The sequence below is a fragment of the Periophthalmus magnuspinnatus genome, chromosome 10, assembly GCF_009829125.3.
Source record: "Periophthalmus magnuspinnatus isolate fPerMag1 chromosome 10, fPerMag1.2.pri, whole genome shotgun sequence".
Classification (NCBI taxonomy): domain Eukaryota; kingdom Metazoa; phylum Chordata; class Actinopteri; order Gobiiformes; family Gobiidae; genus Periophthalmus; species Periophthalmus magnuspinnatus.
The window spans coordinates 8732640-8876818 of NC_047135.1; positions in this window are offsets into that span (position 1 = coordinate 8732640).

Genomic DNA, 144179 nt, shown 5'->3' on the forward strand with positions numbered 1-144179 from the left:
CCGGGTCGCCCAGGCCTTTCTGTGTGGAGTTTTGCATGTTTCTCCCTGTGTCTGGATGGGTTTCCTCCGGGTACTCCGGTTTCCCCCATCAACCAAAACATGAACGCCTTCGAGACAACTGTTGTTGTGATTTTGGGCATTACAAAAATAAAATGAATTGAATTGAAATTGTGTATGACATACATTCGACAGATGAAACAATTGATAAATTAAAATGATCAATTAGTGGGATTCAGTGGTGAAACTCTCATTAATTAGAACGTTATAATATAGCCTACTTGGGCATTATTAACTTCAATTACTAAATAAATGGATACATATATAGACATAAACTCGTCAAACTTCTATCCATTTATTGGCAGTCTTTGTCAGGAAAGAAGCAATCTACTCTGTGCGTCTGACACTGAACTATTAAAATAATTTATGATCCACACCATGGCCCACACTCCAGCACAGTATTTGGTGAGAATGCACCTAAATGTTGGTTGACACCCGCCTTTATTTATTTATTTTTTGTTTTATGTGACAAAGTGGGCCTTTGTCCCTTTTTAATAGTCCTATAATTTGGTTTGTGCACATGTCTGTTCATTTTCAATAACTTTTCAATACTAAACTTAATAGAACTATCTCACGTTTGTTTTGTTTAGTTTTTCAATCAGTTAAATCACCACACACTAGTTAGTTTAAATATTTTATTTATTTAAATGTGTCAATTCAGTTCAATACAGTAATCCTCTTACCTGCATCTCCACATGGTCCAAACGAAGAGGGTGCGTGCCCTATGTCAGCCATTTTATAGGCTTGAGAGGGGTCGTGGGCCGGACCATGTAGAGGGGAAAACTGGTTTAAGTTTGTTTATTTCTTTGTGTTAATGTCTTATGGATTTTTGTTTCAATAATATAAGTGTTTATAGTTTATTTTGTTAAACACTTTAGTAAAGGGACTTGGGCCCTGAGATATGTTTTTTTATTGAAGGAAATGCTAGTGTTACACCCACAGCACCTAGAGAAAAGATGGAGTAAACCGGGGGAGGAGCTTCCGGTGCAGGAGAGTATTTTAGCAGGGCTAATTAGACAGATGAGAGACATCAGTGTAGCCAGGGTACACGTGGCTTTTTCCTTAGTTGTTTAAGTTTTGTTGGTTAGTTTTTGTTGAGCACCATTCATTTTTGTAAATATGTATTATTTTTTGTGTTCATGGGGTACAACTATGCGGATAATAAATTTTGTCTAATGGGACTTCTTTTGAGTCTGCCTCCCATTTGATCACTTCGGGCCAGGCACCACCACATTTTACTTGTTTTTCACATGGATTTAATTTCTTTTGCAGATAAAAAAAAAAAAAAGAGATTTTTGGCGATTAACAAAGATGGCCAACCAAGAAGCATGCTCCAGGATTGAACAGCGGTCAGTTATCAAGTTTTTGGTTGCTGAAGGGTGCAAACCCGTTGAAATTCATCGAACGTCAACTGTGTATGATACGATACAGCGACCGCATCACTGCAGACCGAAAAGGAAATTTCACTCACCCTCCTCTTCTTCCTCCGACGAGGAACCAAAAAAGAAATACAAGAAAAATAAAAAGAAGAAGAGCAAAAAACACAACCAAAGCCTTCCATAAAAGAAGTAAGTTCAAGTAAGGTAAGGATACTTCACACCTGGCCAGCTTAGATACAAAGGAATACACTATGGAATGCCGTTTTAGATAACACAATGAAAAGAAAACACACTTTTTTTTAGATAATATATTGTAATTTTCAACACCACATTACATAGCTTTCTTTGTGTTAACATCTGCTGTTATACTTGTTATGAAGAAGCTGAAGATCATACTCAAACTTCAGTTTGTTTTTGTTTTTTTGTATTTTTTTTGTATTGATACTTGCACAGATTATACCAATTTTAATATCTGTTAATATAAGATGTTCAGTACTGTAAGGTTGACATTCATACACTAGCTGTGTATAACAATTTATTCTTTTACAGTGACTTGTCCAAAAGAAGTCATAAAAAGATACAAAAAAATTCAAAGAACGTATGCGAAGGTACGTTCTGCATCCAAGGCCCTGCATCACCATGGTGTAGATCTTGCCTCATTTAAGCTGACAAGCTTAATAGCAGAGGTTAGCTTTTTTTTTTTTTTTTTTTCAGCAAAGGGATTATTAAAATCATTGTATTTAAATTTAGTTCAAAGGACTTATCTAAGTTCTTATCTGAAGTGGGTCAATTAGCCAAAATTTTTCCCCAATTATGCAAAGTAATGCTCTTCAAAGTGGAAATGTCTGAATTTACAAATAAGTATATGTTATTTGAATGACAAAATATTAATAATACAATAATTTTTTTACTTTTTTTTCACAGGTCATTTTGGTGTCCAAAAAGCTGGGACTTGAAGTCCCAGCCTTTATAACAGGTAGTACTTTACATGCATACAGCAAAACTCGTAAGCATTTTGTGGAGGACCATGATGGTCTAAGAGAAAAATTAAAACATTAAAGGTGCAGAGAAAGCTGATACCCCTGACGAATAAGATGAAGATGAAAGCTGAGCTTTATTTTTTCTTTTTGTAAATAGTATTTTATTATTTCTAAATAGTATTTAATGTGATTTATGCATGTTCAAAGTGTTTTTTTTCTATCAAAGTTTCTGTTCAAAGTGTTTTTATTGTTCTATCAACATGTTGTAAATAAAAGTACTGAAATAAAATGTTTTGGCAGTGGTTGATAGATTACACTTAGTATTGAACCTGATGTGGAGTTAGCGATATTTAATGTGACTCCACACAGGCAACAGTATTGGCGTGTACCTCCAGCCTGTCCTCAAGGAAAATACAATGTACGACTTGCAATAAGACAATTACTTGGTCAAACAGTTGCACTATTTTAATTACAATAAAATGACACATCATCTGACAACTAACCAACAGAAAAACACATCAGTAGCCTACAACTGGTCATACACCCGCATTTAATGATTCAATGGGTTAACTGTATACAAAGTTAAACATGCATTAATTTATGACTTTTTTCATAAATGTATCACAATTTTATCACAACCACTACCTTAGCCCCTCCCCAAACCGCCACCTTAACGTGGTGGAGGGGTTTGAGCACCCGAATGATCCTGGGAGCTATGTTGTCGGGGGCTTCATGCCCCTGGTAGGGTCACCCATGGCAAACAGGTCCTGGGAGACGGGTCTGACTAAGAGCGGTTCAGAAGCCCATCATGAAGAGGAATCCAACGAGGCCGTTTATGTCGCCCGGACTGCCGTTACCAGGGCCCCACCCTGGAGCCAGGCCTGGGGTGGGTGCTCGGCAGCGAGCGCCTGGTGGCTAGGCCAGCCCGAAGGAACGACGTGGGTCCGTCCTCCCGTGGACCCACCACCTGTGAGAGGAGCCATGAGGGGCGGGTGCAGAGAGATCTGGGCGGCAGTCGAAGGCGGGGACCTCCACGACCGGATCTCCGGACATGGAGACTAGCTCTGGGGACATGGAATGTCACCTCGCTGGGGGGGAAGGAGCCTGAGCTTGTGCGGGAGGTTGAGCGTTACCGGCTAGATTTAGCCGGCCTCACCTTCACGCACAACTTGCGCTCTGGAACCCAACTCCTTGAGAGGGGTTGGACTCTCCATTTCTCTGGCATTGTCCGCGGGGAGCGGCGGCGAGCTGGTGTGGGGTTGCTCATTGCCCCACAGCTCAGCCGCCACGTGTTGGAGTTCACCCCGGTCAATGAGAGGGTCGCGTCCCTGCGCCTTTGGGTCAGGGATAGGTCTCTCACTGTTGTGTCGGCCTACGGGCCAAACAGCAGTGCGGAGTATTCGGCCTTCTTGGAGTCCCTGGGAGGGGTAATAGACAGTGCACCAACCGGCAACTCTGTTGTTCTCCTAGGGGTCTTCAATGCACATGTGGGTAATGACAGTGACACCTGGAGGGGCGTGATTGGGAGGAATGGCCTCCCCGATCTGAACCCGAGCGGTGTTTTGTTATTGGACTTCTGTGCCAGTCACAGTTTGTCCATAACAAACACCATGTTCGAGCACAAGGGTGTCCATCGGTGCACGTGGCACCAGGACACTCTAGGTCGGAGGTTGATGATCGACTTTGTTGTCATGTCATCTGATCTCCGACCACGTGTCTTGGACACTCGGGTGAAGAGAGGGGCTGAGCTGTCAACCAATCACCACCTGGTGGTGAGTTGGATCCGCTGGCGGAGGAGGAAGCCAGACAGACCTGGCAGGCCCAAGCGTATCGTGAGGGTCTGCTGGGAACGTCTGGCGGAGCCCTCTGTCAGAGGGGTCTTCAACTCACACCTCCGGGAGAGCTTCTCCCTGATCCCGGGGGAGGCAGAGGCAAAAACTCGGTGTTGGGAGGAGTTCGGGGAGGCCATGAAGGAGGACTATCGGACGGCCTCAAAGAGATTCTGGCAAACCGTCCGATGCCTCTCCACCAACACTGTTTACAGTGCAGGTGGAGAGCTGCTGACCTCGACTGGGGATGTTGTCGGGCAGTGGAAGGAATACTTTGAGGATCTTCTCAATCCCACTGTCACGTCTTCCGAGGAGGAAGCAGAAACTGGGGACCCAGAGGCGGACTTGTCCATCACCCTGGCTGAAGTCACTGAGGTGGTTGGCAAGCTCCTCGGTGGCAAGGCTCCGGGGGTGGACAAGATCCATCCTGAGTACCTCAAGTCTCTGGATGTTGTGGGGTTTGTCTATAATTCACTTCTTCTTTGTTTCCTTTTATGGTGGTTGTCAACCAACATTTAGGTGCATTCTCACCAAATACTGTGCTGGAGTGTGGGCCATGGTGTGGATCATAAATTATTTTAATAGTTCAGTGTCAGACGCACAGAGTAGATTGCTTCTTTCCTGACAAAGACTGCCAATAAATTGATAGAAGTTTGACAAGTTTATGTCTATACATGTATCCATTTATTTATTTATTATCCATCCATCCATCCATTTTCTTCCGCTTATCCGGGGCCGGGTCGCGGGAGCAGCAGTCTAAGCAGGGACTCCCAGACTTCCCTCACCCCGGACACGTCCTCCAGCTCCTCCGGTGGGACCCCAAGGCATTCCCAGGCCAGCCGAGAGACATAGTCCCTCCAGCGTGTCCTGGGTCTTCCCCGGGGCCTCTTCCCGGTGGGACATGCCCAGAACACCTCCCTAGGGAGGCGTCCAGGAGGCATCCTGAGTAGATGCCTGAGCCACCTCAGCTGGTTCCTCTCAACGTGTAGGAGCAGCGGCTCTACTCCGAGCTCCTCCCGTGTGACCGAGCTCCTCACCCTATCCCTAAGGGTGCGCCCGGCCACTCTGCGGAGGAAGCCCATTTCAGCCGCTTGTATCCGCGATCTTGTCCTTTCGGTCATTACCCAGAGCTCATGACCATAGGTGAGGGTAGGAACGTAGATTGACCGGTAAATCGAGAGCTTCGCCTTCCGGCTCAGCTCCTTCTTTACCACAACGGACCGATACAGCGACCGCATCACTGCAGACGCTGCACCGATCCGCCTGTCAATCTCCCGCTCTATCCTTCCCTCACTCGTGAACAAGACCCCGAGATACTTGAACTCCTCCACTTGGGGCAGAGACTCACCACCCACTCGGAGAGAGCAAACCACCTTTTTCCGGTCGAGAACCATGGCCTCGGATTTGGAGGAGCTGATTCTCATTCCAGCCGCTTCACACTCGGCTGCAAACCGCCCCAGTGCCTGCTGCAGGTCCTGGCTCGAAGAAGCCATCAGGACAACATCATCTGCAAACAGCAGAGATGAAATCCTGTGGTTCCCAAACCAGGCCCCCTCCGGCCCCTGGCTGCGCCTAGAAATTCTGTCCATAAATATAATGAACAGAACCGGTGACAAAGGGCAGCCCTGGCGGAGTCCAACATGCACCGGGAACAGGTCTGACTTACTGCCGGCAATGCGAACACAGCTCCTGCTCCGGTCATACAGGGACCGGACAGCCCTTAGCAAAGAGCCCCGGACCCCATACTCCCAGAGCACCCCCCAAAGGACAACACGAGGGACACGGTCGAATGCCTTCTCCAGATCCACAAAACACATGTGGACTGGTTGGGCATACTCCCATGAGCCCTCGAGGACCCGATGGAGAGTATAGAGCTGGTCCAGTGTTCCACGACCAGGACGAAAACCACACTGCTCCTCCTGAATCCGAGGTTCGACTATCGGTCGGATTCTCCTCTCCAGTACCCTGGAATAGACCTTACCGGGAAGGCTGAGGAATGTGATTCCCCTGTAATTGGAACACACCCTCCGGTCCCCCTTCTTATACAGAGGGACCACCACCCCGGTCTGCCATTCCACAGGCACTGTCCCCGACCGCCACGCGATGTTGCAGAGACGTGTCAGCCAAGACAGCCCCACAACATCCAGAGACTTGAGGTACTCAGGACGGATCTCGTCCACCCCCGGAGCCTTGCCACCGAGGAGCTTGCCAACCACCTCAGTGACTTCGGCCAGGGTGATGGACGAGTCCGCCTCTGGGTCCCCAGTTTCTGCTTCCTCCTCGGAAGACGTGACAGTGGGATTGAGGAGATCCTCAAAGTATTCCTTCCACCGCCCGACAACATCCCCAGTCGAAGTCAGCAGCTATCCACCCGCACTGTAAACAGTGTTGGTGAAGCACTGCTTCCCCCTCCTGAGGCGTCGGACGGTTTGTTAATTGAAGCTAATAATGCCCAAGTAGGCTATATTATAACGTTCTAATTAATGGGAATTTCACCACTGAATCCCACTAAATGATTATTTTAATTTATCAATTGTTTCATCTGTCGAATGTATGTCGTACACAATTTGGATCCGCAATCTATATTATTAAAGTAGTAGTAGATAAGTTTTCCTCTAGACACACTAGATGGTGTTGTAGCTACCAAATCTGTCCGTGGAGCAAAAGGTTTTGTTGTTTGCAATAATTCAATGTATTGCATATTTTAATGACCTATCACTGCAGAACACTCCTGTGCACATGATTATGTAGCAATTATCTACTTTATTTATTTATTTATTCGTAGCCAGCCTGTGGCCTGGTAGCAGAGTGTGGCGCAAGCGGATGTAGGGCGTGGTCATCTTGTGGCAGGTTGGTTAATACTGGTTAATACCGCCAATGCGGGGTTGATATACTAAATGCAAGATGGGTAACATGTGAATGTAAAGGTAAGGAAAACCCATCGAAGTGTGTAGACTAGGCGTTAGATGGCGTTAACATAGCAAAGGAGGTAATGCGGGATTGGTGCGCAGGGGAAATTGGAATTTAATGTTGCAGAAAAGCACGAGTGCCAATGCGTACTAGGGCTTTAGTGTTTGGTAGTGTTTAAGAATACGTTTTCTGTACAGCATAGGAAGCGTTGCATAGAAAAGAAAAGGCGCTGTTTTTGCTTGTCCTTATGTCCTACAGATCGGACATTTAACTACGCGCACAGAAGTAGATGAGGAAGCTGCGACTGTCAATGGCCGTGTCCCAATTCGCAAAATTGCCCTTAGATGCACCATTGGAAGATGCGCAGAAGTTACGTAACTGTCGAAGGTCAGTTACGTAACTTCCGGTGTGACAAAGGCTGTTCCTTTTCAATGCACCTGACAAATGTGCCCTGCGGTTCGTGCTTTTTCATGGAGATCGGCCATAACCGAAAGAGTTCCGTGAAAAATGAAGCAACAGACTCTCCGGAAAGGACAGAAGAGAGTCCTGAGATGTGACTGTGACTGTGACGGCTTTTAGAGGGTCCTCCAATGTGGGTATATGTGTGTGGGTGGGCTGCACATCTTCATGAACTGTCACACAGCATAGAAGGTAATCAGTGCCCTCTACTTGTGTTAAAATGGTTTAGTCACAGATCAAATTAAACCTGGCCCAAATACTGAATCGTTAACTGGCAATATCCCACTTTATGTACAGCTAATAAGTGTTCTCTGGTTTATAGACTGAATGTAAAAATATATTTATTACCTCTGCTCTCTGTTACGTTTTCACAAGATATATTTTGTTAAAGTTATTAAGTAGCTACAATTAGGGGAAAATATCACCTCGAACGATATATTTGCCTATTGATATTCAATCTAAACAGAAATAAACAGCTGCGACGATGACACCTTCACTTTTCTACTATGAAATAATGAATAATTAAAAATAACGTATGTAATGTACGTATCGTACGTGCAAAGACAGCGGTGGAAGTACGGTCCATGGTGTAGGGCCCATTTTGGCAAGATGGTAGCTACACTGAGGAGTACACATTCTCAGCCAGGTGCTTCGAACAATACTTAGGGGAGTACTTCGAAGGGTACCTTCTAGCGGTGCACTTGGCGAATTGAGACTCGGCCCATATATCTGCTGCAGCTGTGGTTGCTCCTCCTTCAAAGGCGGTGCAGCAGCGGTGTTTTTCCTCGCCTGCCATATAACATAGGCATATATACTAACCAATGCTCCTTCCTGGCATCATTTAGGCTGCACGTGGATCGTTTCTGTGCGCTTTGGCTTGAAATACTACATGTGCCATTGAAACGCCCGTCCAGCAGTTACAGTAGGCGTGCTGCCTCACACATATTCATTTTGAGAGCTGCAGTTCCTGTTGCTTTACATGACGGGGAAAAATACTAAATTAACTTATCTGTTGTTGTTATCTCAGGATTTTCTTCTTTTCTTGGTGCAGGAAAGGTATCAGTATGCTTCAGTGAAGATGAGCTGTGATGCTCTGCAGTCACTAGCAGAGGTCTGGATGTGAGGTGTTACCCGAGAACATACCACAGACAAGACTGGTTTGGACAGGATAGAGGAACGTAGATAATCAGGTACGTCAGCATAGTGCAGAGGGGTTATGGCCCTTTTATGGTCCTAAAGGTTGACTGTGGGGAGTCTGGAGCTGCATTTGCAGCCTTTGTGAAATCCTACAATGAGAACACAATCTATGCAATATTGTAATCCTGCCACCCTAAAATTTAGGGTCACTTTTTAATTACAGCAGTAGGGATGTGTACTTTAAGTAAGCTGACATTGAAGAAGTGATCATCGACGTAACTGATAAAGATTCAGATCACAGGGGAATAGTAAGAAGGATAATAAACAAATCAAAATCATTCAATAACATCTATACTGCAAGGAAGTGAAGAAATGCACATATTTCATTAAATTTAGCTTAAGCTAATTTTGAGATGGTCACATACTATACGAATGTTGGCTGAAACAATTAATCAACTAATCATGAGTAGTTGACAATAAAAAAATATGATAATAATAATAATAGTAGTAGTAGTAGTATGTTTTAATAGTCATTATGTGGACTCTAAAACACATTTCTTTTTTAGTGTTTTTTACAAAGACAGTGGAATTGTTGAATCACAATGTACCCAAAAAAAAAAAACCCAAAAAACAACACAAAACTTTTTTTTTTTTCACAAATAATACATTTAATTTGGAAATATTTGCCGTCATTGAACATGTTTCTACTTTTATTTTGTATATAATGCATTGAAAAAGTGTCAAAGTACAATATAAATAGTCATTAGAGAAGTCAACTACCAAAATGCTAATTAGTTGCAGCCCTGTGTTCCATACAAGGAGAAAAACATGTATAATGAATGTCAGTACATCTTACAGGTGTTTACATGTGTACAATGTTCTGACATGCTGCTAAAGATGCTGAAGTTATACGGTAGGACAAAATTACCACAAAAGTAGAAAAGTGACAGGCAGTACAATTGTTATGGTAAATCCAGGAAATACCCCCATTATGTGAAATGAATGCCAATATTTTACCTTTTGCTTTAATCCTCAGGTCCTGTTAGTTTTACACTGACATGACGAAAATCAACAGAATAAACAGAATAAATGCAAGTGATGGGTAAGTAGTATCACTGTCCACATGCTGGTTCTTAAGTGTAGAGTCAGATTGGACCATAATAGTAACTTCCTTTCTTGCAGATTTGACCTTCACTGAATTATGTCAGTAAACACCGTGGTGAGAGACTGAACATGGAAGAAGTTGGAGCTATGAAGAAACACAGACTGACTCCAGACAAAAATGAATTCAGTGTGACTGTGTCCAGCCATATCTAACCATGACCCTCACAAGTTTTGGCCCAGTATTTAAAGCTCAGAGGGGAATATTGAGTGTAACTCTTGCATTAAGTAGCACAAACGTCTATGTAAGGATACAGTGAGTACTCTCCATGTCACTAGCTACAATGTATGTCTTTTAAAATATGGACTACTATTTTTATTAGTTACCCCTCTCTTAAGTAGTAATACAAACCATTGTAAATATCAGCGGTACAGCCTATTGCTCTTGACTACCTAAGTAATTAGCAGTACAAGTGATAGTAAGTACTATGGAGTGGTACCAGTATTTGTCTGTACTGATTCTTCTACAGTAATTACCAGTACAAATAGCAGTAAGTACTATAGATGGTACCAGCAATTACCAGTGCAACTACCATAATGTCTCGCTTTAAAATACAGTCCGGTCTCACTGGTTAGTACTACAATACTTACCATTACAAACAGTAGAAAGTACTACAAAAAGTACCAGTAATTACTAGCGTAAGTACCATAATCTCTCGCTTTAAAATACAGTCCGGTCCCACTGTTAACTACTACGGTAATTACCAGTACAAATAGTAGTAAGTACTACGGAAAGTACCACTAATTACTAGAGCAACTATCATAATATCTCACTTTAAAATACAGTCCGGTCCCACTGTTAACTACTACGGTAATTACCAGTACATACAGCAGTAAGTACTACGGAAAGTACCAGTAATTACTAGTGTAACTACCATAATGTCTCACTTTAAAATACAGTTCGGTCTCACTGTTAACTACTACGGTAATTATCAATACAAATAATAGTAAGTACTACGGAAAGTACCAGTAATTACTAGTGTAACTACCATAATGTCTCGCTTTAAAATACAGTCCGGTCTCACTGGTAACTACTATGGTAATTACCAGTACATACAGCAGTAACTACTATGGAAAGTCCCAGTAATTACCAGTATAAACTACAGTAAGCACTATAGATAGTACCAGTATTTACCAGTGCAACTACCATAATGTCTTGCTTTAAAAAACAATCCGATCTCACTGGTAACTACTATGGTAATTACCAGTACCACGGAAAGTGCCAGTAATTATCAGTATAAACCACAGTAAGTACCAGTAATTACTAGTTCCAGTACCATAATGTCTTGCTTTAAAATACCAGTTAAAGTATTGATAGTTACCAGTATGTATCACTGTCATGTTCATTTAAAATGTATAATTTATTTGTTATTGTCATTATTGGAAATTTCTTTTCAATCTGATTGTTGTATCAATGTGAAATTTGACATAATAAAGTGTTTGTGTTTTCACAATGTTTTGACTTGTGTATTTTCTATGAACTTATAATGAAATCAAAGATTCATATGCCTAATAACACCATATTCTTTAATACCATTCACTTCATATGACTTTTTGCAGTAAGTACCAGTACTAGTACCAGTAGATATTAGTCTAAGTATCACTGCTGGTGCCACTATAAGTACCACTGTAAGTACCACAAAGTACCACTATTAGTTATACAGTATGTATCAGTAAGTATCAGTATAAGTACCAGCCAAGGTACCGCTACGTATCAGTATAATTACCAGCCAAAGTACCACCAGAAGTACCATAGTAACTACCACAGTAACTCCCACTGTAAGTACCACCGTAATTGCCAGTCAAGTATCTACTAACTACCACCGGAAGTACCTGGTAAGTCCCAGACCGTATTTTAAAGCGCTAAAAAACATCCTCTTCTGCCAGTTTCTTGTGCAGGTACAAATGTGTGAGGCTTAAAAGAGGTTTGCAAATGTGGATCAGCTGCATGCTGCCTTCAGTCAGCCAATCACTGTGCTGCACTCTTAAAAAGAGGTATTCAGATCTGTCTCATTCACATGGCTGTGCTGTTCAGCAGTGTTTATATATTTAAGGGAAGTTCAACTTTTGTGATTAAATGGCCAATGAACAAATCTAGTGAAGCTGATACTGAAGCTGTTACTAAACCTACCATCAAATATTGTGTGTTTTATCATTTACATTGAGCATTTTATCATTTACATGAAGATGAAATATACCAGCAGTAAGCTACCTCAGGTTGTGAACAGGCTGTGGGTGTGGTTTTTGTGTGTGTATGTGTATGCTTTGTACTACTGTTGTGGAAATGCTTGAGTGAGAATGAATTAAGTAGTTTTCAAAATATTGTCTTTGTGGTGGTTTTAATTTTTTGCAGAGGGACACAGAAGGAACTATGGCTGTTTAGTGATGCCCAGAGGGGGGCGCTCCCAGACTGGACTTTTATACTGAGCAATGTCCAGGTCAGATAGAAGCGTCAACAGTGACAGTGACAGTTGTGACAGTGTAAACAGTAGTGCAGGCTCTGAAGTGTCTAATGAAGGATGTATTTTTCCATTACACTACACAACAATAAGTTTTGATGCACATATTTTCTCGATGTTTTGTGGGCAACCTTTCTTGTCAAACCCTGATCTTGTCAGACCTCAGAAGCTAAGCACAGGTGTGTCTGGTTTATACTTTGATAGGAGACTGCTAGGAATACCAGGTTCCAGAGGGAGGTATTAAGTAATAAAGTATTGTACTTAAGTACAATCTTTAGGTATCTGTACTTCACTTAAGTACATTTTAAAGTGGATACTTTTTACTTTTACTTCACAACATTTGAGAGAGGCTATCTGTACTTTCTACTCCAATACATTTTTGAACAGGACTGAAAAGTAAAAGTATTTTTTATTCCTGTTTGGGATCTACTGAAAAGGCTGAGAGGTTTATTTTAATACATTTGTAGTTTGAGAAAACAAAAATATACAAATAAAAACAGCTAGGAAAAAGCGATTGATTCAATTGTTTCTTGAACAAAATTCAACACAAATCTTTATCACAATCACGACATTAATAAATCTCAAAATCTGCACAAAATACTTTTATATTTAACTCTTTAAGTACACGTTTAAACATGTACTTTCATACTTCTTTAGTCGATTTTTTCTTGTGATACTTTTTCTTGAGGTTTTTTTTTTTGTTTTTTTTTTGCCCTACTATATATACTTTTACTAGGTTAACAAAATTGAGTACTTCTTCTACCACTGATTGTTAGCATCTATACTTGCATAACCGCAGCAATACCCACATTTATTGTGACGCCACCTTGTGCTGCATGTCAGAGCTGCTGTATACAGTATGCTAAGATACACTAGCTTTAAGATACACTAGCTCCCACGACCCCCACAATAAGCAGAAGAAGAAAATGGATGGATGGACACTAGCTTTGATTTATGTTCCCACACTTTTCACAAACAAAGAGCTTTTCTTCTGTGTGGACTCTCATGTGGGATTTAAAGGTAACAGCTTTAGCAAATCTCTCCCCACACTGTTCACATCTGTATTTTTTTTTTCTCCTATGTTGGGTTCGATAGTGTCTGGAGAAGAACTTGGAAAAAACTTGAAAAACCTCTCACACTGGTAACATTTGTACATCTTTGCATTGTGGCCATGCTTATGTATTGAAACACGATTTTTAATCGTAAATGTTTTTCCACACTGGCCACACTTGTAAGGTTTCTGTTGTGCATGGACGGTGGTTTCTGAGATGACAGACCTTTATATAATAGACTGACCACAAACAAAACATTGGGATGTTTTTTGGCTAGTGTGGATCATCATGTGTTTCTTTAGATTTTGTGATGCTGAAAGGCGTTTTCCACACACCTCACATCTGCAGGCCTTCCCTCTAGTGTGAAATTTCAACTGGGATTTTAATTTGCAAGAATGATCAAACCCCTTCCCACACAGTTCTCACTTGTATGTTTTTTCCCTATGTGGATATGATAGTGTTTGGACACTTCACTTCACATGTGTGCCCTGTCAGGATCAAGAAAAACCAAGAGAGCAAAGCAGTGATCAAAGGGTATTATTATTATTATTATTATTATTATTATTATTATTATTATTATTATTATTATTATTATTATTATTATTATTATTATTATTATTATTATTATTATTATTATTATTATTATTATTATTATTATTATTTATTTATTTATTTATTTATTTATTTATTTATTTATTTATTTTTTAATCTAAAACAAGTTTTGAGTTGAGTTTATATTTATTTATTTATTTAAAAGGGGACAATGCACATTAATCAACATTACAAAAAAAAAATGTAAATGTGCCCGAGTTAGCTGACTAGAGCTAGTTTTCATCGGTTGTCCCCAGGCCAGATGTAACAAGGCAACCTACAATTAAGAAAACATTCAAAGATAAGAATTAAACATATTGAACGACAATATAATGTGGACATAATTAAAAATATGTACATTTACAAATACCTATTTACAATCAATGCTCACAAGACAGACTTTCCACAAGTCATTTTTTGGCATTCTTTTTAAATGAAAAGAATGATGGAGACTTTCTAATGGCTTCAGGCACTGTGTTCCACTGCTGGGATGCTTTGACTGAGAAAACTGCCCAACTAAAGGCTGATCTTCTGTGAGGAATAACACAGTCTGCCCTCGCTGCTCCTCTGGTCACTCGGCCCTCACTAGATCTAAACTTGACGAAATCACCCAGTGACAGCGGGGCAGTGCCATGTTTGATTTTATGGACCAAGCAGATGTTTTTAAATTTAACCAAATTATTCCAATTCAGCAAATTGTATTTTTGTAGAATGTGACAATGATGATATCTGTAATGTTTTTTATCCAATGTAAAAAAAAAATTGTCTTCTACATTCCATGTGTGTTCATTCATAGTTTTGATGCTCTCAGTGAGAATCTACAGTGTAAATAATCATGGAAATAAAGAAGAAACACACATGAAAAAGTGTGTCCAAACTTTTGCCTGGTAGTATAGCTTGATTAAAGGCAGTGTAGCTCTTATTAAAGCAACAAAACAGGGTTCTATATGTGCATTTTTCATGAATCACTAGCTAAACTGCACTATGATCAAACTTATAAGCAACACTGTGAATAGTATTTTTAAATATTCTCATTTAAGTAAAAGAACAAAGAAACAGGTTGTAAACAAAGTATTATTATGATAGTGTTCCAACAGTAGTAGCAGTAAAACAGCAGGCAATTGTACTTTCTTTATTCATAGAGCTTTAAGTCAGTTAAAGGTGCCTCAGTGGAAGTTCAAGTGCAGCTCATTCTTGAACACTCTCTAGTGAAGTGGTAGCAATTATTAATGAAACAATATTTGTTTGTAGGAATGTAGGTCAGGATAAAGCTTTGAGGTGCAGTGTATTACTGAAGTAAATATAGATGATAAATGATAATATTGAAACCAAACCATAAAGCAGAATTAAGCCCCAAAAAGTCATCTACAAATCTACAATATTGTCAAAAAGCTGCATATATTGCATGAGCTGCAATATATAAACAGCAGAATGCAACACTTAAGTAATTAGTGTGTCATTTTAGTTCATGTTCAACCTTCTACAGCTCAAATAAAATACACACCAAAAATGTCCCATTAGTACAAAGAAAATGTACACACAATAAATATTGAGCCCCAAAAATGATTGTTCCATCTGTCGTGTACTGAATGATAAGGTGATATAGGAATTATAGTGACAGGCCTATTTGTTTGTTTTACTGAGTATAATCATAACCATATTTGGTCTATAAAGTATACCTAATTTACCTTCTGAAGTGCACTAAAATGACATCAAAATTGTCCGTACAGTACACCCCTTCAAATGGAGCAAATCCAGAGGCACACTTCAAACCGAGTAGTAGTTTCAAGAAATTATAATAGTTATATTTTAGGAATTTAGGAACGTAATCTGTATACAGAAGTGGACTAAGTGAGTGTGATGTCACCTTTAGTGTTAGGCTTCAGTCAAATGAAGCTAATCCAGGCTGTTTGGAGTCTAGTTCCAAATTTGGAATTCTGACCACAAGTATCATAGCAACCAAAGAGCCAATCCGGAGCGAGGCTGCTGAAGGTAATGCCTCTTCCCACCTACACCACTGGATTAACAGGAGGTGGGCATTTAGCAAAGCTGTCAATGAAACCTGTTGCTAAAGCTAGTTTGAGCAACATCGGGGAAAGAAGGCGCCCGATTATTCTGTTATTAATGTTTATATTTTGATTTACAGACAAAATAGGAAAATAAAAATACCAGGATCATGTAGCGCGGATAAATATGAACATTTTAAGACCAAAATGACGAGTCTGACCGCAGCAGTTTCGGAAAGAGGGGCAACATTTTTTCAGTGTAAAGTGAATTGGAGCCAGAGTCGATGGAGCCGGAAGTGCGCTCATGATCACTTCCTATTTGGAACAAAGCAGCAAGCAGGTTAGCTATGTCCATTTCTATATACAGTCTTTGTTTAGGAATGTAAAAGCTCACATGTCACAAACTACCTTCAAACATGTGATTTAGTAATAAGTTCATGTTGACCATAAATAATGAACGTTTGAATTGACCTAATAATTCCTGAGACAGTTAAGTGCACAAGCCTGGGGTTTTAGCATGTGCTCTGTCTTTAACTGAATGACTGACTGAGTGCAAATATATATGTATGGATAGAAGTGAAAAACATTACACATTGCTCTTGAAAACTAAAAGGCAAAGTTTATTACTGGAAAGTGCTTGGTATTCAACGCTGTGAGAGTAATATTTACAGATGGAGTGAAGCCAGAAAGCAGCTTAAATACAGCAGGATTGGCAGAAAGTCCTAGTATTTCTTCCATCAAACAACATAGAAAGCACTTTTGTTGGCCTCTCCATCCTCCTCTCCTTGTGCATTTTTGACAGGCTGGACACCCCTTGTCATATTGCTGCCTCTGCTGGTTGTGCTTTCAATACTGCAGTAGGGGGAAATCACCTTTAGCTGGAGAATGAGAGTATTAATGCCACATGCTTTACTGCCTCTTCTGTCCCACACGAGCAAAGTCTACTTTTCAATCAGAGCCAGGTAAGGAGCCAGAGTAGTCTAAAGTCATTCTAGTGTAAATGACCTGCTCTAGTCTGCTCCTTCCCCAGCTGCTGTCCCTGCCTTTAATGCTTTTGAATAGAATGATAATGTCTCCCTATTTCTGCGTCCCCTCTCCTCTATCGGGTAAAGGGTACATTCAAATCCAGGCTCAAAACAGTTCTGTTTGTCTGTGCATAGGACTGAAAGATTTTTGTTCTGCACTCTTCTCTTTTAATTTTATGACGATTATGTAAGTTTTGATTGTTTTGTACTGTGATTTTAATGTCTTTCTTATTCTGTAAAGCGCTTTGAATTACTTTGCGTACGAATTGTGCTGTACAAATAAACGTGTGTTGCCTTAACAGCTCAAACTTCTACAGTCACCACACAGCCTGCGCGCCTGCTCCCCTCACATCATTAGTCAGCCAGTAGCACCACCTCCTTCGGATTGGTCATCCTCATAACTTGCACTGCAGAATAGCCTAGGTTGGAGAATATAAACAAGATACTTATTTGAGCAAGTATCGATAAAAATGTCACATTCACTGAACAGAGAATGATCTTGAACTGTACCAGATCATATAGACTGATCGAGTTTGAAATTTTAGTATCATGACGACACATAGATACAACTTTAACACAATATTTATTCCTGAAAAAAAGATTGTTCGACATAACAGACATGAATGTCTACACAATTAAGATTTTAGTAGCTTTTACCAGATTTATGTATCATGTGTCAAAACATTGTCTAACAGCAAGGCAAGGGGAATTAAATAAAACAAATGGGGACCTAGCACTGGACCCTGGGGAACACCAGAGGAATGATAGCCCTTTACTGGGTCTTAAACAGGTAAAACCTCATAACTCAGGCTGTCATTAAAAACAGATGTTCAAAAGAGCTCACAGGCGACCCAGTCTGAGTCATGAATGTTGGAAATGCAAAAGGCTGTAATAAGGTCAGTTTTGTTGACAGGAGAAGGCTGATTGTTGGCGGTGGTTCAGAGGATTTTTGCTGATGAGGAGTGAAGTGGCTCCAGGTGCAGCTTCTCTCAGGTCAGTCTGAATTATCCAGAGCTGAGGACGGGCTCATGAGTGTCAATCATCAAATCAGGGCACAACTGGAACTTAACCAACTGAATTTTATGTATTTAACTACTTTCTTTCTGCAAAAAGAGTTTATTTTTTATTTTTTATTTTTTTTTAAATCAGGATTTAAAGTAATTAAACCTCAATCACTAAATGTACATGCAGGTTATGACATATTTCTGAGGGTTTGCAGTAAAACTATCAATATCAACATCAAGACACTGAATTTTTGGTAGTAATGAGCAATACCAGTACTTTTTCTTTCAATCCAATGCAGAGTAATACTAAGGCAAGTATTGCGATATTAATCTGATATTGATACTAATGAGTTTTATATTCAAATCCATTGAAACTTTTGGTGTATACAGGCTATGCTCCACGCTAGCTTCAACTGATCGAAAAATTAAATATATGCAGATAAACTAAAATGAATTAAAACAGTTTGATAAAAAAAAAAAAAAAAGTTCACTGTTTTCATTTTTCAGTAAACTTTTTTTTGCAGAAACAAAGTAGATAAATACATAAAATTCAATTGGTATATAGGTCTATGAATATTTTTGCATGATAATCAATCTTTTTGCTCTCAGTCAGTATCGACATGTTGATATTTTGGTCGATTTTTAAAAATATATTTTCACCCTTAGACACAGTAAAGGGCATTGAAACCGTTATCCTTGAGTTAAATAGGGGGAGTGCTGCTTCTGTCCCACACTCTTTAGTTGAATTTTAACCTAAAATTTGATTCACAGACTAAATTGAAAGACATAATACATCCTTTTTATATTTTTTCATGTGGCTGATTCCTTTGCTGCTTCTTCACCACATACCACCACAGTCTTTCCTCTGTAAATGTAATGTGCTTTTCAGTATGCAGTTAGCCGCATTGTGTCACCCTTTGACCCGCCACCACAGGCACTGCGTAGTCAGAGTCATGTATATTTTAAACATGGACACATATATAATGCAAAAGAGTGCAGTGATACTATCTAAGACAGATGTTAAATTGCATCAGGCTGAAAGGAGAATAAGCCACTATGCTGGAGCTAAATGACTTAATGCAGGTTTTTGAGTTGGCAATAGAAAGCAAGGCATAGCAGAATTCATACACAAAGTAATTTAAAGTGCTTTAAAGAATAAGAAAGACATTAAAATTACAATACAAACAAATCAGAACATAAATAATCATTATAAAATTAATATTAAAGGCTGGATGTTCTGCAGTTGTTTTAAAGTGAGCAGACACTTATAGTAGTCTAACGCATAGAGAAGCCTCTTTAAGTCTGGTTTAGACAGTATACCTTAGATTTTATTTATTTATTTTTTATTTTTTTCAATGTTTTTTAGGTAGTAAAAAGCTGCAAATGTAACTTAAAGCTACAAAGAACAGCATATCCTGTTTTATTCTGCATAAAAAGTGCTAAGTTTGTTTAGATCTGAACAAACACGTTCTGAGATTCTTTCGTTTGTCAGTTCATATTTCAGTCTTTTGGTGAATTCTTCTGTCTGTGTTTAAAACGTGAGCCTTGAACAAAATTATGTTATTACAATCTAATCACAGTGGCAAAGCTTGTCAGAAAAATGTTTCCCAAATCGCTCAGTCCTACTGTGCCCTACAGCCCTATTTACTTGATAGTATAGTTTGATTGATTTGATCATTTTAAACATAATAGTTTTGATGATGGAATAATGCCACTAAAACAAATGAGCAATCAATCTTCACTTAAATGGCATTTTATGGTTTTCTAATTTTGACGTAACCTGGTGGGAACAGTATCATCTCATGCTCAAATAAATAAAGAAATAAATAATAAAAATATAAATATTTTGCGCCAATCAAGTAGTAGTTTATGAAGAAGGAAGGAAAAATATATTGAAAGAGAAAGTAGGCTATAGAGCTGAGTTAAAACATGGATATCGCACAAAGAAGACTCAGAAATCCATCCATCCATTTTATTTTATTTTATTTTTTATTTTTTGGCATTTGTACTTTACTTAAGTAGATTCTACAGTGGATACTTTTTACTTTTACTTTTTACTTTTAAATTTACTTTTCATATGATTTGAGGGGTTATTTTTTCCATGTTCGTAGTAACATCCTGACTAAAGTTTTTGACTTCAAGCTTCGGCTTTGAGTAAACCAAAGAAAATGCACAAAATTCATATGAAAAAAATGTATTTGTATTGCTATTGTTGACTAAAATATTTATCATTTTTAATCAATGTCGCTACAATTAACACTTTGACAAATTAACAACACTTAAGTGAAATACTTTTACTTTTTACTCTTAAAAAGAGTTTTTACTCTTATAAACGAGTACTTAAATACTTCAGGTTTTGTGGATTTTTTCCATGTGATACTTTTACTTTAATTAACTTTTTACGTCTGTATCCATACTTTTACTGCAGTAACAAAATGGAGTACTTCATTCACCACTGGTTGCTCGGTAATGATCTTTACTGTATCTTAGTAATATCAAGATGTTAACATTAGAATATTTTCTGTTGAATAAAGGTCTGTGGCTTCAAAATGTTTGAACATCTTTAACAAAACTGGTCTGAATCTAAGAATTTCTTTTTTACCAAATACAATAGAATTCTTTACTAAAACGTATTTCAAATGTACAGACACAATTAGCGCTGCAGGCATGTTGATTTCTGTCAGGCGCTGACATATTAAATAGTATCACTGCACTCTTTACATTATAGATGTGTCTGTAGTTCAAATATGGATGAGTCTGCCTCTGTCGGAGCAGAGGGTTTATTGAATGACTAGTGCTGTGATATGAATACTCAACACTGAAAGGTACACTGTGTAACTTTTTGGGTAGAGAATTGCTAACTGTTTGTCTCCATGAAGTTGTTTTATGCCTGGAAGTTTCCACAGTATGGCATTAAATGTATCTATCTTGCATTTACTCAATTACAGTAGTGTGAGAAGCATGCATTTTTGAGTGGAATCTTCACTGTTGATGAAACATTCCATTTGTTTTTTGAAAGTTCTATATTGTACGCCAGCAGAGGGTAACAAAGGGGAGGAAGCGGACCATGAGCAAAGCAGGGTTGCCAGATTTTCAGAAGCAACAAGAGACCAAGCCTTTGAAAAAAAAAAAAAAAAAAACAAACAAGCAATGTGGTTTGTATTTCAGTCATTTCTACGGCTGGTTTTCAGATGACATCACAACATTCTATAGGCTAATAATATTTAATACAGTTGGGGGGCAGGTAAGATGTAAATATATGGTTAAAATGCAGGTTTTGTTGTAATAAAGTGACTTCTTAGGTCTAGCCAGTAATAGAAATAATCAGGTTCAACATCTGTGCATTTACATTTTTGACATTTCTTGGCAAAGTACAATGTAATCAATAGTGAAAAGTGTCTCTAGCCCCATCGGAGAGCATGACATCATCACATCCTACAATCTGAAAACCACCAATAAACTGGATGGCCCTTACTGAGTCTATTAACGTGAAAAATCACTTTTTATGACATAAAAGTGCCACCAGGGAGCAAGACCAAAATACTGCCGCCTGCAACTCTCAAAATTTGCAAACGGATTTCTGAAAAAAGAAACCCAAAGTCGCTATAAAGAAGTAGACTTGGCAACTATGGAGCAAGCATTTTATACACAAGAGAGGGGAGAGTAGCAAATAAACAGTTGATGGAATTTCACAGTTATGCATTACAGAGAGTGGTGGAAAGAGTAATGAAAATGTGTACTCAAGTAAAAGCACATTTACTTGGCTAATAATGTACTCAGATATAAGTTCTAATGCCACAATTGTACTTAAGTAAAAGTAAAAAAAATAACTAGTTAATGTTAATTTTAGAAGCATTTCAGATCACGCTTTTATACAAAACTTTATCAGTCAAAGCGTAGAACTGAGTTTAGACATTTTAAATTGGAATCAGTGTATTCTCTGAGCTCTGGCCAATCAGAGTAGACGATGCAGTGCTGTTATGTGTTTGTAGGTTTAGAAAGGAGCGAAAAGCTGTGGATTGGGACTTGGGCTGTACTCAGTAAATTCTATCATCTATGATTTAAAACGTAACTACAATCACATGGCTAGAAATATACTCAGTTTCAAATACAGGTCTAAAAAATCAACTCAAAATGTACAAGGGGCATTTGAGATAACAGGAAGGACAGCAGGAGTTACAAGTGAGTGTCACTTAGATTCATCAATAGTAATGCTCTAAGTGGAAAACACATTATCACAGGACATCAGGTGCGGATGACATGGTTATGTAAAAACTAGCATGACTGAAACCAGGGAGTACTTACTTTTCTTCCACACCTCACCACAGATCTAACATGTTTCTTAGCTTGGTGGCGTCATGGAGATGGATATGCTTGATGGCATAGTGTGGGACATTCCAGGCAAAGCAATAAACACAATTTCAATAAACAAAACCATGTGGTAGAACCTCTCCAAGAAAAGTGACACGGGGCACCTTTAAAAACATGCCAATACTTTATTACTTCTTACTTTTTTATATTTTAGGGCATAATTTAATAACTGGTCTTTTCAAATGACGTGAACTGTTTTTAGTTTTTTTTTGTTTTTTGTTTTTTTTTTGGTAGGTGTGGAGCTAATAAACAAATATTCCAAAGTAAAAAGAGGGGTTCTATGCAGTTTGACATAGAATTTATGCGAAAACACTAACTGTAGTATTACCTGCTCCAAAAAGAAAACAAACAAAACATGACCCATCACTAGAAACTGATTAAAGGTATGCTAGGTTACTTTTGTGGTGTGTGTATATAGAGTTGCTATTGCTTTTCTTGGAATGTTCCACAGTACGGCATTAAACGTATTCATTTTGCATTGCGGATACAAGCGGCTGAAATGGGCTTCCTCCGCAGAGTGGCCGGGCGCACCCTTAGGGATAGGGTGAGGAGCTCGGTCACACGGGAGGAGCTTGGAGTAGAGCCGCTGCTCCTACACGTTGAGAGGAACCAGCTGAGGTGGCTTGGGCATCTGCTCAGGATGCCTCCTGGACGCCTCCCTAGGGAGGTGTTCTGGGCATATCCCACCGGGAGGAGGCCCCGGGGAAGACCCAGGACACGCTGGAGGGACTATGTCTCTTGGCTGGCCTGGGAACGCCTTGGGGTCCCACTGGAGGAGCTGGAGGACATGTCCGGGGTGAGGGAAGTCTGGGAGTCCCTGCTTAGACTGCTGCCCCCGCGACCCGGCCCCGGATAAGCGGAAGAAAATGGATGGATGGATGGATTTTGCATTGAACTTACAGGTGATTGTATTGTTCAGATATAAATGAGCAGGAGTCTCCTTTGCAAAATGGACTTTTTATATATATATATATATTTTTTTAAATATGTTTTGTGTTAACAATTAATACCCCATAGAAGTGTAATACCCCCTCATTTATAAAATCGGCATGGAGAGAAGCAGGTGGTGGACAGACCTTCAGAAAAGTTGGTTCGTTAGCAGCTATAAACGTGAATGGGTCTAGATTTACTTCACTACAGAATCTGCTTTTACAGCTTATCGCTAAACTACACATACATTTGTAGCATTCAAAAGTAATCTGTAGAATCTATAGGAGGCCATGTTTCTAAGCCACACATTGCGTTAACGTATAGCAGCTCCTATCTCCAACATATTTGTCCAAGTTAAACCTCGAAGGATCACACACATTGAATACAAATGCCATATCATAAGATCAATGTATCCATATACCTTCACATCACATTCACTGATAAGACACCATATACTTTTATATACTGAGGCTGTAGGCAATTATACCAAGCACATGGTCATCTGTGTATTCCCGATGCTATCATTTATTTATAGTGGAGCTCTCAGGCTTGTCCTATATCTACAAGGTGCAAATGTCCTGAACTGCTGCCTGTCACTATCACTCCTGTTATCACAATGCGAAAACTATTGAAGGAAATAAAACTGAGAAATTGTGTTTATCTGTAGTGATGTTTACCATGGGAAGCACCACCATGTGTTTTAAAGTGGGTAAATCATTTGGAACTGCCATTGTGAACAAATGTAAATGCAAAACAGAAAAAAAATATTTGTTGATTTAAAATGCCTTTTTTAGCCAGTCAAATACAAAACATGGCAATACGGCTTTAAAGATGATTTGTGAAAAACAATAGGGCCGGGTCAGTCAATCTAATTACAGATGGTAGCTTTAATGCTGTATTGTGAAAAATTCCAGGCAAAGTAATGACATCTACATGCATGAAAGTGATATAGCGCATCTTTATTCTTGCTCACTGCTGATTTACAGAGAGAAAACTGTCATATGTCTCCCAGTGCAATGGGTTTTCTTCAAACTGGTTTACTAGGAAGCCACACAGAAAGCCATCGGAATTCAAACATTATTCCAGATTTGTCCAGATCCTCTTTGTTCCTAGTTAGAGTTTGACCTTGAAAAATGCAGCAGATGTTGCTTGTTCAACCCTATGCATTTCCATTGTTATGTGATTTCTCTATCTCTCCCCCAGTCCTCTCTCACACTCTTTCCTTCCCTCTCTCTTATCTCACTGTAAGGTACAAAGCTCTGGCCTGATTCCTGGATCCATTTACCATAACCATCTGTCCACCGCTGCTGCCATTGTTTGAAAGACTTCCCTGAATCGTCCCTGCGGCAAAATGAAACGCTAAAACATTTATACAATATATGAAAGTAGACTCCGAAGCAGTGACTCGTGGATATAAGCCTCACTGAGTTCAATATTGGGGCTCCAGAAAGATATTGTTTTATCTGTTTTGTATGCAGGTACGGAAGTGGGCTCATAAGTTTGGTGTGCATTATTTATGATGGAGAATAAATGGGGTTATTACAGAGATGGCACGGGCCGAGGGGCAGAGACGCAGGATATTGTACCACGGTTAGGATGCTTGTTAAGGATTCAGAGGTGGAGTTTAGAGTTTAAAATGACCTTCAAATGTTCCAGTCTGTGGGGGAAATTCTGCAGCTGTACACATGGAGAAACAGTCCAAGTTTGCAAAAACAAGCTAAAAAGGATTCAATTCACCAGACGTCAATATGTGGTGTATTTCAACACTGGAGGCAAGATAGCTGAACAGTGGTGAAATGTCTCAGACTCTCACATGGGTTCAACAATAGCTATCCTTAAACCTTACCTTAAGTGTATTCCCCAAGGGTAAAACAACAGTACAGTTGAAACAGATGTTTACATACACAATATATATATAAAAAAAACAACAAAACAAAACACATATGCTTTTTTTTTTTTTTTTTTTTCTCACTGACTGACATGGACTAACAAAACAATTTCTATTTGCTAAATACCAAAATAATAATAGGAAGGATTTTTTTTGTTTTTGTTTGTTTTTTTAGAAAATATTCCATTATTTTCTTTAAAGTCAGAGGTTTACATACATTTCATTAGTATTTGGTAACATTGCCTTTAAACTGTATGACTTGGGGCAAATGTTTTGGATATCTTTCTTCAAGCTTCTCACAATAGTTTTTGGCCCATTCCTCCTGACAGAACTGGTTTAACTGAGCCAATTTGTAGGCCGCCTTGCTCTCACATGCTCTTTCAGGTACACCCATACATTTTCAATAGAACTGAGATCAGGGTTTTGTGATGGCCACTCCAAAACATTGACTTTGTTATCTTTAAGTCACTTTTCAAACCAGTTTGACAGTATGCTTCAGGTCAGGTCATTTGGAAGACCCATTTGGAGTAATGTCTTCTTCCTGTCAGAGTGGTCTTTCAGCCCATGTCAGTACAGTGCTCAGTTCACAGCTTCAGCAGCATCGTCACAAGGTCTTTTGCTTTTGTTCTTGAGTTAATATGCACATTTCGGACCAAAGCATGTTCATCTCTGGGACACAGAACCTGTCTCCTTCCTGAGCAGGATGATGGCTGGACATTCCCATGGTGTTTGTATTTGCATATAATTATTTAAATAGATGAATGTGGGACCTTCAGGCATCTGGAAATTGCACCCAAGAATGAACCTGAAGTGCATGTCCACAATTCTCTTCCTGATCTTGGCTGATTTTTTTTTTTTACATTCCCATGATGTTACACAAAGAAGCAGTGTGTTTCAGGTGTGCCTTCAAATACATCCACAGGTGTGTCTCTAATTCTCTCAAATGTTGCCAATAAATCCATCAGATGCTTCCAAACACATGACATCATCATCTGGGTTTTCCCAAACTGTTTAAAGGCAAAGTAATCTTACTGTATGTAAAGTTCTGACTTAGAAGACAGTGAGGGGAAAAAAAAGCATATGTGTCTTTTTATATAGTGTATGTAAACGTCTTATCACAACTGAATATACTTTGATTTGTCACTGACTAAAATAGAGCTTGGTCATGCTAACAGTGCACTTTCTGGTTTTCTAAGGGAAAAAAGCTCTGTAATTAGATGCAGAACACACTCAGCTGTCTCATTTTGACCTTAAGAGTTAATTTTACAATATGTCTGTACTGGGGCAAGACACATTTTGATCAACTAAACCAGACAAAAATGGGGTACAGCTTCTCTAAGTGTAAAAATGTGTGGTACTTTCTCCTACACTTGGTTTGGTTTTGTCTTCTCCGCCTCATGCAAAAATATCTTGTCTGAGGAGAGATCCAGGAGCCAAACTGTGAATCCTACATTGTTTTGAAGTGTTTCGTAAGATATTCCTGGCTTCTGTGTACTATTCTTAAGCACCAGCATTTTAAAACAACACTTATAATGAGATATCAGATTGGAGAAAGAGGAATAAGTATGGATTGGTGAGCTCTGTGAACAATTTTGTTTGGAAACAAAGCGTTCTAATGCATTCATTCATTTTCTTTTGCTTTGTCTGGGGTCAGGTTCCTAACTGCACTGCAAGAAGAGTTTATTGAGAGAATAAGTAAAATTACATCCAACATCCAACTCTAAAAAATTCAGGCTTATTAAAGTAGGTTTGATTAAAATGCATTGTTTTTTTGTTACAACCTGTATGGGGAAGTAACATGACTGCACTGGCTTCCTGTGGCTCAGAGAATAGACTTTAAAGCAGCTCTGCTTTTGAACAAGTCTCTCCAAAGTACATCTCTGACATGTTAGTGCCATATGAACTATCTCACACTCTGAGGACCTTAGGGACCGGCCTCCTGCTGGTGCACAGAGACAGCACTGAATATGGGGAATCAGCGGTTCAGTTTTCAGTCTTCCTGAAGTTGTGAGACAGGCCTCTATTTTGACAATATTTACATCCAGGCTCAAAACAGTTCTGTTTATCTGTGCATACGACTAAAACGTTTTTATTCGGCACTCTTCTCTTTTAATGTTAATTTTATGATGATTATTTATGTTTTGATTTGTTTGTATTGTGATTTTAATGTCTTTCTTATTCTGTAAAACACTTTGAATTATTTTGTGTACAAATTGTGCTGTACAAATAAACCTGCCTTACCTAAGTACATACAGTGTGAGATTAGAGAACTAATTTCTAGTAAACATAGATAACACAATTCTTGCCTAGTTTACTCTGAGTTTATAATTTTACTTCCTGGTTGGACATTGACGGCGGACATGACTTACAAAGAGGTAATTCCATAACTGTTACTAAGCAACCATACCGTAAACAAAGACAAAGACAAACTTTCTTAATTTACAAATAAATATGAAAAAACAGTGGGCTTGCATCTCCACAGACCTGACATGTAAAGCTCCATTCACTCATATTTCCTTGTGAATTGACGGTTTTAAAATGCAATGGCCTCCATTGACACACACACCAGTCCCGGAACATCTGCTCTGTTCACATTTAACATGTTTTTTCCTCTCACATAGCAAAGCGTTGTTGCATCATCTTAGTGACAATGGAATAGAACCACTCGTGTAATCAGGAAATCAAGTGTGCACATTTAATTTAATAGGGAAATTGACAGATCAAAAATGCAGGGAAATCAGTCCTGGATTTGTTCACACATGACCTCGACCTGGTAAAATGCAGGTAAATTCTGATGTCAAGCAGCAACGAGGCTAAACTTGGCATGTTGAAGGGCACGCCACCTGCTTGTTTCCATGGAGATGTGGTTGTTTTACTCTCCTGTTCTACCACTGAATCCTGCTGATACAAGTGTCTGTAAATGGTTTAAACTGCTGCTGCTGCTGGACTCGCTTTGACCTTTAAGAAAAGTTTTCACTGGGGACAGAATCTCGCATTAAGTCTGAAAATATAGTCCTTCAGAGAAACAAAGTGATGGATTCAAAATATATATTCAAGTATATTATGTTATCTCACTGTTCATTTTAAAGGTACTGTAATGTAATGTTCACTCTTTATTTAGTTATTACTATTAGTATTAGTCAGTTCACTACTTTATTTAGTCATTATATTCAATTATGTAAACTATGTAATCTGCACTAATGTTTGTTCTTGAGTCTTGCAGAAAATGTCTTTTGAAAGTGTAGGATCCCACGGGAAGAAGGTCACGGTGAAACCTAAACAGAAACATCATGGGAGGATGTTTTGTGACCTTCTGGAAATGCAAAACAGAATATATTTCTCTGTGAATTTCATCATATGTTTTTACACTGCTTGCCCCCCCCCCCTTCAGATGTGTATGTAACTAGGGTTTCCTAACTTTAATAAAAGAGGTGAAAGACAGTCTGGGCCCCAGAAAGGGTGGTGGTTTGTAACTGGGGTTTTTTGCCTCTCCGCTCTTTCTCCTCAATATTGAGACAAAATAATCTCTCTTGTCTTCTCTTCTCTTTTGAACTCTAATATAGGTTGTGAACCTATCACAAAGTGAATTTACTTTTTTTTATTTACTGAACTTTGGAGAATAAAGGCATGTTGGTATGGTATGTTTTATTTATTTTGTGTGCAAAAACACATGCCCAGTTGAAAAGTAAGTGTCACATCACTTACATTTTGAAGTGTTTTCTTAAGTTTGTACGAGAGGCTGTTTACACGGCCATGAGTTCTCATATATCCGCAATGTTTTGATATTGGATTGGCCTTTCTTTTACATGACACGCATTCAGTCTGTGCTCCTCTGAAAATGGAGGAATAGATTGTTTCTTTGGGGGATGAGAGGCAGTTCTGAGCTCATAAATACTGCCAAACTGGTTTTCTTCACACCCTGTTGTTTACCTCTAAATGTAGATGAAAAGTGTGAATAGTGCGTTTTCTGACCATTGTCGCCATGTACACAGGGCCTAAATCTACTCAGACATGGGACACAGGGCACAAAAGTGGGTTTGCCCCAGGTAAATGGGACTTCTGCTCACCCTATACTGTACATCAACCATTCCTGACAGTTCTAGCAACAACAACAATGATAATAATAATAATAATAATAATAATAATAATAATAATAATAATAATAATAATAATAATAATAATAATAATAATAATAATAATAATAATAATAATAATACATTAGACTTATAGCACTTTTCCGGGCACTCAATGGCCCTTCCAACCATCAAGAACACTCACAGACGTAGACCACTTTTAAACTAGGCAATGTGGATGAAGTACCTTGCCTAAGGACACAATGGCCGTGTCTCAATTCGCCAAAATGGCCTTAGATTCACCATTTTATGTATGCGTCGAAGGGCAGTTACGTAATTTCCGGTGCTACAAGGGCTGTCCCATTTCAATGCACCCGACTGAATGCACCCAACAAACGTGCCCTGCCCTTTCCATCGTTTACATGGAGATCAGCCGTAACCGATGCGTGCATCCATGCACACTTCACGCACTGCTATATCTCATCATGCACCGCGACTACGCAAAAAAGAGAAGAAAATGGAGTCCGCTACGCAATACACGTTCAAATGTTCGTATTGGTTTACCTCACTTACAACAGAGCGACATGAAACTGTTAAATCTGAATAAAGATATGTACAGGCATGTGTTTGATGATTAAAAAGGAGGAGGAGGATTAAAAAGGAGGGGAGTTACATGGAATAAAGGAACATCTTCTTATTGCTAGACAATAAGAAGAAGTTATTATCATTAAAAATTATTATTGCAATAACAATAATATAAGATTGTTCATTTCTATTGTAAGCATCAAAGACCAAGAGACTGAAACATAAAGTCAGAAGGGTTTAATGAGTTCCACACAGGTAATGTGAGCAATGAAGCAACGGACTCTCAGGCAAGGCTAGAAGAGAGTCCTGAGATGTGCACAAAATCTTCATGAGTTCCGGTACATTCCATAGGTCTGCACCCCCTGCTGGGCACGTGTCATTTACCTTCGTGTTTGTAAATCAAGATACTAGCTTGATGTAGCACTGCACTGCTAGAAAATACTTTACAATAATAAGATGAAAAGAACTGGCACGGTATAGGAGGGAAACAGTGCCCTCTACTGTTATTAAAGTGGTGTAGCCACTGGCAAAAATACCAAACCGTTAAACTGCAATATCCCACTATATGTACAACTAATCAGTGTTCTCTGGTTTATAGACTATGAATGTAAAAATTATATTGTTACCTCTGTCTCTGTTATCACGTTTTCATAAGGTATATTTTGTTAAAGTTATGAAGTAGCTAAAAGTGAGAAAAAAATCACCTTGAACGTTATATTTGCCTATTGATATTCAATCTAAACAGAAAGAAATGGCTGCGACGACGACATCTTGAGTTTTCTTCTATTAAATAATAAATAATTAAAAATAACATACGTAATGTACATATCGTACGCTCAAAGGCAGCGGTGGAAGTGCGGTCCGTGGTGTAGGCCTGTCCCATTTCAGCAAGATGGCGGCTACACTGAGGATTACCCATTCTCGTCTGGAAGCTTCAAACTATACTTTGAGGAGTACTTCGAAGGGAACCCTCAAAAGGTGCATTTGGCGAATTGAGACACAGCCAATGACAGTTTTTGCCACTGGCACCCTACTGTGACAACTGGAATTTCCGGTGGTCTCCCATCCAAGTACTAATCAGCCCCGGCCCCGCTTAGCTTTTGAGATCTGACAAGATGGAGGTTTGGTAAGACATGGCCTACCACAGCAGGACCTTACCATCTCTAGCACACTGATGAGGCCATGTCTGCTGTGTGGAGGTGTCGTCTTCATGCGCTGTAATAAGAGGCTGCACAGAGAGCACTGAAGATCATCTCACAGCCGTGGAGCTCCCTCACTGCAGGCTGCAGTCTCACAGGTAGGTTATAGTACACATCCACTGCATGAGCTGCTCCCTAAGATCAGTGCACAGAGCTCCCAGAGGCAACTGAGGAACAAGGACAGATTATTTGACTATCAGTGTCACACACACTCAAGCAATCTGCTCTGCCAATATGTATAATATGTATAATATGAATATGAAATGTTAAATGGATTTATTTTCCTTTGTAGATTTTAATTCTGTGAATTCTGCAGAATTTTTTTACAGTAAGTAAAAAAATCTAATCAACTGCTGTACTTTCAGTGATTGGTTAAATTATCAAAGTGTCATCATTTTGCTAAGTATTCAAAAATGTTCTTTTAATTACTAGTTCAGAAGTCAGTAAACCAGAGCCCTGATTTACCAACAGGACGCTGCCATGGACACATTTCTGTTGTTCCCTGGTGAGTTATGGAGACCTCAGCCTCACAGAGGGAGCGTGCCCAGGCCAGATGGCACCAGCGCTAGCGTCGTTAGCCACCCCATTACCTCTGCTAATAGTGCTACACACACACACAAGCTAGCAGAGTCTGTCCCTGCACAGCTGAACACAGGGCTGTACATGGAAGAATTCACATGCCAAGGTCCATGGTTAGTCCTGGTTTAGTTCTGGTTAAGACCTGGTTTAGTGTGGTTATTAGTTCAGACCGACTTTAGGCCACATTTTCATTTCATATTTTAGTTTTTGTGCAGACCTGGTTTAGACCTGGTCCTAGTGAAGACCTTATTTTTCTTAGTTTTGACATTACACCACTCTGCAAGAAGCAAAGGCAAAATATTCTTAACGCAGTGAAAAAAAAAATAGTAAAATGTAAGCAAGAGCAGAGTGACAGAATGTTTTTTTTTATTTTATTTTATTTTTATCTTAATTATTTTAGTTATTCAGTTTCCAATTAGTTAATGAAAATGTGCAAATTCAACATGCGTGTTCTGTGAATGCTTGACTGTTTCTATTTTTCTTTTGGCTGTAACAACATTAACTTTAAAAAAAAATATTCATATCAGTATCAGCAAATGCAGAGTTGTTAGCAGAAATGCATACAGTATGAAACTACCCCACCTTTTCTATCTTGGCTGTCCCACACTGTTCCCAGTCCAGATAAATATAGCTAAAGAATGTGGCCTTGTACACGGGAGGGAGGTGAAGAACAGGGGCGGTGCCAGGCATTTTTGGCTAAAGGAGCCAAGAGGGTGCTACGGTCTTCAATGTGGGTGCTCACTCAAAAAGTGAATTTAGAGGCTTTTAACAATGGAGCGTACCCCCCACCCCCTAACATGTTTGTTTCGCTGTTTTAAACTAATTTAAATGTAGTTAGCACCCTGTAGTGATTTATTAAACCTAACATGGAATTCTTTATTTTCTTCAAGCCTCATTTTGATTGCCCACTTTGGTTGCCATTTGAACATTTTTAGTAAAAATTGGATGTGCTATGAAAGTGGGGCAAAAATCATTAGAGCTATGGAGGTGTATTGGTCATTCTAGAGGAGGCTTGTGCCCCCTCAAGCGCCACCCCTGGTGAAGAAACATTTATCAGGGGCTATAAATTGGTTACAGTTGAATGCTATAAGCCTGCAGGCAAAAGTTAGGTCTAGCTGAGGCCCACAGGTCAATGTATGGTCAATGTACAACTAAACTACAACTACAAAACCACTGCTGATTCATTGGTCCTTACAAAAACACTGGACATGAGGCTTGGGGGTTTATGTGATCATTTGGTGCAGGATGAACGTCACATTTGGGTTGCCAGTTTCAATGCTGAATGCCAATGTTGATATAAATATTAAAGGAACAAGTAGTACAATAAGCGTATCACAGTAGTTTAATGAAGCGTATCTTCATAAAACTCAAATTTGCATAATAATTTTCTTTAAATTGATTTTAAGTCTCCCACCGGAGGAGCTGGAGGACGTGTCTGGGGTGAGGGAAGTCTGGGAGTCCCTGCTTAGACTGCTGCCCCCGCGACCCGGCCCAGATAAGCGGAAGAAAATGGATGGATGTGTGGCATTATGCACCATAGGCGGGCTTTGCCACTTGAGGCCTGTGTTCTCATTGGCTGTTTGCGCCAGCTGGCGGGCCATAAAAGTGCCCATTTCTTTGCTGCTCTCCCTTTGGCTCCCGGTGCCCGCCCACTGGCATTCACGCACTTCCGTGTATACTATATAACGCCCCCCGGTAGGTAAGAACGATGAGTGCATGGGCGAAGCCACTATGCCACATGGTGTGAAACAATGAAAAGAAAAAACAATATCAAACAACCAGAAAATAATAATAAAAAACAAAGTCCTAAACCATCTTGTATAAAAACCATAAGTATAAAACTAAATAAAAGATCCATGATTTTGAAGATTTCTAAGGATAATCTGTTGTTATCTGAAGACTTTATAACGCTCTGAACATAAACTATTCATACATGACCACAATAGGCAAACACAAAAATTATAACTCAATTCAACTGAAGCATGTGGATCTATTCAGTGCAAGATCCAAAAACCATTTGTTACAGTACTGACATTCTTGAGCAGTACTGCCCTTCTTTTACCTTCTGACTTAAAGGGAAAAGATCTCTTGTGGCTCTGCTCCCAGCAACCATCCGAAGACACCTCATAGGTCCACAGTATGTACCGGTAATTATGCTATCACTAAACCAACCTGAAAATCAAAAACATTAATTTCCCCAAAACAATATGTCTTCAGTCTCAGTCAGATATAACTGTGCTGTAAGCAGGAGGAGGAGTGTTAGGAGAAAAAGCTGCAGTCACACATCGTTCACACATAGTACGAGCAAAGGCTAGAAAAAAAAACTAGAATTATTCTAAGAGAGCTGAAAAGCAAGATAAAGAAAGTTATCCATTTCCCAAATGTGTCAGAAAACCAGTCACCAATTACGTCATTGATTCCAGAGGCAGCATTTGGTCAGAGTGGTCTCTCATTTTGTCTAAAGGTTTTTGGAGAGGGCCAATGGGACTAGTGTTATTGGGTATGACTGTGCAACACTGGTCACCAAAGAAAGAACATACACCATGATTTTCAGTTAAAAGCCTGTCTAGGGCTATGTGATTTCGGTAGGTCATTTGCGTATTAGCATGTAGCTCCTCTAAGTAGTAAGGGCAGAGCAGTTCTTGTCAAATTGTCCTGATACATAAAATTGTAATGAATATAGTTAATCCTATCTACAATTTTTAATAATGGTACACCACCAACAAAGAATAGACTCAAAACCTGCAGCAACTTGGTTTGCAATTTTATATTCATTGGGCATGCCTCTAGACGTATCAATTGTATCAAAATAAATGTTAGTTGGGTCAGTGCCAATGTCATCTATTACAGACCTTCTGAATCTAGTTGAGGCTGTGGGATCTAAGGAGGAGGGGGGGTTAGGAATGGGTAACAGAAAAAGTAGTAAAGAACATCACTCTCGCACAACGACCAGATCAGTGCAAGGGCAAAGCAGCCAGAAAATTAGTAGAGTTGCAAAGTCACCACATGTGAGATATGGCAAAGTCCTGTCTTTTCAGAGAACATGTATGAATCAGTGCGCATGTGGTATGTTTTATACCACAGAAATAATTTAAGGGAGTGACGAGGTGGATATCACTAACTATGGTGATAGAACACAGGGTTGTAGTGAGATTTCCAACAAAAGTAGATTGGTAGGTGTGGGCTCTCTGTATGCATTTTAATTGCTCCGTGGGCAGTTTGGAGAGGTGAGGTGGGTGTATATTTGCAGGCATATATGGCCAACGAAAATGGCTGCAGGGATCACTGTATAAAGGGTTGCCAGAAACATTAGGCATGGCATAAAGAGATGACGACATATAAGCAAGACATGCAGTAGGTGACCTGGGGCTAGGAGACAGGTTAGTACAATGACTGCCCCCTTTCTATGCGATAGTTTCAGTACGACCAGTACTTTTTATGGTGCATTGACTTCTTGCCTCACATGTTTCCCAGGAACAATTAAAAAGAGGCTCGGTAGTGGTTATAGCGTCTCGCAATGTAAGAGTGTGAGAAATTGTAATAATCAGAAATATAAGAGAAGGGTCTAAATACTAAATACTAAATACTCTGGTTGTGGATAAGCAGGTCCACATGGGCAGAGCCGTCCTGGGAGATCTAAATTAGCACAGGAGGAGAGATATCATTTGTTTTTTGTGGCAACACTAAGAACATTTGTGGCATTCCAAGTCAATGATAATGGGACCTCAACCCTTCTTTTGGTCATATTGTTCATATTGTCCCATTACTACAAAGTAGAGGGCTGGTGGGTTAGCCTGATTAAAAGTACCAGAAAATAGACAGAATAATTACTATGGTAAACTATAATAACGTTAATGTCAAATCTCTTTGAGAGCACCCAGGCAATTCCACGGTCATGATTAAGAAACAAGTCAGGTCAAATACATTTAGATCTGTTTCATTTAGGTTAGGCTAGATTACAATTACCAGCCAACGGGGGGTTTCCAGGAATTCTGGACCTGGGGGAGAACTATAGACTTAAGTTAGTCAGTGTTTTGTAATAAAGATTTCATGATCTTGATGATTTCTAAGGACACTTATTTCAGGTTGGAGAGGAGTGTCCATCCTTCTCCTGATTAAGATCTCATGTAAAGTAAGGTCGAGCTGTTGGGTGTGGATCACATTGTCATCAGTGCTAATGGCAAGCACATCATTTTGGTGGAATTCATGATTTGTTTCCATGTTTGCTCAAGTAATGAGGTAGTTTTAGTCTGTAAAATATATCCATATGTAACAGTCTGCCAGGTGTCAGGTGAAGTCTACCATGACTCTTATTTGTCCTGTTTGTTACATTTGTTGCATATTTGTTACATCTGTGTCAGTCCAAACACTGAGCTCATACAGGGTCAATAACCTGTCAGTGTCTATCAGCTTCATTGAATGTGTTTTTGTTTTTTTTGTCCAGTACTGGTTGTGAAGCCCTTCTGTATCTATTGAGAGGCATCAGCATGTATTAGATGTTTTAATTACTGCCTTAACTATAACTGTCCTTTCTCAAAGTCGTCTAGTTTAGCACTATGGTATATGAACTGTATCCTCCCCTTTTTAACAACACAAGCTATAATTTGTCCAATTACCATTCATAAAAACCACTCATAGCAATGATATTATTATTACTCTATTTGCAAATATTTAAAACAATTTAAAACCAGGTTTTGATTGGAATCAGATTGGGACTAATTTCTTCCAAATTTTCTGAGTGTTTAATTATCTTTAAGTTTAGACCAGTGGTTCTTAACCTGGGTTCGATCGAACCCTAGGGGTTCGGTGAGTCAGTTTCAGGGGTTTGGCGGAGGTCAAAGACACGCACCCGACTATGATTAGCGGACTGCGAGCGTCTTCAGACATTGGCCCAATTCAACAAATGCACCCTTTGATGTGTCTATCGAAGTACCTGCCCAACTTAAAAGAGCCATTTGACCGGCATAAAAATGAAAAAAAGGAACAGCGTTTCTGAACTGGTCTCTCAAAGGCAACAGCAGAAGTCACACTGATTTGCAGTAAATATTCATTATTATTCTAGCGTGATGGAAATTAGGGGATGGGTTTGTGTTAAAATGTTAAAAATAATAAATAGCATAAATACAATAAGTTCATTATTGAAAGACATAAGGTTAAAAATTTAAATGATTTCAGTGTGGTAGTATTAAAAAAGGTCATGTCTTTGTGAAAAGTTATGTATGTAATTTGTTGTGAGTTCATGCATTGAATTGGTTTTATTCTTTGAACACAGTGATGTTAATGTACGATTCATTTTGTGCACCAGTAAAACATACATATGTCTTGAATTTGAAAAAAATTATATTTTATTTTTCAATAAACAAGGGTTCTGTGAATGTGCATATGAAACTGGTGGGGTTCAGTACCTCCAACAAGGTTAAGAACCACTGGTTTAGACACATTTATACTGCAGGACATTTTGTTTTTCATAATTCAGATGCATTTAAATGACTTTTGTTTGTCTACATTATTTAGTTGTTGTATTTAGTTGAGAAAGAATCATTAGAAGTTTTGCTATTGAGAACCAATGGGCTCTCGTCTCTGTCCCTTCTCATTTCATTGCTGTGCAGATCCATGTGCACCTGGTCTACACAGGGAGGAAACTTGTCTGGGAGTCTACACTTTCTGTGTCTTAATTGTGACCTTAATCAAGCCCTCTAAAGACATTTTTAGAATCATTAAAAAAGCCTGTGTTTTATGTTCTAATAATATGATTCAGTTTGAAATGCAAATTTTAAACACACTCAGGAGTATTAACATTTTTACCTAATGTGAAGTATCACAGTATATGAACTAAACATTTACAACAGACTAATCTGTCTAAAGTCTAAAGCCTTTCAGAACTCAGCAGTTTCAGGTTTCATACATAACAACGCAGCAGCCACGTTTAGACACAAGAGGCCATAGACCCAACTAAAATCCACTGCTAAAAACTAAAATCTATTCCAAATTTGCATGAAGTTGTTCTTTTTCATTTCAAAATGTGTAAATAGTTTTGCATAAAAAATTCAAAGTGAGGAAAATTAAATAATTAAAAGGATAAGGTTTGAAATGTATTTAAATTTCAGTATTATCTAACTAAGCATAAAATAATCTAAACACGTTTATTTAAATAATGCCAAAATAAAATCATCAGTGTCAGATGAGTTTAAAAATATTGATCTTTCCTTGTATTGTACAAAGCACAATCAAACTGACACTTTAAACATCAACACCATAAACTTTAATCTTGTATCATTTAGGTTTGGTTCAACTATAAACTGAAGTCTGTTATATTATTGAAATCATTGATCTTTAATTTTTGGTAAAGAAAGTTTGTTTGGCATAGTTGAATATGGGTTTAGATTATATTTTATAACTATTCTTGTTTATGTGTTTTAGCCAGAGACAATTACAAATCTATTACACATTACAAATATAATATAATAATAACAATATAATGTAATCAAATCTTTCCCTAACAAGTCTGAGTGTCCGAGATATACTTCCTTAGCCGTACCCGCTGCTTCTGGTCTGTCAGGAAGTCAGTGATCCAGCTGCAGGTGGAGTCAGGCACGTTGAGCTGAATTCCACAAACAGGATCCTGGCGTAGGTTCCTGGGGAGTACAGATGCTGGAGGATGAAGTGAAGGGCCAGGTTAATGGCGTCATCTACAGACCGATTGGCTCTGTAGGCAAACCGCAGAGGGTCCAGGAGGGGGGAGGTGAAGGACTTGAGGTGGTGCAGGACCAGGCACTCAAATGACTTCATGACTACAGACGTTAGCACCACAGGTCTGTAGTCATTGAGTCCAGTGATCCTGGGCTTCTTGGGGATGGGGACGATGGTGGACAGCTTGAAGCAGGCTGGGACGTAACATGACTCCAGGGAGGTGTTAAAGATGTCCGTGAAGACAGGAACCAATTCTTTAGCACAGTTTTCTAAGGGTGGAAGGAGAGACACCGTCCGGGCCCAGGGCCTTATGGGGATTTTGCTTCTTGAAAAACTTAGTCACGTCCGCCTCCAGAACTGTGAGGGCAGTGGGGGAGGAGGAGGGGTCCGGAGTGGGTTTTGCTGTGATGTCCATGATGGTGAGGGGGGGTGGGGCGTGTGAGACCTCTAACCTCGCATAAAAGCTATTTAACTTCTCTGCTAATATTTTGTTGTCCACAGTGGGAGGGGCTATGGGCCTGTAGTTGGTGATTTGCCTAAGCCCTCTCCAGACAGACGCAGAGTCGTTGGTGGAGAATTGCTGTTCCAGACATGTATTGTACTTCGCTTTAGCCTTTCCCACCTCTTTGCTAAATGCATACTTGCTACGCCTGAAGCCTTCACGATCACCATCTCCTTTTCCCTCCTTAGGTGTCACAGTCTGGGTGTGAACCAGGGTTTATCATTGTTAAAAGTGCAGTGCATTGTAAAAAAAAACAAAAAAGGGCAGTTAACTTAAAGCTGCACTATGATTTGTTCTGATATGTGAAATTAATGTTATTAAATTGACAATTTATTGATAATATGTTGATGTTGTTGCAATTCATACTAATGGTAAGAATGTATTATTGTATAGTTTAAAGCCTGTGTGAAAATGATTCTTCATGTAACATGAATGTATGTGACAATTATACTTTGACCTGTTTGCCTCTTGTGAACTCCAACATGGAATGTTATGCTATACATACTTTGAACCACCATATGTATGTTTAAACTCAGAAGATCAGATAAGCATATCTGTTTTGTCCACTTTGTCTTCAGTAAACCCAGATAACATGTCCATGTCTATACATACCAAGTTAATTATTAAGAGGATGGGACGCGTGACACTTGTATATAAGAGCCCACCTGGCCATGATAAAGTAGGAGACGGTGAGGGAAATCAACTTATATGCCTTTATGCCTGTATCTGCTTGAGCCAAAAATAAAGAGACTGAATTGAGAATCTGCTTAAGTCTTCTGAACTCTTGTTTTCAGTTCGCCTCCGGGAAAAGCTGACACCTGTAAGCTAAGTAATGATGTGAATTGAATTTGGGTTTTTTCCTTTGACATTGTGCAGGTCAGGTTTTTTTTTTTTTTTTTTTTTTTTTTTTCACCCTCTGTTGTGTAAGGTGTGAGGTATTTTCTAGCAATGCAGCACTACATCATGTGCAGAACAGTGTGGGGGCTTACAAGGACATGTGGACAGGAAGATAACACCTATGTTCTGGTCTTTTAATTAAAGCCACTTATGCCCCTCTGACTATGGAATGTGTGACCCCTACTCTGAGAGGATTATAAAACAGCCACCATTATATGACTTTACCTGAAGTTTCTGAATGTATAATGCCATGCAAACAAGAAGACCCGCCTCACAAACACATACATTGAAAGACACTATAAAAGGTGGTGCAGAGTGGTCTGGAGGACCTTTGGGCATATTGAGGTGGAGTTGATGACTGTGTCAATGATGACCAGGATACCCATACAATGAGGTAAGCAGAAAACCTTTTTAATAAAATTTTGCATAGCTTAGTTTTGATATGATTAGGGTTGTCACTGTCACATAAATCTGTAATCCTGTCTCGCATATTTAGAAAACAGTTTACGATTAGGGTAGCCTATCTAGTCCAGTTTGAGTTTTTACACATTTAAAGTTGCATGAAGCACATTTACTAACACACAGGGACAGATCAAAGAACCGGTATTAGAAATCCTGGTTGGACGAGGTGGCACTAGGCCCGGTTAGACTGGTCTGTTGGACAGTGGGTTAGACCCTGAGGGTGTCATGTTAAATTCTTAATCAAATTACCTCTTGGAATAGAATCTGACAAGAGTCTATTGAACGTAGTCACTGCTAAGAAACATAGACCCTATAACCAAGATGGTTGGACCATGGGTAGGGTAAATCCTGGTTGGACCAGGTGGTATTAGGCCCGGTCGACTGACAATAGACTAGGTAATATGGTTGGCCAGAGTTGGACTCTGAGGGTGTGAAAACATCCTATGACTAAGAAGGTTGGACCGTGAGGGTGGGAGCCCTGGGTTTGGAACCCACTCAGCTGAGCAATGTTTGGTTAAACTGACAGGGACAGAACCTCTTCTTCTTCTTTTGGGGTCACTGTGGTTGGCTTGAGTCTCTGACTTCTCATTTTTAGCCTTTACCACATAGAGTATTGGCTGGAGCAAAGACTGTATAGGCTGCATTTGGGGTGAAGAAAATAAGGCAGGGTCTAGGAGTGTCAGGTCTTTAAAACTGAAATCACACACATCTCACCAGAACCCCCACCGTGCATAGACACCTCGGCTTGGATGGACAAGGTCAGATCTGATGGGATCTCTGTGTGGTGAAAGATTTGGATCCATACATTAGGTTTATACATACAGTTTATATTAACATTTTTATTCCCAATAGTCCAAATTACAGGTGTGAAAATCAGACTTACAGATGGACAAAATTGCAGAGTTTTCACTCAATTACAATTTTGGCTGTTTCTCCACAAGTAGGCACTTAGTAAATAGTAACATTATTGTGAGTCTTATCACTCCGCCTGTCATACTAAATCTTCTCTGCTCCTCACCCCTTCCTCACCTTGTCCTCCTTTGGTCACTGTCAGAGTCTTATCACCCCTGCGTGTCATACTCTGTCCCCTCTGGTTTACACCCCTCCCTCTCTCTCCTATGCCCCCACTGTCCCTGGTCAACATTTGCTTTTTCCCTCTCACTTGAAGGACAAATTGAAATAACTTACATACTGATTCCATTTCTTTTTATTGAACAGTGATCACTTAAGTTTTTATTTTTTTAGTAAAAATTTGATTTTTGGTTTCAAATATGGGGACAGTACCACTGGAATGGCAGACCGGGGTGGTGGTCCCTCTGTATAAGAAGGGGGACCGGAGGGTGTGTTCCAATTATAGGGGAATCACACTCCTCAGCCTTCCCGGTAAGGTCTATTCCAGGGTACTGGAGAGGAGAATCCGACCGATAGTCAAACCTCGGATTCAGGAGGAGCAGTGTGGTTTTCGTCCTGGTCGTGGAACACTGGACCAGCTCTATACTCTCCATCGGGTCCTCGAGTGTTCATGGGAGTATGCCCAACCAGTCCACATGTGTTTTGTGGATCTGGAGAAGGAATTCGACCATGTCCCTCGTGGTGTCCTTTGGGGGGTGCTCCGGGAGTATGGGGTCTGGGGCCCTTTGCTAAGGGCTGTCCGGTCCCTGTATGACCGGAGCAGGAGCTGTGTTCGCATTGCCGGCAGTAAGTCAGACCTGTTCCCGGTGCATGTTGGACTCTGCCAGGGATGCCCTTTGTCACCGGTTCTGTTCATTATATTTATGGACAGAATTTCTAGGCGCAGTCAGGGGCCGGAGGGGGTCTGGTTCGGGAACCACAGGATTTCATCTCTGCTATTTGCGGATGATGTTGTCCTGATGGCTTCATCGAGCCAGGACCTGCAGCAGGCACTGGGGCGGTTTGCAGCCGAGTGTGAAGCGGCTGGGATGAGAATCAGCTCCTCCAAATCCGAGGCCATGGTTCTCGACCGGAAAAAGGTGGTTTGCTCTCTCCGGGTGGGTGGTGAGTCTCTGCCCCAAGTGGAGGAGTTCAAGTATCTCGGGGTCTTGTTCACGAGTGAGGGAAGGATGGAGTGTGAGATTGACAGGCGGATTGGTGCAGCGTCTGCAGTGATGTGGTCGCTGTATTGGTCCATTGTGGTGAAGAAGGAGCTGAGCCGCAAGGTGAAGCTCTCGATTTACCGGTCAATCTACGTTCCTACCCTCACCTATGGTCATGAGCTCTGGGTAATGACCGAAAGGACAAGGTCGCGGATACAAGCGGCCGAAATGGGTTTCCTCCGCAGAGTGGCTGGGCGCACCCGTAGGGATAGGGTGAGGAGCTCAGTCACACAGGAGGAGCTCGGAGTCGAGCCGCTGCTCCTACACGTTGAGAGGAACCAGTTGAGGTGGCTCGGGCATCTGCTCAGGATGCCTCCTGAATGCCTCCCTAGGGAGGTGTTCTGGGCATGTCCCACTGGGAGGAGGCCCCGGGGAAGACCTAGGACACGCTGGAGGGACTATGTCTCTCGGCTGGCCTGGGAACGCCTTGGGATCCCACTGGAGGAGCTGGAGGATGTGTCTGGGGTGAGGGAAGTTTGGGAGTTCCTGCTTAGACTGCTGCCCCCGCGACCCGGCCCCGGATAAGCAGAAGAAAATGGATGGATGGATGGATGGGTTTCAAATATTTAATTGCAACAATATTGTAGCTCCTCCATCACTTCAAAATGGACAACGTAAAACATAATTGAACTACTACTATGACAAAAGTAATATGGACTGACAGACACATTACACATAGGAAAGTGACAGGACAGTTTTTAAAGTATCCTGCAGGAGGGAGTTTGCAGATTGGAGGCTTAATAGGGTAAGATATTATTATATATAATATTTTTGTATTGTCATAGTATATGATAGTATAATTCGACTTGAAATAGTGAATATTGTAACAACTGTCAGTGCTGCTTGTGACTCCACTAAAGCTGCTTTTCAGCAGATTTGTAATTATATCTAAAAAAAAAAACAAACCAAATGTAGACACATCACACATAAACAAGCATGGTTATAAAATATAATCTAACCCATATTCACATATTCAACTGTGCAAAACAAACTTTCTTTACCAAAAAATAAAGATAAGTGATTAAAAACATAATTTTCTCCAATATTTGTGCCTCTGTGAGCAGTTTCAAATGAAGCAATTTACCGAATAAATGATCCCAACAATATAATAGACTTCAGTTTAACCAAACCTACATCTTAATGTTTAAAGTGCCAGAGTTGAAGATGCTTTGAATAATTCAAAGAAAGACCAGCATTTTTTTTAAACCCTTGGATGCACAACCTACCAATACCTACACTCTTCCACGAGTGGGGTCAAAAATGACCCCAATTAAAATCAATGCGTTTTTGCAATAACCCGGGTGTTATTCTTGAAAATCTTTAAAACGAAGAGTTGGAATATTTTCATTTTCCAGGTACTCCTCATATAACATGTTTGTGACATGAGGGAATTTGCATTTTATTTATTTTTTCATTATTTTTTAAGAAATTGCTGTTTTTGTATCACTACCCCCACTTCCACAAGTGGGGTCAAAAATGACCCCAATTGAAATCAATGTGTTTTTGCAATAAACTAAACACATTTCTCTTATGATGATTAAGATGATATATTTTGCTCAAAGAAAAGGGTAGCTTCCTTTTTGACATGTACATTTTTTTTTTTACTTTTAATTCACATTTTAGCACTTAATAATGAATCAATCAGGTCAATCAGGTGACAAAACATGTTTGTGTGTCCCTATGTCTGAAGGATGAACAGAGAACATTCAACAGGTCCAGAGACTGTAAGACTGTCCACGCATATGTACACACACAAACATCTTATCTCACTGTGTGCACTGTCACAAGCTACTTGCTTCTGGCACTAACCATTGCACACAGGGGTACTGCATTTCCAACAGCAATCAGTGGCTTTGTAATCTTTGTTTCGTGGACACAACTGGGACCTCTTTCTCTTCTGCTGGCTCCGTGTGCTTCTTTCCTGTGGCCAGATCGCAGCAATTTTTGTCATGCCACACCTTCCCATTGCTTCAGTGATGTAGGTTGGTAGGGTACCTTCCAGTTGACTTTTCATGTTAGGTCTCACAAGCTCCTTTGAGACCTCTGTGAGGAAGTGTCGTCATCCGTTGGTGATGCCTACGCAAAATTCAGGGTGCTGAGCCCTAAAAAATGAATAGGCATTCAGAGCACCACGGGCCACCTCTGTGTCTGGCGTTTGCAGATGTAGTTGCAAACCATCTGATCCATAGTATCTACTCCTCCTTTGGTCTGGTTGTAGAAGCTGATCGCTTCTGTTTTTTGTTTTCCTTTGGGCTGTTTTCATCCACCATCTTGCTGTGGTGCATTGTGCTAAGCAGCAGAACAGCTTTTCCCTTTTGTCTCACATAGCTGATCGTGGTCATGCTGCCATTGAACCCAAATTCAGTGCTGTAGACCACTCTGGACCTGGAAGCCTTCATGACTGGTGGAATGTCTGGCTTGTTCTGTCGCAAAGTTCCCACAACAGTCAGAACCTTCTCCAGGAGATGCTCTGCAAGAGGCACACTGGTGAAGAAGTTGTCCTTGGTGATGTTGCGACCTTTGTGTCTGAATTCACTGCACAACTGACAGAAAATGTTTTCCCTCAGATTCTTCTGGATGTCTTCCCCTGGCTGTCTCCCTAGGTACACAATCCTATCAACTGCATATGGGGTGCATGCATCACAAACTCACCCCTCCTGGGTAGTGAGACTGCTGACATCAGGTGTATAAGTGGGACAGTATTGACAGTCAAAGTTGTATCAGGTGTGAGAGATGCCATCAGATGTGTAAGTGGCACAGTCAGAGTTGCTAAGAATTAAAGGTTCATAGAAGATTCCATAGGAATTGCTTGGGGTCATTTTTGATCCCACTTGTGGAAGAGTGGGGTAGTGATACAAAAACTGCAATTTCTTAAAATTAATGAAAAAATAAAGAAAAATGCAAATGGACTCATGTCACAAACATGTTTTGTGAGGAAGACCTGGAATATGAATATATTCCAACTTTTCGTTTTAAAGATTTTGAAGAATAACAACCTCTGGGGTCATTTTTGACCCCACGTGTGCATCTAAGGGTTAACTCATCTGAAAGTGATGATTTTATTTTAGCATTATTCAAATAAACTTGTTTAGATCATTTTATGTTTCATTAGATCATGCTGAAATTTAATTAAACAATTCAAACCTTATTTTTTTTTTTTTTATTTACCTATCCTCACTTTGTATCTATATTTAAAATATCCTAAATTCAGATTTCTTATGCAAAACTATTTAAATATTTTGTGGTGAAAACAAACAATTTGGCCATGCAAATTTGGAATAGATTTTTGAATAGATTTTAGTTTTGAGTAAAGTGGATTTGAGTTGGGTCTATGGCCTGTTGTGTCTGGGTGGGCGTGGTCTGAGTGCATTGGTCTCTGGTTGCTTCTGGTCACATGACAAATGAATGAACTGACTAAAAACCTTCAACACCTGCCCTACTGCTCCTTTAAGGCCCCATCACACTGTATCTGCTGCTGTGTTTGGGCTGTGTTTGCCTGGGCATGCAGGACTGGAACCTGCTCTTAGATCCATCCATTGGAATTTATTTTTGTTTTGTTCCTATTGAAGTGATTAACATATCTGCATTATTTATAATACATACCTGTCTATTATAAATGCTGACAATTATTATTATTATTATTGTTATGTGCACTCATAGTCTGCATAAAATGGATACAATATTTTTGAAGTCATTACTATACATCCTCTACCTACATCTTGAAAATTGTGCTTTTATTGATATACACCGAATTTAGCAGACACATTTTGAACCCTAAAGCAAACAAAATAACTAGTAGCCATGTCATATTTTGTATGATATGGGCGTGGCCAAGGAAAATCTTAACATAATTTAATAACAAGATCGACCGGTCCATAGAAAATAATATAACCCAAATGACAATGGTGGTGCCAACAGCAACTACCGGTATAAGATGAAAGTGCCCACAAAATCTACTATGGGCAGAAAAAAAATTACTCGAATGTTTAAACTTGTGAGAATTATTATGCTCTCTGTTTCAAAAGTCAATCCGATTTGTATCATTTTGCAAAAAGGATCAAAACGTCGCTATGATGGTTAAATAAACACTATGGGGAAGAAAATAATTACTTTTGCCTAAATGATTGAAACTTTTCAGGATTATATTTTGCGTTCTTCTGATCTAAACAGTCAGTGGGACACATATACTATTTTTGCCCCCTTTTGCCAGTCAGATCACAAACAATTCCCATTAAATTATTGTGGGGAAGCTGGCCCGTAGTGGTCGAAGTAGGAGACAGACTCAAAAAGTCCCATTTGACAATATCTATTTAAAGCATTGTGGTACACCGTGGACACAGAAATAATACATATTTACAAAAAAAATTAACTGTGCTCAACATAACAAGCAACAGAACTTAAACGACTAAGGACAAAATCCACGTGTACCCTGGCACGCCCCTTTTTTGTCTGGACCATGTGGAGATTCAGGTAAGTGGATTGCAGTATTAAACTGAATTGACACAATAACTGAATTGACTACATTTAACCAAATAAAATATTTTTAAAGTAACAAGTGTTTGTGTGGTGACTAAACTAACTGAAAAACTAAACAAACCCAGAATAATTCTATTTAGTTTTATATTGGAAAATTATTGAAAATGAATATACAGGTGAACAAACTAAATTATGGTAATATTAAAAAGGGACAAAGGCCCACTTTGTCACAATTATATTAAAACACTTGTCGTCTTATGTTGATGAACCTCAATCCCTTTATGGTTGCTCTGTAGGGCCAACGGCAAGGCAGGGTTTTTTGGGAGGGAGGACACAGCTTTCATTGTATTTCATATTTGTAATATAAAACGATCTGTGTAAAATTGGAGGAATAAAAATGAACTGATGACTGACTGAAGATTCATTACCTGACCACAGCACTATAAAATCACAGGAATTGGAGAGGGTCTGAAAACTTCTGAATGCACTATATCTACTTATGTAATACAAGCCTGTTTTCTAAGAGCTTTTTTTGCCTGGCCAGCCAGTTCTTCCTACATTCTGTTTGTATCCAGAAGGGAATCACACCATAGAATATGAAAAACCTCTGTCCAAACCTGGAATGGTCCAACTACAGCCACTAATTTGCATCGCACGCAAAACAACTCCTCTCAAATTCTTGCATCATTCAGAACAAAATATATAATTTCTTTTACTTGAGATAAACAAGATTTTGGTGCTTTGATTATGTTTTCTCACTTATTTCTTTTTTTGCACATAAGCTGCCATGACTGTTTTGACATAAAGGGACCATGCACTTCTCTGTTTGGTTAATCCACCTGTCAATCACACCCATTGGAAATCAGGGAGAGAGGATATGGTTCTAGACTCACTTGTTTTTTTAATCATTTTTATGGCTTTGGTTGGCTAGGCAAAGAGCTTTGATAGTCTCCGTCTCTACCACTTGTTTCTTGAAGGGACTCATTGACATGCACTGTCTCTTCTATATAAATAACAATAGCTGAAAGGTTTTACATATTGATTGAATTGTAACATTAATCATGTTTGAAACTAGATATTTATCTGACTTCTCCTTTCCATTTTTATGTCCAGAGCAACGAGCGGACCAAAATACTGAAGTTCACCTGTGACCAGTGTGGAAATAATAACTAATGCTTACAGCTTCAAAACACGCAGCAGGGAGAGAGTACAAGTGTGACTAGTGTGGGAAGATCACACGAACATCCACACTGGTGAAAAACAATACAAAGGTGACGTTTGTGAGAAGATGTTTTCCCACAAGTCTGATCTTAAAAACCATAAGAGCATTCACTCAGGAGAGCGGTGTACAAAGGAAAGACCATACAGTTGTGGAGAGTGTGGGAAGACGTTTAAAAACACAAGTGCTGTTAATGAACACATAAAAATCCACACAGTAGAGAAACCATTCAGTTGTGACCAATGTGAGATGGTATTTTCTCACTCTCGTTTCTTGCTAAAACATAAGAGAATCCACAGTAAGGACAGAGCACACAGATGTGACCAGTCTGGAAAGTCATGGTCATTTGCTTCTAGCCTCAAATCACACTACAGGACTGACACTGGAGAGAGACCATTCAAGTGCGAGCAATGTGGGAAGACCTTTAAACAGCCTGGCCAGCTTGCTGAACACATGAAAACCCACACTGGAGAAAAACCACATGAATGTGACCAGTGTGGGAAGAGCTTTAGGTGGTCTAGTGTGCTGGCAAGACAGGAGAGAGACCATACAAGTGCCATCTGTGTGGAACAAACCTCTCTCAATCAGACAATCTCAAATGTCACATGATAATCCACTCCAAAGAGAAACCACATGAGTGTGACCAGTCTGGAAAGAGTTTTACACAGTCCAGTTCTCTAATAATACACAAGAGAATCCACACGGGGGAGAGACCATACCGCTGTTATCTCTGCGGAAAAGGCTTTTCTTCATCAGGAAGACTCAAAGTTCACAGTTGACAGTCCACAATCTGGAAAAAAATGTACAGATGTGAGGTTTGTGGTCAGGGGTTTGCATGGGTATCTAGTCTCAAAATTCATGAGATCGTCCACAGTGAAGAGAGGCCTTTTGAGTGTGACCAGTGTGGAAAAACATTTAAGACAAAATATTGTCTTTCAAAACACAAACATATCTGCAGTAAAAAGAATTTGTAAAAATGTGCCAAGTGGAACAAGTTCTTCAAGTTTTTTACCTCCTGAGACCTGGCGTCCTCATGTGGACAACACATTTTGGGTTGTCTAGGCCACAGTGTAAATTTTTAGAAGAATAACGGCAACAAGAACAGCAACAATGCAAATATATTATATATATATATATATATATATATTCATTTTTTTAACAGTTTAGAATGTTTAGAATATTTTATGTTTTTTTATTTTTCTTCCTGCTCCTGTCAGTAGCTCTTCACACGAGACACATTGTTCCAAGAGGCACAATTGTTTCTCATTTTGTTTTTACATTCAGGACAAATGTTGCTGTGTTCAGGGTCCTAATAAGTAGTTTTTGTAAATAATTATTCAAATGTTTTATCAAAATGATTAAAATGTCCACATATGAGGACATTTGATTTACATATTTTCTTCTCAGAAACTACATAAGGTAAAAAGATAATTCTTTGTTTTTACACTCATCAGGTCCCAATCAGCCCAAATAACAAAGAGAAATTAATAAAGCAGGTCATGCAAGAGCTCGGGTCTTCGGAGGTTAAAATTGCCTCTCTGATTCTGATCTGATTCTGATTCTGTTTATCCTGACAGAGAAGACACTGAACCTTGTGCCAGTTTTTGTTCAATATGGATAGGTCCAGTTAAACATTAAACAAAAAAGAAAAACAACTTATAAGCTCTTTTTGAAATGTGGTTGTAGGCAGAGTTCAGGTGTTTAAAGTGGGACTAAACTATAGGATTCTAGAATGTTGTGATGCCACGTGAACCCAACCTATTAAGATGATTATTGTCACTGATTGTTGAATGTGTTTTGGTAAATTACATGAGTTATGTTTACAGAATGCAGTCAAAATATGTCTGTATTTTTATTTGATAATATGATGAACAATGCTATATGCTGTTGTCAATATTAAAAAGGTAAAATTTGAAAATTGAATTGTTAATGTGTGAAGATGATAAACCTTGTGTTACGGTTTATTGGATCACAAAATCGTATACAAGCTAAAAAAGACAGCTGTTGAGAATGGCTCATTTGAACCTTAAATGGTTTACACTATCTAAAAATGACTTTTTATTATTTTATATATGTTGTGTTTGTTATGCATAATGTATCTTCATTAAAAACATACCTGGAGTTTTTTGTTTGTTATTTTCAGTTATCTAGTAACTTTATCATGGAATTTTGTGTTTGTGAGAATATTGGGGAACAGAGGTGTGGCAGAGAAAGAGTAATACCATACACTGTATGAAGAAGTGGAATAAGAGAGTGTGATGTCACCCATAGCTGTCGGCTCCAATCAAATGAAGGTCATTCAGGCTAGGACTCACCGGGGCCAATTTGGAGAGGAGTTACATATTTGGATTTCTGACCACGAGTATCATAGTAACCAAAGAGCCAATCTGGAGCAAAACTGCTAAAGGTAATGCCCCTTTTAGCAGAGGGCGGGTGCTTAGCAACGCTGTCAATAAAAACCTGTTGCTAAAGCTAGCAGGAGCGACATTGGGGAAAGAAGGTGCCTGGTTCGTCTGTTATTAACGTTTATATCTTGAGTTACGGACACAATAGTGAAATAAAAATCTCAGGATCATGTAGAGCGGGTTAATACGGACATTTTATGAGCCTGACAGCAGCAGCAGTTACAGAGAGAGGAGCAACAGTTTTATAATGTAAAGTGAATTGGAGCCAGAGTCGCCCATAATCACTTCCTATTTGGAACATGATGGCTAGTAGGTTAGCTATATATATATATATATATATATATATATATATATATATATATATATATATATATATATATATATATATATATAAATGGAGTGTGTGAGTGTGCAAGTGTGTCACTGTTCTTGATTAACTGGGCCTGGGAGTCATCATCATTATTATTATTATTATTATTATTATTATTATTATACTAATACTTAGTATTATTAAACTACTACCACTACCATTATAAAAAAAAAAAAATCCATGGATAATAACTGTTGTTTGTTTAGTTTACTCCATACAATACCTAGATTAAAAACAATAGAAAGGATATAGTGTGCTCCTACACTCAGCCCCATAGCGCCATCTCTGGTTCAATTTTGCATTGGCAGTCTTCCCACTTTTCTCTTGTGAGCTTGTGGTGGGCCAGGCCTGCTCTGAGCAAATTGGCTTAGAGCAATCTTATTAAACTCTTGGTCTAATTCAGTAATGTGCTTAAGGCTGGTGAGCTGTCCTCCGCATTCAAAACTGCTGCCACTCAAAACTGTCAGGACCTCAAGATTTAACCGTCAAACAACACAGTGCAGACAAGTTTCCTCATTAGACACGTTTAGCATTAGCGTCTAAGCTAAAGAGTGGAGTTTAGTTCAATTGTCACTCCCAATAGTCAATATTAAAGGTCCTATATTACACAAAATTGTGAGCTTTAAGCCATGTTATCCTCAAAAACAGACCTGGAGTTGTGTTTTGTTTCATTCACACATGTTTGAGTAACCCTTTATTATTAACCTTTCTAACCCTTTATTATTAACCTTAAAATGCTCTGTTCCACCTTGTGATGTCATGAAGAGGTAATTTTCAAGGTAACAGCTTCCTTTTACTTTTTGTACAGTAGAGATTGACAAACCCAGGGCTGATATTATCCAAATGAATCTAGTGAAGGTGTATGGAGTTTTAAAACACACTGGAGCACTTCCTGTATTGCCAAATTACATCACAAGGTGGAATAGGAGTTTTTTTCAATTTGAGAGAAGAACTTAACCTAAATATGCAGAGTTTGTGTGTTAAACATGTGTAAATGAAACAAAATGCAGCTCCGGATATGTTTTTGATGAGGAAACAACATTATAACAGAACATAGAAAATAGTGCAATATTCATTCAATAACAAGTATTTTGGGACAGGACCCTGAGGTGTTGTGGATACAGAAAACAGTAAGCAAATTTACTAACAACAAAACATGATGCTGTCTGTAAAAGGTCCATTGGTTAAACATCTGACAAAATAATGGACAAATGTGACTTTCAAATACAGCAGTCTGATATCACATGTGTTTCATTCAGAGAAATGTTGAGCAAATATACTTGTCTCTAAATGCCCTTAACTTTTCAGTAATCTCTTGTGTCTTTTTTTTTTTTTTTTTTTTTTTTAATCTTTTTTTCATTTTCTTTCATTATTTGTGTCCAAAAAGTGCATTTAAAGATGTAGGTAGGGGCAGGTAAAATGTGCCTATTATGAAAATCCCATATATGATGCATGTTTACTGCTTTCCCATCAGAGGCTGAGTTCACATGGGAACAAACATAACATCAAAATTGGACTAACCTAGATTAAACCTGAACTAAACCTGGACTAAACCTCAACTAAACCTGGACTAAACCTCAACTAAACCTAGACTACACCTGAACTAAACCTGGACTAAACCTCAGCTAAACCAAGACTAAACCTAAACTAAACATATACCAAACATAAACTAAACCTAGACTAAACCTGGACTACACCTGAACTAAACCTGGACTAAACCAGGGATAAACCTGAACTAAGCTTAGACTAAATGCAAACTAAACCCAGACTAAATCATGGATGAACTTGAACTAAACCTGAACTAAACCAGCACTAAACCTGATCTAAACCTAGACTGAACCTGCACTAAACCAGAGATAAACCTGATCTATCTGAAGTCTACATCAGGACTAGACCGGGATCAAACCAGGACAGGTGTGAATACCAGGACATTAGCATATTCTACAAAGCTATCGTATAATAAAGCAGGCGATAAAACGCCTTGTAAACCCATGTTCATTTTATATGTTGTGAGCTATAAAAGTCTGGGCTCATTACATTTTGCAGCCAGGTGAGACCGTCAACATTTGATATATTCATGGTTAACACAAGTTTGTGCGGTTGGCTTGGTTTTCATGTGCTGTAATCAGTGGTGGATGAAGTACTCAATTTTGTTACTTAAGTAAAAGTACAGATACATAGGCAAAAAGTAATAAAACAGTGAACTATCTCTAAAGGACAGCAGGCAGCAGCACAAATGAATGTTGTAACAAACAAAAATACACAGTTACCAATTACCCCAATAAACTTTAATCAAACATAAAAAACTATTAAAAGGTTGCATACCTGTAGCATCAACTTCCCATGCCCACTCATTCTTTTAAAGACAGAACAGACGATCACACAGGTCTTTATTAAAACCACAAGGCCCTGCCATACAAAACACATTCAAACTCTCATATAAACACATTCAAACTCCCATATAAACACATTCAAACTCTCATATAAACACATTCAAACTCCCATATAAACACATTCAAACTCCCATATAAACACATTCAAGCTCCCATACAAAACACATTCAAATGCCCATATAGACACATTCAAACTCCCATAAAAAACACACTCAAACTCCCATACAAAGCACATTCAAGCTTCCATACAAACACATTCAAACCCCCACACAAAACACATTCAAACTCACATACAAAAAACATTCAAGCTCCCATATTAGAACAATCCATCTATAAATTAGAACAATATATAAAAACAATATTTACCAAACCCAGCTCTGTCGTCTTATTTTTTCTCATGAATTTTGTTTATTTATTTTTGTTTGCTTAAAGCCAAATGTGAACTCCATTTTTTTAGTCAGGATGTTACCATGAACATGGTAAAAATAACCCCTCAAATCAAATGAAAGGTACTTTTTACTTTTCAGTTGAGTTAAAAAAAAAATGTAGTGGAGTAGAAAGTACAGATACTTGCTCTCAAATGTAGGGAAGTAAGTAAGTAAATGAAGTACAGATCATTAAAATTCAACTTAGGTACAGTACTTTACCACTTGTACTTCGTTATCTTCCACCACTGGCTGTAGTATGGCCTATTCTGGTGCAGATTTGAATAGAAAGGTCTCATTGTTTAGAGAAAACAGTGGCGCGTGTAGCTGCCAAATCTCAGATATAAGCCCTGAATACAACACACCAGATGCAGCCCACGCACCATTCACACACACTACAGGGGTCTGCACTGTACTTCCTGTTACTAATATGATTCAGTAGTGAACACGTTTAAAGTGCATTTGACACATTCAGGGAGTTTTCTCATTATTACTCAGTTTGGTGGGATAGTACCTGTGGCAAATATTTAGTTTTAAATCAAGTGGCAGTTTATGAAGAAAAGCAGATAATAATAATAACAATAATAATAATAATAATAATAATAATAATAATAATAATAATAATAATAATAATAATAATAATAATAATAATAATAATAACAATAAAATATAGGAAGTAGCCTCTATCTATATCACCAACATCTAAAATGCAAAGAATGAACTGCATTTTTCTGTCAGTTTAAACACTGATTTAACAAAATAAGGTTGTTGTCATTCATTTTTATTTGTCAGATTATAACTATTGTGTAATTTAATTTTGTTTTGACCCTAGTTAGCATTATCGTTGCTAGGTAACAGTTATATAATTACCTCTATGTCATTCTGTGTTCAACCAGTTTGTGAAATTATAACTTCCACCAAAATACAACTCTAGAAAAGGCTAAGCAAGAGTCTTAATACATTTTTAAATATAATGATAACTAATTTATGCCATTCAAAAAATAAACCTAAAGCAGGATTATCCCCAAAATCTATTCTAATTGGCTCTGTGCACAGCAGCGTGCTAGCCAGCTCCCTAGTGTAAAATATAAAATAAACAACCTATTAAAATTATTAAAATACAGAAAGAAAGACATGAAAATGAAAACATAAATAATCACAAACAATCATCATAAAATTAACACGCAGTGAGTAAGATTGGCCAGTGAATAAAACACATTATGTTACCAATGAGGAAACAAAATTGCCTTTTGATAATGAATTTAAATGGAAAAGAGACAAACTGGTGGACACAAATGTTAATCAAAATGTCTTCTAAAATGTGTCTTTTTGAAAAATTACTGAATGAAAAGAACAAATGTTTTCCCATCCTGGAGTTGGTATGATATCATTTTAAAGTCAGTGAGGTCATCTGAGCAGGACCTGACTCTGGGCTTTGGCTAATGTCCGTCATATTTCATTTTACTGTCTCTGGATGACAATAGAGAAATGTAGTGGGGCCGTATTTTAAATATTTATAACTATTTTTCATATCTGAAAACAAGCTGCTATAAACAGTCTTCAAAGGGACACTATGTAAATTTTAGGCTGAGGGTCTGAAACGTTCGATTCTCCAAGAAGTGTGGTTTTCAGATTCTAAAATGTGATGATGTCATACTCTCAGATGGGGCAATAGCCAGATTACCCTACTGATTACATTGCACTTTCCCACAAATTCACAAATGTTGTACCTAAACATTCCTATTAGTGACTGAACTCACTCTATTACAACAAAAAATCTGGGCAACAGTAGTTCAGACAGTTGTCTGTCCGCTGACCCAAAGGTTGGCGGTGCGATTCCAGCTCCCACAGATCTTTCATTGTGTCCATGGGTAAGGCACTTAACATGTGTACAGTAATGTGTGACAGACCCAGAAAACTCTCATAGTTCACCTTTATGCCATAAAAAAGTATTGTGAATTAACCCTGATGGGCATCTTTACTTATCTTTATCGTAAAAAAAAAAAAAAAAAAAAAAAAGTTAAAAGTGTGCAAGCTACAAATCTTTATACACTAAATGGTACTTCAAGTCACCATTTATAAATATCTTGAGTTTTGGCTTGACAAAAACTTGAGTCGGTGTTTGCACTACCTCCCCTCTTTTGTGCAGGTCTCCTGGCTTGTATCTAAACTCGGCAGCCATGTCTGCACCCAGCAGGCCTGCCTGCTGCCCCACCCACAGATGAAGCGATACTATAAAAACGTGGCTGCATGCACGCACATTCTCTCTCCACGCTCCCAATCCCGATCTGTCCTGCCCCCTCCTTCACCTTCCTGCCCTGCCCCCTCCTTCCCTGTCCTGCACTGTCCTGCCTTGCTCCGTCCTGCCCTGTCCCCTTCTGCCCTGTCCTGCTCCACCCTGCCCCGCCCTGTCCTGCACTTCGTTATCTCACATTTGAGTGTGTCTTTTGTTTTACACACTACACACATGACACATACACCATTTTCATTCACAATACATACACTGTACTACACCACTGATATTAACATATTCATAACCTCATACCTTTGTTTTTGTAAATATTATTTATATTTATTCTTCCTTTGTAGATTAAACCTTAATTTTGGGCACATGAGCAGGCATGACATTTTAAAAAACATATGTCAGAATTATTACAGAAAAACAAATGTTCAAGCAACCTTTCTTTCTGTACTGGATTATGGAGACGTGGTGTACATGCAGACTTTGGATTCTTTCTTACAGGTGATGGATTTGAAACTCATTACTATATTCTGTATGAAAAAGTGGGTTGGCCATCACTGTCTGTTAGAAGAGAACAGCACTGTATGAAATGTATCTATAATGGACTACTTCAAAGACTGCCAGAATACTTCACCTGCTTGTTAGCCATTGGTATGGGAACATTTAATATCAGATCACATAACTGCATAAGGCTAAGGACGAGCCGCACCAGAATTGAGATGGGGAAGAGAGCTTTTAGCTGTTTTGCTTCACAAAAATCGAATACACTCCAAGGAAAAGAAAAACTGGATACATTGGTGCCACAATCACAATTTAATCATCTTATACACACACCTGCACCTGTTTTTAATGTTTTATATGGAATTATATACTTATTTGTTGTGTTTGTTTTTTGTATTGTATTTTGAATAAGGCACCCATGAAAAAGAGAGGCCATGTGCTCTCATTGGGTTCCTCTGTATAAATAAACAAAGAAATAAAATACAGGAATTGTCATGTTGAAACAATATATAACTATCCCACTGTTACTTCTTGCAATGCAGTTATTTCAAGGTGTCCTGTTAGGTCAATTTTAGTTTAGTAAATTCAATCAAATAGCACTGAACCAACATTCAAACAAAATAAAAAATCAAAAAACATGGATTGGAGCAAAATGTCTTGCCCCAAAACTTTTCCTGTTTTAGATCATTATCCACACCCCAACTGTGAAAATACGGGTTTAGCAGCATCATGTTGCAAGGTTGTTTTGCTGCAGGAGGGACTGTTGCATTTCACAAAATAGATGGCATCATGAGGAAAAACATTATGTGGAAATACTGAAACAACATCTCAAGACATCAGCCAGGAAGTTGAAGCTTGGGCGCAAATGGGTCTTCCAAATGGACAATGACCTGAAGTATAGTGCCGAACTGGTTACAAAGTGGCTTAAGGATAACAAAGTCAATGTTTTGGAATGGTCACAAAGCCCTGATCTCAATCCTATTGAACATTTATGATCAAACCTGAAAAGGCATGTGTGAGCAAGGTGGCCTACAAACTCCTCATCAGTTCTTTCAGAAGGAATGGGCCAAAATTGATGCCATCTATTGTGAGAAGCTTATGGGAGGATATCCAAAACATTTGATCCAAGTCATACAGTTTAAAGGCAGTGGTACCAAATACTAATGAAATGTATGTAAACTTCTGACTTTAAAGAAAGTAATGAAAAATGGTCTAAAAAAGATCCTTCTCTCATTATTCTGGCATTTATCAAATAGAAATAATTTTGTTAATCCTAGTTGACCTAAAACAGGAAATGCTTAGTTATAGTGTATGTAAACTTCTGGTTTCACCTGCATACTGCAAAACCAGCTTGAGGTCAAAATAAGACCCCTGTAGTGACGGGACTTTGGGCTCTTTTATGGGATCTGAATCTTTTGGATCCAGTCATTGTAAAGAGCAGTTAAAAAAAACTGGCTCTTTTATATTTATCTGACAGAAGCCAATGTGAAAACTCATCTTATCTTCAAACTAATCACAGAGAGAAATGGCCGAGGCTCAGATGTGTTTAAAACAGTTCAAACTGAGAGTGGGAGTGTGTTTAGCCTTTGAAATCATGCATGGTCCAAATAAAACACTGCACTACAATAATAATAATAACAAATACTAAGAGCAGAGTTCAGCAGTAATGAGTATAAAAATTACAAAGAAAAAATTTGGAGATTTGGCTCTTTTAAAAAATGAGATCCAGTTTCAGCTGTTCACGTAAAAAGAACCATTCAAAAAAACAGTTTTATTGTTCATGAATCAGGAAGTGCGCTTTAGCATCCTAGTTGGTGTTAGCTTTACTGTCACAGAAAAACTCCATTCTGGCCTCATAAGGATGCATAAGGTAAGTGAGAAGTAACTTTGAACCTCCAAATTGTTTAAAATGAACTTATTCTGTTTGTTTCACATTTTTAAGACAATAAAAATCAGGTACAGCACCTTTAGTTCCACTTCGGTCAAACAATTACACACATGGAGAAGTCCCCGTCTGCACTGCTCTACTTGTGAGGTGATACAAAAGAGTTTTATGCTTCTGGAAGAAAGCAGCTGATTGGTTGAGAGATTCTGATTGGTTGCTTTCCGGATGACTGCCTGTGGCCTTGGTTCTCACAGAATCTGAGGTTGTCTTATTTATCCATGTCACATTATTACAACAGAAGTGAACAATTTGCACTTTATACAGTGTTTTTATTTTTTTGTTTTTTATCTAGACCTAAAAATAAAATATACAATACTACTAGAAAAACAGCATTCTTCTTCTTCTTTTTTTTTTTTTTTTAGGGGAGACAGTACAGGCATTTTCTTTTTTTTTGTGTATTTTTTTGTCAGTTTGCTTGCTCAACATAAAAAACCTTTCATGTGGAAACAAGCTCGGTGCTACTTTCTGTACAAAGTGCTGGTTAAGTTGCGTTTCAGTATTCTGCAGCAACATCCTGGAAGCATTTACAAAAGGAAACTAAAAGAACAGTTCAGTTTGAGTGAATTCTGAGGGTTGGAAATGAGAGCTGTTTTTAGCTGACACATTCTAGTGATTGTCTAAATGTATGGTGATGTACTGCTTGGTCTGGACTTCCTTGAAAAAGAGATTAGCTCTCTCAGTGGGACTTCCCTGGTTAAATAAAGGTTGAATAAAAAATACCAAAAATCTATCATTTCATTTGCCTCCATACATTTATATGGGACATTATAAATGTAATGGCTGTTTTCTCAAAGTGCATTTTTCTCATAATGTAAATTGATGCATTTTTATAAAGTTCTTTCTCACCTTCAAGGCACAAAATTGTTTATGACGTAATGTCCCTTTGAGATCACTCCATATCGTCTACATACACCAAACTTTACAGGCATATACTTACCTAGATTTTGCCAGATCCTACATAAAGATTTTTGATATCTAATTCTAAGCCTGATTTAAATTTTTACTAAAAACAGTTTGATTGAAAATTGGTGTAAAAAAGTAACCTAAGTTTCCTAAAATGTAAAATAAGACATCAAAATCCTCCCTGTAAATCTAATATGTCAACAAAATGAAGCAAAAAATGTAATTCAAATTTAAAATTTGACTTAAGTATGTGAAATTTTGGCATTTTTTACACATAAAATGCTTTAAATTCATATGAAAACATCATAGAGGGAAAAACGTGGAACGTTTTCTTCTTCTTATCTTCTTTTAACTATGTTGTTGTCATGATGCCTGTTTTTCCTGCCCTCCTGTACTCTCTCTCCCTCCCCTACCTGTCTGTCTGGAGCTGGGCGGAGTCTCTGACTCCTCCCGCATGCACCTGGAGCGCATCAGCACAATCACCGTCACCTGCTGCTGAGTATAAGAGGACTCGGCAGACTACACCCGGAGCCAGACCGTCCGCGTGTAAACATTCCTTTCCTCGCTCGTGCCTGCTCCTGCCTCTACGCTCGAGCTCTGGTACAGTCGTCCCCCTGTCTTACCACCTGTCCTGTCTTGGTCTCCGGCGTGCCGCCTGCTCCCTGCTCTGGTTCCGCTCTCTGGACTACGCCGGTCCCGCCAGCCCTGGTCTCCTCCCCGTACCTGTCTCCGCTCCGGTCCTGGCTTTCCCGTGTCCGTCCTGCACTTCGCCCGCCTGACTTGCCCTCTGCTCCCTGGGTTCTTGTGTGTGTTTCGAGTGAACTGTTAAAGACTGAAATTTCACAATCTTGTAAATAAACACTGTCAACTTGCCCTGAGTCTGCACTCTTTGGTACTACCCGCACCGTTACGACAGAACGGTCTGGCCAGTATGGACCAAGCGGACTCGGACCCGGATCAGGCGTGCCGGCAAGCGCGCTCCCACCCAGAGGTAGTGCTAGGACAACACGAACAGTCTATTCGGACTCTGTTGGAGCTTAACCAGACGTTATCCCAACAAGTGGCGCAGCTCACCCACCAGGTGACCACGCTCCTCGTCAACCCGCCCGCGGCAGCTGGGGTGCCGCCATGTCCTCCGGAACCGAGGGGCACGGACCCGGAGCCATATTCTGGTCAGCCTCACCTCTGTCGGGGATTCTTGTTCCAGTGTGAGTTTGTGTTTCAGCAATGCCCCACCCATTATAACTCTGGGGCCGCCAAGATTTGCTATATGTGTGGATTACTTCGGGGAAGAGCTCTCCAGTGGGCCGAGGCATGGCTAATGAACACACCTGTAGACAATCTGGATTTTAATGAGTTTATCACCACTTTCAAGCTGGTGTTCGACCACCCGCAGTACCAGGACAATGCGGCTTCGTCTACTGACCCTCAACCAGGGCTCCAGGACAGTTGCGGATTACACGATTGAGTTCTGGACGCATGCGGCTGAGGTGGACTGGACGGACAGTGCGCTGCGGGCCGTCTTCGTGCGGGGTCTGAATGAGCATCTGAAAGATGAACTGGTGTCCCGTGATGAACCCCCCGACCTTCGGGCTCTCATCACCCTCGCGAATTGGATTGACAACCGGCTACGGGCTCGTCGGAGAGATCACCGGCCCCGCCTGAACCACACGCCGCCCCGCCGCCTCCGGAGGAGCCCATGCAGGTCGACAGAACCCTCGTTTCGGCCGAGGAGTGTCAGCGGAGGCGCCGTCTGACCGGAGCCTGCCTCTGCTGTGGCGAGCGCAGGCATTTGGTGGCCACCTGTCCGGCTCAAAAGGGGGCGCCCACCAGTAGCGCTGGGAGTGCTGGTGGGTGAGTCTCATATCCCGGACACTAATAATAGACAGCGGCTCAGCGCCAACCTGTGCATACGTACTGAGACTTTACCTGTTTCTGCTCTTGTCGACTCTGGGGCCAAGAAGGACTTTATCAACGCCCAAGTCGTGGAGCAGCTCGGTGTCCGACTGGAACCCCTCGAACGCCCCCTCAACGCCCAGGGACTCAATGGACGCTTTCTGGGTCTCATTACCCACATTATGGAACCCGTCACCGTTATCCTGTCCAGCAACCACCGTGAGAACCGGCGGTTCCATGTTCTGTCCTCCTCCGCCTCTCCACTCGTCTTAGGCTACCCCTGGTTACGTACTCACAACCCCGTCTTTGATTGGGCTAGGGGTGGAGTTCCGAGTGCCACGCCAAGTGTCTCCAGTCTGCCCTACCTCCCGCCGGGGGGTCCGGTGCCGTCATCGGCCCTTCCCCGGACGCCCCCAATCTGTCTTCGGTTCCGGCGGACCTGGGGGAGGTCTTCAGCAAGAGTAAGGCGGTCTCCTTACCCCCGCACCGCCCCTATGACTGCGCCATAGACCTCCTGCCAGGTGCTCCTTTACCGTCTAGTCGGCTATATAACCTGTCGAGACCTGAACAAGAGTCCATGGAGAAGTATATCCGGGGTTCCCTGGCCGCTGGAATTATCCGTCCGTCCACTTCCCCGGTGGGGGCGGGTTTTTTCTTCGTGGCCAAAAAGGACAAGTCCCTGCGGCCCTGCATCGATTACCGGGGCCTGAACAATATCACGGTGAAAAATAAGTACCCGCTCCCCCTACTGGACTCAGCCTTCACGCCCCTCCACGGAGCTACCATTTTCTCCAAATTGGATCTGCGGAATGCATACCATCTGGTGCGCATAAGGGAGGGGGATGAATGGAAGACGGCTTTTAAGACCCCCTTGGGCCACTTCGAATACTTGGTCATGCCCTTTGGCCTTACCAATGCCCCAGCCGTGTTCCAAGCCCTTATAAACGATGTGCTTCGTGATTTTCTGAACCGTTTTGTCTTTGTATATTTGGATGACATTTTAATCTTCTCTCAGTCCCCTTAGGAACATCGCCGCCATGTCCGCCAGGTTCTTCAGCGTCTCTTAGAAAACAAGTTATTCGTCAAAGCCGAGAAATGCGAGTTCCATGCCGTGGAGGTCAGTTTTTTGGGCTTCATTGTGGGGCGGGGCCAAGTAAAAGCCGACCCGGAGAAGATACAGGCCGTCACGGATTGGCCCGTCCCGACCAGTCGCAAACAGCTCCAAAGATTCATCGGATTCGCTAATTTCTATAGACGGTTTATACGGGACTTTAGTAGGGTTATCTTGCCCCTTACTAAACTTACCTCTCCCTCATTGCAGTTTTCCTGGTCCCCCGAGGCGCAATCGGCTTTCGATAGACTCAAGAAGTTGTTCACCTCCGCTCCCATCCTGCATCAGCCTGACCCCCGGCGTCAATTTATCGTGGAGGTTGACACCTCCGACTCGGGAGTGGGAGCTGTGCTGTCTCAGAGATTTGACCCCTACAATCGCCTCTGCCCCTGCGCCTTCTTCTCCCGTCGGCTGTCCGCGGCCAATTATGGCGTGGGGGACCGGGAGCTCCTAGCGGTAAAACTCGCCTTGGAGGAGTGGCGTCACTGGCTAGAGGGGGCGGAGCAGCCGTTCGTGGTTTGGACCGACCACAAAAACTTGGAATATATCCAGTCCGCCAATCGAATCAACTCCCGTCAGGCTCGTTGGTCACTAATCTTCAGCCGTTTCAACTTCCTCCTTACCTACCGTCCCGGATCTCGGAATGTCAAACCGGACGCTCTTTCCCATCAGTTCACCCTGAAGGACAGCCCGGGCCCTGCGGAGACGATCATCTCCCCCTCATGCGTGGTCGCCACAGTCCACTGGGAGATCGAGGACACCATCCAGGAGGCCCAGGTCAATGACCCCGACCCAGGTAACGGTCCTCCTGGTAAACTGTTTGTCCCTAATTCTGTCCGGTCCCAGGTGCTCCAGTGGGTCCACGCCTCCCGATTCGCCTGCCATCCCGGTGCCAGTTGCTCCCTCTCCCTGCTCAAAAGACACTTTTGGTGGCCCACGATAGATATGGATACCCGGGCCTTTGTCTGCGCCTGCCAGGTATGTGCTCGGGCCAAGGCCTCCCACTCACCCCCTTCTGTTTTTTTGCATCCTCTCCCAGTACCTCGTCGGCCTTGGTCCCATATCGCCGTGGATATTGTGACGGGCCTTCCCCCTTCCCAGGGGAACACAGTAATCCTCACTGTGGTGGACCGCTTCTCCAAGGCCGCCCACTTCGTCGCCCTGCCCAAGCTCCCTACAGCCAAGGAGACCGCTGACCAACTTACCAACCACGTCTTCCGCCTGCACGGCATTCCAGTGGACATCGTCTCCGACAGGGGGACTCAATTCACGTCCCAGGTGTGGTGGTCCTTCTGCGACAGTTTAGGAGCCACGGTCAGTCTCACGTCCGGTTTTCACCCGCAATCTAATGGGCAGACGGAGCGGGCCAACCAGGATCTCGAGTCCGCCCTACGATGCACAGCCTCCACCAACCCCACAACCTGGAGTTCTCACCTGCCGTGGATAGAGTACACCCATAACTCCCTGGTGAGTTCGGCCACCGGGATGTCTCCTTTTCAGGCGTCCCTGGGATACCAACCTCCGCTCTTCCCCAGGAGGAGAAGGACCTCGCCGTTCCATCCGTCCAGCATCATCTCCAGCGCTGCCGCCGGGTTTGGAGCAAGACCAGGGCGGCCCTCCTTCGAGCCGGGGCGCGCACCAAGGCAGCGGCAGACCGCCACCGCATTTCGGCACCTGCTTACCAGCCTGGCAAAATGGTTTGGCTCTCCGCCAAGACTGTTCCGTTAAAGACGGACTCCCGTAAATTGTCCCCCCGCTTCCTGGGGCCATTCAAGATTACAAGAGTCATAAATCCATCCGCGGTGCGCCTCCAATTGCCCCCGTCTCTCCGGATCCATCCAGCCTTCCACGTCTCCCAAGTGAAACCAGTCCGAACCAGCGACCTTCATTCTCCAGTTTTATTCCCTTAATCGGTGACACACATAGGATTCGGCAGAGTCACATAAGCATTTTGGTACAAATGAAAAAAAATCTCGCGAGCACAATGTGCAGCTTATCTATAGGTGGAGCCGACAGCCGTACGACTCTTTGCTGTGGAGACATTTACAGCGATGTCAGCTCCCACTGGGCACTTTAGTTTATTGACAAGAAAGCCAGTGGACTTGTTTTTTTTAAAAGTCATTTTAGATCAATATTGTGATTTAAAATGTGCAAACTATAACATAATGATCCACGGATATCAACATAGCAGACACAACCATAATATGTTTTCTTTAAGTAAACAACAGTAGAAGTTCCTTTGATATAACTAAATGTTTTATTTTTCCTTTTTACCTGCAGTGTCTCGCCTTCAGCTGGAGATAATGAAGAAGTCCCTATATCTGGTATTTGTCTATGGAGCTTGCATTGTTTAAAATGCGATGTTGCCGTTGACAACTCCATACGCTTGTTTTATTTCCCACTGCATTCACATTTTACTGTCCCCTTGACTAATTACGTACCATAACACAGACTGCTAATTTCACGACCTCATAAATAACAGTAATAATGGCTCGTGCTCCCAGCCTCCTCTCTGGGCTGCAGTGCATTTGTGCCGGTTTATCTGTGGTGATAAAATGTGATAATGTGGTCCCTGTTTGGTAAATGGGAATTTTAATGAACAAGCTGGGACAGTGTGTACAGTGTAAACAAAAATGGTTTGAAAAAAAAATAAAGCAAGCGTATAGAAATGTATAATTGATTCAACTGAAATAGTGATGTGTTTGTTGGCAGCAATCGAAATGAAAGTAAAGAAATTTAGGACATGGACAGTTTTAAAACAGTTCATTGGTGATTTAGAGTTTTACATAGGGAATTTTACTATATTTTTTACTCATAGTTGTAACATATTCAAAAAGTACTTTGAGGGGGGAAAAAAGGTGTTACATTACATTTAAAATAAAAACTGAGCACTTTTAAACCTGGGATAAATCAGAACTGAATCAGGTCTACCAGAAACTACAAGTAAAAAAGTCTATAAGAGGGTAATGGTTAAATTAACTATTTTTAAGACAATAAAGACCAGATACAGCTCCTTTAAGAAAAGTAAGACTGAAACTGTACATGTGTCTCTTATGTAATTAAGGCTGCACTTTGTAACTTTTCTGGTCATGGCCTGCCACCTGGTTGTTTCCATGGTGATATAATTGCTATGACTACAATGTTCCACAGTAGTAGAAGAAGTAGGGTGTTCCACACCTGATGCAATTAAGCTTTTTTTCCTCACCCGAGATTAAATCCAACCCGAGCTTTTCATAACTTCCAGAGACCAGAGCGTGATTATGCCATCATGGTAAAGCTAACAACAACTAGCATGCCAAAGCACACTTCCTGATTATCGGACCGTAAAAAATTTTATAAATTATAATTAAATGCGGACAGCACACAGCAGACTTATTTTAACCTCAAGAGCTGCTAATACAGTATAGCTGTGCTGGGGCTCGACACATTTAGCTCAAATACATGGGGAAAAATCTGGCATATGGCCTAATAATTATGTGTGTACAGTGTCAATCCCTTTATGGGCAACAGATTTAATCCAGATTTATCCTCCAAATGTTTGTACCTGATACTTCAAACACATTTACATAATCAGTGCCTGTAAAAGCACTCCCAAATGTTCCAAGGCTCAAATCCCACTTCTGTTCTGGGACCTGTTCAGTTTGTGTGGAGGATTATCCTGAGTTTACCTCTCGTACATGTTTTATTTATCATCCTGTCTGTCATCATGCTTCAGTGGATTTACTGTCATTAACTTGTAATCTGGGTGTTAGGAATTAGTGTACAAATTAGAAATACATTATGCAAAGTGTCTACTCAGCAATGACTACTGAGGTAAAACAAAACATGCTGGTTCAAACTTTATCCATCCTTAAATTGAGTGTGTCAGGTTTGCATGGTTTGGTGGGATTGCACCTGTGGTAAATATTAATCATACTTATCAGTTAAGTGGCAGTTTGTGGGGAATAAAAGTTGAAAAGCACAAAAATACTAGATAGACTGAATATATAATGGATATAGCTAACCTGCTAGCCACCACGATCCAAATAGGAAGTGATAATGGGCATGCTTCCGGCTCCATCGACTCTGGCTCCAATTCACTTTACATTAGAAAATCGTTGCCCCTCTCTCTGTAAATGCTGCAGTGAGCCTCATCATTTTGGTCTTAAATTGTTCGTATTAACCCGTTCTACATGATCCTGGTATTACTATTTAGCTATTTTGTCCGTAACTCAAGATATAAACATTACACAATTCATTAGACAATTCAGGCGTCTTCTTTCCCCGAGGTTGCTCCTGTCAGCGTTAGCGACAGGTTTGATTAACAGCATTGCTAAGTGTTCGCTCCGAGCTAAACCAGTGGTATGGGCGGGAAGGGGCATTATCTTCAGCAGCTTCGCTGCAGATTGGCTCTTTGGTTGCTATGATACTCATGGTCAGAATTCCAAATATATGGAACTGGGCTCCAAATTGGCCCCTATAACTGCCTCCCTTAGTCCAGTTCTTTATACAGTTTATGACATGCACAACTCCATCCAAAAATGGAATTACCTCTATATATTACTGCTGTCCGTGTCCAACCAGGAAGTAAAATGATGAACTTCACCAAAATTTTAAAAAGCAAAGATGTTTAGTAAAGTCCTAAATCTGTTATATTTTAGTGAAATGAGTAGTCTAATGTCATAGGCACTTTAAGCTCTCTCAAAGTTCACCATATTCAGTTGATTTGAAAACCTTTGCACGTAACATATTCCCCTCATGTTTTCTCGAGACCTTTAGATAGAACACTTTTTTTGCATAACACCATCTGTAGAGAGGTGAGCGGGTCGGTAGATAATAAAAGGCCTCTCCTCCTCGTGTGGTACATTCGATAACATGGCTGTGCTGTGGTCTGAGGGTCACAGGGCATTTGTGTGAAATCGATGTTGTGATTTATGAGTGCATTATTCACACTGGGGCCCACCTGTGTTCACCTGAGGCCCATACATCACCACTGCTGGATTACTGCATGGATCAGGCCTATATACAGTCTTATAAGAGGAAAGTTTAGAGCTGTTGTATCTGATTCCTACTGTCTTAAAAATGTGAAAAACAGAACCAGTTCATTTGGAGATACTTATCTATGTGTTTGTCTCCAGTGGGTTAAACTACTGTAACAGTCTGCTCCTTGGCAGCATCAAGACAGCTGCAGTACATCCAGAACACTGCTGCTTGGGACCTGACCAGAACCAGGAAGTACAAGCACATGTGTCCTGTGCTCAGGTCTCTGTACTGGCTGCACTGGCTCCTGTGGCTCAGAGAATAGATTTTAAAGCAGCTCTGTCTACAAGTCTCTCCATGGCCTAGCACTAAAGTATATCTCCAACATGTTAGTGCCATATGAATGATCTCACACACTGAGGACTTCAGGGACCGGCCTCCTGCTGGTATCCAGAGTCAGGACTAAACATGGGGAATCAGTGTTTCAGGTTTATGCAGCTAAAACCTGGAACCATCTTCCTGAAGATGTGAGACAGGCCTCACGAGGTTTTTATTCCACAGTCTTCTCTTTTAATGTTAATTTTGCAATGATTATTTGTTTTTTGTTTTTATGTTGTGTTTTTAATGTCTTTTTAGTCTGCAAAACACTTGCCTTGCCATTTTAAACCATTTGCAGTAGTCCAAACTTATTCTTTACTTACCTTATGCATTCCAAACATCCTAATTATTCACCTTGATGAGTTTATGAGTGCTTTTCTCAACTCTCAGAGGGATCGGTGCGGCACTTTGGTATGACTGTAAATCTAACAACATCTAGCATGCTAATGTGCATTTCCTGATTATCAAACAATTAAATGCATTACAATTAGATGCAGATGGCATGCAGCTCATTTTGACCAAGAACTGCTTACACAAGATGTCTGTAGTGAAGCATGAAAAACTACTCAATCAGGTCCTTTAGTGTTGGGCAGTAATAAGTTCCATTCACTAATTGATTTTACTTTTGGTGAAGTTTATACATTTACTTCCTGGATGGACATGGCCAGCAGATGACATGTGTAGAGGTAATTCCATGACTGTTACCTAGCAACCATAATGTTATCAAGGGCCAAAACTGGTCTAAATTACACAATAGTTATGATTAGACTAATACAAATAAATTAGAACATCTCTATTTTGTTAAATCAATGCTTAATCTGCCAGAAAAATGCCTGTTACTCATGCATTGTCCTTACTTTTTTTTTCTTGTGTTGTCATGTGTTTCACAAATTGCCAATTAACTAAAACTTATTATCGTGCTATCCCACCAAACCAAGTAAACACTAGAAAACACAAAAAAACATATGCACTTAAGTGAATGCATGGTATGTAAAAGTTCGTCCATTTTATTCATTTCCCAGAGAGAAAGAGCCAGAGGACAGGCGACATACGAATATTCATGATTAATATTTAACGAGCTGTGAGTCTTTTAAGTTTCTTCCTCGCGCTGCTCTGTTATAAATGGCTATGTTCCTCTATAACCTACTTCATTTCAGACCACTTACTAATGGTCTTTGAAATGGATATTTATACCCATGTGGCCGAGATACTGAGTCCGGGATCCATAATGACCAAACACACAAGTGGCTTCAGATACCGGAGCTTAATTAATTTGAAGCTTTATCATCAACGTAAACGAACGCCTTCATTTATTCTTCCGATCGGCTGGCGGGCAGAAGGGGAGGTCTCACAGGGAGCGAATTTCCCATATTTTAATAATAATAAGTCATTAGACATTTAAGATATTTAAAGAGGACCTTTTAGGTAATCATAAGGTATTTAGTAATCTTTTCGTTAATTGTGAATTGGAAATAAAATGATTGCTGGGTTTCAGATGACGTCACAACACTTTTTTGGTGAGTACAGAGAGTTTTAGGGTCTAGTCAATAATAGAAATGACCAGGTTTAAAATTTCTATTAGTATATTTCATGGGAAAACTGGCCCCCATAATTTTTCATAATTTTAGAATCTGAAAAATAATTGGGAACATTTTGAAGCAGAAAGTCATCTCCACAGAGTCCACTGAATGTTGAATGTTTTGTTATGCTGAGTGCAGTTGAAACATGTCAAGGTACAACACAATAATACAGATCTGACAGTAAGAATTAATAATCCACTAAACACCAAGGGCTTAAGGTACTCTTTATTGTATGCCCTATGCATTTGACCCATGCAGGGATATATCTTGAGCTAGTCTTGGCCGGGATACTTGAACTCCTGCACTTGGGGCAGAGACTCACCACCCACCCGGAGAGAGCAAACCACCTTTTTCCGGTCGAGAACCATGGCCTCGGATTTGGAGGAGCTGATTCTCATCCCAGCCGCTTCACACTCGGCTGCAAACCGCCCCAGTGCCTGCTGCAGGTCCTGGCTCGAAGAAGCCATCAGGACAACATCATCTGCAAACAGCAGAGATGAAATCCTGTGGTTCCCAAACCAGGCCCCCTCCGGCCCCTGACTGCGCCTAGAAATTCTGTCCATAAATATAATGAACAGAACCGGTGACAAAGGGCAGCCCTGGCGGAGTCCAACATGCACTGGGAACAGGTCTGACTTACTGCCGGCAATGCGAACACAGCTCCTGCTCCGGTCATACAGGGACCGGACAGCCCTTAGCAAAGAGCCCCGGACCCCATACTCCCAGAGCACCCCCCAAAGGACACCACGAGGGACACAGTCGAATGCCTTCTCCAGATCCACAAAACACATGTGGACTGGTTGGGCAAACTCCCATGAGCCCTCGAGGACCCGATGGAGAGTATAGAGCTGGTCCAGTGTTCCACGACCAGGACGAAAACCACACTGCTCCTCCTGAATCCGAGGTTCGACTATCGGTCGGATTCTCCTCTCCAGCACCCTGGAATAGACCTTACCGGGAAGGCTGAGGAGTGTGATTCCCCTGTAATTGGAACACACCCTCCGGTCCCCCTTTTTATACAGAGGGACCACCACCCCGGTCTGCCATTCCACAGGTACTGTCCCCGACCGCCACGCGATGTTGCAGAGACGTGTCAGCCAAGACAGTCCCACAACATCCAGAGACTTGAGGTACTCAGGACGGATCTCATCCACCCCCGGAGCCTTGCCACCGAGGAGCTTGCCAACCACCTCAGTGACTTCAGCCAGGGTGATGGACGAGTCCGCCTCTGGGTCCCCAGTTTCTGCTTCCTCCTCGGAAGACGTGACAGTGGGATTGAGGAGATCCTCAAAGTATTCCTTCCACCGCCCGACAACATCCCCAGTCGAGGTCAGCAGCCCTCCACCCGCACTGTAAACAGTGTTGGTGAAGCACTGCTTTCCCCTCCTGAGGCGTCGGACGGTTTGCCAGAATCTCTTTGAGGCCGTCCGATAGTCCTCCTCCATGGCCTCCCCGAACTCCTCCCAACCCCGAGTTTTTGCCTCTGTGACTGCCCGAGCCGCGGCACGCTTGGCCTGCCGGTACTCATCAGCTGCCTCAGGAGTCCCACGAGCCAACAAGGCTCGATAGGACTCCTTCTTCAGCTTGACGGCATCCCTTACTTCCGGTGTCCACCACCGGGTTCGGGGATTGCCGCCGCGACAAGCACCACAGACCTTACGACCACAGCTACGAGCAGCCGCATCAACAATAGAGGTGGAGAACATGGCCCACTCGGAGTCCATGTCTCCAACCTCCCCCGGGATCAGGGAGAAGCTCTCCCGGAGGCGGGAGTTGAAGACCCCCCTGACAGAGGGCTCCGCCAGATGTTCCCAGCAGACCCTCACAATACGCTTGGGCCTGCCAGGTCTGTCCGGCTTCCTCCTCCGCCAGCGGATCCAACTCACCACCAGGTGGTGATCAGTTGACAGCTCAGCCCCTCTCTTCACCCGAGTGTCCAAGACACGCGGTCGGAGGTCAGATGACACGACAACAAAGTCGATCATCGACCTCCGACCTAGAGTGTCCTGGTGCCATGTGCACCGATGGACACCCTTGTGCTCGAACATGGTGTTTGTTATGGACAAGCTGTGACTAGCACAGAAGTCCAATAACAAAACACCGCTCGGGTTCAGATCGGGGAGGCCGTTCCTCCCAATCACGCCCCTCCAAGTGTCACTGTCGTTACCCACATGGGCGTTGAAGTCCCCCAGGAGAACAACGGAGTCCCCGGTTGGTGCACTGTCTAGTACCCCTCCCAGGGACTCCAAGAAGGCCGGGTACTCTGCACTGCTGTTTGGCCCGTAGGCCGACACAACAGTGAGAGACCTGTCCCCGACCCGAAGGCGCAGGGACGCGACCCTCTCGTTCACCGGAGTGAACCCCAACACGCAGTGGCTGAGCTGTGGGGCAATGAGCAAGCCCACACCAGCTCGCCGCCGCTCCCCGCGGGCAACGCCAGAGAAATGGAGAGTCCAACCCCTCTCAAGAAGATGGGTTCCAGAGCCCAAGCTGTGCGTGGAGGTGAGGCCGACTATATCTAGCCGGTAACGCTCAACCTCCCGCACAAGCTCAGGCTCCTTCCCCCCCAGCGAGGTGACATTCCATGTCCCCAGAGCTAGTCTCCATGTCCGGAGATCCGGTCGTCGAGGTCCCCGCCTTCGACTGCTACCCGGATCTCTCCGCACCCGCCCCTCATGGCTCCTCCCGCAGGTGGTGGGTCCACGGGAGGACGGCCCCACGTCGTTTCTTCGGGCTGGGCCCGACCGGGCCCCGTGGGGAAAGGCCCGGCCACCAGGCGCTCGCTGCCGAGCACCCACCCCAGGCCTGGCTCCAGGGTGGGGCCCCGGTAACGCCAGTCCGGGCGACGTAAACTGCCTTGTTGTATTTTTCTTCATGAAGGGCTTCTGAACCGCTCTTAGTCAGACCCGTCTCCGAGGACCTGTTTGCCATGGGTGACCCTACCAAGGGCATGAAGCCCCCGACAACATAGCTCCCAGGATCATTCGGGTGCTCAAACCCCTCCACCACGTTAAGGTGGCGGTTCGCCTTCCGGCTCAGCTCCCTAGAAGGAGCTGAGCCGGAAGGCGAAGCTCTCGATTTACCGGTCAATCTACGTTCCTACCCTCACCTATGGTCATGAGCTTTGGGTAATGACCGAAAGGACAAGATCGCGGATACAAGTGGCTGAAATGGGCTTCCTCCGCAGAGTGGCCGGGCGCACCCTTAGGGATAGGGTGAGGAGCTCAGTCACACGGGAGGAGCTCGGAGTAGAGCCGCTGCTCCTACACGTTGAGAGGAACCAGCTGAGGTGGCTCGGGCATCTGCTCAGGATGCCTCCTGGACGCCTCCCTAGGGAGGTGTTCTGGGCATGTCCCACCGGGAGGAGGCCCCGGGGAAGACCCAGGACACGCTGGAGGGACTATGTCTCTCGGCTGGCCTGGGAACGCCTTGGGGTCCCACCGGAGGAGCTGGAGGACGTGTCCGGGGTGAGGGAAGTCTGGGAGTCCCTGCTTAGACTGCTGCCCCCGCGACCCGGCCCCGGATAAGCGGAAGAAAATGGATGGATGGATGGATAGTCTTGGCCGGGACTACCTTAGCTGCACGTTTTTACCTGTTGTGTATCTGGGAAACTGGAGGAAACCCACCCACACACAGGGAGACACATGCAAACTCCACACAGAAAGGCCCAGACGACTTGAGAATTAAACCCGGGACCTGCTTGCTGTCATGCTTAAGAGCTAGCAACTTAGCCAATGTGAACCTAGGTGGACTCTTGAGGTAAATTTTCCACAGCATGTCTCTAAGCTATACATTTAAAATTCGTGGGGACTCTGACTTAGCAGTTTTATGGTGCATGAGGGCTGATATTGTGATAAAAATCGAATCGTGAGCTCATCCCTTTGACGATCTGCTATTTTGGTTATATCGTCATGTTGTGATTCACTAATTTTCTCTTGAATATAGCTGTCTGTTCAAACAGGGACACTTGTTCCTACCCACTCCCAACTATTGGTCAGCCTCAGCAATGCTCCGAGTGAGTGATAGATGGATTTAACCAATTGCAAAGGAGTGAACTTTCAGAGGAAGGAGACATCTTGATTTGAGTAAAAGAAAATATATGATATACATTTTTTGGCAAATCGCCCAACACTATGGTACATTTAATTCATCTACATTTTACACTTTTTATATTTGCTGCAGTATTCTTTGTCAGCGATCACCACTCATCCTGTCTGCCCTGTTTGCTTTACATGTGCCTTGTTAGCTACTGTACGTGTCCTGGTAAACAGATGAGAAATGAAGGCTCACGGACTCCCGCTGTGTCTCTCTGCTTTGGAGACAACTCATTTATCATAAAGTACATGTAATTTCCTCCCATCTCTGCTCCTCATCAGATAATTTAAATGCACTGCGCTCTGGTGGTGTGCCCTGTGTGATTGGCTGGTGGACTTATACCTGAGGAGCTAACATTGCATATGAGTGTGCATAATGTGGAGGACAGATACAGTTAGAGTGATCTCAACTCAGAGATACAGAGCAGTTTATAAAGCTTTAATATTGAGATGGCTCTTCATTTGAAAAGGAGATAAATAGCTTTTATTATTGAAAGATCTGAGTCCGTTTTAGACCTCATAACTGATGAGATGCTTCTGAATGAGTGTTTCAGTCAACCTACTCATGTATATCCACCTTTAAAGGCCCTGTATCAGATTTTTTTCCCATGCATTTGAGCAAAAATTGTCTTGCCCCTATACTTTGATATCACGCTGAAGGTGTTCTACATGTATCTTTGTGGTGGAATGTTTAGCCGTTATCATGGTGACACAATGCACACAGTAGCAAACTCAAAAAAAAATGGAAGATTTTCTGAAATCTCAAGAAAAAATACAAAATGGATTGAAACAACACATTTCCAGGAGTGACCAATACAAGCGTCTTAACTTCTGTGCATCTTTCACAAACAAGATATTCTGCATTGACACTAAAATAGGCTGAAGTACAGTGCCTTGCAAAAGTGTTCATCCCCCTGTAGCTTTTTTCAAATTTTGTCAAGTTACAACAACAAATTTAAATATTTTTTAATTTGCATTTTATGTGAATAAGTAACAAAAAATGGTACATAAGTGTGAAGTGGAAAGAAAATTATACATCATTTCCAGATTAAATAAAAAAAAAAAAAAAGAAAAGGTAGAAAAGTATTCAACCCCCCTAAGTCAGTACTTTGTGGAACCACCTTTTGCTGCAATTACAGCTGCAAGTCTTTTGGGGTATGTCTCCACCTGCTTTGCACACCTACAGACTGAAATTTTTTGCCAATTCTTCCTAGCAAAACAGTTCAAGCTCTGGCAGATTTGATGGAGACTTTGGCTTTATGTTTAGGATCATTGTCCTGCTGGAAGGTGAACCTCCGCCCCAGTCTCAAGTCTTTTGCAGACTCCAACAGGTTTTCTTCCAAGATTGCCCTGTATTTAGCTCCATCTATCTTCCCATCAACTCTGACCAGCTTCCCTGTTCCAGCTAAAGAAAAGCATCTACACAGCATGATGCTGCCACCACCGTGTTTGACTGTGGGGATGGTGTGTTCAGAGTGATTTGCAGTGTTAATTTTCCTCCACACGTAGCATTTTGCTTTTAGGCCAAAAAGTTTGATTTTGATCTCATCAGACCAGAGCACCTTCTGCCACATGTTGGCTGTGTCCTCCAAATGACTTCTAGTGAACTGTAAACGAGACTTCTTATGGATGGTTTTCAACTATGGCTTTCTTCTTGCCACTCTTCCATAAAGACCAGATTTTGTGTAGTGCACGACTAATAGTTGTCCTGTGAACAGATTCCCCCACCTGTGGATCTCTGCAGCTCTTACAGAGTCACCATAGGCCTCCTGGCTGCATCTCTGATGAGTGCTCTTCTTGTTCGTTCTGTAAGTTTTGGTGGACGGCCATGTCTGGGTAGGTTTGCAATTGTGCTCTTTCCATTTCCTGATGATGGATTGAACAGTGCTCCTTGAGATGTTCAACACTTGGGAAATCTTTTTAGATCATAGCTCCGCTTTAAACTTCTCCATAAGTTTTCTCTGACCTGTTTGGTGTGCTCTTCATTTTGTGGTCTCTTAACAAACTTCTGTGGCCTTCACAGCACAGCTGCATTCATACTGAGACAAGATTACACACAGGTGGACTCTTTTTAGTCATTAGGTCGACATTCAATCTTTCCAAAATCATCAGGGAACTTCTACCAGTAATTGGTTGCATTCAAGAAAAATGGGGCTGAATACTTTTGCACGCTGCACTTTTAATTTTTTTTTTTTTTTTTTATGGAAATCTTGTAATATATTTCCTTCCACTTCACACTTGTGTGCAATTTGTGTTGCTGATTCACACGACATGCAAAGAAAATGTATTTAAATTTGTGGTTGTGACGTGACAATATGTAAAAAAGTTCCAGGGGGATGAATACTTTGCAAACCACTGTACGTCGCAGTCGCCATGTTTGTTTTGGTTCGCTTGAGCTTAGCCTTTGTCTTCAACACAAACCTCAATACTACTCTATGATTGGTGCACTAACCAACCGACGGGCCCTATCGCACCAGCGGGGACACGCCAACATTGATTCTTGTAAGTTTGTGAACTCACAAATATCGTCAGAATCCATCTTGCTGTGCAAGGTTATTATAAAATGCAGTACAATGTAAACAAAAACAAACATAACAAGTAACTGTGTACATCTATTTAAAACATTAAAAACAGGAGCAGGTGTGATTATAAATGTTTATCACCAGATTATTAAAGTGCATTAGTGGCACCAGTGTATCCAGTTTTGCATGTCCTTCAAATGTATTTCATTTTTGGAAAGCAAAATAACCAAATGTTTTGGTGCTGCCAGTTTTTAGACATACATCTTGTATTAAAAGTTTCTGTATGAAAGTTCAACAAGCAAGTGAGATTCAGGCAGTTTATCAAGTTGTCTCCTATAAATCCATTTTATACAGTGTTGCTCTCTTCTGACAGATAGCAATGGCCAACCTTTTTCATAGTGAACAGTGATGTTTTTTTAAGTTCATCACCTGTTATGAAACGAAGAGCTGAGTGAAAGAGTGTGTCTAAAGGTTTTAAAGTAGAGGCTGAAGTCTGCGTGTAGATTATATCTGAGATACAAGATTTGTTTCTATAACAAAATGATACTTTTTGCATTTTAAACTGTTATCAAATTCTACATAATAAAGATTTGTAGCTTGTAGATCACTTAAATATTTGTTTGTTTGTTTGTTTGTTTATTTGCCTGTTTGTTCATACTTAGTTTTATTAGCCTTCAGTTGCTTCAAGAGGATTTTATGATCTATTGAATCAAAAGCTTTTCAATAAACAGTGCTACATAATCTTGTTTGTTATCAAGGGCTGTGGAAATTGTCATTTACAACTTTTATGGTTGCAGTGACAGTATTAGTCTGAAACCCGACTGACTGAGACTTCAAAATGGAGCATATTTTTAAAAATTGTAACATTTGCAACTAACTTTTCTAAAACTTTTGCAAGACAAGGTAATTTAGATATTGGCCAAAAATGATTTACATTTTTAGTTTCCCATAATTTACCCATAGCCATTTGAATTGATAAATTAACAATATGTAATAATAAATATGGAGGTTTTGGATCAAGGTCATCAGTTACCATGGACTTCTTTGGGTCTATGGAGCGGAGAGCATTCAAGACCTTCATACTGTTATCTGCCAGAGGTTCAGATTCAACATAATCAAGATCAGAAGGATCACCATTATTATCCAAAACATCACATACAGAGATAAAATGGCTGAATTGAAAGCATCATATTTTTCCTCTTTACAATTTACAACAGCTGAATCCAAAAAAATATCGGTTGGTAATGTATGTATACTAGGTTCTGAGTGCGCTCTAACTGCCCTCCAGAATTTTGCTGGATTTCTGGGACTCTCTGCCACCACAGACATGAACTGTTTCACGAAAAAATGACAAATCTGATCTAGTTGTGTGTGCCAATGTTTAATTTGACCAATGTTGTGCAGGTTCATGCTTCTCCCTCTTCTCCCGAAGCTAGTGGCACTTAGATTTTATGGACTTTGGGTCTTTTAAATGATTTTGAAAATGGATGCACTGAGGTTTGGGGCAAAATGCTTGACCTGACTGTCTTGACCAGACATGTCTTTGAGTTGAGTTTTACTCAAAGCCACAATATGTAACTTTTTAGCCAAAGAATCTACAAAAAAGGTTTGGTTGTGTTTATTACGCTGAAAACATCTCCATGGAGAATGTTCTAAGATGTCCCATCTCCAGAAAATTACATACGACACCGTTAATGTCAGTCTGCAATTGGGAAAAAGGAAACCCTGAGAAAACTAAAGCAGTGATAGCTTTCCCATTCGCAAAATCAAAATGTTTTTCTTTGCTCTTCCTTTTCAAAAATTATACAAAAATACAAGTCAAGAGCAGCATACTTTGGCGTCACTATGTTTGTTTGTGTTCCTTTGAGAGCGCTCAGACATGAATGGCCCACTCCAAACCAAAATACTGCTGCAGGGTTTGTCCAAAACACCAGAGGATTCTCATGAGTTTGTCAATTCACAAATATGGTGTTGTTTCCTGTCGCATATAGAAGCTATGAGTGTAGTGGGCCTAGTGGTCAAACCTGTTACTGGGTTCAGATGACATCACAGTGAGTTCTGGGGTCTAGACGCTAACAGAAGTGATTAGGTTCAACATTTGTGAGTTTACCTTTTGTATATTTCATGACAAAGTACAATGTAATCAATGGGGAAAACTGTCTCTTGCCCCCCACATGGGACTATGACATCATCACATCTGAAATCTGAAATCACAAGACTCCGAAAATCACCAAATAGTGCAATGATTTTTAAGTTTTTCACAGAACAATAAGGCTAAGGTGATTTTTCCGACAAGCATTGCGATTGCGATTAGATTTGCAATTTATGTTTTAATAAAAGGATTACGTTTAAAGTTTACATTTTAAAGGCATCCAAAAGAATTTCAGAACATGTTGCAGATCAAAACAGATTTGTGCAAGATTAAGATTAAGATATTTTGGTATGATGGCTTTAAAAACTGTAACCTTTGCCGCTTGTCAATTGGGAACATTCAAATTGCAATTTCGATTCAATTGTGATTAATCTTGTAGCTCTTTAATAAAATACAAGACTCCTCAAAACGTTTCCTAATTTACTATGTGGAAATTCAACATATCATTACTATTTCCCTAAACTGGCGGTACAGTATCTTTCTCCTACCTGCCCCTCCTCTGTGGCATGTTTCTGATTGAACTACACACAAGGAGCTCCTCATCTGCACCCACCGCGTGTCGGATAGAACTCTTTCATATCTGCCTTTTAATTGGCAACTCTCGTCATAATCAGATTAAAGATCCTCTCATAATCTGATTAAACCCAGAGCGCAGTGAGGAGCAGATAAGACAAAAGCGTAATTGAATTAGAAACTGGAGAACCTTTTGGAGGAGGGAGAGGAGGAGGTGGTATGAGGAGTTATGGAGATCATTAGAGATTTGAGGAAAAGTGTAGCTGAGTGGGTTTGGTATCAGAGCTGGTCTTTGATGGTGAAGAATGGGCTGATTTAGGTCAAACATCAAAACGCAGGGTTAGGTGAGGGCCTTCTTTCATTTTAATATGTACTTTTAGTTAATTGGAATCAGGCCTGGGTCTAGTGATGTGACGTTTGTGAACGAGTCAGCTCTTTTGAACAGTTCCTAAACATGAACGGTTGGAACCGGATCTCACTTTTAAAAACAGCTGAATCTTTTTCTGTCTAAGTTGCATGAATTTTTATACTGATTAGCACTGAACTGAAACAAGAATAATAACAGAAGTAGCGTAGGGGACACAAGTGAGAGCTTTGTGAACAAAAAACATATTTGTCATCATTTTAACAGTTTACGTTAACATTAAAATTATTATTATTGTATTGCAACGTTTTATTTAGATGAGCGTAATTTCAAAGGGTAAACACACTCCCACTCTCAGCTTGAACCATTTTTAAAACATCTCTGTGATTAGTTTGTAGTTAAATAAGTTCTCACATTGGCTTCTGTCATATAAATAAATGGTTCTTTGAAATGAACAGAACAAAACAAATACATACTTTCAAAATGTTTTCTTCTGTCTCAGGATTGGTTGTAGCTACAAACCAAATTGTTGTTGCTTTGAAACTATTTGATTATCCCGTTATGGATAAAAACGTGATTAACAGTCCTAATTCGAATGAAAAAAGTGAAATTAAACTTATAACACATTTGTTAAAGTGAGTAGTGCAAAATGAAAAGATGTAATGGTTGTATTACTCTGCTAATCTGCGACCAGGTTGAGGAGGCAGGAGTCAGGGACTCCATTCACACTTACTTCAGCTCTTTTGGGGGAATCCCAAGTCATTCCCATCATCTAGTTGATCTGTGGACTTTTTTGACATACATGCTTACCATACATTCTGGATTTTTCATTTTCTACCTTTCAACTCCTAGTAAAATGAATCCTAAATCATATACTTTATTTTTCCCTTTAATAATCAAAGAGTGTAATTTGTATAGAGTCATCAAAAAGCCATAGTAGCAGTATAAGAGCATGGTTCATTATAAACTGAAACCTGGTTGAGGTCAAGTGTGTTTTTGCTTTGATGGTGGAGCGCAGTCCAGTGCTTCGAGTGTCCTGATTTTGCTGAATGTTTTTATTGTTGTGGAGATACGAGTTTGAGAGAGTGAGGTTATTGGATGCTCTGATGAAAGAACTGCCTTTGGTCCAACACAATGACCCTGTGTTTGCACCAAACCTGGAGGATGTGGGACTGATGCTGGGCAGATGAAAGTGCAGAGAAATCAGGGTTGGTTTCTGTGTTTAGTTGACATCAAAAGAAATACTTTAAACTTGGTTTGATATTTTATTTATTTTCATACAGCATTATCCATATACTTACGGGACACTCGAATTTTGGGAAATTATATAAACATTTAATCCACAACTAAATATGTTGTCCGCAATTATTTGTTGCTTTCTGATGCAATTCCTAAAACTCTTGGAATAAGAACCTTTGTCTTTTGGAGTGAATCTGTGCCAAACATGACTTTTATACTTTGTCCAATTGTTTATAGCCGTATAGTTTATCGACAAATTTGAACTGTCACATCCTATCATTAAAAATCTGTCGTAATGGCAGGTGCAGGTGCGGACCAAGGAGTGCAGACTTGGGGCAAGTTCACAGTGTTTATTTACAGTTTGTGCAGAAATAGTCAATAGTTCATTAATCACACACGGGGAGCAGGGAGGGGGAGGCAGACCAGACGGGCGTTGCGCAGAGTGGGAAAGCCAGGAACGGAACGAGGACCGGGACGAGACCAGGGCAAGCCGAGCAGGAGTAGTCCAGAGTGGGCACAGAGACAGCCAAAGCCGGAGTACGACAGGACCAGGAACGGGACCGCAGGGGACAGAGCAGGAGTAATTCAGAGAGCGGGAGCCAGGGCAGGAGACGGGAAGCAAGCCGGAGACCAAGACAGGACAGGAGGCGAAGGCAAAGGGTGGACTGTAAGAGTTAGGTGCAGGAACGAGCGGGAGAATAGGAATCTGAGGAGTAGCAAAAATCCGGTAAGAGGCGAGCAGGCAGGCAACAAAATACAAAACTGAGCTGGAACATTCACGTTAAACACGCGGACGATCTGGCCCCGAGTGTCTTCTGCCGAGCCCTCATATACTCGGCAGCAGGTGGAGGTGATTGCGCTGATGCGCTCCAGGTGCACACGGGAGGAGTAGGAACTCCGCCCAGCTCCGGAATCAGGCAGGTAGGGGAGGCGGAGAGCACACAGGGATACAGAACATGCAGGCATCATGACAAAATCCATGTTTTGCTCTGATCTTTATTAAACATGCATTAACAGCAGCATGGTCATTTAGCTTTTTGACCCTGACTTAATTCTTTGGCACATAGTGTTTAATCTGTCCTTATATTACTTCAGTTTTAGTCTTTTATATGCATGGTCCTGGAAACAGATGCTAACAACTATTACTTAGGACTAAAATGTTGATTTACCAGAATAATAATAGACGGATTTGTAAATGATATGATGTTAGTTACTTGTTGCATATTCATTATGTTAGATGTCATTTATGCACCTGTGGCAAGCACTCGCCCCTCACAGTTAGAAGGTCTCAGGTTTGACTTCTGGGCAGTATGGGACCTTTCTGTATAGAGTTTGTGTCATCTCTCCAAGTAGGCTTCCTCCATAGACTGTATATTTAGATGGACATAGCTGAGTTCCAAGTAAGAAGTGAGAATGGGCGTGAAGTTGTTACATTGGAGTCTGGTTCCAATTGAAAAAAGAGGGAAAAATCTTCACTCTGTAACTGGTGACGTCAGGCTTGTCATTTTTACCTTAACTTGCGCTACATGATCCTGGGATTTTTTATTCTGCTAGTTTGTCTGTAAATATATGAACATTAAAAACAGACCAATCAGGTGCCTTCATTCCCCGAGGTCGATCCTGTTAGTGTTAGCAACAAGTTTGATTGACAGCGACTGTGCCTCATTTGCTAGACCCTTGCCCCCTGCCAAACCAGCAGTGCAGGCAGGAAGGGGCAAGTACCTTCAGCAATCTCACTCCTGATTGGCTCTTTGGTTGCGCACCAATTTTTCAGATTTTTTGTGTCTCTGTGTCCATCATTCCCTCTTGCCCTTGATGCGCTGCTTTATTGGCTGTAGCTGTAGCGTGATGTTTTATGGTTAGTTAGAATATCAGAGCTAGCCTGAGCTTTTTAGTCAAATGACAGCCAACCGGGTCTGTTCTGTTGTGTAATGCCAAAAGCAGCTCTTTGCTCCCTCCTCTGATCAAAGGCCGCTCCAAGCTAGACCTACGCCAGTCGGACTCCAGTTTAGCTTTGTTACTAGTGCTAGAATAAGCTCTTGTCAATTTTTTTTTATTTATTTTTTTGCTTATGTAGAGTCTGTGTGAGTGTTTGAGACTGGATGCAGGTCTATTTTTGTGCTGTCTGCGGAATCCATCATCAAAGCAGCTACTGAAGTTAGGCTAGCTAGTTAGTGGTTTACATCATACACCACCTGCGGTGTTCGGACCTTCACGCCCCACTTTGAATTGAGTTTACAGGCCTTTTAGAGATGGGCTGCAGCGAAGAACACTCTTTTTTTCATTGTACTCATCAAGTTATGGCAGATACGGCTAAGGGTTTGATTTTATTTTTTATTTTTTTATAGAGAATCCTTCATAATGCACTTTTAAGAAAGCCCATGTTTTGTACAAGGTAGGTTATATTCCTGACTTTTTGCATGAAGCCCTAAACTCTGTAAGTTTCTGTCTTCTCTGCAGTAGATTCAGTTACATTTGGAAAGGTCAAAAACATTGACAAAAATCTTGAATCTTGTTTGCCTGCAAAACCAGATAACATTTCCACTACTGGCACCAACAGTTTTCCAATCACCAGAACCGCGCCGAAAGCCCAGCTACAACATTGTGGAAAAGGTCATTTTTGGTGCTTAACCCATGGCATTACTAACCCCCTGCCGTGCTGCATGGGAGACCCCATCAACTCTGAAGGCTGCTTCAAAGAGTGCAGTCAGCGGGAGTGCCCTGCAGTGAAAATCAAGCACACCCCAGCCGAGTGACTGATCCTGTGCCTAATGTGTGAGATGTAACATAATGAGAGAAGCAGTGGGGGTCCAATAGATGGGGGGAAGCGTGGTCATACGTTACAGCAGCGCCCAGTGGGGACCGGAGATACTCAGAGCTCACATTGACACCAAAAGTGACAGAACCTTTTGGAACGTTATGGTTTTCCAGGCTGAAATGTCCCTGAACAATGAACAGGTGACAAGTTCATGAAGAGATTGTTTTGGGTTTTTTTTCTAGTATTTTGGCTGGTACTATTAATACTGTCCCAACTCAAAACATTTGAAATGCTCCAGAGAGGGTAGTCCTGACCAAGACTAGCAACACCGTCTTTAAATGGGTCCCTGGCCAAGGTGCAGTGACAGGTTACCCCTGTAGGTTTGAAGGATTTGTCAAATGCAGAGTGATTTCCTTCACTGTATTTTTTTTCATTAACCACAGGCTCTCTCCTGTCATTCATAACCATAAACTGCATCCTCTTCTTTTCCGTTCTCTCCGTCATTTCTCTTCCCACTTTTTCTCCTCTCTCTCTCTCTCTCTCTCTCTCGCTATCTCTCCTTATCTTTCTCTCCTATCCCTCCCCTTCCTCTCCTCCCTTTTCTCACTCCATTCTCTTCTCCTCTTGTCTCTCTCCCTCTTTCTTCTCCCCCCTTTTCTCTCCTCTCCCCACTCCTCTACACTCCCCTTCTCTTCCCACTCCTCCACCTCTCTTCAGTCTACTCTATCTCTCATCCTCTCTCTATTCCTCTTTCCACTCCTTTTCTTCTCCTCTTTCTCTGTCTCCTATCTACCCCCTCTCTCCCCATTTTTCTATTCCTTTCCTCTCCCTCTTCCCCTTTCTCTCTCTCCTCTCCCCTTCTCTTAGCACTCCTCCTCTCCTCCTCCTCTCCTCCATCTCTCTCCTCTCTGCTCTTTCTTTGGCTCATGTCTCATTTGTCAAACACCAGCGGTTCTTCTGGCTCCTGGTGCTCTGTCTCTGCTGCTCAGAAAGAGAAAGAGTAAAAGATGAGAAGGACAGAGAGACAGAAAGAGAAAGAGAGGCGAATTAACCATCAACCATCCCAAAACACCACACAAACAAACTGGAGATCAATATGTGTCCCTGTATGGACGAGGTGATTACAAATGTGGACTTTTGTGGATATTTTAAAACCATAGTACTGAAAAACATGAAAAGATACATCCTGACTCTGAGCTTATTTGGCCTTATCTCCATGGAAATGTTGTTTCTTGTTCCCTTGGCTATAATATTCCACAGAATTGCATGAAATGTATCTGTATGGGTGGTTTTAACGTTCTGTTTCCATGGAATCCACCTCCGCAACATTACATGCTGCTGCTTTAAAGAAGGGGACTCCCGATATGTTTGGCATTTCATTACATGGTGGGACTAATGTTTTATATCCCAAACCACTAAACTTTACAAAATTAACTGTTCCTAAACCTATCTCTAACCTTAACCTGATTGTATAATAATATATAGTCAAAAATAAACTTTAGTCAAAAAATTACTCCACCGGGTAATGAAATGCCAAACATTTAGGGAAGACATGCTATGCTTTTTTCTGGTACCTACAAAGTATAATATTGATCATTATCATGCATTTTGTTCATTGTAAATTGTTATGTTGATCTAAAACAGCTTGGTAAAAGAAATAAATCTATTGTCTGCAGAACTAAGAAGCTCCACGTCTTAATAATGGCATTTCACCATAACAGTGAGTCTGTCATTTTTTTGGATTAATCACATGTAAGTATAGAGCAGTAGGCGGATAGGTAAAAAACAAAACAAAACAAACATTGTCAAAACAGTCAAGCCTCAAATGCAGGACAATTGATACTTTGCTTTGGCATCATGCTGGGAGAACTGTATATATGTCTATGGCAAAACAAGTTTTAATTTAGTCTGAAAAGTCAAGAAAAAATTGATTCAAACAACAGTGTTCATGGTCCAATTTAGGTGTTTGATTTTCAGAAAAACAGTGAGACTAAAAAGAACAGTTGGCTAATGCTAGCTAGCTTGTGACTGTAATGTTACTTGAGACTTGTTTTACATTACAAATAAGCTTGCCTGTTGTAGTTCTAAGTCAGATTGTGTTTAAATAAAACTCAGATTAAACTCTAACTTGAATAACAGAGCTTCAGTCAGAGCAGTGCCTCTAGTTAGCTTCAACCCCTCAGAGAATGTTTATGAGATCAAAGTTACAATACAGGATTACTCAAACATACATGAATCAAATGGAACACAACTCTTAGCGGGCTAGATGAGGAAACAATGTTACAGCACGGTTAACATCTCATGAAACTCAATTTTACAAAATATTCCCCTTCTAAGTGCATTTAAATTGGAGTGAAAAATACCACAGCAGCAAAGGGACAGAGCGCTTGGTTGGATCTCTTTTGTCTGAGGAAGTTATTAGTGGGATAATGAGGTGTGTTTGTTTTGTAAAGCCAGGAGCAGACAGATGGGTGGAGAGGGGGAGGTCCACTCATTTGTGTCTCCACTGTTTTGGCTTTCATTTTCCAGCGAGATAAATGGTTGGGGTAGAAACTGTATTGCTCAGTGGAGAACTCATCCAAAATATGCAGTTTTTTTCAAGTGATAGTACTATTACTTTATAATATTAACAGGCCTGTATCTGATTTTTTTTTCATTTATTCTTGTCAAGATAAAAGCTCTTTATATTTGGTCACATGGTCACATTTTATATAGCACTTTTCTACCTTCAAGTCACTCAAAGCTGTTTACATCAAGGAACCACTCACCTATTCACACACACATACAGCAGTGTGCGCAGACACTGGGGGCGAGGTAGGTTACCAACCTTCAGATTAGTGGACAAACACTAACACCAACTTGGCTAGTGTAATTGAGACTGTAACATACACTGTCTGGCCAATTTTTTTTTTTTAAAAAGCACAAAAAAAAAAAAAGGTTGCACACTCGAATATTTCGTTGGACTGCCTTTAGCTTTGATTATGGTAAGCATTCATTATGGCATTGTTTTGATAAGCTTCTGCAATGTCACAAGATTTATTTCCCTCCACTGTTGCAATATTTTTTCACCAGGATCTCGCATTGATGATGGTAGAGTCTGACTACTGCACAAAGCCTTCTCCAGCACATCCCAAAGATTCTCAATGGGGTTAAGGTCTGGACTCTGTGGTGGACAATCCATGTGTGAAAATGATGTCTCATGCTCCCTGAACCACTCTTTCACAATTTGAGCCCAATGAATCCTGGCATTGTCATCTTGGAATATGCCTGTGCCATCAGGGAAGAAAAAAAAAACAAAACACTGATGGAATAACTTGGTCATTCAGTATATTCAGGTGTCAGCTGACCTTAGTCTTCGAGCAATGACTGTTGGTGAACCTAGACCTGACCAACTGTAACAGCCCCAGATCATTGCACTGCCCCCACAGGCTTGGGGGCACTAGGCATGATGGGTTCATCACTTTACCTGCCTCTCTTCTTACCCTGATGCACCCATCACTCTGGAACATGGCATGGTTGTCTCAGAAATGAGAAGCAACTCATTGCACCAGTTGGGTTTAAATAACTTGTTGCCAGCTGAAAGATAATTGATCATGTAGTAATTATCCAATAGGAGGGTTGTACCTATTTGTTTAGTTAAATCCAGGTGGTGACTTTTGTGACCAGGCAGTGTATAATCTATTAATTTCACATAGAATTACTCATACTGAAACTACTGACAGGATCACCTTTTTCATCCAGTTGTTGCTATGACTCATGGAAAACCAACGCCTGACACTATCCCAGACACTTGATTCTCTGTCATGGTGCATTTTCAAGAGTGACAAAAACATAAATAGTGAGCAGAGATTGGAGAACTATAAGGAAACAACTGCATGACACTATCTGAGACAGTTGTTTCTGTGTCTTGGTGAAATATCACTGTAGCAAAAATAGATGCATAGAAATAAACACGGTAAAAAATAAAGAATCCTTGGAACTTCTGTACCTGTTTTTTTAATGTCTTAACAATGTGAAAAACAGAACTAGTTCATTTTAAACTGTTTGCAGTGGTCCAAAGACTTACCTTATGCATTCTGAGCATCTTAATTACTCACTGTGATGAGTTTATAGTGCTTTTTCACAACTTTTTGCCGTGCCAGCTAGCAACAACTAACATGCTAATGCACACTTCCTGATTACTGAAACAATAAAACGCTTCATAATCAGATGCAGATGACGCACAACAATATCTGTAGTGGGTCAAGAAGCATTTTGCTGAAGTACATGGAAAATATCTGACACAAAAGGAAATGAGTAAGTTATTCACCTCAAATCCATTGGTAACGCTGAGAGATTTTTACATTTATTTGAAGTAATCCAGTTTTGTGTACATCCTTCTGTTACAGCGCTCATGACTAGTTTCTCTCTGAAACAGTGAAAGATGCAGATTTGAGCTGACAAGGTTTTAATATTTAACAAGTTTAAACTGTGCTCCAGGATCCAATAAACGGCAGCATTTCCACATATCATCTTTACTGTCTGTACTGACGCAAGTGTGAAGAAGTATATGCAATGAAAGATGATCTGGGACTCAAAATACCTTTAATACAAAAGTACCAAGTAATAGTTTTTTTTCAACTGAAATCCAGCACTGCATCAGTTATATTTTGAGGCTCAATTATTAAACGCTAAAAGCTGAAAATGATTAATTAAAGGTGTACTATGTAACTTCTCTTGTGGAGGTTGGGTTACATGCTTGTTTCCATGGAGATGTTATTGCTTTTTTTATTGCATTCATAGATAGGACAAACACAGAGCACAGATTTTACTACAGGGACAATTATACATAGAAACATAGAGAAAGTGTCAGCAGTCACCTCAAGTGTCTCTCTATAAAACCTTCAAATCAGGCTAGAAATCTGAGGGTAATAATGGACTCAGACTGGAACTTTAACAGCCACATCAAATCAGTAACATCTGCAGCTTTTTACAATCTAAAAACATAGCAAAAATCAAAGGTACACTGTCAAAACCAGACTTGGAGAGACTTATCCATGCATTTGTCTTCAGTAGGTTAAACAACTGTAACGGCCTGCTCACTGGTCTCTCTAAACGAGCGTTAAGACAGCTGCAGTACATCCAGAGCACTGCTGCTCAGGTCCTGACCAGAACCAGAAAGTACGAGCACATACATCCTGTGCTCAGGTCTCTGCACTGGCTTCCTGCAGAAAATAGACTTTAAAGCAGCTCTGATTGTGCTTCCATGGTCTAGCATCAAAGTACATTTCCAACGTGTCAGTGCCATATGAACCATCTCACACTCTGAGGACTTCAGGGACAGGTCTCCTGCTGGTGCCCAGAGTCAGGACTAAACATGGGGAATCGGCATTTCAGTTTTATGCAGCTAAATCCTCGAACAGTCTTCCTGAAAATGTGAGACAGGCCTCTACTTTGACAATGTTTAAATCCAGGCTCAAAACAGTTCTGTTTAGCTGTGCATATGACTGAAAGGTTTTTATTCTGCACCTTTCTGTTTTAATGGTAATTTTATGATGATTATTTTTGATGTTGATGTTTTTATTTGTTGTATTGTGATTTTAATGTCTTTCTTATTCAGTAAAGCACATTGAATTCCTTTGTGTATGAATTGTGCTATACAAATAAACTTGCCTTGCCTTACAACCTAAACTAAGTAATCTAAACTTTAAGCAAATTGAACAAGTATACTAAGTCTTTTCGAACTACATTTTGTAAAGGCTCACCACAGCCTTCACCACAGTGAATACAAAACAGAACAAAAGAATGTAATTTTCTTTTCTTTTTTGTGACTTGTAATATAGTGCGACAGTACAAAACAAAGGAATAGGCAGAAAAAAAAAAAAGTAATTACAAAGTGATTTAACAAAATACAACTTTCAGAGAAAAAATGGAACAAGTGAATTACAAAAGCTCACTGGACCAACCACTGAAAACTTTTTTTTTTTTTTTTTTTTTTACTATTGTTTACAGAGGAGGCATTATGCAAAATCGATTTTTTTTTTTTTTTGGCTTTATTCCATATTATAGTATTGTTCCCTTATCAAAAATATGCCTGAATATCATGGTTGTCAGGATCAAGAATTCAAAGCAAAAGGTGGCCATTTAAAAATGTTTTCAATATAAACAAGTTTTGAGTTATATATTTTGTTTTCCACATTCCATATGTGTCCATTCATAGCTTTGATGTCTTTGGTGAGAATCTACAATGTAAATAATCATGGAAATAAAGACGAAATATAGATGAAAAAGTGTACAAACTTTTGACAGGTAAAGTATATCAGATTAGATGACCAATCACAACTATTGCCAGACGTCTTTATGTATTATTTAGTTATCCCAGTCTTTTGGATGTAAACTCCAGGCCTATCCTCCTCCTTCTGGTTGGACTGCTCTAAATAAGATTCCCTGATTTAAACTGATCTACACAGGGTCACCAGTGTGAGACAGGAGTCCATTCTCTCTCACTCACTCTGTGGACATGCACTGCTCTTAATGACCAGAAGAGGGCTTATCAGACGGCCTTAGACTGATGCAGAGATAACACATGCCCAAGATGTCCAATGGGTCAGCAGGGTCAACAGGTTGTCTCAAGAAAAGATACAGATTCCAAAATTAGTGTCTAGTGCATTTAAGTTTAAAGAAGAAAGTTTTAGAAATTGTACAAACTTCTAATTTGTTCATTTTTTTTCCTATCAGGCAGTTATTTTGACTAAACTTAATCTAGTCGTCTCCTAGTTTGAGGAACTATGTGTCTGTTCTTTTAACAAGAATGACGTAGTTGACAGACCATCCCAGAGCCAGGGCAGAGCGCATGCATCCAAAGTGCTTCTGGTACTCATACTTTTGGCTGGGGACATACACCTTAATCCCGGACCAGCCACGTTGGAGCCACAGGCTAGCTCTGTGGTACAGGTGAGGTCTGACATCGGAGGAGCACCACACACAACGCCCCTGGACGCACCAGAGCCACACTAAACAGCCGCGCATTGGCTAGACTGCCGGCTCTTGGCACAGAGCCAGGAAGTGCCGGAGCAGCGCCATGCAGAGGAGCGCACTGCATCTGTTGGGAATATCCAACTTCAGCCAAACTGGTGAGTTACCCGGCCTCATAGTCCCACGTGCGGACGCGAGGACTAAGCCCATAACAACCACGGGTTTTTGCCGCGATGGTACAGCGTCTGCGGCGCCGGGTGGCAACTCCTGTTTGGCGAACAGAGAGGCAGCGAGACAGGCTAACGACGGAGGAGCGGATAACACTCAAACACGCACAAAATACAGCCTCGCTGCGCTAAATTAAAAACAATACTTTTTCTTTGAAACTGTTAATCATGCGCGAGTATTATGGGAACCAAAGTGTAAACCAAAAGGAATATTCGGGGGACACCTTAACATCCGCAGTCTAATCTCCAAAAAGACCAGATTGCTGTTCTCCTCATGGATTCCAACTTGGATTACCTTTGCTTAACTGAATCCTGGCTTCACAGCTACATCCCCACTAATATGATAGACATTGACGGACATCAATGCTTCAGAAAGGATAGAAGCTCAGGAAAGGGAGGAGGGGTGTTGATTTATATTAAAACTAAATTTAAATGCAAGGTAGTTGAATTAAACTCCAATATTGAGTGTTTAGCCCTGAACATAACTTTGTCCCCATCAATGAATTTCAATGTTGTTGTGCTATATAATCCACCATCTTATAATATGTCCTTTTATGATGAATTAAGCCATGTAGTTAAACAACTTGAGGAATATAGAGAAACTATATGGTATGGTGATTATAACATAAACTGGTCTGATAAAGGTGCAAAACAAAAACTGAAAACAATAATGACTAAATTTAACTATCAACAAATGATTACAGGACCCACTAGGATAACCAGACAGACTAGGACTTTGATTGATATAGCCTTTACAAATAAACCTGAACGTATTACAAGAATGTATAATTTACTAATGGGGCTATCTGACCACAACATGATTTTAATGGTTAGAAAACTGACTAAAAAAAGACTGCAATATTTTGGTAAATTACGCAACATTGATAATGATATCAAATATGTAATCCCTAAATCTAAAACTACTCTGTTTGAAAGAGAACTAAATAATTTCAGTTGGGAACAAATTATGGATATGGAAGATGTAGATGAATGTTGTAATTTTTTAACAGAAGCCATCACAAAAATATTTGACAAATTTACTGAGCAAAAAAAGTGTAAACAAAGGGAAAGTACTCTTCGATGGTTAAATAATGACATAAAAAAAACTAATGAAAAAATGAGATTTAGCTTTGAAGAAATCAGTACAATCAAAACTTAGTACTGACCATTTAACATTCAAAAGTTTAAGAAATAAAGTGGTACAAGAACTGAGAAAAGCACAAGCTTCATATTATACTAAGATTATTGGAAATGCAAAGGGCAATACAAATTCTCTTTGGAAACATTTAAATTATTTGACAAACAAAGCATCCAAACCTAAAAGAATTAGTGAACTCACCATAAATGGTAAAACTACTAATAACGGTGCCACTATGGCTGACAGCTTTAATACTCATTCTGTCCAGTCAATTGAAGAATTGGCACAATGTTTTGAGAATACTGATTATGTGAATATACCACCTTTAATGCACCCTAATAATTATTTTTGCATTGAAGAAGTGAATGAGACAAAAGTCACACGGATAATAAAAAAGTTATCAAATTCTAAATCAAACAATGTATATAATCTAAATAGCGTTACAGTACTCAAGCGTTACAGTAATGTATTAGTTAAACCTTTGACACATCTAGTCAATTTGTCCATAAAAAAATCAAAATTTCCCTTAGGTTGGAAAAAAGCAGTGATTGTGCCAATTTTTAAAGCAGGTAGCCCAGATTCTGTGTCCAACTACCCGCCAATATCAATTTGACCTATACTGTCCAAAGTAATCGAAAAAATTGTAGCAGCACAACTCACTGATTACTTGGAGGCTAATCAGCTCCTCAGCTCGCAGCAGTTTGGTTTCAGAGTAGGGTATTCAACCGAAATAGCAAAGTGCTGTTTTATTGAAAATATAAAAAGGTCCCTCGATAGAGGTGAGGTCGTAGGAGCTGTGTTTCTCGATCTAAAAAAAAGCCTTCGAAACTGTTAATCACATTTTGCTTTTATCAAAAATGACATTATTCAATATCGCCCCTGAGGCAATTTGTTGGTTTGCCTCTTACCTTCAGGATAGGAAACAGTGTGTTAAAGTGGCCGAAAATAAATCTTCATTTGCAAATATTCGCATGGGCATACCTCAGGGCTCCATATTGGGACCATTGCTGTTTAGTCCGTTTATAAATGACTTGCCTTTGATCTGCCCTGGTGTCCGCTGCCAACTTTATGCGGATGACGCAGTTTTTTATGCACCTACCAAGACACCAGAGCAGGTCGCGGATATTTTGTCCACATGCATGGCTGAGGTTAGTCAGTGGCTAACTCAAAATAAGCTGACTTTAAATTTTTCAAAAACTGTTTCTATGTGTTTTTCTATTTAAAAAGTAAATGTAGACCAAAGATTTCAAATAAATTTGCAAAATGATAAAATACAAGTAGTTAACGATTTTAAATATCTTGGGTTGGTCCTAGACCCCCAACTAAAATTTGATAAGAATGTTAAGAGTATAGCCAAAACAATACAAAGAAATCTAAATTGTTTTAAATTGATAAGACAATATATTCCAAATCAGGCAGACTTGCTGTACATGCATGGTATGATTTTTTTCTCATATCTCCTACTGCATGACAGCATGGGCCCAGGCAGCTCCCTCAGCCACAAAGCGCATTGATTCTTTGTACAACCAAGCAATCAAAATTATGGATCGAAAGCCAATCTGTTTTCATCATTGTCACATCCTTAAAAAATATAATCTATTAAGTTTTGAAAGTTTTACTAGTTTGTTTTCTTAAATTATGTTTTAAGTGTATGGCCCCAGAATCACTCAGTACATTTATACAAAGACTAAACGGCACCAGAGTGACAAGAGGCACTGTAAACAAGAACTGTAAAATCCCACAATGCAGAACCTCTTTTGGACAGTCTGCCTTTTCATACCAGAGCTGCAAACTGTGGAACTCACTGCCCATTGAAATAAAGAACATTTCTGTGTTAAAAATGTTCACCTCTAGGGTTAAGAACTGGCTGAAAATGAGTCAAAACTATACCCACTTGTAAATAAGTGGTATGACAGTTGGTGAGTGAGAGAAAGTGTGAGTGTTAAATGTATATTTGGGCACTGATGTAACTATTTTAAGGCATAAGTGTTTTAATATACTTTGCATATTAGTAAATTGTAAAAAAGCCCAACCAGGGATGGGAATTGAAAATTAGCTCTTGCTATAAACTCTGTATGCATCACATCAGCTGCAATGTTCATTTTGTAACTATGTCTGATTGCATTGTCCCTGTCAAATAAATATATAAATAAAAAATATAAGTGTTGCACATAATAAATAGAGACATATTTTAGAGACATATTTTACAAAATCAACTTTCATAAGTTTTTGGCCTTGTTATTATTGTTGGTTTTTATTCATCATTTTCTAACTCAAACTCAAGTCAAGTCAAAGTATTTTATTCATGCAGGTTTGAGTAATCTGTATTTTCCTGCTTTCAAGGTCTGAGAGAGTTTTACTTACCACAAATGTGCAGTAACTTGTTGGGGCCTATTGATACTTACAGTGACATCATGCAGGGGGTGTTCTCCATGTATGTATATAGCGGAATGTTCACCACCATAGGAGCAGTTTTGTTTTTTTATGGCAATGAAAATATGGGATTAACATTCATTATTTGACTAACTTTATACATAATTGGTGACAAATGCATTTTTATAAACAAACATCTAAGACAGAAAACGACTCACCTTTTACTGGACTGGATTATCTCATATTTTTCTTTGTTTGCATGTTCCAAATCCCTTTTAATTATTTATATTATTGTTTGTGAAATCAGTGATCTGGAGAGGCTTACAGACTAACAGCAGAGATTAAGAAGGATTTAGTTTGTTTACTTATTAATTAAAGGTGATATTTATTTGACTGGAACAAATAATCTTTAATTTAAAAGGATACTCACTTCAGGCCCAAGGACAGCTCCAGGTACAAACAGCACATGATCTACTGTTATGAAACTTCAAAGTGGTGGCATTAAAAGTGTGGTTTACTCAGAATTTTTGCTAATATTGATTTTATCACAAAACAGTTGCAATATAATGTGTAGTACTAAACTGAGCTATCTCAGTGGAGACAGGTTACGGGTCAGATCTGTGGAGAGGTGAGCCCATTCACAGGAGAATGTACTTTTCTCAATGTATTATTTAAGCAATGAAAACACCTGTCATTGAATAAATATGGGATAAGTTATTGTCAAATTGTCAGGTAAACTAATAATATCTCCATGGTGACAGAGGTGATGCACCAAAAAAAAAAAGTGCACATTTAAATACCACCATTAAGTGTCTTCTACTTTGTGACATAGCACCAAATCGGGATGTCATGATGTCAAGTTTTAGGATTAATGTGAGAAAAAAACACAGTGAAATCCAAGAATGAAACATATTCTAATGTTTCATTTCTGTAACGTTACAGTATGTGATGTTTATGAAATCAAACTTTAGAACTTTAGAACAGAAATGTTTGTGAGCTCTTACAATTGTACTGTGACCTCAATAATCATGAGTATCAATTAACCTAATAGTCTTCACATCCCTAACAGCAAGAATATGATAGATTTGAGGATGTGGAATAATACCCCATAAAGTTATCAATTTAGCTTATTACAGCAAATATTTATTTACTGTATATCTCCTAATGAATCAGAGAATCCAGAATAAACATGATTTAAAATGTATTTATTGGCCGTGATGGACTGTCGTCAATGACAACGACGACAACAACAACGACACCACCACCACCACCACCACCATCAACACCACCACCATCAACATCACCACCACCAACATCAACACCACCAACACCACCACCACCGACACTGACACCGACGACAACAACAACAACAACAACGTTTCCGTTAAATAGTTTAAACATGTTGCTGAATAGGCTAACTGCCATGAATTGCAAAATGAATCATATAAATGATTATGTGGTTAAAGTTTTTGGATTTTCATTTGAAAAGAAAAATCAAATGGGCACAAGGTCCTCAGATTTACACAGACTGTGTATATGTTATTTTTGCATTCTTTCCCAAACTAATAGTCTGTGTCGTCATAACCCTGAAGTGAAACGCCCTTGAGGCTGCAGCGCTGCATCTGGACCCTTTCTTATGCTTAAACACTCAGATTATGTTGGTCTTTAAAAATCTAATAGTCCGAATAAATCTCCTTTGTAACCTAAAAGAGAAGGTTAGCATATGGCTGTAGGCTATACTTTGCCGGAGATCTACTTTTCTTAAATCCCCAGGCATTCTATAGAACGCTTAAAATGACCAGGCAAAGCAGGAAACGAGTCAATATTCTCTACTTTGCCTAAATGTCTTCACATACATTTCCATAAAATGCTCAGGCAAAGTGAGAATAATGATTCATTTCCTTCTTTGCCTGGTTGTTTCTATTCTATAAAATGCAAGATTACATGAAAAATATACATTATAATGCAAAATATTTTAGTAGTATTTTAGGATTGAATAAAAGTTTATGCTTAAACAACAGTTCTAAATAACTATTTTCAACGTGTCTTGCCCCAGTACAAGATATATTGGTACAGATATGTTTTTTCAAGTTTTTTTGTAAAAATCTACAAGGTTCAGGTACAGCACTTTTATACTGCACTCTTCATAATTGTTATTTTCTCCACAGACACTATTTCCCCATCTGCCCATACTGGCTCTGGGTCTGTCTAACTCTAGACTGCTCTGATGATGGTGTTGGCCTGCACTGTAAAGCCCCTCTCATCTCCTCTTCAGCCCTTTCCAACATGGCTCCCCAATGGCTTCCATTTTCCAGACCCCAAAATAAACTAGAGTTGTGTTTTCCTACTGCGTCATTAACCACAAATAAACATCAACATGAGCTAATGAGTCTCACGGCGAGAGGATCAAATTAAACGATATGATTTGAACTGTAGTGGAAGGGCTCAGTAGAGATTTAATGTGCTGTTTAACAAGTGAGGCTTTGTTTAGCAGTAGTTGTAGATAAATCATCCAAGGGTAGACATATTATGCTAAATAGACTCGAGATTGTAATCCTTATCTTACTTAGAGCTTTTGATTGGTTCATGCATGTTTGAGTAATCCTGTTTTGTCCTGCATTTGAGAATTGAGTGCTTACAAAATGTACCAGGTTTACTCAAGCCACCATTGTATATAAGAATTTGTTAATATTTTTCATATGACTCATGTACCAGAGAATGGGTGCAGAGTTGACTTGTTGTTGCACATAAACACCAAACATTTGACAAAATCAGCCTATTTTATATCATATTTTAGATGCAAAACTTTTCCCAAATTCTCTACAATTAAGCCATGGTTTACTAGGGAAAAATTGTGGAGGGAATAACGTCAATACATAGAGGTAATTCCATAACTGTTACCTAGCAACCATAATTTTAATAAGGGTCAAAATTATTTAAAATTGCACAATAGTTATTTGTGATTAGATTAATAGATAGACCAATAAATAACTGCTTTATTTTGTTACATGATTGTTCAAACTGCCTGAAAATTGCGTTCTTGCTTTTTGGATGGAATTTTCCATGTTGATGATATAAGTAGTTATTCCAAACTTTTCTTCTTAACTTTTTTCCGAAAACTGCCACTTGACTGATTAAAAACTATGATAAATATTTCCCTCAGGTACTAGCCTATCAAACCAAGTCAGAATGAGAAAAACATGAAAACCTGTCATATGCACTTTAAGGTTTTAGGACTCTGGATCATGTGGTTCAAAATTGGAGCATAGCCATTTCCCCAAATTAAACCAAACGTAAACTAAAATCAGCTGTTTGTTACAAAAGTCACTCTAAGGGGGGCTGGAACCAGCAGCAAATGAACAGGAAGTTATTGGATCTCTTTCTATTAATGACATTACTGACACGATTGAGATCAACTTTGCATTTTACAGTCAAGAAAAGGGGAAATAATCACATATAGTCATAGTTTTGTTGCTATGTAAAGAACATTTAGTACTTCCACATAGTTTTGTCACGATGCTAAAACTTCAAACTCAATTCTGATACTTTGATATTGGCATAGACTCTATACTCAATACCCATTCCGATACAATGATGGTTATAAAAACACATTTAGACAACAGAATGTCATTTTCAGCATTAAATTGTACTTTCTTTTATACTATTATGTGGTCCTATTTCTGTGTAATTCCTCAGTCGTCCAGGTAGGTTCCATTGGTCCATGAGCGTATACTAGTCAAGGCTAAAGCTATTCAGGTTCATTTCTGTCCTGTGAATGTGACTGTTTAGTATATACCTGCTCAAACGAGTGTACCGATTAGTTACTTAGTATCGATTCTAAGTTTCTATACTTGTGACAACCCTTCTCAGTCCTCTGTGTTTTTTCTGTGTCTTTCTTTTTTACAGGTAAGCCCCCATGTTTGTTTTGACAGACACAGACCGTGCTCTTCTCTGACTGGCTCACTCGCCTGTCACTCATGCCCTTTGGAACGCCAGGAGGGGAGGAACCGTGTAGTCTGTCCGACCATGAAACCTGTGATTTCAGAGTGTCCCTAAACGGCTCCAATGTCCTCTCACTTTCACCTGCTTTGACCGCCCTTCCCTCTTTTCCATCTCTCTCTTTCTCTTCATCGTTCTCTCATTCTCTCTCACTCTCCTATCCCTCCCTCTTCACTTTGAAAATCCCATATTAACAGCAGATCGTCCCTAAATCCTGTGTGCTGATGGAGCTGTGATGTATTCTGCTCTTGTCTCAGAACAGGACGTACGAGAGGAGAGGCAAAGACACAGCTTCTCGAAATCAGGGGGAAAAGAAAGATAGGAATATTTTAGTTCTGGGAGATTGAATGAGAAATATGTACCTCCAAACAATGTTACTACAGTATAGGTAAAAACAGTGTAGCTTGTGTAAAAAAAACAATGTAATCTTAAATCAGAACTACCACAATAAAATGCAGTCTTCTTGTACTTTTACCACTCTTAAAAGTACTCTACACGACTATTCTGACACTTTTTCTCCACGGAGGTGTTACTGCCTTGCCTGTAATGTTCCACAGTGTAGTATTTAAAGGAAGGTTACACCACCAGGCAAACTTACAGGTCAGATCTGTGCAGGAGCAAGCTCACTCAATAAGAAATACATGAATAAGAAATAAGAATTAAAACAAAAAACTGTAATTGTAAGATAGAAGTAAATACAAGACAGATATGTTTAATGCCATAATAAGGAAAAGTCCAGGCAAAACAATAAAATCCCCATAGTGATAAGCAGGTGGCAGATTTCCCACCAGAATGCACCAGAATGCAACTTTAAGCAGACAAAGAAGTGTGTCTCACTTGATGACACAATCCCAAACCAAAATTTTGGCCATATCTTCTTGTCAATAACCGATCTTGTTACATTTCTGGTTAGTATTTGGATGGGAGACTGGGAGGTTAGTGGAAACTGATGTTGTGTCTTTAAGCAAGGCACTTCACACATCTTGTGAATGAATAATGCAATGTTAAGTACTTTGGGTGTCTTGAAAGGCACCATAAGAATCCAATGCAGCATCATTATTATTTCCGTATTTTCCAGACTATAAGTTTCACTTCTTTTTGTAGTTTGGCCGGAGGGGTGACTTATACTCGGAAGCAACTTATATGTGAAATTATTAAAACATATAATTTCACAGCTTTGTTAATGTCACACTGGTGGCGCGAGGGCACTCTAGGCTTGTGTGCAAGTATGACAGCCACATGGAAGCAGAAGTACTGCTTGAATGTACTTTCGGAGTTGATGGAGTTCAGAAGTGACACCGAGAATGAAGAATTCAATGGATTTAGTGATTTGGAGTCAGACTGATTAAATAAATTTACCCCCAAAATGCGACTTATATTCCAGTGCAACTTATATATGTTTTTTCTTCATAATTATGCATTTTTTGGCTGGTGTGACTTATACTCCAGAGCGACGTATAGTCCAGAAAATACAGTAAATACTATGTACTATTGATACCCTGCAGCTGATGTCATCAACATTCACTGGGGTGTAATGATAACTGAGGCACTGCTGTATCTCAAGCTCTGTTAATTTTTATTTTAACGCAATCTGATTATCTGCACTCCAAAAGGTTGAGTTGATTTATGCTGTAAAACAAGTTTCTCTCACATAAAATTACAGTTATAAGTTAGCTAGCATTAGCCAACAGTTTTTCAGTTAGTCAAACTCACCATTTTTGTTGAATCCATTTTGTATTTTTTATTTATTTATTTTTTTATTATGTGCATTGTGTCTCCGTGGTAACTGCTGAACATTCCACCATAGAGATGCATGTAGAACACCCCCAGCGCAATGTCATTGCAATGTATCAATATAAATACTTTAACATGTGCACCAAAATGGTAAAACAAAAATTATGATATATTTTAACTTATAAGTCACTATGATCTCGAGTTCTCCGTTGACCTGAAAGACTCTGACTCATTCCAGTCACAGTTTTGAGTTATTGACGTAGACATAATGTTTTTTAATGTGTTTTCTGCCATCGTCACCGCTCATAGTTTTACATTCAAGACGCATCGGAGCAAACAAACTACAGTCGATACCACTCACTTTAAATGGACAGGCATCAACTCCACTGAATTTAAACCTGACCAAAACAAAACGTGACCAATCATCCAGAAAAGAGCAGAGAACTTCTCACACTGTTCAGCCTGAGGTAAGTTATGGCCTTTGGGAGCTCAAATGAAATACAGACCTCATTGGATAGTTCAATCGTACTCTTAGTTAATGCGCTCTTTATTGGAAATTTCAGAAAGTATTTCTGGTGATATTGCCTGCTGTGTTTGGGCAGAGATTCTTATTTTGTCATTATGGCCCTCCACCTCACTTGTATTACATTTTATTATTACATATTAAAGACATAATTAAAATCGGGTTTAGTCAATACTGAGAAATGAAAGCTTAATCTCTGAAGGGTGTCTGAGTTAAACCAAAGAAGCATCGATTCACATAAAAATAAATTTTGCCCATAAAACTAAATCTCTTGATGGTACACACAAGACTATCAAGCCGTAAAGTTACATTCGCATTTTATTTTACAATGAATACTTCACTTCACTTCAACTCTTAAAGGCACAGCATGTAACTTTGTGGAGGAGGCATGTGAGCTGCATGATAGAAAAGTTAAAATCATACTTCAGATCTTTCTCCGTGGAGATGGATACATTTTAGGCAATTCTATGAAAGAGTATGCTTAGTGCAGGGGTGTCCAAACTTTTCTCATAAAGGGCCACATATAAAACCACAGACGAATCTGCGTTATTATTACAAGTTAGACTGAACCACTAGATGCTTTAAATATTTGACATGGGTTTGTTAAAGTAGATTTTCAGAAATGTGCAGTAAAAAGCACTGTTTAAAGTAATATGGGCCAATTCACCTGGAAGTTTGAGGGCCAAGAAAAATTGGTCCAAGGGCCACATTTGGCCCCCGGGCCACAGTTTGGGCATGCCTGCCTTAATGGAACAGGCCAAATTAGAGGCAGGTTTGTGGAGATGCAAGCCCACACACAGTAAAGACAAATGTTTGTTTGTTTGTTTTTTGTTTTTTTTAGTGTAATAAATACAACCATAATGAAAACAAAAAAGCTTTTATTTTAGTCTATGTTTGGCTAAATAGTTACATATTGTGGCTGTAAGTGACCCCAATTAAATGTAAATAAAAGAAATATTTTAAGTAAATGAAGTGGTAAGATAACAAAACAATAAAATCTCCATGGAAACAAGCCAGTACCGCGCCCTCCACTAGAAAAGTTACACAGTGCACCTTTAACTGTAGTACTGTTAGTGTCTATGATTTCCACAGTACATTATACACCGTAGGAACCAGTGGAGGTAAAATATGCATTTGCAGCAGAAGCGCGGTTCAGTGCATTAGTCTCAGCTGAAGACACCGGCTGCTCTGGGACAGTCAGCGAGTGATTCGGGTCTTTATGGTTCTCAGATGTGGAGAGACAGAGATATGGCCCAGCACCTGTTCACAGCTCTAAAACTGCTCACTGTGAACTAATGGGTCAGTTCAACATGGACACTACCAGCACAATGTGGGTGTAAACACACACAGGTCAGCAAAAGTACTTTTACAAACTAGACATGCTTTGGCCTGCGTGTGGATTTGGCCCCTACATGTGTTGGACATTTCTCTATTGTACAAGAATAATAAGGTAAATCACAAATATAGGTAGTAGCAGTAGCAGTAGTGTAGTAGTACTAGTAGCAGTAATAGTAATAGTAGTTGTTGTTGTTGTTGTTGTAGTATAGTAGTAATTGTAGTAGTATAGCAGTCATTGTAGTAGCAGTAGTAGTAGTAGCAGTAGTAGTTGTTCTTGTTGTTGTAGAATAGTAGTAATTGTAGTATTGTAGTAGTAGTATAGCGGTCGTTGTTGTTGTAAAACAGTAGTAATTGTAGTAGTATAGTAGCAGTATAGCAATCGTTGTAGTAGTAGGCAGTAGTAGTAGTAGTTGTTGTTGTAATATAGTAATAATTGTAGTAGTATAGTAGTAGTACAGCAGTTATTGTAGTGGTAGTAGTAGTAGTAGTAGTAGTAGTTGTGGAATAGTAGTAATTGTAGTAGTATAGTAATAGTATAGCAGTCATTGTAGTAGCAGCAGTAGGAGTTGTAGTAGTAGTGGCAGCAGTAGTAGTATAATAGCCATTGTTGTAGCAGATATGTATTCTGTGTCCAATAGGCTTTTGGCTTTTGATACTGTTGAGTTTACATTATTTATATACATTATTTTTATTGCATAAAGACACAGGGACTGTGCACTGTTATTGTGTCCTTGGGCAAGACACTTCACCCACCTTGCCTATGTATATGGTGTGTGGCTGATGGCACAGATTGGCAGCCTTGCTTTCAACAGTCTACCCCAAGGGTGCTGCAAATACAAAAGTTGCTTATCACAACCAATGGAGCAAATGAGTAATGACAGTTTTTTTATGAGTTATAAGACACACTCTAGTCTTTACAAATAGTTGCACATTTTTAACTTCAACTACAAGCCATTAGCCAAAACAACACCACATCAAATCCCCAAAAGCTTTTCCTAACACATGTTTTAGTTCACTTATTTATTTTGTTTATGTTTTACTTAAGGCTTTTCTAATCACAACATTTTAACTCAATCGCTGACCCCAAAATAGCACACACCCTGCAGTCTGTTGTTTTTACTTCATTCAGTCGCGTTGCATTAATTCAAATGGATTCGAGCATTCATCTGAGGCAACTTGTGGGACTTGTTTTATTGTTTATCGACTCAAAGGATCGACAAATCCCACTGCGCAGGGCAAGAAGGTGATTTTGGAAAAAGTCATGGCAAATTACAAACAAGTTTAGATTCACAAAGGGAAAGAGGAAATACAAGGAACCATCGGGAATATTTATAAAATGCTAAAAAGAATCTTCACAGTTGTCATGGAGATAAAATAGATTTCAGTTCCTCAAAAGACGTTTGTTTTTTGACGCAGTCACAAGGTTTTGACGTGAGCCTCAAAGTAAAATCAGAAGCATCTTGAAGGCCAAAGAGCGCATCATTTTAGCGTTTCCAAAAGTGCAGACAGTCCTACTTTTTCAGTGACCTGAAAGTCAGAATTACCATTTGAGGTTGCCAGGAAAAATCTTTATTAAGTTTAATTAGGGTGTGTGTGCAGGAGAATGGGATAGTAGTCAGTATTAAAGCTAAAAGGTCCTGGGATAAATTCTTGTGGGGAAAATGTTCTGTGTGGAATTTCCATTGTTTAAGTATGGTATCAGCACATATGAATGAATAGTACTATCTATCTATCTATCTATCTATCTATCTATCTATCTATCTATCTATCTATCTATCTAACTGCTCAAACTAAGGTTAACAGTGAAGTTTAGTAACCAATCAAACCAACCAATCAAATCATAACAATTATATGAACATTGGTATGGTGTATTCACAGCACATAATAACACAACAGTCTGTTAAAGGTCTGAAACAGTCTGAAAACCATAAACAAAAACTCTGAACTGTTTAAATTTATATCTCACTTTCCTAGTGCATTCCTAATACTATGTGGGTCCAAGCCTCTTGCTTGTCTTCATGGAGATGTCATTGTTTGATTAGAATAATCCACAGAGCTGCATTAAAATACAACTTGACACCAAATCCCATCTGTGTACATGGTGTTTTCATAGCATTATCTACTGTTACTAGTAATTTTTAGCACAAAACTAGTCAACTTTAGCACAAAAAATTTGCAGCCATCTGGCTGTTAAAGCCTAAATCTAAGTTTCCGGTAGTTGATGACATCACAAAAGTGTGGATACCTATTAGACCAATCACACTGTTCCTTACATCTCTAGGCCCCACCGCCCCTTCTCTCTCACTCTTCCTTTTACTCCTCCAGTTACTGCCCAGTATAGTGTTAGTGTTTAGTCCCAATTTAAACGTATCTATCCTCATGGTGACACTACCAGATCAGATCTGCAGATAGGAACCTCCACTCACAGTAAGAATGTTTTTCAAGGAACTTTTGAGCAATAAACACAGCAAAATTCCATACTTTGGAAGATTTCAGGTAAAGTTATAACCATGGAGACAAGTATTCAGCAAACCCCCCACCAGAAAAGTTGCATATTGCACCTTTAAAATAAAACTGTTTCTGTAATATTTGCCCTGCATTTAAAAGGAGCAGCAAAACTGCGATTGTGAGAGTTGTTATGATTCCTCTGCTGTTTTCATTTCACTCGATAACCTGCAAGTGCTTCTCTATGGGCCCTTTTAAAATGATTCATACTTTATGTCTGTCCCCTAGCCCCTCTCGCTTCCCACAATCCTTTGCTTCCTGGCCAATTGGAATGTAATGTAATGTCCACCGCGGCTAAAAACTATTTGTTAGAATGATAGCACCCTGGCTCATCCCTCATAGAAGTGAAACGCGCAGGTGTAATATGTTATTGCAGATTATTGGCATGAAAAAGCTTTATTCTAGGCCTTAACTTTTACAGTTTATGTTCTTTGGCCTTTGGTAAGGACTGGGCTAAGCAAAGTGGGAGCTAAAAAAGTGCTCATTCTGCAGAAAGAGGAGTTGAGGACTAGAGGATTAAACACAAAAAAGTAGAAATTCAATCTAAGGACACTGGAGCAGAAGAAGAAGTTATATGTTTAATAATGTTGGTGGAAATAGAGGGGATTAGTACATGGTGAGCTTGCATGTGTTAAAGAAATCATTCATCTCCCACTTAGTCTTGTATAAGCTTGGGTGGGGGAAAACTTTTTATTTTACTAACCTAAACACTTTGGTATAGCTTTGCTTGAAAAAAAGAGTAAGTAAATACCCCAGGTAAGTTACCTGACGAGCCAGAAGCAACCGACATGTGAGTCTGGAACCACATCCTGTCTCCTCGATTTGAGATGGGTGTGATTGACAGGTGGATTAACCAATCAGAGAGACACATGGTCGAGGACTGAACCAGAATTGAGCCTGGACTAAACAAGAACTGAAAAATGGATAAACCAAGACGAAATCAGGACTAAACCAGGACAGAGCCAAGGCTAAACCAGGACTGAAGCAAGACTAAACCAGGACGGAACTAAGGCTATAATAGGACTGAACCAGTATTAACCAGGACTAAACCAGGACTAGGAAGTTGTAGATGTGCCCAGCATTGAAGCAGAACTGAATCCGATCTAAGTTAGGACCGATGCATGTCCATTTGTTGTATTTGTTACAGTCTGTAGAGCTTTTCAATATAATGTCCAAAATCTTACTGAAATACGAAAAGAGCACTATACTAGTACACAAAAATATTGCTCTATACATGGTAAATGGTCACATTTTTCTATAGTGCTTTTCTACCTTCAAGGCACTCAAAGCACTTTACAACAAGGAACCACTCACCCATTCACACACACATACCAGTGTACACAGAGGGCAGTGTCTGGGTGTGGGTTAAGTGTCTTGTCCAAGGACACATCTGTGTGAATGGATCAGTGGATCTGACCACTCAACCAATGATGATTATGTCAAGATTTGGGATTTGAACCACCAACCTTCAGATCAGTGGACAAACACTCTACCAACTGAGCTACTGACGCCCCATGCACTACATGCACTGTTTTTGTTTGATGTGTTCTGATGCAGGAGTTCCTGAGTCTATCGATCCTCGCCATGAACAAAGGTTTTTTCCCCACATTAGTTCATTCATTTTGGAGCTGATGAAACACATGGAAACCTCTGTCTGTTCTTCAGTCTCTGTGACAAAGTCTATCTGCTACATGACAGGGATGAGCTTTAATCTTCTCCACAGGATGTCCCAAGCACTTAATAAGACCATATGAGCTCTGATATGATCTTAAAGAGTCTGGTGAAGAGGGTGGTGGAGAAGAACTTTAAAAATGCAATGGAGAGTTTGCTGGATTACCACCAGATGGCATCATGAGGTGGTAACAAGCGATTTTCAGGCTTGGTAATGGTGCAACTTGTGGAGTGTTTGAGAGTCGTTTTGCAATTTTGTGCATTATTAGCTCACTCCATACTCAGTGGTGGCAAGTTACTATTGTAGCCATAGCTGCCCTGGGACAGACTGATGGAAGTAAGGTTGCGATTTGCGCCTCTCTGACCACCACCCACCTCGCACACCACGTTCATACTAGGCTAGCGGGGTGATTTTTGATTTTTTGACAGTTTTTGTCACTAGTGACCCACTGTGGCACTTGGTATTCCTAAGTATTGCTTATTGACATCTTGCCTAGTCAAAACTATAGAACTGTGAAGTAAAGACATTTCTTCACATCTGCCATCTACTGGTAAAGAAATCAAATAAACTTATAGATCAGTCAGTTTACATAATATTTTCCTTTAAGGTGGTGGTCTTGGTAAGATTATGCCAGGGATGAAAAATTCCACAAGTAATACTATTTGTCCCTCACACAATACAAAGAATATAACATCACATTTTACAAAAGTCCTATCTGTTCTTTCAAAACTTGTAACTTTGCTCTTCAACTCCGACTTCTCTGAGCTGCCCCTGTTAAAACGATGTCCACTTTTCACCTCCTTCTTTCTGATAACGACCCAATCACTTAAGAACCTCGCTCACCCACACTTGTCACTCTGCTGCAGGTGAATTCTCTGATTATAATCTCCAAACTCCAAAAGACTCCCGCGCTTTTAAACTTTTACTGCCGCAAAAAATTACAGAAAAAAACAGAATCGTTCGGTGGTGCACATGACGCAATCAGATCCCCAACGTTCGCAAGACTCATTAGGACCAGGTACTTTAATCATGGCATCTCAAAGCTCTGAACCAGGCTCAGATGTGGAGGTAGAGGGGAAATAGGTGAAATAAAAGAGCTTTTGAGCATTTTGGGGGCAGCTGGGTCCAGTGGGATTGTGCTCGAGTTATGGAATGAAGAAAAATCTGTTTCATGAGACTAAGAACTACAGAAGAGTTATGTTAGTTAGTGAAAGCATGATTTTTGTTTAATCTCTTTGCTCTTAAACCGTGTGTTGAATACTGTGCGTTACAGACTTTGAGCTGAACTTGTTTTTCAGTAAGAATGCCACACATACTAATTTTAAGATGTCTTCACTGCAACAAGCTAATTTAGTTACAGTTACTCTCCTTTACACCTGTTACAAAAGGCCCTTGTAACCAATCTTTTCAGTGACATATTCAACCTTCCCGTAAACAGTTAATGGTATATTCATTTATGACCTTGTACGGACAGTATGTAAAATTACTTCAAGTCAGTGTAGGACCAGCCTTCTATAGATAGTACTTTTCTCAGTGCATAAGTACAGGGAAGGCTCCTTTGTAATGATGCCTGTGCTTTCCTCTTCTGATATCACATAAAAACTTCTTTCAACTCTCTACCTGGTCTGGAATCGCTTCCTTCACAGTTACAGTTAGAGGTAAAGATAATTCAGGCATATGTGAAATAGTTATTAAAGTATATCAGTGCTTTGGTAATCTAGTAACAGCACTGGTCACAGGTCCAGCTAGAACATACAAATTAAAGGATTAAAGGTTAAAGGCGCACTGTGTAACTTTTCCGGAAGAGGACCCGCCACCTGTTTGTGTCCTTGGAAATGTGTTTTCACAGGAATATTCTACTTTATGGCATTAAACTTGGAAAAAGACGCATCACCAGTGCATTTTATTTTCAGGGTTAAAGACTCTTTACCAAATGTTTTCCATGTATTTAAACAACGAGGGATTGGCAGCTTCACTTCCGTCAGTCTGTGGCTACGATAGCATTTTATCGAAGTGCCTTTTAGCATGCTAGTTGTTGCTCGCTTTACAGTGACGGCAAAACTCTGCTCTGGTCTCTGAAATTTATGAAAAGAGCTTATAAATGCATTAGGTAAGTGATAACATAGGATCACTCTAAACCATTTAAAATGTACTAGCTTTATATTTTACAGTAAAGACAGTAAAATAAATCAGGTGCAGTGTCTTATCTTGTTGACTAAAAATACATTAATAATATGCATAATATTTCTCAACTTCAGGGACAAACCTACACTTAAACTTGGAGATTGGGTTAAAAATAAAGTTAACAAGTTTTCAAAGGACATTAATTCCCACTAAAGTTGTTGATTTAATCCTTATTTAAAGTTGTTAAAGTTGTAGATGAGTAAATAGGCCAGTGGATATTTCCGTGGTGCCGTGGGTAAGCTCCAGTGGCAGCTCAGCCTTTGTTCTTCTCATGGTTAATGCATGAAGACCGTAATTATGATCATTCTACAAGAGCCACACGCTGGGACCCTGGTTTGAACGTCTATTTACAGAAGGTCCACAGGGAGCAGTGACAATGCACCCAATGCACCCGAGATGTGTCGAAACTGGAGGGCCCTGTTCAAATCCACAACACTTTTAAATATAAGATTTAAGTTACTCTTTCATTCATCAGTTTGTTTAAAGATGATTTTTACTGTCTTTGAAATGAACTAGATCTTTTTAAATGATTTGTAGTGGTCCAGAGTTACACCTCACTTACTCTATGCATTCAGAGCATCCTATTATTCACCACAATGAGTTTATAAGTGCTTTTCACAACTCTCAGAGGCCAGTGTGGAGTTTTGCCGTGACAGTAAATGTAGCAAAACTTCACACGCTAATGCACACATCCTGATTATCAGACAATATTACACTTTCTAATTAGATGCAGAGAGTACACACTGGGCATATTTTGTCCTCAAGAGCTACTTATACAATAACTTCGCTATACTGGGGCAAGACAGATTTTGCTGAAATACATGTGGAAAAAGTCAAGTACAGGTACTTTAAGTGCTTATGACAGGTTAAACCACTCATCTCACAAAAACATATTAACCTCGTTATATTTAGGGTTTTACCAAAAGTTATTCTGTAGTTATTTAATTTTGTTGAAGTTTATAATTTTACTTGACATACATAGAGGTAATTCCATAACTGTTACCTAGCAACAATAATGTTAACAAGAGCCAAAAGTAATCTAATTTGCACAATAATTATGCTTTGACAAATAAAATTGATTTTGTTAAATAAAAGTTCAAACTGTGTTCCTTGTGCGTATATCGTCCCTTTTACTTTCTGTTTACTTACTGTTGTTAACGCTAGCGGGAATGACCTCGGGGAAAGAAGACATCTGATTTGTCTGTTATTAATGTTCATATCTTGATTTATCAACACAATAGCAAAATAAAAATATTAGGATCATGTAGAGTGGATTAATACAAACATTTTAAGACCAAAATGATGATGAGACTCACTGTAGTAGTTAGAGAAAGAGGAGTGACCATTTTTCAGTGTAAAGAGAAATGGAGCTGATGGAGCCAGAAGCATGCCCACGATCACTTCCTATGTTGAATGCAGAGGCTAGCAGGTTAGCTATGTCTATTTAAATATACAGTCTATGCTAAATACATGTACCAAAAAAACGGATTCTGACAACTAATAATGAGTACCTGTATTTTGTACATTGTTTCATTTGGTGGTTTTAAAAATACAGTTACTTTTCTAAAATCTAACGACTGTGTCATACTTGATCACTACACTGAATTAGAGAGAAAAATATAACACACTGCTCTCGTGGTGAGTACATGTGTGATTTTTCCTTCTCCAATTAGTGATAGGAAACACAAAACAAGCGGGGAAACAAACCTAAGCTATTTTTAATCCTATGTTGTGCTTTTATACTTTTGTTTCACTGCAACTCAATGTAAAAGTACTCCAAGTATGAGAATACATTACAAATACAGTATTCAGTATCCTGTAACTAAATACATTATCAAGGTATTCTTCCCATCACTGCTCCTTTCTGGCGTTGTCATATTGTACCATGACAGAGAATCAAGTGTCTGGGGTAGTGGAGGTAGTGGTTGAGTTCCCATGATTCTTAGTAACAATGCTCTTAATAGGATGAAAAAGTGAACCTATCAGTGGCTTTTGTATTAACTATTGGCTGAGAAAAGGCTATGTAAACAGAGTTGTCAAAAGTAGAAAAAACACAGATATAAGACCACATATAGATAAAAGAAAGTATGTATCATTTAATGTCGAAAATTACATTCTGTTGTTTAAAGAAAAGTGTTTTTTATCATCATTGTGGTATCAAAATCAGCACTGAGTATCAAGTCTATTACATATCGAAATCGAGTTTGGAATTTTAGCATCAACAACTATATGGAAAACAAATTAGCAGCTTTTACCATACAATCCGTGATGTAAAACAAGGGCGAATGAAAATCAGGTACTGGTCCTTTAAATTACCCAATGGGCCAAATTAGATGACTTAAAATGAGACTACTTTGCATCACCAAAGTCTGACTCAACTGGACTTTAAAGTGAATCCAATAATTTGCCAGACACATTTTGTATTCACTCTGTTGTAATATTAATGCTTTGTTAATTATTCCATTATCAAAACCCACATTGACTTTGACTGTCTTTGGGGAGGATTTTTGCAAACTCACTGTCCCCAATTCTACTACTTGAGCAACATACTTCTGTTTTTCCTTAGCTTAAAATAGTAAATAAACAAGAAAACAATGAACGGTTTTATGATATGTGATGATACAATACGTCTTATGGTGAAGTTATAATCTACCTGTTTTTCTATTTCTGTGCAGTAATAGAAAGCTGTCTTACCTTGAGATTAGTTTAAGCCGATTATTTAAAAAAACAAAAAAAACTTTGTTGGTGACACTTCTCTTTTTATTTCCAATCCAACTTTTTCTGATGCATTGAAATGTATTTTTGTATTACCTAGCTTTTTGCAGTTTGATAACTGTTTGCCCAATGCCACTGCAACAATAGCAAAACTAAATATGCAGTGTGGGTTTTGAAAGTTGGTCTTAAGCAGAATTTGGTCTATGAAGGCAAAATGTTTTGCTGAACCAGATTTGGATTGAGGCAAAGGAAATGACTATTGTTTCAGGTTGCCAGGGCTTGCATTAAATAAGCCCAGAGCAACAAAAACATTGTGAGGAATTTCAGCAACAATAACAGGACTGAGTGATTCCAGTGACTTATAGTTTTGTGATACAGATAACATTAAGATTTATATGTTTTCTTTTAAAGGAACATCACTCCTGGTTATTACTATAGAGACACTTCAAGAGTTAAATGGGTTCAAATAATGTCTAATAATTCTAGACTTCCTTTCTCCTTGAATCACAAACCACACACCACTGAGCTCGACCAGTGCACTTAAACTGGTTAAACCATGGTTAATCCTGTAGGGCATGTTCATGTTCTACACCAAGGAAAACTTCCTCAAGAAGTTGGTCACCAACCCAGCAGGTGGAACAGGGATGTTCTTGCTCCTAAATGTGAATTATATAACCTTTCTAGTGGGTGGTTTGTCACCTATTTGTTTCCATGGAGATGTCCACATTGTGGACCATTCCATACCATTTAATGCCATGCTTTGGAACATTGAAAAAGCAAAGCAATGACATCCCCAGAGACAAGAAGATGGCTGACCCTCCACCAGAAAAGTTATACTTAAAAGTTCGGCTTAAAAGTTAAGTCAACAAACTGAATGCAGGATGACTCAAACAGGAATGAATAATACAGAACACAAGTACACCAGTCCACATCTTATTATATTAAACAAAATCAAATGTTGCCTTTGATGTAAAACTATTCTGGCTCCATCTTGACCTCCTCGGTGGCTCTTTCTGTTTGAATCACTGAACCAAAATGGAATAAAATGACTTAAAGTGTCCTCCTGTCTCCAAGTGTCCCTCTGTCTGTCCCACAGAGGGTTTCACTGCTGTCACAACTGTGTCTGTTTCATATACTTTTCTATACTTTTCTCTAACTTCGTTTCAGTACATTGTTGGAAGTTGAAGTTGGACTAATTCAGTGTTGATAGGTGAATCATAGCTCTAATGATTATTATGTATTTAATGTTTAATGCAAGTATATAAGAACCAAAAAGTATGGACTTATTCATGACAAAAACAGAGAAAAAGGTGTACTATGTAACTTTTCTGGCTGACCTGCTTGTCTACTTGAATGTTCCATAGTATGACATTATTATTTATCTCCATGCAAAAACAGTTGAAGCCACTAGTCAAGGGTCAGATCTGTAGACAGGCGAGCCAGTAAGAATGCATGTTTTTCAAGACAAGGTAAACACAATAAAAACACTTGTAATCAAATATATGCTTGCAAATATATATGCTTAATGCCATATTGTGGAACATTTCAGGCAAAGCAATAGCAGCTCCATGGAGACAAGTAGGTTGTGTACCTCCCCTCAGAAAAACTACACAGTGCACCTTTAATGAATACTTCTCAGAACAGCTCAGATGGTTTACTTTATTTAAATCAAATATAATATAATTGCTCTTATGAACCAATACATACACTGCTTGGAGCTATACTTCCCATGATGCACTGAGGCAGGTCACACTATAAGCCTAATTACATATTTACCGATTCTAAATGTCAGGATTCAAATCACATGTTCAAATATCTCTGCCGCCCATGCATATGAGCTGCCAATATTTCAATCCGGGGCTGGTTTAATATTCTACACTAAGAGCCCGGGTAGCCCACAGCCAAACGGCACAAATAAAAAGGTGTTAGCATTTGTGTGTGGTGCCTGGATTAGAGGAGCATTTGAATGTTAATGATGGGTTCTGTGGACCTTTGAAACCATAGAGAGAGGAGAGGTAAAGAGTCAACAGAGACAGGAGACAGGAGCACAACAATTGACTGCTTCAGATGGCACTGGTTTCTGTTTACATGAATAATAACACCACACTAGGTGAGAATACATAAAGATATACATGGCAGTTGTAGCAGGTAAGGAAAACAGGTATGCAATCTTGACAGGATAGCAGATCACATGGCGGTTCCATAGCTGTGCATGCATAATGTTAACAGCCAAATGTCTAAAAGCGTAGTCATGATTAGACTAATAATGTCATTCCTGTTTTTCCCTGTGTTCTCCTGTGTTGTCTTCTCTTTATTTCTGTGTCTCTGTGTGGCTGGGGCTGGGTGGAAAGTCTCGAACCACCATCACCAGTGTTTCCACCCACTACTCACCCGCAGCCCATTGTCAATCAAGCTACAGCCTCTGCAGTACAAAGACTCAGCTCATTCATTTACACTCTGCTAGATCATTGGTTTATTCATCGTAGAAACTGCTTGGATGGGTTTGTTTCATTGCATTTTTCTATTTACTTTGTTTGTTTTTTTCATGTTTTCTTCAGACCCTGTTTTTGGACCAGACCCACACTCACAGACTTTCATCTCTGACCCAGTCGTTGTTTTTAATAAACCCTGTATTTCTGAGTTCACTTGTGTGCACTTTATTTGATCCACCCATCGTCACAACAAATAAAAGCATTTCTTGGTTTGACTCTCAGGTGACCTTTATTTTCCACATCAGCCCAAAGCATGTACAAACCTCCAGCTAAGGTACCCCTGACCAAGCTCAAGATCTCTGGAGATAGAGCCTGATGAGGTGCCCCAGCCACAATAACGCACTGTTTGTTCCTACGGGGACAGTAAGCAGTCCTTCAACCTTAAATATTTTTTTTAATCTGCCAGAAAAATGTCTTCCTTGCATGTCCTTGCATTTTGGATGAAACTTTGGGAGTTGATGACATAGGTAGAGGTATTCCATTTAGAACTGTACTTCAGTAATCTGCCACTGATGTAAAACTGTGACAAATATTTACCACAGGTTCTATCCCACCAAGACCAAGAAATAAATAGTAAAACAACCTGTTACGCAACCTTTCTTGTGGGGGGTCCTCCATCTGCTTGTCTCTATAAAGCTGTTGCTTTGCTTGGAATGTCTCACAGTATGGCATGACCCTTATCTCTTGTATTTATTTTACTTTTATTATTATTATTATTATTATGATTGTTTGTTTGTTTGTTTTTTGTTTGTTTGTTTTTTTGTCCTTGCATTCTTACTGTATGCAGGTACTGTGTTAAGTTAGGAAATAAATATTTGCATTTACATTATTTTATTCATCTTTTATTCTGGTTTCCACGACAGATCCAATAAAACGGTCTGTTATAATCATGTCATATATTTCCATGTATTAAATCATTATTGTATAAGCTTGTATGTATGAATGAGATCCATGGACACCTGAATTTGTCTTTTTGGGGATCAATGAAGATTTTCTCTATCTCTATTTTTATAAGTGACTCAACTCTCTGAACCTTAATTTTAAATAGTAATTTTTCAACAAAAAAATGCACCAGTTTTTAAGTCAGTGAAATATTTATAACGTAAATATATTGGGGACTGCAGTTGGAAATATGCTTTAGTTAAATCTGGCATAAAGCATCTTTTCTTTTATGAGATTAATCTGTTTGCACATGGTCCCTGTTAAAATAAACCAATAAACTAAACTAGTATTGAGTATGGTATAAAGTATTCACCAGTATAACATATTGTCGGTGCCATTTAAAATATAAGGTGATACACAGTACACAGTCCTATAGGCGACGTATGCATTTATTACATACAATATTTATGAATGAAAACACTTTACGTAAACATGTAAGGTACTTAAAAAAAAACAAGCACACTAAAATCCAGACACATGTAGGCCGTAAAAGGGGTTATGGATACACATGTTTAAAAGCACGTCTGATAAAACTGCACTAAATCAATAAATGTGATTGAGAAATGGATGCACCGAGCCTTGTCAGTGCTTTATCGTTATTAGCACAGGTGTAACCGTGACAACACATCATATCCATAATGTAACACAGTGACTTATGTATGAAGCTAAAGTGGATCTGTTGATTTATGATTAGCATTAAGGCTAACAGCATAATAAAGTTAATGCACCGTATTTTACCATCTGCAGCTGTAGGACATGGTTGTATAAATAGTAGGTATTAGAGAATAGCTTTAACATTTGTCCCACTTGTGTGCACATGGGTGTAGCTCAGTTCTTGCATGGACCTGGATTAGTCCTAGTTAAGTCCTAGTTTCTATCCTGGTTTAGCACATGTATTTAAGCAATGTGTCTTCCCCAGTGCAGATATATTATATAAGCAGCTCTTGAGGTCAAAATAAGTTCACTGTGCACTGTCTGCATCTAATGATAAAGCGTTATTATTGTCCGATAAACAGGAAGTGAGCTCTGAGGTGGGAATGCATAAGGTAAGTTAGGAATAACTTTGGACTACTGCAAATCGTTTAAATGAACTATTCCTGTTGCTCACGCTTTTTAAAGACAATGTAAATCAGGTGCCTTTAATTTACCTGATATGTTGTCAGAGTGCTTGGCAGACACTTACACAGACACAGGAAGAACATGCAAACTCAGCACTGAAAGGAGCCCTAAACCTTGTTCCTGCCACTCACAAACACTTTGACACATCAATAGTATTCACATGCATGTAGTTTCAGGCATGTGCACAGCTTTTTCAAGTAGCAAAATGGACCACCAAGATACAGCCAATCTGCTCTCATCCCAAAACATATTTAAAGTGGGACTAAACACATTAACTCCTCCCACAACCACATTTCAAGGGGGCAGGAGGGGCGGGGTCTGGAGGTATAAGAAACAGTGTGATTGGTCTAACAGGTATCCACACTTCAAACTCCACCCCTGCAGCCAGGTGTTTCTAATCAGAAACACCTGGCTGTAATCAGGGCAGTCTTTTGTGATGTCACCAACTACTGGGAATTGCTGAGACCACTGAAGGCAGCACAAACTTAGATTTAGGTATTTTTAACCAAAAAGCTGCAAATTTATTGATAGGTTAGCACAAAAAAATGACAAAAAATCACTATGAACAGTATATAATGTTATCAAAACACCATATACACAGTTTCAGAGCAAAAAAAGTGGATTTAGTGTTTAGTGCTACTTAAGCAATGTAGTGGTGAAAGAAGTACTCAGTTTTGTTAAGTAAAAGTACAGATACCAGAGCAAAAAAGTAAAAGTATCACATGAGAAAATCTGCCACTTAAGTACTACTCTTTGTACTTAAAGAGAAAAATTAAAAGTATTTCACACAGATTTTGAGGTCTTATAAAACGTCAAAAGTAGTGATTTTGATACAGATTTGTGCTGAATTTTGGTCAACAGAAACAATTAAATTAATAGTTTTTTTCTAAGTTGATTTTATATGTATGTTTTTATTTGCTCAAACTACGAACATGTTCAAAATAAAACCCTCAGCAGGTCAATTATAAAAAAAATACTTTTATTTTTCAGTCCAGTTAAAAAATGTAGTGGAGTAGAAAGTACTCAACTCAAATGTAGTGAAGTAAAAGTAAAAAGTATCCTTTATACTTTTAATTTGTTACATTCTACCACTGAAGTAATTTTTTTTTATTTTGGGATTGCAATTTTAAAACGTTTATAATCAGCTGCAGATAATCAATCTAATCTAGTCTCATTTGTTTAGTCAGTGCATCAGCTTTCCTAACAAAAGGTGATACTTGTAAATGTCTGGTTTGCAGCTCAATGTTTTATGAAGATGAATTACTAATATGTATAAAAATTGCCTGAACATAAATCAGTGTAGCCTCACCTTTAAGAGATCAGCGCAGTGGCCTTTTGTCTGTAACTGTGTCAGATGCTGATGGTAATTGGACTATTATGGGCCAATGCTTCATCAATATGTCTATCTAAAGTTTGATTTTATACCTGACTGGTTCAGCTCAGAGGGATGGACTTTCAGATTCATTTTCTGCTCAAATATTTGTAAAAAGTTCACTGCTGACTTAAGGAGTTTGGGAAGTTTATAGACAAATTGTTAAAGTTTCGGAGGAAAGTTGAGAGGAAGTATAGAGAGGAGGTCAGAAGAAGCGAAGTGGATTAAAATATAATCTTAATGTAAATTGGGGGATTAGGGAAAATGAGCAAAAGGCACATCTCAAATATGTGTTTTTAAAGGCCCCATATTACGTTATTTTCTGATCTATGCTATTGTTGTTGTTTCCTCATCAAAAACATACCTGGACTTGTGTTTTGCTTCTTTCACACATGTTTAACACACAAAGGCTGAATATTTAGGCTGAATTCTTCTTTCAAAGAGAAAACATTCTTTACCACCTAGTGATGTCATGTAGTAATACAGGAAGTGCTCCACTGTGTTTTTAAACTCCATACACCTTCACTGGAATAATTTGGAAAATTTCAACCCTGGAATTTCCACTCTCCACTGTATAAAAAGTAAAAGGTAGCTGTTAACTTGGAAACTACCACCTCATGACATCACAAGGTGGAACAGAGCATCTTTGGATATGTAGACATATTAATAACCCACGATTACTCAAACATGTGAGAATGAAATAAAACACAACTCCAGGTATATTTTGAGGAGGTAACAACATTATACACCACCAGGCCAAGTAACAGGTCAGATCAGTGGAAAGACGAGCCTGCTCACTGTAGGAATACATGTTATTGAGCAATTTTAAAAAATGCATTTGAATTACTCCTCAGCCTTCCCGGTAAGGCTCTACTCCAAAATTTAAACTGGCCAAAAATAAATCGCTGCTGAGTCTTGAAATTATCAGCTAACTGTTTTATTAAAACCAGTTAGTGTTTAATTGGCCCAGAGTATCTCTGAACATTCATTGATATTAGTTTGATTAGACACACTGTAAAAACAGCAGGGTGCTCTGATGGCCCATAAAACATATGAGAAGCAATAGCTCTGTTTACTCCCTTGAATAAGAGCGCTAGAGCGTATCACAATAATGAAGGACCCCTATAGCACTGCAGTCAATCAAACAAACATGACCTTCATATGGGAGACTGATAGAGTTGAACTGCAAAAATGTGTTTAGAGTTTATACTTTTATACTCACCTTTATATTTTCATCACACTAAGATTTACTTTTGTGAGGGCATTATTGACATTATTTGAACGTTTTTGTTGTTTTTTTTCAAGATGATGTTTACCAACCCATAGTAAGAAACTGAATATCAGTACAAATTGAATCGTTTCACTTGTGTGCTTCACTTAAGCCTCTTTTCCACTGGTTCGCTTTAGAGCAAACAGCTGTTGCCTGTTTATGGATGCACAGCACTTGCGTATAAAGATCAAACATATTATATTTCCAGTGGATAATGTATCTGACATGACCCAAACCCACTGCATTACATGAAGAAAGGGTAAAACATGGTGCAGGGGTGCACAGAAATGAAATAAATGCTGAAAAAGCTGACAGTAAACCAGAAGAAGTTTTGTGTTTACGCTAGCTTTAGCCATGTCACAGCTCCACAAACTTGGAATTACTAAACGTGTGAATCACTGAGATTGGCCTCATGATTAACAGTATAATCCAGGTACAATTTAGATTTTATTTACGAAAAGATTAGTTATGTTTGGGTGACGTCAGTGTCTCATGTAGCAGAGCCCTGATGGAAACGCAACTCCACTAGAGGGAGCTGCACCACACAGACAAGCTCCAAGTGAACTGGCACGGTTTGCCACAGGCTATAGTAGCCACTATCAGCTCACACCAAGTATCCTCCACCCAGCCTACGAGGTCAGACAGACTGATAACACACAGACACACTTTGTTTTCAGCTTCATCATATATGGACTGGAGAGTGGGACGGCTCAGAGGGAGTCTGCTTAAATTACATACAGTTGTAATAATAGTGTTCTCTCAGACCACTCTGGATGTGCCATGTTTGACTTGTGTCTTTGCTGCAAGTATTAATTCAGTGTGTGACTCTACTTCAGTAAATCATAAATAATACTTTTATTATAATATTTTAACAGTAGCCATTTATACTTTTTCAAATTAACCCCAAATTCAAAATCAGTCCCACTAAACACTTGAGGCAGTACAATGTAATGCGCAGGTTTATTAACATTGACTTATTCTACATTAATGTAAACCATATTTGTTGCCTGGTAAATCCACAATGATATCCATCTGTATTTGTTATACAGATATCAGTCTGGTCTCCACTCCCTCTGCTGTGTCTCAAGCCCAATTAAACATGATGTGAAGCAATCAGATATGTTTTTTGTATTTTTTTCCAGTGTTTTTTCTAACATGTGAAATGAAGGAGCTCATTGATCACCTATGATTTACAAATTTCTCACCTCAGATTAACAGAGTTTAGTGCTTCGTTCATCATTCAACAAATATCTGTGATGTTTTTCAGCCTCATGTGATTTCATTTTTTCGTTTATTATTTCCAGTACAGACGGACCATTCGTGTCCCTGATGGTTAATCCACCTGTCAGTCACACTCATTTGAAAACAGGGACTAGATCCATTTAAAGATGCACTCTCTCATTCTCTCTCTCTCTCCTCGCTCTCTTTCACTCCCTCCCTCTCACTCTCTCATTTACTCTCTCTTACACTCACTCTCTCTCTCTCTTTCTCTCTCTCTCACACACACTCACTTTCACTCTCTCCCTCTCTCTCTCTCTCACACACACACACACACACTCACTTTCACTCTCTCCCTCTCTCTCTCTTTCACTATCTGTCTCTCTCTCACTCTCCTCTCTCTCCCCTTTTACTCACTCACTACGCCCTCTCTCTCTCTTTCTTTCTCTCTCTCTCTCTCTTTCACTCAATCCCTCCCTCTTTCTCACTCTCTCGCTCTCTCTTTCTCCTGCTCTGTATCATTGTCTCTGTCTCTCTCTCTCTTTTTCTCTCTCACTCTCTCTCACTCACTTTCACTCTCTTCCTCTCTCTCTTTCTCTATTTGTCTCTCACTCTCCCCTTTATTCCCCCTGTCTCTTTCTCTCATTCACCCCGTACCTCTCTCTCTTTCTCTCTCTTTCACTCACTTCTCCCCCCTCTCTCTATCTTTCTCTCTGTCACTCTCCTTTTCATTCTCCTTTTTCTTTCCCTCTCTCCTCCTCTCTTTCTCTCACTCACTCTCTCTCTCCTTTTTCTCTCTCTCTCTTTCTCTCTCTCTCGTTCACTTTCTCACACTCACACTCTCCCTCTCTCTTTTACTCCTGCACTGTATCATTCTCTTTCTCACTTACTTTTCCCCCTCTCTCTCTATCTGCCTCCTCTCTCTGTCTCTCTCTCTCTGTCTCCCTCTCTCTCTCTTTCCTCCAATCTGTATCATTATCTCTCTCCCTCCCTCTCTTTCCTCAGCTCTGTATCATTCTCTCGCTCTCCCTTGCTCTCGCTTTCTCTCTCTCCCTCTCTCTTTGTCCTCCTCTCTCTCTCTCTCTCTCTTGCTACACTACTCTCATCTCTCCTTCCCTCCTTGTTTGCAGTCATGCTCTGTCATTACATGTCTCAGGACAGATTTACTTTGACAGTCGTTGGGCTCTGGCTAAATCCTGGAGAGGAGCTTCACAAACATTTGAATAGGTGTCACTTCAGCTGCTTTGCATTTGGACGTGTCTAAACGCAGATGCGGCGGAACAGGTTTAGAGGAGGTTTAACTGGACAACGTGTCTACTGAATGTCTCCTCTTCCTGTATTTTTGCTGTTGTAAATCGTTTAAATATTTGGTCCTTTAAACTTAATCCAGAGTTTGGGGTACATTTGGAGAGAAGTGGAGAGCAGAAATTGAGTGTGTAATTCAATCAAAATGGTTGAATATTCAGCTGAAATGATTTTATTGGCTTTTTGGTGTTATATAAAATGTCGTACCCGCAAAAACCACAGCCTGGAGTTGTATTTTGTTTCATTTACTTACAAAAGAAAAAGTGTTGAATACTTTGATTCTACTACAATGATCCTTTGCAGCTGATGTCTAACTGCAGTTGAGGCTAACTGGAGGCACTGCTCTGTCTGAAGCTTTGTCACTCAAGTTAGACTTAATCTGAGCTTTGATATAACACAATCTGACCATAAAGAACTGACTGGAACTACAACAGGTGAGTTGATTTTGTACTGTTAAACGAACTCTCAATTTTCATTACAGTCATTACAATACAGTCTCACTTTTTTTTTTTTTTTTTTTTTTGTCGAAAACTCAAACAGACTATGTTCAAACTTAGTGCGATGTCTCTGCACATGATTAGTTGACAGGCAAAGGTAGCAGCAGACAGGAGGTAGGAAGTAAGCCTTCCTAGATAAAATTACACCACAACTTCACAACATTTTAAGCAAATGGATTCACGCATGCTCTCATTTACACTTCATTTACTTGAAAACAAAAAACACGAGAATGAAACCGACAGAAACCAATAATCAACTAAACGATGGCGCCCAAGACGGTAAAAAGAACCAAATTAGACACCTGCGGATTCACAAAGCACTCGTGAGCAGAACACACCTGCTCCTTCAGACACCGGGTTTTATACCATTAACAGGAGCGTCCTCTAGTGGATGTGAGGTACTCAATTTGGAAAAGAGAAATGTTGGGGATGTTTGGGATGATTTGGACTTGTACACATGAGGCAAAGTGAATATATGGTACGGAGGAGGAAGAGTTAATATATGGTGCATACATGGCACAGATTTTTTTTTTTTACATGCATACTGAGGAACATTCCATGCACTGTAATAGCATTTCTATGTAAACCCTTCACCAGAAAGGTTACATAGTACTTTTTCTTTTCTATATAACACATCTTAAACATCCTTTGCTTCATGATAAATATGTATTATTATTATTATTATTATTATTATTATTATTATTATTATTATTATTATTATTATTATTATTATTATTATTATTTTGTATTTGATACAATATATCCATATGTTTGTATCTATTAAAAAAACTAAAAACAAACAATACATGAGGTTTTCAACCTCATGTGAAATACATGAGGTTGAAAACTCTCTTGAAACTTTGGTCTTAAAATGTTTGTATTACCCTGCTCTACATGACCCTGGCGTTGATTTTACTATTTTATCCTTAAATCAAGATAAGAACATTAATAACAGACAAATTAGGCACCTTCTTTCCCCAAGGTTGCTCCCGGTAGCATTAGGAACAGGTTTGATTGACAGCGTTTTTAAGCGCGCGTTCCCTGCTAAACCAGCAGTGCGGGCAAGAAGGGACGTTATCTTTAATAATGTCACTTTGCTATGGGTGACGTCACAGCCCACTTCTTTCTACTGTCTATGGTAAGGCCCCAGTGCAGACACAGTATGTAAACAGGATTGGGAATGGGACACTTAACTCATCATTCCTGTAAAAACAATGCTCCGTTATAGTGTTTGTGTTCAGTTAATGTCTATAGGTGCCTCTATAAACTGATTTTTAATTTATTGGTTCATTCCCCTATGCATCTATTTATTTAAATTAATATGTATAATGTTTTTACAACATAGGTTCAACTCTGTGTATGTATTTCATTATTTTAAAGCCCCAGAATATAACTTTGTAGCCAAAGAAATCACAAAAATGTAAAATAAACTCACCTTTTGCATTCAGAGTATTCTAATTATTCACCACAATGAGTTTAAGTGCATTTCAGAGACCAGAGCAGAGTTTTGTTGCCATGATAATGCTAATAACAACTAGCATGCTAACATGTACTTCCTGATTATCAGATAGTAAAACGCTTTATAGATGCAGACAGCGCAACGCACACTTATTTTCATTATTTACATTGCCTATATATATTTTTTGATGTGAAGGACTTTTACATTGGCACCTCTCTCCTTTTGTTCCTCCAACTCATTTAACTCCTCTTAAATATTACATGAGCCCTACAGACCCCACTGCTTCACTCCTCCTCCGGTCCCTGGCATTAACACTTCGGAGCATTGGATTTCTGTGAAAAATCCCCTCTTAGAAAACACCACAAAAGCAGAAATCTGTCCTCTTCTCGGCTGCAGCGTTTTTGTCCGTTTGGAGCCAAAGTACAAATCGATACTTGCCGATCCATCTCCGATCTTTATTCTGCTTAGAACAAGTTTTTTGCTTTCAACCACAATAAGTTTTCTTAACGAGGATAGCTCTTTGTATGGCTATTGGTTGGAAAGTCGCGGCAGTAGCATAAATTCAGATATGTCTATTTCTTTTCACTCTCTTCAACCTCCTCTCTCCCTATCGCTGTCAGCCAAACACAGTCTGCTGCCTTTGCCTCTCAACCAATCAGCTCTCAAGCCATTCAAATAAATACACTCTCTCCCCTCTATCATGTTTTAGCATTTGCATTTGCAGCGCGGCAGTATAACCCAGCTTCCTCTTCCTGTCTCTCATCAATTATTTACTACTGTGACTATGCTTTCCAGTCTAAACAAACAGTGCTTAAAGGTGCAGTATGTAACTTTTTCTGATGGATGGTCCACCACCTGCTTGTCTCCATGGAGATGTTATTGCTTTGCTTGGAATGTTTCACTATATGGCACGTTTGCTGCATTGTTGCTACTGTTATTATTATTAATGTTATTATCTTGCCTGACCAGCCAGTCCCTTCAATATTCTGCTCTGGAATGGGACCGTAGAGCGTGAAAAAATGTCTGTCCTAACTTGGGATGGTCGAACTACAGCTGTTAATTAGTATCACGTGTCCGTCAAATGAAAGACATCTCCTCTCGAAGATTCTCGTATCATTCAAATATCTAACTTATTTTACCGGGGATAAATAAGAGGATCCCCTCCCCGAACCGCCACCTTAACGTGGTGGAGGGGTTTGAGCACCCGAATGATCCTGGGAGCTATGTTGTCGGGGGCTCCATGCCCCTGGTAGGGTCACCCATGGCAAACAGGTCCTGGGAGACGGGTCTGACTAAGAGTGGTTCAGAAGCCCCCATGAAGAGTAATACAACAAGGCCAGTTACGTCGCGTTACCGGGGCCCCACCCTGGAGCCAGGCCTGGGGTGGGTGCTTGGCAGCGAGCGCCTGGTGGCCGGGCCTTTCCCCACAGGGCCCGGCCGGGCCCAGCCCGAAGGAACGATGTGGGGCCGTCCTCCCGTGGACCCACCACTTGCGAGAGGAGCCATGAGGGGCGGGTGCTGAGAGATCTGGGCGGCAGTTGAAGGCGGGGACCTCGACGACCGGATCTCCGGACATGGAGACTACCTCTGGGGACATGGAATGTCACCTCGCTGGGGGGGAAGGAGCCTGAGCTTGTGCGGGAGGTTGAGCGTTACCAGCTAGATATAGTCGGCCTCACCTCCACGCACAGCTAGGACTCTGGAACCCAACTTCTTGAGAGGGGCTGGACTCTCCATTTCTCTGGCGTTGCCCGCGGGGAGCGGCGGCGAGCTGGTGTGGGCTTGCTCATTGCCCCACAGCTCAGCCGCCACGTGTTGGAGTTCACCCCGGTGAACGAGAGGGTCGCGTCCCTGCGCCTTCGGGTCGGGGACAGGTCTCTCACTGTTGTGTCGGCCTACGGGTCAAACAGCAGTGCGGAGTATCCGGCCTTCTTGGAGTCCCTGGGAGGGGTACTAGACAGTGCACCAACCGGGGACTCCATTGTTCTCCTGGGGGACATCAATGCACATGTGGGTAATGACAGTTGACACTTGCAGGGGCGTGATTGGGAGGAATGGCCTCCCCGATCTGAACCCGAGTGGTGTTTTGTTATTGGACTTCTGTGCTAGTCACAGTTTGTCCATAACAAACATTATGTTCGAGCACAAGGGTGTCCATCGGTGCACGTGGCACCAGGACACTCTAGGTCGGAGGTCGATGATCGACTTTGTTGTCGTGTCATCTGACCTCCGAAGGCATGTCTTGGACATTCGGGTGAAGAGAGGGGCTGAGCTGTCAACTGATCACTACCTGGTGGTGAGTTGGATCCGCTGGCAAAGGAGGAAGCCGGACAGACCTGGCAGGCCCAAGCACATCGTGAGGGTCTGCTGGGAACGTCTGGTGGAGCCCTCTGTCAGAGGGGTCTTCAACTCCCACCTCCGGGAGAGCTTCTCCCTGATCCCGGGGGAGGTTGGAGACATGGACTCCGAGTGGGCGATGTTCTCCACCTCTATTGTCGATGCGGCGGCTCGTAGTTGTGGTCGTAAGGTCTGCGGTGCTTGTTGCGGCGGCAATCCCCGAACCCGGTGGTGAACACCGGAAGTAAGGGATGCCGTCATGCTGAAGAAGGAGTCCTATCGAGCCTTGTTGGCTCGTGGGACTCCTGAGGCAGCTGATGAGTACCGGCAGGCCAAGCGTGCCGCGGCTCGGGCAGTCACAGAGGCAAAAGCTCGGGGTTGGGAGGAGTTCGGGGAGGCCATGGAGGAGGACTATCCGACGGCCTCAAAGAGATTCTGGCAAACCGTCCGACGCCTCAGGAGGGGGAAGCAGTGCTTAACCAACACTGTTTACAGTGCGGGTGGAGAGCTGCTGACCTCGACTGGGGATGTTGTCGGGCGGTGGAAGGAATACTTTGAGGATCTCCTCAATCCCACTGTCACGTCTTCCGAGGAGGAAGCAGAAACTGGGGACCCGGAGGCGGACTCGTCCATCACCCTGGCTGAAGTCACTGAGGTGGTTGGCAAGCTCCTCGGTGGCAAGGCTTTGGGGGTGGACGAGATCCGTCCTGAGTACCTCAAGTCTCTGGATGTTGTGGGGCTGTCTTGGCTGACACGTCTCTGCAATATCGCGTGGCGGTCGGGGACAGTACCTGTGGAATGGCAGACCGGGGTGGTGGTCCCTCTGTATAAGAAGGGGGATCGGAGGGTGTGTTCCAATTACAGGGGAATCACACTCCTCAGCCTTCCCGGTAAGGCCTATTCCAGGGTACTGGAGAGGAGAATCTGACCGAGGAGCAGTGTGGTTTTCGTCCTGGTCGTGGAACACTGGACCAGCTCTATACTCTCCATCGGGTCCTTGAGGGTTCATGGGAGTATGCCCAACCAGTCCACATGTGTTTTGTGGATTTGGAGAAGGCATTCGACCGTGTCCCTCGTGGTGTCCTTTAGGGGGTGCTCTGGGAGTATGGGGTCCGGGGCTCTTTGCTAAGGGCTGTCCGGTCCCTGTATGACCGGAGCAGGAGCTGTGTTCGCATTGCCGGCAGTAAGTCAGACCTGTTCCCGGTGCATGTTGGACTCCGCCAGGGCTGCCCTTTGTCACCAGTTCTGTTCATTATATTTATGGACAGAATTTCTAGGCGCAGCCAGGGGCCGGAGGGGGTCCTGATGGCTTCTTCGAGCCAGGACCTGCAGCAAGCACTGGGGCGGTTTACAGCCGAGTGTGAAGCGGCTGGGATGAGAATCAGCAGGTTTGCCCTCTCCGGGTGGGTGGTGAGTCTCTGCCTCAAGTGGAGGAGTTCAAGTATCTCGGGGTCTTGTTCACGAGTGAGGAAAGGATGGAGCGTGAGATTGACAGGCGGATCGGTGCAGCGTCTGCAGTGATGCGGTCGCTGTATCGGTCCGTTGTGGTAAAGAAGGAGCTGAGCCCAAAGGCAAAGCTCTTGATTTACCGGTCAATCTACGTTCCTACCCTCACCTATGGTCATGAGCTCTGGGTAATGACCAAAAGGACAAGGTCGCGGATACAAGCGGCCGAAATGGGTTTCCTCAGGAGAGTGGCCGGGCGCACCCTTAAGGATAGGGTGAGGAGCTCGGTCACACGGGAGGAGCTCAGAGTAGAGCCGCTGCTTCATCCACGTCGAGAGGAACCAGTTGAGGTGGCTTGGGCATCTGCTTAGGATGTCTCCTGGACGCCTCCCTAGGGAGGTGTTCTGGGCATGTCCCACCGGGAGGAGGCCCCGGGGAAGACCCAGGACACGCTGGAGGGACTATGTCGCTCGGCTGGCCTGGGAACGCCTTGGGGTCCCACCGGAGGAGCTGGAGGACGTGTCTGGGGTGAGGGAAGTCTGGGAGTCCCTGCTTAGACTGCTGCCCCCGCGAATCGGCCCCGGATAAGCAGAGGAAAATGGATGGATGGATAAATAAGAGGATTTTTTTTCCCTCCTCAACCGCCATGTTTGTTTTTACCAGAATGGAGCATGTGTCTCTGTGATTGTCAATCATACCCTCTGGAATCAGTTTCAGACCCGCTCATCTTTGTAAAGTTTGGTCAAAGCGTGTGGTTCTGGCTGGCCAAGTAAGTTATTTTCATGATTACCACAATAGATGGGTGAGAACACAACAGTATCACTAACAACAGAATGGAATGGTCAAAGCTATGATCAAACCATCAACTTTATAGTTATGGGATGTAATCTTCACCACCTAAGCCACTGTCGACATTATTCCTTGGCTACTGTTTCTATCATTTGCCACTTCAGTATTAGTATCAGGGGAGGGCATCTGGCTTTAAAGACATTCTGAATAATCACAACATAGTTAGACTACGTGATGGCCGTGCTGAGCTCAGAAGGTTAAAGCCAAATAGAAAAGTGATTTTAACATAGATTATGGTTATTATGTAATATTGTGTCACGCCGGTCGCCCTCAGCAGCAGTTCATTATATGGAGGGTCTATAATTATCAGAGGAGCTGTCTGTCTCACTTCACATAAATGATCAGTGATTCAGTCCGGATATTACTCCCCATTATTCTCTATGGCACTGTCTATCTCTGTGTGGAAGTCATGTCCAACTGTAAGTCTATTAAAAGCTCATTGTCGTGCTATGGATCTGATATATCTGATTCTAAATATATACTATATTGGAAAACATAGCAAAAGATGAAGTTTAAATCTGTCAACTGGACAAATCGTTGTAGAAGTGAAGACATTTATCCGCTCATCCAAGCCGCTTCTTCATTTCTGGTCAGTTGCTGGTGGACACTGTCTTATATCTATCTGAAGGGAGGGCCTAACTACACTGAAACTGTAATCAGCTATTGTCTCCAGTTTCAGCTTCAGCTTAAAAGACCCTATTCAACCTTTAACTATCCTGCTATTGTTCTCTTTTTTTGTTTAGGGTCTGACTCACTATCTTCAAAGGAGTGGTTGGTGGCCGTGAGATGGAGATGAACAGCAGACTGGGGTCCTGAACTGCTCTTGTGACGGTGTTGGTACATTCTTTTATGGACTGGCTGTTTAGTTTCTCCAATGTAATGCTCACTGCGCTCCTCACTACACTGAATGGAGTAGACCACATTACTTTGTTTCCCTGTTGTCCTGTTTTTTAGCTCTCTTAGATCTACTGAAGGCCCACTTTGGATAACCACAAGTAGAGAGGGCTTTCTCCATATGTTGTTCCTCCTTCACTTTTCCCTCTGTGTTTGTGGGCACCGCTTGAGCTCTGTGTTGTAGTGTACGATAACTCTGAGTTTGTGCTGCTGTGGATGGTGTGACTCAAACAGCAGGTATTGGTCAGTATGTGTGGGTTTCCTGAAGATTTCTACCTGGAATCCCTGGTCCTCTCCTATTGTTACTGCACAATCTAAAGCCAGTTTGTTTTCCTTGGCCTCTTTCCATGTGAACTTGATATTTGGATCCACAGCATTAACATGTGCAGTAAAGGGTTCCAGATCTTGAATTTTGATTTTAGCCCAGTTGTCATCCATGTATCAATACCAATCTGTGGGTGGAGTGCCTGGAAATGAGGCCAATGCATCCTATTAAAATTGTTCCATATATAAGTTAGTCGTAATAGGAGAGATAGGTGAGCCCATCGCACAGCCGTGGATTTGCCTGTTGAACTTTCCTCTAAACTGGATCTATGATTCCATCCTCAGACCCAAAACAAACAAAGAGAACAATAGCAGGGTCATTAAAGGTCGAACAGGGTCATTTAAGCTGAAACTGGAGACAATAGCTGTTTACAGTTTCAGTGTAGTTAGCCCCTTCCTACAGATAGATATAAGGCAGTGTACACCAGCAATCTGACCAGAACCGAAGAAGCTGCTTGGATGAGCAGCAAAACGTCTTCATTCCTACAATGATTTGTCTAGTTGACAGATTTAAACTTTTGCTATGGATCAGACCTGGATGACTGAGGGATTACACAGATATATTGGAAAACACACTATAGTATAAAAGACATAAACTACTTTTTTAAATGCTGCTTAAACTACAGGTATTGTTTACATACAGTGCCACTAACAAAGTGAGAGGAGTGTCTTGCCCAAGAACACAACACAACTACTACAATTAGAGCTGACCCTGGGCTGCCAGAGCCTTAACCTCCAGATAGAGAACACATACAAGTTTGTCTCAGTATATGGACAGGCCATGGCTCATGCGAAAGCTCAGAATGTCCAGAATTCACTCACTGAGCTGCAGAGGCTGTTCTAGATTCATGATTGGCTGCAGGTGCTCAGGTTTACATAGTGAGGATTCAAATCAGAGAGAGTCCTTTGACTCTGGTTTTAACCAAATGGAGTTGTAGGAACTGGCAACCCAAATGAAAGACTTATGAGGCTCATTCTGCTTTCTGACTGGATACACATTGCTATCAGTAAATGCAATATTTGATTTGAACATGTCTACCCTGTATGTTCGGACACAGATAGGCCCTGCAGTGTTTTAAGTACATACTGTCACTTTAATATGCTTTTTTGTCAGTAAGATTTTATTATGAACTTACCTGTGTAGCCCCAAAGCATGTATAAGCATGTATAACTGACAAGTGAGAGGAAACAGATCTGTGTGAGTTCATTAGACCATTCACTGAAGTCTTGGTTCATGTGGCTCAGGCAGAGTGCTCGCTTCACTTTCCCACACGTTTGATTCTTTACTTCTTTTTCTTTAGCAATTCTCGACTCGTCTGTCGGCTGCAGCTCTGAGCTCCTAATCAGTGCAGGTCTCAGGGCAGAGCCGAACTTTAGCCGCAGGACCCTCTCTGCATCGAAATCAAACCTGGGAGAAGATAACACTGCGGGAAACACAACGGGACATTATGTAATTCACTTTGGTCATTTTAGTGGTGGAAATTAATACATGAAGAATTTCTGATACCTTAAATTAAAGCATTTTATCTCCTTGGAAATGTTATTATTTTAGCTCCCACAGAGGAATGCTGTCGTTGTGTCCTTGGGCAAGACACTTTTTTGCCCCAGTGTCTGCAAACACTGGTGTATGAAAGTGTGTGTGAATGGGTGAGTAGTTCCTTGATGTAAAGTGTTTTGATTGCCGTAAAGGTGGAAAAGCATGACATTAAAAAAATGTGAGAATGATTGATTTGCCTGGAATGTTCCACAGTATCGCATTAAACATATATATACCAAGCATTTATTTCATTTAAAAACATGCATTTTGACCGTGAGCAGGATTGCATCTCCAGATTACTGTTGTTTCTCTTCATATAGAAAAGTTTAATGCCAAATTGCGTCACATTTTTAGAACAAGAGGACGGCATGTTGATATAGAAAAGTTTAATGCCATATTGTGAAACATTTCAAGAAAAAAAAATATATATAATTTCGCCATGGAGACAAGCAAATGGCATGTTGATATAGAAAAGTTTAATGCCATACTGTGAAACATAAAAAACAACACAACATAAAAAAAGAAAATAATTAAAAAAAATCTTCCATCACAAAAGTTACACAATGCATTTTTAATATGTGATGTGTGGTGCTGTCCAAGGTGCTGAAGTTTTTTAATACATAGAAATGATTAATATAAGTAAAATGCCCTCTTCTGTCTGAATGTACAATGTAAAGAAAATAATTTACAAATACTGGAAACTTGTAGAATTTTTTTCTATAGTTCAATAATTTTGTCAACATTTGTGATGATTCAAAAGAAATGAGAATATGCCTTTTTTTTTTTTTTTTTTTTTTTTGTATGACAGACCAATGTGACTGTAATAGAAAATATCACTTCTTTCTACCATAACATATGTGAGGAGCGGCACTGTCCATGGTGCTGAAGTCTGCATAGAGGAGATTATTGTTTTGCCTGTGGCTTCTAAGTATAAATCATTTCCTATCTTTGCTGGATGTACAGTGTAGCAGTAACAGAAGTATAAACAGTGAAAATACAGTGTAAAATGTGAATATATTTTCCTTTCTCTCTAGCTATTTCTCTCTTTTTTTAGCTTTACTGGTGAAACAGCGTATGGACTTGGATTGGTCCTATTGTAGTCCTGATTTACTCCAGATTTAGTTACAGGTTTATCCTACTTCTGTCCCACTTTTGATATGTTAACGTTAAAGCTACCATCCCTAATCAGACTGCCCAACTCGCCCCTGTTGTATTCTCACATATCACCACTAGATACTGTCTGAGAGTGAGCACAAGTGAAAAGTAAACTTGCAGATAGTAGCTTCAATGTGTACCCTTTAGTTTTTCAATGCAACCACCAACTCAGAAAGAAATTGACCTTTTTGAGAGCAATATAAGAAATTAAACCACTGTGAAAATCAAAAATAACCTCCAAAGCCATCAGAAAATATGACTAAACTTGGATAAAAAATGTAATTCCACCACAGAACCATTCCAAACAAGGTATCATGGTTACAACAGGGTGATACCAGAACCAAACCAGAACTAAACCGGGTCTAAAACATGACTACAACCTCCACGTTTATATATCTGGACATTTTGGCTGCGTTCACATGAGACCGAAATAGAATTAAACCCAAAATTAAACCTGAAGGATAAAACCAGGACACATACTAAACCACGACTACATCCGGACTAAATTGGGCTCAAAGCAGGACTAAATTTGTCCACTTCCCCTGTACCTGTGCGTGATTGGGGAGTTACCTCCTTACCCTAAAAATAACCTGTCCCAATTGTGTCTGTTTTAAAGGAGAAGCAGATGGTCACAGTGTAGTTTAAAGAGGCTAAAACTGGCTCTAAAACTATGCACAGTTCTCGTCCCTGGAGACTGTAGACTCATATACTGGCCTGGTTTAAGTGGACTTTTTGTGGGTGAGCCCCTTTGGAGTTGTTAAGGGAACACTGGGGTATATAAATATGCTTATATGCTTTTGTTTTGTATTGGCACAAAATAAATTATTCACTTTGTAGAGCCTAAAAATAGACTTTAGATACCACCTGTTATAATGTTTATTTTTATTTTATTTATTTTTTTATGTGGGTGGTGATATTAAGGTGTACTGTGTAACTTTTCTGGTCTCTCTAGATGTTATTGCTTTCCCTGGATTAAATTTATCTATCTCCATGGAGACAAGCTGATGTTGCAACCAAGGTCAAGTTACAGGTCAGAGAGGTCTGCGGAGAGGAGACTGTGCACAAGGTAAGCGTGTTTTTCAAGTAATTTGCGAGGAATAAATTGATAGATAGGTGTAATGCCGTACTGTGGAACATTCCAGGTAAAGCAATAACATTTCCAAGTAGATAAGCAGATGACTTTTCCTTATACCAGTTTTTTCCCATGTATTTGAGCAAAATTTATCTTGCATCAGTACAGATATATTGTATACGCAGCAGTTGGGGTCAAAATGGCTGCTGCGTTTTGTCTGCATCTAATTATAAAATGTGTAACTGTCCAATAATCAGGAAGTGCACGTCAGCATGTTAGTTATTCTCAGCGTTCCTGTGATGGCAAAGACGTGTGAAAAGTGCTTGGAATGTATAAGCTAAGTGAGGAGTAACTTTGGACCAGTGGAAAACTATTTAAATGAATTACTTTTTCACATTTTTAAGACCAGGTACAGCAACTTTAACACTGAGGCAATATGGGTTTATCAGCACATTTCCTTTGTCTGATTATAGTGCCCCCTAGAGTCCAGTCTGTGGTTGAACAGCGGTGTGGTGACAGTTTGTGAAGAGACTCACTTCACCTTCATACAGATTTCTGAAGTTCAGGAGATTTTTTTGTTTGTTTGTTTTTAACTCGTCACAAACTGAAACAGCTCCTGTCTGAAACCTGCCAGACATCTGTGAGGAGACAGACAGAGGGAGGGAGAAAGAGAGAGACAGAGAGAGACTGAGAGAGAGAGGAGGGAGAGGTAGGAGAGATAGGGAGAGAGTGAGAGGCGATAGAGAGGGGGAGAGGTGGGAAAAAATAGAAAGGAGAGGGAGAGAGAGAGAGAGGAGGAAGCGAGAGAGTAAGAGGGGTGAGAGAGAAGGGAAAGAGTGAGGAGAAAGTGGGGATGAGAAAGGAGAGCGAGAAAGAAAAGGAGAGGAGAGTGTGGAAAGGAGAGGAGAGTGTGGAAAGAGTGTTAGAGAGAGTGAGAGAAAGGGAGAGAGAGGGAGGGAGGGAGGGAGGGAGAGAAGGAGAGAGAGAGAGAGGATGAAAATCAACACAATCTCAGAGACAGGGAAATCTGATGGGACTAAAACAAATGCTTCAGTCTGCATTTATGATACAGACTCATATGTGTTAGAGTTTACACTTGTCCTGGTTTGAACACAGTTTAGTTGTGATGTAGACTTGGGTTGGTCCTGTTTTAGACCCAGTTTAATCCTGGTCTAGTTCATGTTTAGTTCCAGGTTTAGTCCCAGTTTTGCTGCAGTGTGTTAGTGTAGTGTAGCGCGTGAAGTGCTGGGAAGTAACTGAATACATGTACCGAGAATACATATTCAGAATATTTTGAGTAACTGTAAAAATTTGACTATTTACCATTTACACAGCAGCAATATTATTTTTGAAACTGATCCCCTGTCTCTGCGTGTCATTCCCAGTTTGTTCTCACTGCATTAGAGGTGTCATTTGAAACAGTCTTATGAGATAAAAAAAATAAAAAAAAACATTTGATAATATTTCAGATAATACATTTTGGAATTATTTAGAAACGTTTTAAAAGTTTGTTTGTAAATTCGTTACACTTGAAGGAGCCTTGATGGATTTTCAGGTGATACTGACATTGCCAGATTTCAATTATCAGCCATGCAAAACAGCAAGACAAATGAAAAATCTGATATTTTTATGATCAAAAAGGACTTGTTAGATAAGTTGCAAACTAAAGCTTTTTCCAAAAACTTAAAATGTTAAAAATAAAATATATACCTACGTGATCACACCCCCCTACTGCTCCAGACTACATTATGACGTTGATCTTTGTGTGACTATGGGCCACCCCTGTTACATTAGCATGATTCATTGCAGGTTTTTACAAAGGTTACGGGTACGACCCCAGTTTTTTGGCCCATTACCCTTTGCACCTGTCCTCCCTGTGGCCAAAATCCTCCTTTTCACGGATCAACGCTTTTCTATCCAACCCTCTCTCCACCGAGGGCTCTACTGGCACCTCATAATGACTCCAGTCCAACCAATTACAGCTCTCTCGTAGTAACTAAACGCTCTTTTAATTCTCCAGTAGCTTTGGCTGGGAAGTGGACAGATGGATCGCGCTGCTGATAGAAAAATGTCCCCTCCCAAAAGAGCCGAATGAAGATTGATAGCAGTATTTAAGCAAAGGCGCTGTGCAGGTGAGCGGAGGGAGGAGGAAGGGCAGAGGGGAGGAGCCTGTGCCAGGATTCAGACGACAGTGTTAGCGGATGAGGTCAGGCTGAAGTTGCATTGAAAGTATTGAAAAGAAGTTGAGGCTGAGGTTGTGTTGTTCTGGTTTGATCCTGGTGTAGATCAGGTTTGGTTCTGTTCTAGTCCTGGTCTACTCTAGGTTTAGTTGCAGTTTAGTTTCAGTTTGTATATGTGTGTGTGTTCAAGTGTGTGTCTGTAAATATGAACGCAGCTTTTGTCGAAATTCATGCACAAGAGAAGTTACATGATAGCTCAGTTGCAAATTATCATCAGATATATTAAAGGAATGTTCCACAGTTTTAATTTTGGTTTGTTTCGTCGTATTTTTGCCTGGAATTTTCAACAGTATGACATTAAATTCTAATCTATCTCCATAGAGACAAGCAGGATGTGCAATGTCATTTTCTCATTGTGGGATGAACAAATGTTTATCTTTTCAACAGTTCCTTTTCAGTTCAATTCAATTTATTTTTGTAAATCCCAAATCCACAACAGCTGTCGCCTCTCTGGGTCTGATAAGATAATTTATTTAACAAACAGAAAGTTAGAAATGAAAGGATAAGGTCAGGGTTATCCAGCCAGGTGAGGGAAGAGGAGAGTCCGATCTTATCTCATCCTCTCCCAGAAAAGTTACATAGCGCTCCTTTAAATGGGAGAAAGATATTTGCATGAGGTCTGTTACTCAAAAAATATATTGTGTTTCATGTGTTTCATCTTCCTGTGATACATGACATTTTGAAGACTTTCCCCATTCAAAAGATAATATTTAGTTTGCCATTTGCTATGGCAACGGTCCTAATTGTTCATCATTCTAAAACCCATGAATCATTTGGGTGTTTCAGTTTAATATACCACTGGTCTCAAATTCCACCTCACCTCATATTTTTCTTTTTCATTCCACCTTTTGTTGTCTTCCCCTAATCCATTGCTCCACAAAGCTTGCATTGTTAGCGCGTTAGCTACTTTAGCCTGTGCTTTATAACTGCCGCGGTGCCGTTTTGTTCCCGGTGCCAAAGTCGCCCTGTTCTGAATGGAGTTCTACATTTTCTTTTCAAGTACAGGCTTTATGGGACAAAAGAATCATATTGTGTTAGGAATGTTTATGTACTCATTTTATTTACTTAAAACATGTGATTTTAGTTTAATATTTTACATGTAATTTTAACAAACTTATGAATTATTTTCTTGGTATGTGTGTTTCATAGTGAGTTTTTCTTCTTTTTTTTTTATTTAGTTAGTTAGTTGGCTAGTTAGTTAGTTGTGATGTTTCTGATTATTATAAAATGTCATTTTTTTTCTTGTGGATACAAGCACTAACGGTTAAGTGTGTTATTTAATTCTGTATAATTTCCTATTAATTTCCTAGAGTTTCTCTTTTGTTTTTTTTCCCCACTGGGAAGAGGCCCCAGGGAGGACCCAGGACACGCTAGAGTAACTATGACTATCGGCTGGTCTGGGAACACCTTGGTCACTGGAGGAGCTGGATAAAGTGTCTGGGGTGGTGGAAGCTTAGACTGCTGCCACCGCAACCCGGCGCTGGATAAGGATGGATGGTATATTTATTTCTTTATTTTTATTATTTAACCTTTATTGACTTTTTGGACCATGTAATGTCCCCTTATCAAAAACTGCATTTTTATTTTATTTATTAATTTATGTATTATTTTGTTTTGATTTGTTTTATTTATTTATTTATTTTTTCATTTTTGCTTGATTCATTTTACATTTACATTTTCATGACTCCATTAATCCAAAGTTGTCTTTTCTGAGCACTCAAAAATACCTCATTGGAAAGTGAGGTGTAGTTTATAGTGTGCAGACATTAATTTAACTTAGAAATGTGAAATACTTATTCCATGGTGACCAAAAGGATTTATAAAAGGGAATTAAACCTGCACGAATGTATTATATATGTTTTTTTTTTTTTTTAAATAAATAAAATAAAAATAAAATAAAAAGTAATAACTGAAGTATTAATAACAATTTGAGAACAGTGCCATCTCACAACAGTAGTAGTAGTAGTGGTAGTACATATCTGTGAAAATACGTAAGAAGCTTTAATGTAGCACAAAACTGAATAATGATTTGTGTTTGCATTGTGGGATTGTTTAAAGCAATTTGTACTTTGCTGACAGCTACAAATAGAATAGATTTAGGTATCTCTGAGTGTTTTCCTGCTAAAATGCATTGATATTTTTCTACAATCTATGAAGATAAAAGACTAGTGTTAAAATGTCAGACAGGGAAATCTCCAACAGAAAAGGCACAACCAAAACCAAAGAGACAGATGAAAGAGGAGCAAATATTGATGCTTTATTCCTGAGATTCAAGACAATGGCACGTTCCCTCCACACAACGCAACGACTGATGACAAACTTTAATTAATGATTATTTTGCTTGTGATTGGACTCCCACAATGCATCTCTACTACAAATAAATATGTGAACAAATGTTTTGTTTTGGTTTTTTTTGTTTTTTGTTTTTAAACTCAATAGACAAGATGCAATGCAATCTTCCACTTCACCAATTTGGTCTTGATCTAGGCTTGATGTGTCTGTCCCTCCTCTATACCATATATTCAGTGTTCCTCCTCTATACCATATATTCACTCTTTCTCCTCTGTACCATGTATTCAAAACAGGTTTTGCTATTTTCTGATTAGACAATATATCACCCATGGATTGCCTTTTTTTTTTTTTTTTTTTAAGTACTTTTTATTCTAAAGTTGCTGTTCTTGCACTTTGGAGTTGCAACACAGAGATTTCCCCATTGTGGGACAAATAATTGTATCTTACTGGGATGCTGCTGTCTGTACTTTTCTGCTCTTCTGCTGCACTATTGTCATTTTATATATTTTTTTTAATTAGTCTCTATGGCAACGTATTGGTTGGCTGCTCTTGTGGTTATCTAGCTTGCACCCTGCAATTTTTGAAACTTTTATGATTTTTGGGATATTTTTAACATCATATCATGGGATTTTACCAACTAAGAAGTGCAGCTTGTGCAGTTCAAAGGACAGAAGATAGTGACTGTTGGATTGTGTGAAATTAGCTTTTTTTTCTGTATCCATGGGGACCATGTAAGAAGCTAGCTAAGGAGCTAGCTATGGACTTTCCAGAGGAAATAAACAGATAGAATAGCCTGTTTCATCACCAACCAAAATAACCAAGATGGCGACATGATCATCATTTACTGCCTCAACCAACAGTTTTCTTTCTTTTTTTCTTTTTTAACACATTGCCATATCCACGTTCACGTCACCATGTTCTGGTCTACAGAACTACTCAAGTGCTCAATAGCTCAATAGCTTCCTGCTTATTTTCAAAACCATTTCACATTTATATGCACGTACTGTAGTGGTTCTTAAATTTTAATATTTTTAATGCTATATGTTTGAACAGGTTAGATCACAATGCATTCTGTCTTCTTTTTATAGTGTGTTGGTTGCTGACGTCAGAGCTGCAGGTTGGTAACAGAGGGACTCCCGGAGACAACTTCATCTCAAGGCTCTTCACCCACATAACACTCTCCTACACAAACCACGGACAAACAAGCACTGTACCCACCTATAACACAGCCCAATCTGGCCCACTTAAAGCAAAGCTCATCTGTGCCATTCAAAAGAAGCTGTCAGGGCAAGAGACCAAGGCTGTTTCAACTGTGTAGCAAAAGAAGGACTAAAGAAATGACCAACACAACGCCAGTGCTGTTCTTTTTCTTTTTTTTTTTAAGTTTCAGATTACATCACAACATCCTAATATTGTTTAATACAGATGACCGGCAGCTAAAATTAGGCGCTGTACTTGATTTTTACTGTCTTAAAAAAATGAAAAAGTGAACTAGTTCATTTTAATAGTTTGCATTGTTTCAAAGTTATTTTTCGCTTATGTATTCTGAGCATCTTAATTATTCACAGTTTAGTGCTTTTTACAACTTTCACAGATGAGAACAGAGTTTTGCTGTCATTGTGAAGCTAACAATGACAACTAGCATGCTAACGGCACATGTGTCGACTCTCGGACATTTAAAGCATTTTATAATTAGATGTAGACGGCACACAGCGGACTTATTTTAACCTCAAGAGCTGCTTATTCAATATATCTGCAGTGAGCAAGACTTTTTGCTCAAACATATGGGAAAAACCCTTTAATACTGCTGGCAAATGTGTGAACCAAATCTATTACAAATGATAAGGTCAGACATTTGGGATTTCTTGCCTCTCTCACAGTTATATTGGCCCTTTCCCTTCATCAGATTTTTTGACATTACACCTAGAATTTTATTAACACAACCTATTACTGGGGTTCAGATGACATCATCACATTCTACAGGCCAATAATATTTAAAACAGATGGGTGCGCAGCTCTAATCAATAATAAAACTGTAATTTTTTTTCTGTGAAATAGTAGGTTCTAGGGTCTAGTCCAAAATATAAATTGTCAGGTTCCGCATTTGTGCATTTACTTTTTGGATATATAATAAAAGGTATAATGACATCAATAGGGAAAACTGACTCTTGACATCATCATAGTCTAGAACAGTGGTTCTTAACCTGGGTTCGATCGAACCCTAGGGGTTCGGTGAGTCACTCTCAGGGGTTCGGCAGAGGTCAAGACACACACCCGACCGACCTGAGTTCATCATTGTATTGGTTTTATTCTTTGAACACAGTGATGTTAATGCACGATTCATTTTGTGCACCAGTAAAACATACATATGTCTTGAATTTGAAAAAATAAAATATATATATATATATATATTTCAATAAACAAGGGTTCGGTGAATGTGCATATGAAACCGGTGGGGTTCAGTACCTCCAACAAGGTTAAGAACCACTGGTCTAGAATCTGAAATTCACTTATCTTAGAAAGCATAGACCATGTGAACGACAGTAGCGAGTTTACATAACTTCAACAGTGGAGAGATGCAGTTTTCTTTCTCCCATATCAAATGGAGTAAATCAAAGCAGTTCTTTAAAACCGCGAGTCGTGACGGAGGCACAAAGACGCGCCCTTGGAGCGGAGTGAACATCTTCTTCTGTCTTTTGTGCAGAATCATGAGGAATTTGAGCGATGTCTAAACAGCTCCCACCTTTTACACAGAGGGTCACAGCAACCAGTGACATCTGTAGAGCTGTTGCCAATGGAAACGTGGGCAGCCTTGGACATCCCCACAGCAAACTACAAAAAGACTTAACATGCATATGACAAGTTAAACTATACAACTCACTAAAACATAGTTATCATCATTATATTTAAGAGTTTACCAAAAAATCTTGCCTATTTTTATTTTTATTTTTTATTTTGGTGAAGTTTGTGATTTTACTTCCTGGTTGGACACTGGCAGCAGATATGACACTAAAGTGATTCCATGACTGTTACCTAGCAACCATAAGGTTAACAAAGGCCATTTATCATGTAAAACTATGATAAATATTTGTATTTTATTGTATTTTTTTAGGAAAGCACAGAGCAGATCATCCACTAGAACTTACATAGACTACAAAAAAGGATGTTATTTTTTTGTTTGTTTTTGCTTTATCTGTTTTGTTTTTTGCTTTTTTTTTATCTTAGAAGATTTTACTACACATGCAACTGTGAGCAGGCTTGTAAACCTGACATCGCCATGGAGATGTTCTGAGGTATGGTTTTAACTTTCTATTTCCATGGAATCATGCAGGTGACGTGCCATCTATAGAAAGTTACGCATTGTTATTTTAACTGCAATTATTTGTAAAGTACAGAATAGTAAAAGAAAAAAAGTAAAAGTGAAATATCTGCAAGTAAATAGAAACAAAGCCTGCAGCCATGTTCTGAGCATCCACAATCACATATCTAAATCAGTGAAAGCTGTATGTAGTATGTAAGTTATTCTCGTAAATCCCAAACCCATTTCTTCAATCCATAGCTGGAGTAGATATGACGGGATTAACTCCAGTGGCTTATCTTCTGAACGTCAAAGTCGACTTTCGCATATGGTACAATAGTCTTTTCCATTTGGTTTCATCTGGACTGCGCACACACCAGGAGCAGATCCCTTTAAAACTGCATTGCATTAGAAGCAGAGCATTGGAGAGATATGGAACTAGCTTGTAATAAGGTTTGGAGAAGATTTGATTTCACTGGACAGACTCAAGCCAAACGAATAAAAGTTAAGTTGCTATTACAACATAAGAGATTACACTTATATTATATTATTGATGTAAGTGATGACAGAAAAAATAAAAATAAATAAATAAAAAATTGGCCATTTAAAATTTAACAACAACACCTAGAAACCATGTTGTTCTTCTGAGATATGTCAAAGCCTGACTTTGTCATATCTCAGAAGTTAAGCAGGACTGAGCCTGGTTAGTACTCTGATGGGAGACCACTAACAAAAACAGGTGCCACAGTGGGGTGCCAGTGGCAAAAACTGCTATTGTGTCCATAGGCAAGGTATTTCACCCACATTGCCTAGTATGAAAGTGGTGTGTGTAGTCTTGGACTGATTGGCGCAGATTGGCAGCCTTTCTTTCGCCAGTCTACCTCATGTGTCACTACAATAGTAGTTTACTACCACTGAGTATAGAGTGACTGAATAATGCATAAAATTGTAAAGGGACCTTGAGTGTCTGGAAAAGCACTACATAAGAATCATGCATTATTAGGCCCGAGCCTGGGACAACATCTCAGTGAGGGACTCATTAAAACCGCGACCGGAGCATGGAAAATGGCAAAAGTCAAGTAGTAAACTCGCCCCAACATGCCAGTGAATGGTGTCAAAAATTAGAACTTGACGAGCTCTAATTGTCACCAAAGACCCCGGGAAAAAATAACAAAAGACGACTCGGTAGCGCCCCCTCAAACTTTCATTTTCATGTGGCCAATAACTCAAACAGTGTCCAATTTGCCGGCATTAATAGACATTTTGTTGTAACTGTTGATCTGAATGAAATCATATGCAATTTACATATGTAAAAAATTACACTGCTCCACAGCGACCCTTGAACTTTTGAATGATATTCAAAAAAATTACTTTGTCACAAACCATTTAAATTTGGCATGGACATTCCTATTGCCATACCGAACAAAAAAGCCAATGAGAATATACCTCTATTTGCAAAGGTGTTGCCATGGCAACATCTGACATTTGTCATTAAAATACATGGGTTTTGGTTGATTGGGATGAAAAAATGTAGTTTGTCATAGAACATTGAAATTTTGTACACGTATTCCACTCATCATACTGAACAAAAAAGCCAATGAAGACATGCCTCTATTTCTAACCGTGCATGCGTGACAATGTCATAAATTCTCTCATTGGAATGAATAGAGTAGTATTACTTAGATTCAATTTTTTCAATTCAATTCATTTATTTTTGTAACGCCCAAAATCACAACAACAGTCGTCTCGAAGGGCGATGAGGAGCGATGTAAGCGGGAACAAAACGCAGGATCTTCACTGTAGCGTGTACCCCACGGTCACAAGGGGTGGTGAGGGACTTTATCAATGCTGATCTGAACATTTGTGTTTCTTTCACCGCTCCTTCAGTAGTAGTTTCCCCGAATACTTATTAGTGTAAATACTCTTTACTACTTAAGATTAAGAATAACCCAAGAAATGTCTTAATACAATTTGTTGCCAACTCTACCCGGTTTATCAAGGGAGCAAAATTTGACTCTCACAGTTAGCTAATAACTACTAGCGTTAAACAAAATATATTTAATATTTTGTACAGAAATTAAATGTCTAAATGTAGGTAAAGTATAGTAAAAAAGTAAAGTCATCTGAACTGGAACATGCTGAGAGTTGAAGTGGTTGCACTTGAGGCCGATTGAGTTCAAGATCCGCTGAAAAACAAACCAAGAATTCGCCAATTAGCTTGATGCTATTAGCTAGTTAGCCTACCTTAGCTTCTCTCTCCGAGTGCAGAGAGAAAATAGCAGAAAAAAATCGGAATGTAAGGGCTTATATATGCAACTATTAGCAACCAGAGAATGTATCTGGTTACCATGACAGCGGTTAGCTTGTTTTGATTTAATTTTAGGTTTGTTGTTATGGTTTTACATGGTGAAAAGAGCGCTAAACATCGTCAATTCTTGACTCAGGTGTGGGTCACTATATAATCTGAGGGCCTTCTGCTGGTGTATTTTTGCCTTATGCTCATTTTCATACATGTTTTTCTGTATTTTTAGCTAAACAAATGACAATATATTCCCTTCTTTATCGTTAACAGGTACCAAATTGGTTAAAAATAGAGACACCTGACCCATAACCCACAGTCTAGAGCAGGCCTATCACAATTATTATGATGTCACTTATGTTGAATAAATAGAAGCCTCACCAGCCCTGCACCTATGACTTTTCCTACTGTGAGGAAGTCTATAAGCAGAGATGTGTAGTACTCAGTTACATTTTACTTTTTGAACAACCGTATCTTTACTCTAACTTAATATTTTGTTTGAAGTAATAGTCAACAAGTGACAAAAGCTTCATGTTGACAATATGAAATGATCTGAACATTTGTGTTTCTTGCACTGCTCCTTCAGTAGTAGTTTTCTCAAATACTTATTAGTATAAATACTCTTTACTACTTAATAAGATTAAGAATAACCCAAGAAATCTGTTAATACAATTTGTGGCCAACTCTAACCAATTTGCACGGACATCAAGGGAGCAACATTTGACTCTCACAGTTAGTCAGTTAGTTTTCTTCAAATTAAATTTTCAAAAATTCATAGAAGACAATCTATTTGTCGAGTACTTATGAAAGAATTCACAGGGGCCTTATTTGTGATGAGGTACAATGTGAGAAAGTCACATGTTTCTATCTCTTATGGTTTAGGAGAAAAATAATGGGTGGAAAAAAAATTTCCATTACTAGGCCTGCGGCTGGGACAACGTCCCGGCAAGGGACTCATTAAAACCGGGTCCAGAGCCCAGAAAATGGCAAAAATCAAGTAGTAAATACGCCCCAACGTGGCAGGGAGTGGTATGAAAAATTAGAACGCCAGAAGCTCTAATTATCACTGAAGACCCTGAGAAAAAATAACGAAAGCCAACTCGGTAGTGCCCCCTAAACTTTCATTTTCATTGGGCCAATGGGAGCCCAACCCGGAAAAAAGTCAACGTAAAAATCTGAAACTTGTATCAAAAAATAGAACATGTCAGGACATGACAAAAATGATATTATGGCCCCGCCCTAAAATGTACAGGACGTCGGCCATGTTGGATCAAACCCGGAATTAACAAAAGCACACACCCTCGCATTTAGGATATCTCCTCGCACAGTTTTCATCACAAACACTTCAAATTTGGCTAAATCCCACTAAACTAATGTGCAATGAAAGATTATCATATCTCTTTTAAATATGACTTTGGGTGTGGTCATGGTGAATTTTCAACAAAATTGCAATTTCTGAAAATTTTCAAAAAAATATTTGTTTGGGATTTGTTGGGAAAAAGCTAATAGTGTTTATGTAGATTTGCAAACTGAACATAATGATATGCAAATCATATAATTATCTCACAAAATGGTTCTCTAGCGCCCTCTTCAACTTTCATTTTCAAAAATTCATAGAAGACGTGGAACAGTCAATTTTATTGGACCCAAAATTCAAGTTTGGCGAAAAATTTATTATTTTGATGTTCACAAAAATTATTCTTTTAAAATGACTCAATAGCCCCACCTCAAAAGTAAAAATACATTACGGCAATGAGAGACCTTTTTTATCATAGACAAATGAAATTTGGTACAAACATAGGACATGTCAAAACAAGTAAAAAATTATATTATGACCCCACCTTAAACCCTACAGGAAGTTGGCCATTGTGGCCGGAACCCAATTTTTTTCAAAATTTTACCTCTCACATTTGAATTTTTACATTGTGAATTTTAATTCAAGAAACTTGCAAACTAGACTAAATGAACTAGACCCATGTGGGATTATAGAAAACTTATTTGGAATATTCTACATAAAAAAATGTGGATGTGGCCAGCCTGTAAATAAAAAAGCAATTTTTTGAAGTTTTAAATTGCGTGTAACTCAAACTGGCAGTTTCCTATTTCTCGGAATTAATGTACATTTTGTTAAAAATGTGATGATCTGAATGTAATGATATACAATTTACATACGTCAGACATTACATTGCTCCACAGCCCCCCCTTGAACTTTTCAATGAGACCCAAAAAAATTATTTTGTCAAAAACATTTGAAATTTGGCATGAACATTCCTACTGCCATACTGAACAAAAAGTTACTGAGAACATACCTCTATTTGCAACTATGTTACCGTGGTAACATAATAAATGTGTCATTGAAATGAATGGGGTTCAGAGTGCTGGTCTTTGTTGTAGACTAAATAGATGCTCTACACCAGGGGTGTTCATTATGTCGATCGCGATCTACCAGTCGATCGCGAAGGCATTTTGGGTAGATCACGTCCCGTCATCCATCCAGTCACATGACTAATATACAGGACAACAGTCAGATTACACCTGACCCTAGGTCACATCATGGGCGCTGCACACGCATAAACAAGCGCGAGTTAACTTAACCCTATAGCGTTGGATCCTATC